The following is a 140,093-nucleotide window of genomic DNA, read 5'->3' as shown; positions in this document are numbered from 1 at the left end:
ACCACTCAGTGAAGATAAGTATCAATCTCTAGTACAGATGCTTAACGTGCGTGATATAAATGACTCTGTAAAACTTGTATGAATAAAGAAACAAAAACTGAAATGGAAATGTAAATAGATACTGTAATGAAACAAAAACATGTACTGATGTGTATTGAAATGAAAAGTTAATATTGTATAAATGTAACAATGAACATGTAGTTTTGTAATCTGTGAGTCTCAGGTGGGGGCTGTTGTTCAGTAAAGCAAGTTATGAGACTCACAGACAGGGTTTTCAGTGAGAGAAGGAAACCTGAAGCAAAAGAGTTAAGCAGAGCAGAGGGGTTGCCAGGTTCCTCAAGGCCAGCAGGTGGTTGACAAGGGCAACCGGGTAGATAAGAAGCTGCTCTCGCAGAAGCTCTGGTGTGGGGGAAAGTCGTTTGGAGTGAGAGAACTGTGTTTTGTATTTTGTCAGTAAAGACTCTTACAAGAAACTTGCCTGGCCTGGCTTATTCACTGGATCTATTTGACACCAGAATTTCTTACTTGTATGATATCTATACGCACGCACCGACATGCGTACCATCAACCAAGATGGTGGCCGGACTTCAGCCCCTTAGAGAAGCCTCTGTCGCCATCTTGGTTGACGGTAACCCTGCCCGTCCAGCGCACGCAGCAGCAGAACACAGGAGGGAGGTTGGTGGAACAGGCAGGAGCTGTGCGCCCGGAGCACGCTGGTGCCCAAGGGCCCAGTCATGCCTGGTGCTGGCCCTGGTCCCACATAGATTGTACTGCAGTGATCCAGCCTTGAGGTTACCAATGCATGGGCTACAGTGGTCAGGGTGTCCCTATCCAGGAACGACTGTAGCTGTCTTACCAGGTGAAGCTGAGAAAAGACACTCCTAACCACAGAGGCTGATACACCAAAAGGTATCAACATGTGGTTCAATATTAATCTCTTCAGCAGCTCCGAACATTTTGCAGTGTGTTTCCCTTTGGATTTTGGCTTATAGAACTGTGCAAGACTAAGAGGGCAACCCTACCCCCAGGTACGTGTGTATATACACACTTTCTTGGGAGTAAGCTCCATTGAACACAGTGGGGCTTACTTCCAAGTACTAGGATTGTACTGCATATGAACACAGACATGGAATTCATCAACAGAGCTTAGTCTAGTGAATTTTTAAAACCTATTTTGTGCTTTTCTCCATTCCCAAGGCTTGATTCACATACACGAGCTGTCAAGAGCTGTTAGGACTTGAACTGGGAACCTTCAGATCTGGGTGCAGATGTTCTGTGTAGTGAGCTAGTGAACTGCAAGCTGCAGCATCTGCCTAGTATCCTCCAACCCTGGGCTGACCCTGCCCACACAATCTTGTTACTGGATCCTCTTGGCCAGAAAGGACTATAAGGAGGCTTCCTGTTCTGTTTAAGCCTTGCTTGAGCAACAAGGTCTTCCTGAGCTCTGGTGCATTCCCATGTCCTTTGATTGTCCTCCAGTCCTGACTTCTGACTTGCTCCTCTTTGGTCCTGATTACTGGCTTTGTCCCATGGCTCCTGGTGGCTGGCTCATCTCACACTGCTTCTCATGGCCCAGCCCTAACTGCCTTACCTTTTAGTGAAAGGCTGGATGCAGTTCCTACTGAGATAAAGCTTACCCACCACTGAAAGAATTGCACTGGTTGCCCATTAACTACCAGGCCAAGTTCAAGGTTCTGCTTTTGGTATATAAAGCCTTCTATAACTTGGGACCAGATACCTGAAAGATCGTCTCACCCCTTATATACCCAGTCGATCATTGTGCTCTGCAGGTGAGGGCCTCCTGCAGATACCATCTTATCAGCAGATCCGTTCCGCACAACACAGGATGCAAACCTTTCGTGTAGTGGCACCTACCCTTTGGAATTCCCTCCCCTTAAATATTAGACAGGCACCAACGTTGTTATCTTTTCGGCTCCTACTGAAGACCTTTCTCTTTCAACAAGCCTTTTAAGTAGAGACCTTACCCCAGTCTTCATCTGTGTTGGAAATGCTTTTTAAGATGTTTTTTATTTTATATGTGTGTGTGCATGTGTGTGTTTTTAAAGATGTTTAGTTTTTAAGACGTTTAATATATGTTTTCAGTGTTTTGTCATTTGCTTGCCACCCTGGGGTCCTTCTGGGAGGAGGGGCAGGATATAAATTTAATGAAAACAACAGCAACAACTTATGGTTCTGGGCTTACTGATCTGCCTATGGGGGTAGCAGTAGCCTCTGATGCTTCATTACCAGCTGGGCTCTGGCAGAATGAATCATAATAAACCATTTTATTTTATTTTGCTTTGTTCAGTTGCCAGTTCTTATGACACCCCCAAATAATGTCTGCCCTCAATTCATACAATTTTCTTAACATGGCACATTTAAAAAATAAATTTATTTTCTTAAAAAGGCTGTATCCCTCTGGAAAACTCTATGCTTGACAGCTCAGCATGGATTGGTTATTTGTAAAATAGCGAGATGACAGCATGCATGGTTAGGGTTTGTTTTTTTTAAAAAGGCCTACTAAAAAGGCAATTAGCTATTTCTGGAATTGATGGCAGTTTCCGCCAAACAAAAACATCCTGGGTTCTTGGATAGTTTATTCTGCTCTGTGAACCTATTAAACACACTTTTCATTAATGTAACCAGAGGTATAAATTGAGAGGATGCTATGAAAATATGAAGTCGCCTTACGAATCATGCCATTGGTCCATCAAGCTGAGTTTTGTCTGCTCGGACTGGCAGCTATTCTTCAAGACCTCTGTCTGGGATCTTCTCTGGCCCTGCTACCTGAGAAGCTTCTAAAGTGGAGGTACCAGGATCCTACTACCTGTAAAATAATGGGCTCTACTGCCACTGAGCTGTGGCCTGTGCTCTCCTCTCACCCCACTCCCCAGGCCTAGCCCTTCATTAGAAGGTGAGCATAAACAGAAATAAGTGGTTGCTTTTGTGATGTTCCTATATATTAGTGTATATATGGTAAGTGCTGGTTGGTTAGAGTATACATGGTAAGTAGTGAAAGAGGAGGGGGAGTGAATGGGCAGTAGAATGCTTGATGATTGGCTGAATGTTTAAAATGGCTGACAGTATAAATGAAAGGATGACAGGTAAATCTGGGTGAATGTAAGGTGGTGAATTGTGGAATCGGGGGGGAGAAGAGAAAGAGTGGATTGCTTGGTGGGGTTTGAGAGAGTTGTTTGCCAGGAGAGAGTGGAGAAGGAGGGAGGTGGAGTTCGGATTAGTATTGAGTAAAACCATATGCTTATGTGCCTTAAGAAGAAATCTTGTTAATCTTGTTAGCTTTGTTATCTGTAATAAATACTTAATTTGGTTTACCAAAGGCCTGATCCTTGGCTGGGGTTTCACAGACCAGAAGGGAGGGTAAGGTAATGACCAAGGCTGAAGGGGAACTGTAACAAATGGTGGCAGCGGTGAAGAGAATAACAATACCAGTATTCAGAGTCTCTGGGAATACTAGTATTGGGACGTTACTGGTGGTTGCCTAGCAGGGGGATCTGTTGAGATCTGTGCTAGAGCGGATAGGTAAACCATAAGAGAGTGCGGTCCGGACTGGTGGAGTCCCTGGTGGTGCCTAGAGACAGGCAGTAACCACGAGCAGGTAGGAACCTGACAGGGAGAGCCAGGGAAGGACGCATCACAGCTTTCCTTTTAACATTACAGCATACATGGATGAGGAGGTGGGGGAGAAGCTGCATCTCCCTAGAATGAGTCTTGGTCAATTGGCAAATAGATGACTGGCTGTTATCACGGGTACGACTGTAGCCTGGCACACACATGCATGTTCACCCCGATGAATGCAAGTGATGTTTTGCATTCATGAAGTCTATCATAGATCTAACCACCACAGATATGTCATTTTATATTGAGGATCAAAACACAGTGTTTTCCCCGTGGATCCAGTTCCGCTGCAAGTCATTGAGTGTATTGCAATCAAGTGTAGAGAAATGAAGCGATGTACACATGTGGGTGAACTAGTTTCAAGTGTGGGCACACTAATGCACATGCATGCATGTGAGGCAGGACCAAAGGTAATGAACTGTGGGGAAATCCAGTAAGACTGCATGCCTGTGTGAGCCCGTTCTCAGATGCAGATGGTATGGAAATGACCAGAAGACCATAGTAATGGAGGGGAGGTACTGGAGAAGGCTCCCTACTTATTTGGGAACAGAGTGCTTTGATTAAGCTGTATTTTGAGAGGTATACACTCAGGAAAGGTTTTGGGGGGTTGGTTCTTCAGCCTGACTCCATGGTTACACCTTTGGTCAGCCCCAGCTTCAGTGGAGATTTGTGGAGGTCCTAGCCATTTTAAAAACTGAGGCCCTCACTGACATGCTGGGGACCAAAAATGTGCATAAATGCAAATCTTGAATATTTACAACAGGGATGGGGAACCTGTGACCCTCCAAAATGTTGCTGGAGTACAGCTCTCATCATCCCTGACCATCGGCCACATGTTTCACATCCCTGATTACACTTTGGTGCTTAGCAGGACAGGCATGTATGGATCTTTCTTTTTTTTAAATAAAAAGCCATACTATATTGTTATTATTATAATTTATTAACTGCAGATCAATTTTTCTTGAGTGCTTTGTATTACACCTGAGTTAGTGCACAGGAGCTACATTTTCTTCCTTCAGGAGTCTTGAGATCCCTGCAAATTTGGGACCTGATCAATCTGGCCCTGCCTCTGGCTGCTGCTGCACTCAAAAGGCAGCAACAGTGCCCAGCGTGTTAGATACTACAAAACCTGCAATTATTCTCAGTGTTAATTTCCAGAAAATAACATTGGAAATGGGCTATATGGCTCAGGATGGGAGTAGCGAGATTCTTCTGCTGAAGAGGAGCGACTTGGGTACTTTGAAAAGAAGCAGCAAAGCTAAAGCCGAGTATTAGTGGACTGCTGCCAAAGGAGTTGGGAAGAATGTTAAGTCATTAGCCGTAGGTCACTTCAGGCAGGGTGCCGGGAGAATAAACAGGAGTCACGTTGTGCAACTGGAAGAGGTGCATGTTTGCTGGTATTCTAGAACATTACTAGCTAGATTAACCTAACTGAATTGTGAGAGACTGCTAATCCTCCTCTACAGACAACACTTGTTTACCTCAGTAACCTTACAGTAGCGAGGTGAAAAAGAGGACAGAGCTCCTGCATTTTTAATAGTTGTGGAGAAGAAGGGATTTCAGTAGATGATCAGCTTTCAGCTATACCTACTGAAATCCCCTCTGCCCTACTGTTAAAAGATGTAAGGGCATGGGTGTCCACAATTGCTTCTCCTCCCCTTCCCCAGATGAATCATAATCTCCAAATTCCCAGTTTTCATATTTTTAAAAAGAGTAAGTTTTTAGCATATGTAAAACCTGAGGTATGAGCCAAATGTACACACATTATTCCTCTCAATTTTTGTGAGAAATTAGCAGGCTCTACCCTTTCAGTGTTTTACTTTACCCATCCCAGAAAAATTCCTCCCTTGCAAACATTCCTGTGGGCACCCATGTGCAGAGGTCCTGTCCTCTTTTGAATCTGGCTACTGGCCCTGTTAAGGTCAGTGGAAGTCCCCTCTTACAAGGAGAGTGAATCAGAGCCAATGTATATATTATATGCACAAGGAAATGGTAGAATTCAGGGTTGTTTCACTTCAGATTGCAAACTGGGCTTCGGGGATGGGAGCGAAGAAATAATATATTTGAATGTCACTCTGTTGTTGCCATTAATTTTTTTTTAACAGGATCTCCATGACTGTTGTAAACTAGAATACCAGGGAGATCACTATGCTTAATGCCACCCTCCAGTGTCTGGTGTTGGGTTTTTTTTTCTTCAGAGGTCTTATGGGGGGAGGTCTTAGACCCCTTAGCAGGGTCCCTATGTTTCCAGCATCCTACAAGCCAATCAGTATGAAAGGGAAGTATGTTAGACACTAAGAAGAGTCTTCTAATGTGCTTCCTTGTTCTTGCCTACTGAAGCCAATCAAAGTGAAAGGAGGTGAGTAAGCCACTGAGAAGACTGTTTTCAGTAGCTAACACTCCCCCCTTTATGCTTATTGGCTCCTAGGGATGTCTGTTGCTGTGGGAGAAAGCATTTACAAGGATCTCATTCTCAACCCAGAAGCAAAAAGGGGTGGTGGCGGCTCTGACTATCATGAAGTGACCCTGGACTTCTGAATTTGCAAGTACACTACTGCTTTCTTTATAAGCATAGGGTACTTTCTTTCACTAGGGGGGCTAGCCATGGTTTTCATGTATGTTATGGAATCAATCTGATGAACATCAGTGGTTGCCTTTAATACAGTGCCCCAAACACCAGTGGTCGCTAATGCTCCAAAAATGCCACCCTGGGCTCCTACTGCGAGGTAGAGTGGGATACTGTATAAATGAAATAAAATAAATAAATAAATATCAAGTGGCATCATTCCTTTTGTAGTCTGTTAACCTCAGTGATACTGGGTAATAGTACAGCTGAAGAAAAGTAGCAGACTGCAAATCTTGGACATTTGAAGCATTCCATAGGTCATATTTTAAATCATTAAAACATCTTTGATTCGTTTTTCTACTTCAGTATTGTTGTATTTAATCTGAATTTTATCCTTTGATGTTAAGTTTGTCAGTTCTTCTCCAAAAAAGATTAATCTTTTTTTCAATGATAGTTACTCCCAATTATTCTCAGCCATTCCACACCAAACATAGAAAGCTGACCAACACTAAGTCACCCTAGTGTGCTTAGCATCCAACTTAGTATAGTAGGGCCCATTCATACGGTGGGTTACGTTCCAGACCCCCACCGAAAAGCGAATCCATCTGAAAAGCGGAACTCCGTCAATAAAATGGCGCCCGACACCCCAAAAATGCTGTAAGAGTGGAACAAGCGCCATACGAGTGGGGCCTTACTCTAATTGAAAACCGCCGTATTAGTGGAACACCGAAAAGCGGGCTGCCGAAAAGTGGGGGCCTACTGTATTGTCTAATACTAATACTGACTGGCAGCTTCTTCTCCAGGATTTCAGGTGGGGAACATGCTGGGGATTGAACCTGGGACCTTCTGCATGCAAAGCAGATGCTCCAACACTGAACTGAGGCCCTGCTCTAATATACTCTTTCACTTTTATGTAAACCCCTCAGATTTTATGTGAAAGTAGTTAGAGGTTTTGATGATAAAGCAATTATATACATCTTGTTACATAAAATCCTCTGTACTAAAATCTACTCTGCAATAAGGAAGGCGAGAGCCAGTGTGGTGTAGTGATTAGAGTATTGGACTACGACCTGGGAGACCAGGGTTCGAATCCCCACACAGCCATGGAGCTCACTGGGTGACCTTGGGCCAGTCACTGCCTCTCAGCCTCAGAGGAAGGCAATGGTAAACCCCCTCTGAATACCACTTACCATGAAAACCTTACTCGTAGGGTCACCATAAGTCAGCATCGACTTGAAGGTAGTCCATTTCATTTTTTTCAATAAGGAAGGCAAAACAGCGTACCTGTAACCTTTCACCAGGGAGGCCAACTTCAAAATTCCTAATCCCCCAGGGAAGAGCAGTAAGGAAGGCCCCCACAGTACAGACCTAAAGACTGTTGCGACATCAGCAACATGTATACCAATGATCTCCCCTCTCAGCTATTCTTTGCTTATTGGAAAAACTGAAAGACATCTGAGTACGAAGTGGGCAGAAAGAACAGAGGAAGCGGCCTTATACCCAGTCAGACCATTGATCCGTCTAGCTCAGTACTGCCAACACTGACTGGCGCAGCTGTCCAGGGTTTCAGAGAGGAGTCTCTCCTAGTCCTACCTGGAGATGCCAGGGATCAAACTTAGGCCCTTCTGCATGCAAAGCAGCTGCTCAGCCGCCCACCTACAGCCCTTCTATTTGGTGAATTTAATTAGAACAGAGAAACAGCTGAAACAGACACAGAAATAGCACCAGCGGCAGACGGAGGTTGTGGAAGCAACGTAGGGGAATGAGGTAGCCAGCTTTGCAAGGCCCCTGTGCCTGAGGAAGCTGCAGAGGAAACAGAGGAACGAGAAGTGCGGCCGCTCCTGTCCCCACACAGGGTAGTGCTGCTCATGTCAATTATACACATCAACAGGAGCATTGCGGGACAAAAAGAGGAAACTCCACAGAGCGGCCTTCACTAGCCAGATGCCCTTCTGATGTTCTGGACTCCAACACCCATCAGCCCCAGCCAGCACAACATAGGATGGGAGAGGGCGCCAAGCTGGTGAAGGCTGCCATAGAGGGACTGGCGAGAAAACAGAGAAATGGTCTGATTGTACAGCATCACCGGTGGAGCAACTTCCAAAGGCAGTGCAGACGGCTGAGGTAGCCAGCCTTTTTGTTCCCACAGGAGCCTTGTGCCCCGCATAAGCCGTGGGAGTGACAGGAATGGGGTGCCCCATTGTTGCATCTCCCCAATTTTACTGCTTGGGTTGGGAACCCAGCATTGTGGCTGCAAAGAAGTAGAAAGGAAAGAATGTCTGCTAACAAGGGTGTGCACTGACCCAATGAAAAGAAGGGAGGGCTGGATTGGACAGAAGAGACAAGCCAAAATGCATGGCAACCATGGAATTTACCAGAAAAAAACCCCGGTTGGCCTGTGCCCTGTGATTGACTATTACACTGTTTTGTATAAGGTACTGGGAGCAGGTTTTCTTGGCTCATTTATGTCAGGGACCTAGACTGACCCTTATTTCTTATATTGTAGTTTACTGCATTACAATTTGAATTTGATGGAATGCAAATTGTAATTACAGTAATACAGTAAAATACATCAGAAATAAAAAGAAGCAATGAAAACACCATTAAAAATCACACAGCATCTAGCACAGCACAATCACTACAACCGGCAGAAAAAACCATTAAGTGGTCCACCAAGACCCTCAGCAATTTTCAAGCGGTCCGTGAGGAAATAAATTTGGGAACCTGTAGGCTATGCCATTCACTTTGCTAGAGGAGCGACTGTGGGATCTTTTTGTAGGAGCAGCCTTTGTATTGTATTGCCAGTATAGCACTCCTGCCATCCAGTGCATGCTGCGGGTGCCTTCCATGAATGGGTAAATACAAGGGTGTTGTCAGTGAATGACATTAGGGTTGGTGGGCGATGATGGAATTGCTAGGAATCGCGGGAGTGGCTGTTGTCGCTATGCTTCCTCTTTTTTCCTCTGCAACTAGATCCTGCTTTAGACACTGCTGAAAGGGGAGCACAGAATCTAAAACCACTTATTAAACCAGTATAAGCTTCCTGTGCAGCTGAAGTGGCTGCTTCTGCACAAAGCTTTCCGCTCAACTTCTAAATTCTATGCTCACACTTTTTTCCGTGGAATTACTGAGGTCCTATAGTGATGTGTTTCCTTACAAAAGATCTCTCCCTGCATTTCAGAGACTCCCGACAGATTACAGAGCTTGGAAAAGTTACTTTTTTGAACTACAGCTCCCATCAGCCTCAGCCAGCATGGCCACTAGATTGGGCTGATGGGAGGTGTAGTTCAAAAATGTAACTTTTCCAAGCTCTGCACAGAAGCAGTAGACAGCAACAATATTCAAACACTGAATCAGTGCAGGGGGATCTAAATCTAGAAACACACTGACCCCACAATCCCTCATGGGGCCAGAGAGTGCAAACATGCTAATAATATTATATTATTTTAGATCACGAACGGTTGGTTTATTTTTAGCCGTGTCACCTGCCAGAGCTAAGCTCTGGATAAGCTGGAGTTTTGTTCTTGCTTTTGCACGAACCAAAACAGTTCCTGTAAGTGTCCCATGACAGGGCCACACATTAGTGCATGTTAAGACAGGAGTGTAACTCTAGAAGCTACTGCATTGTTTAGAAACACCAACCCCTAATGCTATTTTTGTGGAATCTTTTCCTGCTGCAGATACTGTTACATACCACGTGCATGTTTAATTGAGGCAGCTGTTCCTGTAGCTCACTGAAGGATTTATGCCTTTAAATCCAGAGGTTTCTGGTTCAGTCTGCATAGTCTGAAGACTTCACCATTATAGAAACACCCTGGCATTAAAATTAAGAAGAACCATACTATGAATCTGAGATTAACAGATTCATATACCCCAGTGACACCGCTAAGGTTTTACTCCAGTGCACAAAACAGATCACATTAATCAAAAGGGCCAATTTGACCTAGAGGTGAAAAGTCCTTTAAAGTTATAAGTTATTCAGCTGCTTCTGCGGATAAATGGAAAATTCAACGTACCATGAGGTTCTAGAGAGCAGATACCCACAGTCAAAGGCATGGTCAGCAAACCTGATCCTTCTAAGGAGGAAGCCCTCCCAGAACCAGGAAGAAAAAACTACAACAGCAGAAAAGACAAAACAACATTATATAAGTGCCCTAGAAGGGCTTAGCATATGCCAGAAAACATATTTAAAAAAACAGACCATAGAGGTTTCCTAAGGAGTCCCCCTTACCAGAGAAACCATACAAATGCAATATGACTTCCCACCTAGACATCTCTTCCAATAAATGAAAAGAACAAATAGGTCTTACTGCCTGTGGCCAGAATGGAACATCACAATAAGTTCCAAATTTCCATTCTTGATCACAAGAACAGGCAGCAAAGAGATGTCTAAAAGTAGGATTCACATCTTGGGGTGGTGATGGTTGTTGTGTTGAGGAGAGCGTGGAAGAGAATTGTACTATATGAAATGACCTGCTGGATGGTCCTTCTGCTGAAACACGGAAACAAAGGTATAAATGCCAGAATACCTAATGAAGGTAGAGGGCATGGGCCAGATAGCTGCCCTGCATATGTCTTTCAGGAAAGCACTAAAGCTCTGGGAGGTCAACGTGGCCACCCCTTGAACTGAGAGGACAGTAATTTCCAGAGGGTTGGAGTGGACTCTTGTCCAGGAAGTAGCATCTAAGGACGATATATTCACCAACAGACAAAACCCCTTGTGGTTTAAAAATGTACCTGTAGCCGACAGATATTTCTATCAAACTTTAAAAAGAAGGGAATTTGGGCAGCTATAGTGAACGCACCAGGGGAGCAGGAGACCTGACCTCCTCTCTGAGATTATTGTACTGCCCTATAAATGTGTCAAAATGCAAACACAATTTGGGTTGGTCTTTCACAGTCCAACCCACTTCCTGTGTAGCTTGGAAGAATTTGGTAACATGTGCCTCTGAGCATATGGTGAGTGATGGCAACACTTGCAATTAGCCCCAATAACAGAAACAAGACATGTGCTGTGCTGATCTTGTTTTGGAAGGGAGGAAGCAACAATATTAAGATGATATAGTAAAGATACTCATTTTAAAAATGTTTGATTTACTTTGCAATTTTAGTGGTTTCCTATGGTAAATTATTTTCTTTTGCTTCTGTTTCTGTGGATATGTGAAGATATGTGAAGATATGTGGTGACAAGATCTAGGGCCTTCTCAGTGGTGGCCCCCGAACTATGGAATGGTCTTCCTAAGGAGGTGCGCCTGGCGCCGACACTATCATCTTTTCGGCGCCAGGTTAAAACCTTTCTCTTCTCTGAGACATTTTAATTCCTGTTAATTGTAAATTATTATATTTTGATTTTAGACTGTACAGTTTTGTGTACAGTTTTGTGTTATTTTTATCGTATTTTTAATGTTCACCGCCCAGAGAGCTGTTGCTAGTCGGGCGGTATATAAGCTTAATTAAATAAATAAATAAATAATACAGCAACACTTTGCATAATTTGCAGTAAAAAAACCCTCCAAAAACAATTGTAGAATAATGGCATTGACTATTCTGCAGAATAGCCTCCAGTAGACATGAGGAGTGTCTCAGTTTGCACAAGATAAATGCCAGAATACCTAACGAAGGTAGAGGGCATGGGCCAGATAGCTCCCCTATCTGATAGGCTCCTGCCAGAAGGGCGGGATATAAACCAGATAAGTAAGTAAGTAAGTAAGATAAAACAGTGAGCGGTGAAATATATTCTAGAAAATTTCTAGGTATGCTCTATGTATTTAATTGACCATGCCTACCCTTCCTTGTGGAGTGTTTTAAGCATAGCAGGTTGAAAACATGCATCTCAGGCAGGCCAAGTTTGTTTTTTCCAACAGCTAGAGTCATTGCTTAAGCAGCAACATAGCATAATCGGTCTGATTTTACATCAAACTGCAGTTTCAGATTCAACTGTTTATGCGCCCAAGATAGAAATAGAGCATATTGGGCTTAGGGCGGTATATAAATTAAATAAAATAAATAAATAAATAAAAATAACCTCCAGTTTGAAACACAAAAGGCTATCTTCACCATCATATGACATAGACCAATAAAAAGGCTTTGAAATTAATAAAAATAAATTTGACACAGATTTCTAGGATGAGTAACAAGTAAAATATAATTTTCTAGGTTAGATTCTCTGTAGAAACAGGAGTAACACAGGAAAGAAGCAAAGGAAAAAGAACACCAACAAACATACAAAAATGTAATTCTCCATCTTTGGAGATGTAGTCCTGACTGCAGGTGTTGCCACCATATGCTCAGCTGCACATTACCAAATTCTTCCAAGCTACACAGGAAGTGGATTGGATTGTGAAAGACCAACCCAAGTTGTGTTTTCATTTTGACAAAGTTGTAGGGCAGTACAATATATCAGAGAGGTCAGGTCTCCTGCTCTCTTGATGCATTCCCTATAGCTGCCCAGTTTAGATACTTTTTAAAGTTTGAAAGAAATATGTATTGACTATAGGTATGTTGTTAAATTGCAAGGATTTTTGCCTATTAGTGAATTTCTCTGCTTTTTAATCTGGGAGGTAACAAATGGGATCCTGTGCATGTTTGCTGAGAATGGACTGATCATTTGCATGCTTACTGAATTCAATGGGACTTACTCCCATGTAATCATTTAGGATAGGTGAAACTGACTATGGGGTGAAGAGAGTTGCTTTATGCAGCAGAGTTCTTGGAGATATAAAATAATATGAAAGAAAGTGGTGTTTATCTTAAAACAAAATAAATTCATTTTATTAAGAAAGTACATGTGATAGGCAAGCTTAATCATCTACACCAGCTGAATTCAAAAGTTAGGGAGAGACAGAATTGTGGGAAGGAGGAGGAGGAACTGGAAGTTATGACGATAGCCCTGAGAATATCAGTCTAACCAATCAGAGGCATGCTTAAACTTGAGAAAAGTAACAAGAGGAGAATTCAGCAGGGGCCTTTTCAACTGACTAACTATATCTATTGTCCCTAATGGTCAATAGATTCAGAGCACACAGCAAGCCAATGCATTGATTGAAGTGAAACTTCAAACACTGGGAGGGGGAGGAATGGAGGATGAGAGGAAACAAGAGGGGGAGGGGAAAGGCAAGTTTGATCATTTGCATGCTTATTGAGTTCAATGAGATTTACTCCTGTGCAATCATGCTAAGATAGATAAAACTGACCTGGGAAAGGGGCAGGGAAGGGGAAGCAAGGGAAGGGGAAGCAAGGGGAGGGGGAGGGAGGAGATGAGATTGGGTGGGTGGGCACTGGGCAGAGGGAAAGCCCCTTTCCAAAAGGAAAACATTGTTAACGGTATCATTATTTTGGGGTTCCCCCCCACCTTTTTACTCCACAACAGATCCATGTAGTCTCTCACCCAATTTAAACCAAAGCTGTCTCCGACTACATCCACACCAGACATTTATTCCATTTTAAACAGTCATGGCTTCCCCCAAAGAATCCTGGGAAGTGCAGTTTGTGAAGGGTGTTGAGAGTTGCTAGGAGACACCCTATTCCCCTCACAGAGCTACAGTCAGCAGAATTCTCTGGGAAGAGGGGCTGACTGTTAAACCAGTCTGGCCACTGGAGGTTTGTCAGGGGAATAGGAGTCTTCTAAAACTCTCAACACCCTTCACAAACTACACTTCTCAGGATTCTTTGGGGGAAGCCATGAGTGTTAAAAGTAGAATAAATGCCTGGCAACGGTGTGGCCCCCTGATTAGCCAAGCCAAGCAGCTGTTAGTCTGGCTTTTAGAACACTGACGGTTATTAGTGAGCATGTCTGCTCTGTCATAGAGTCCAATGTTAATTTTCTTAAATTAATTAAAAATCAACCACACATTTTTTAACTTTTAAATTGCAGAAGATGAAGGTCAGAGTATGGGGCAAGATGAGTAATAAAATTGCAAGTACTCTGTGAACATAGCTGATTTTTAATTAATTTCAACAATTATGAGACTACTAACAAAAAGTCCAACAGGGGTCTGGATTTTTTCCCTCTTGTTTTAGACTTTGAACTCTGGATGCTCTCTGAGTGTTTTGTGTACCACCATGAGTTCAGGACTATAGGTTTTGTATGATTTTGCTTTGAAATGAGCTTATGGGAAGCAGCGGAATGGTATGGGGGTATTTTCAATTCAACATGGCAAAATGTGAAAAATCCATGCTGGCTATAGTATACTCTTGTGGCTATATAATCATTGTTCCCTGCAGGTAGGCCAAGTCCAAGAGAGTGGCTGAATCAAGCATCAGAAAAATGCTGATATCTGATAGAATCTGGTCTTTCACTTCTACAAGAGGAACCTCTGACTTGCTGTATTCAATGCAACGTCCAGATGTTGCAGTCTTTGTATGGCATGGAGGCAAATCTTCTCTCAATTCACCATTAAACTGTGACTTTTTAGACATGAAACCTTAAGATTCACCTACAGAAAGTTCTCCTGTTGCAAGTCCACAGAAAGAGGGGGAAATACCTGTATGGTTTGATAGCCACCTAGCCTTCTGCTGTTTTGGTGGTTGCCATAACTGGAATAAGCGAGCTCCCAGCTATTCTCCAAAACCTGGAGGCACTGCTCCAAGAATCCTCACCTTCAAGGATTAGATGGGTGGCAAGAGAGCAGAGGCCTTTTTCTATAGTGGTGCCTTGTCTTTAGAACACCCTCCCTGGAAAAGTCTTACACCTCTCTTTTAGGTGTCAGATGAAGGCCATCTTATACTCAAAGGCTTTTTTCATGACTGAAGTTTTACTGCTGTTGGTTTTAAACATTTGCAGTTGTCTTGTTTTGCACTTTGTTTTTATATTTTATGCTGTGAGCCACTTTGGGCATGTGTGTGGAAAGGAAGGTTTTAAATAAATAAAAATAAATCAAGAGTGTAACCTTTCAAAGTCACACTAGGCAAATGATACACTGCCATTTGAATATCCTGCATTACTGGAAAGAAGCCTGGAGCAGGATTTAAAGTGGGGTCAACTCAATAAACAGAACTGAAAGCCAAAGGTTTTTGTTTCCTTCAACCAAGCCCACCTTCAGCTGTTGAGACATCCCGTGCCTATTGATAAGTTGTTGGCAATCTATGTCCACTGACTATAATGAAGCAACAAAGCAAACTCATGTTGCCATGGCAGCTAAGGGAGGCAAGACTGCTAGGGTATAACTGGACAGCATGTTAATAGTATGCAGTTCACTGCCAGTGGCCAAGTTTGTCCTAAACATAGCAAAAAGAGGGAGCCCTTGAATGTTGTGCTTTGGCATTTTCGGGACATACGAATACAATGCTGCATCTTAATTGTATAGGCCTATACCAAGGCCTATTATAGGACTTTTCTACATTGCAATTCCATTAATTCCCCCCCTCACCATATATACAAGTATGACTATTTTTGTTTCGATTCCCAAGTACTTTTGATTCCCAGTGCCCTTCAGTTGGTTTAGACCAGCCTTTCCCAACCAGTGTGCCTCCAGATGTTGTTGGACCACAATTCCCATCTTTCCTGACCATTGGCAATGCTGGCTGAGGCTGATGGGAGTTGTGGTCCAACAACATCTGGAGGCACACTGGTTGGGAAAGGCTGGTTTAGACTGTAACTTCCATCAGCCCATTAGTCAATGGTCAGGAGTCCAGTTAGTCAATATGGGGGAGTCCAACAACATCTGAAGGGCCACAGCTCCTTCAACTTGACCCTAAGGGCTCAAGGGCCAAAGGCTTCTTATCAGGCCCCCAAAGCCACACAATTCAAGGCATTAGTCCACTATACAGTCACTTTCTTTGAAGCAGACTCTTTTGCGTGCTCTCATTTATAGTTAACCTTTTATTTTGCAGCAGAAACCACGAGAGAGGCTTTGCCAAAGCACCTTCCCTTATTATGCCTCTCAGCAACTAATTATCATGCAGGTGCCAAGAAATATTAAAGAAAGTAAATGGTCAGCATGTCTAATGGAGGAATTATTCTTTACTGTCCACCCCTGGAAGGAGTTCAGGATTCCTTTGCTTGTATGCCTCTCTCAACCAGTATGGCAGTAAGTCAATGGATAGAACCAATGTGTTTAGCCATTTAACTCTTGCTCAGCTGAAAATACAGCCCCTACAAAGAATTTGTTGCTCACCATGGTTACAGAACAACTCTCTACCATCCAGCAATTTAAGCTCAAAACCAGTAAAGCCTGCTACAGATTAACCTAATTAAAAATCAGTTGCAAGGTGACATAGGTTTTATGTTGGGAAATGTTTGTAAGAAACATTAAAAAATGAAACATGTTGCTTGCATAAGTATTCAACCCTTGTGCTGTGGAAGCTGCCAGTTTATACAGATGAAACTGCCCTATTGAGGACACAGTTACCTTACCATTGGCCTCCACCTGTGAACCATTCAAGTTCCTGTCACATTCTCACAATAAAAACCCCACTGGTGAAGGATCACTGGTCAGGCTGTGGATCTGAAGGAAAATGAAGACCAAAGAGCATTCTGCAGAAGTGAGAGATAATGTGATACAAATGCATAAATTAGGAAAAGGGTACAAAACAATATCCACGTGTTTGGATATCCCCTCTCTGCTGGAGAGGATGCAATGATGCACCTTTGCTGGGAGTGCCAGTTGGTCAACAATTTCTGGAGCACTGTCTTTAGCATAATTTCTGAGATTCTTCACTTTGAACTTGATTTAGATCCGGGATTGGTGTTACTCTTGATTTTTATGGGTCACAATAAGGGGATTCTCATTAAGACAATTCATCTTATAGTGGCAGCCTGTTTGGGAATTGCTTCATGTTGAAAGAGTATTGGCATGTTGAAGGCACATAACAACTGGCATGTAAGACAAACTGATGCAACAATGCAAACTAGTTAAGAGGGGAAATTAAGCAAGACCATTCTTTTGAGGACTGGTTGCCTTTCCTTTTTTTTAATCAATTATAACCCTAATGAACGTCAACCTCCTCAGGCTTTCTTTTTGACAAGGCAGTGTTGTGACACCTGATCTTTGCTGGAACATGTTTATTTTTGTAATTATTGTGAGCCTTTTTTCCAGTGAACCAAGCAAAGATGTAGGGCAGCCTTTCCCAACTAGTGGGCCACCAGCTGCTGTTGGACCACAATTCCCATCTTTCCTGACCATTGGCAATGCTGGCTGAGGCTGATGGGAGTTGTGGTCCAACAACATCTGGTGGCCCACTAGTTGGGAAAGGCTGATGTAGGGGGTTCTTCTTGTGTTTAAGACATCTTTGGCATATCGGGGGGGGCTTATAAGGGCCATGACATTCTGTGTTGCATGTAATATGGTGGGACAGGGTGGGTGACTGGAGGTTCTTTCTTGTTTGTTTCTTTGTGTGTTCTATTTCATCATAAAATCTTTTTTGAGGAAAGCAAAATGATCTGAACACAGTTATCAAGCATGTACTTACCTTTTATGTAGGAAATGCTTCAATACATACACAGAGAGGGGGGAGAGAAGAATCTATTTGAACATGGGGCATCAATCATTTGGTCTTACTCAGTGCACTTGGTATGCATGCAGCACTGACATTTTTTTAATTGAGTGTCCTCTCTCTTGAGAGTCACACAGGCCAGGAACTGTATTATTTTATTGTATCACAATTTGAATTCTATGGAATGCAAATTGTAATACAATAACAAAACACAACATAAGAAATAAAAGAAGCAACAAAAATACTATTAAAAATCTTAAGAGCATCTAGGGTGGTGCATTGTAATTGCAACGACAGGCAGAAAAACCACTAAGTGGTCCACCTAGACCACCAGCAATTTTCAAGTGGTCCTTGGAGGGAAAAAAAGTTGGGGAACCACTGGTCTAGGTCCAGGACATCAAAAAGGTATTTCTGTCTCCCACCCAGCCTTACGTTCTATGTTCCAGGCTGAAAAGAAACTGGTTGTGAGCATACCCTTTTTTAAGTGCAAGTACCAAAGCATTATTAAATTGTTGTATAAAGTTCACCAAGTGTTTAAATTAAAGCAGGTTGTCTTATTAGTGGGTTACATCACCCAGTCACAAGCATGAGTTCATGTTCAGATGCTTGTGATGTGAAAACCATGTGAAACTGAGTTTTGAAGCCAAGAACTACAGCAACACTCTGTCCTGAATAAAGAGATGAAAGATTTTCCTTGGGTTTCCTTTGCACAATATGCCTGTGACAGTAGCATACAGGCATCTTATTATCTAGTGTCATGGAAACACATTCATTTGCATCCTTATGTATGAGATGTTCATTACAGGATTACTACCAAAAGAGGGCTATCGTAATTCAGACACGGAACTGCATCCTGGGACAAACAGTCCCAAGTGAAATAAATGAAAGTTTTTGTTAGCTTTATACAGAGCTTGGCTTTATTTGGGCTTTGCCAGTGAGTGGGTGGGTGGGTCCACCCCATTGTTACAAAATTCTAAACAAAAGCTCACACAGAGAGAGAGAGAAAGTATTATAACAAATGCAAAGTAGCAAGGGGCGCTTTGTGTTAAGAAAGTGTCCACAACTGAGTAGGTTGTAAATAGTAAAAACACACAGACCAATAGCTTTTTAAAAAATACCCAACAAAAAAGCAGTTCTAGGGCAATTTATTATTTTATTATAAATTTAGAATGAATGACCAATGAAAAAGGATCACAATGATGTACCAAGAAAGCTCGTGTATCAAAGGTTTAGCAGCATTTCGACACTCCATTCTTCAGGTTTTACTTTCTCAAGCCCACTCCAGTAGATCCAACTTGAACTCTGTTACAGTAGCAGATCTTTAAATGCCAAGAAGCAAAATCCCCTGCAAAATGCTCATACACAAGTCCAACGGAAACAAATGGGTACTGTGCAAGAACACAGATTAATTTCAAGACGACTTGAGCAGGAGAACTTCCCAAAAGTCTACGCTTAAGGTTTCCATTGCAACAAAAGGAACTAGATTCCCTCCACTGACTGCCTTTTCCAGCCTTTCCTAATCTTTGGGAACTGTGGTCCACCAACATTTGGGGACCCAAAGGTTAGGAAAGGCTGCTTTACAGTAAAAAAAAAACCTCATCAGATATGTATCTACCAAATTATGGAAAATTGCAGTTCTAGGACAGGGATCCTTAGGTCTCTTCAGTAGTATCTTTATTGCATTAAATATGACTGGCAGACTAGGATGCCTCTTCAAAAGAGATAACTGGTTTTTTAGAGCTTCTTTCAGCATTGCTTCAGAAACTGCCACAGTGTGATTCTTTCCAGTCTCCCTTCGTAGTGTCACAAGTCCCAGGTGATACCAGAGAGGTCCAAACTGCAGTGCCTTCCCATCCCAGCACTAAACTGGAGCTATATTGGCATGAAGAGCTGTAGTTTAGATTCCTTCCACATGGTCTCGGACTTCTGATGCGACTGAAGCAGATCTCACACTTCATCAGAATGACTCTTATATTAACTTCTACTCCATTATAAGGATAACTGTAAGGTAACCATCTTAACCAGTTCAAACACAGTTCACTGACTGTTGGTTAATACCCCAAATTATCCTAGGTTGCTCCCTTTCAGACCCTGGGCATGTCACCGGCAATCTATGCTGACACTGCATAGTTGACATTACTGGATGCAAGAGAAGAAACAAAGCAAAAGCTCTCTCCATCCCTTGAACTTGCTAATAGATGGTTGTTCAGGAGCAGAATTAGACTCATATACAAGGGGTGGAAAATACTTGTTTGAAGAGAATTTGAGGTTCAAAACATAATGAAGCTGATCTAAAATCCCATGTGGGAATTATTTTTATGCAGATTGTAACAGTATAACACTTTACTAGTTACAGTAAAACATAAGCAAGATTATCCTGGCTTTGCTGGTGGCTGATTGGTAGAAAGTAACTTTAATTAGAAAGTTTTATGTGCTACAAGATGAGGAAGGAGGGAGAGTGAGAGAGAGAAACAGCACACAGAGACAAATATAATACTGACAAGCTATCCCTCTTCTTTGGTACTTTCTAAACTTTCTTATCCAAAATATATGAGGGAAATGCACCATTAAAAAGTTACATTTTGTAAGTATTTACAAATTCAATGTCCATACGGTATTATACATAACAATATGATATGAACCAAGTTTTTAACAATGCACTTCTGTACTTTTCTTCCAGTATCATTAAACAGCATTTTTTTAAAAAAGGAATCCTATCAATTTTGCACCTTGCTTCATCATTTATCAAATTGACAAATACATCCCAGGTTCTTTAAAAGATTAAAAAATGGCTACTAAATGATACATTATGTACAAGTTTTACTAGAGATTAAGTTTTAGGCAATTATTTTCACCTCACTTATAACTTAAGGTAGTGTTACCTACTATAAGCATATATATATATTTCTTTAATACATAAGAAAACGGCACCACATGTTATGTCACCAATGACACTGATGTTATGTACAGTAGATGTTAGATTTTGAGGAAAAATCCTTGTTGATGACTTCTTACTATATGGTTTAAATAGGGAGCTCTGCACTCTCAGGGAGAGACCTTGGTTTATTTTATTTCAGACACTCCCTTCTTTCCCAGAAGGAGCAATGGTGTCAGACATATGGCAAGATACCATACATGAAGAGCGCCATGATGCCAGCACTGAATAAGCCAGCTACAGGAACAGTCACAAACCAGGCTACAAAGATATTGCGGAAGAGATGCCAGTCAACAGCCTTCCTGGAACGTATCCAACCAACAGCCACCACTGAACCAACCTTGGAAGTTTGAGAAGAAAATTAGAATTAAATGCTTCTTAAAAATAGATAACAGATGCTTATGACCAGGGGCCCATAAATTTTGTTTGCTTTAAGTAACCAGCTGTGACCACAGTCGCCATCACCCTACAGGTCTCTGACATATATCATGATTCGGAGGAAGGGCTGAGTTTTGGAGGTTCTCAGAAGCAACAAGAGATATACCAAGTATCTTTAAAACCTGGCACAAAGCAAAATTAATTCCTGGTGTAGATGCCAGGTATGAGATTAAATGCCTCATCCCCTTCGTCTCCTGCATTGAACTGAGCATCTAGGGGCTTACAATTAACAGAAAGGTTTATGACTATTGCTGACCACCCTAGCAACCACATTTATGGACCCTTGTCTGTGCAAAACCAATGCCAGTCACCTGAAGCCCAGAATTACAAAGAATCTGAAATACCTCAATGCTGAAATCTGAATTCCTGCTGTATTTCCACACAGGAGAAGAGCACTGTACAAGTTTATCACACAGGCTGAAAACTATTTGGGATGGGATGGGGAACCAAACTTGGTATTTAGGACGTGACTTGCATAATTTGGGTTCTATGGCAATTATTATTTCTAGCTTTAAATTCTATTCTCTTTAGTACAGGGCCTGTGATACCAGTTGTCAAACCGTGTCTCTTTTGGTGACAGGGCTAAGAGCTACAAAAAAGGGAGTTAATTACTTATCTAAAGTACTTATATACTGCTGTTCAGGGTACAGCCTTGTCAAAGCAGCTTACAAAAAATAATTAAACCCAGTGCCTGCAGGAGGAAGGGGACCATTGCTGTCCAGGGAAGGAGAGCTGTTTGCTGCTGCTGTCTGCCAGCCTGCTTGCCTGCCTGCTGGCTTGCTGCTGCTGCTGCTGCTCAGCTACCACCACCACCACCACCACCCTCTTCCTGTTGGACTTCTGCTCGGCAGCTGTCACGCCTTGCAGGACCAGGCCCCAGGTACTAAGCCAGCTGTTGCCGATTTCTTCCACCTGTGCCTTCTCTGACGGAGATACATAAGCTGGCTGGCTGAGGCGGCTCCTGCTTTGCCTGCCTTTTTGTGGGTCTTGAATCATGTGCCTGGAGAGAGGACGCAGAGCCAAGTGGAGAGACCTGAGGGGCCCCCAATTAGTGTAGTGACGGGTCGAGAGAGATATGGTGTTGTGAGGAGGACTTGCCAGGTAAGGGGAACGCAGCCCAGGCACTTAATGACTATGCCTTGTTCCGGTCCTCTCCACACCCACAGGTTTGTTGGTTGCCCTATCAGCCAGCTCTCAGGCCTCCGGATGCTGCTCCTAAACGCCAGATCGGTGCATAATAAGATCTCCCTCATTCACGATTTAATAGTGGATGAGGCAGCCGATCTGGCATGTGTAACCGAGACCTGGGTGGGTGAGCAGGGGGAAGTCAGCCTCTCCCAGCTATGCCCGCCAGGGTACCTGATTCAGCATCAGGGTAGACCTGAGGGCCGGGGGGAGGGGGGTGCTGTGGTCTATAGGAGCTCCATCTCCCTCTACAAGCACCCTGTTCATGTGACTACTGGCCTGGAGTGTTTGCACCTTGTGTTGGGTCAGTGGGACAGACTGGGGATTCTGTTGGTGTACTGCCCACCCCGCTGCCCAACAGACTCCCTAGCTGAGCTGACAGAGGTGGTCTCGGGTGTACTGTTGAGATCCCCCATATTGTTGGTTCTGGGGGACGTCAACATCCATGCCAAGGCCACCTTATCCGGGACGGCTCAGGATTTCATGGTCTCCATGACAACCATGGGACTGTCCCAATATGCCATTGGCCCAACACATGTAGCAGGGCATACTCTAGATTTGGTTTTTGCAACTGGACATGGAGTTGGTGATCTGAACGTGGGGGGGCCTTGCATCAGTCCCTCTGTCATAGACAGATCACTGCTTGCTGAAGTTTAGACTTACAGTGGCTTTTCCCCTCTGCAAGGGTGGGGGACCTATTAAGTTGGTCCACCCCCAGAGACTAATGGAACCGGATGGTTTCCAAAGGGCTCTGGGGAGTTTTCCGGCTGATAGGGCTGGCGCTCCTGTCAAAACCCTGGTTGAACTGTGGAATACAGAAATGACCCGGGCGGTTGACATGATTGCTCCTGAGTGCCCTCTCCTGTGTAGAGCTCATATGGCTCCATGGTATACCTCAGTGCTAAGAGCGCTGAAACAATTTAGGAGATGGCTTGAGTGCAGATGGAAACAAACTCCTAGTGGAAACAATAATACACTGGTAAGTGCCTATGGTAAGCTGTATTTAGAGGCAGTGAGGGCAGCAAAAAAACAGTATTTCGCTGCCACTATCAAATCATCACTCTGCCGCCCAGCGGAGCTCTTCAGAATTGTCCGGAGGCTATTACACTCTGGCCCCAGGGACATGGTAGAACCATCTGAGGCCCGCTGTAATGAATTTGCTAGGCACTTCCAGGAGGGACAGACTAGGAATCCTTTTGGTGTACCGCCCACCTTGCTGCCCAGTGGCTTCCTTAACTGAGTTGACGGAAGTGGTCTCGGAGGTATTGTTGAGATCCCCTAGACTATTAGTACTGGGAGATGTCAACATTCATGCCGAGGCTACTTTGTCTGGGGCGGCTCAGGACTTCATGGACTCCATGACAACCATGGGGCTGTCCCAATATGTTAGTGGCCCAACACATATATCGGGGCATACACTCGACCTTATTTTTGTTACTGGACATGGGGATAGTGATCTGGATGTGGGGAGTTTTACATCTCTCCCTTTGTCATGGACAGATCACTGCTTGCTGAAGTTTAGACTTTCAGCGACCTTTTCCCTCCGCAAGGGTGGGGGACCTATTAAATTGGTCCGCCCACGGAGACTAATGAATCCTGAAGGTTTTCAAAGGGCTCTGGGGGATTTTCCGGCTGATAGGACCGGCGCTCCTGTTGAAGCCCTGGTTAATCTGTGGAATGCAGAGATGGCCCGGGCTGTCGACACGATCGCTCCTGCACGCCCTCTCCTTTGCAGAGCTCATTCAGCTCCTTGGTATACTCCAGAGTTGAGGGCGATGAAGCAAGATAGGAGGCGGCTTGAGCGGAGATGGAGACGAACTCCTGATGAATGCAACTATACGCTGGTTTGTGCTTTCACCAAGAGGTATATAGGAGCGGTGAGGGCGGCGAAAAAACAATATTTCGCCGCCACTATTAAGGCATCTCTCTCCCGCCCAGCGGAGCTTTTTAGAGTTGTCCGAAGGCTACTCCATCTCAGCCTTCAGGACACTGTAGATACTTCGGTGGCCCGCTGCAATGAGTTTGCTGAGCACTTCCAGCATAAGATCTTACGCATTCGTCGGGACCTAGACTCTCATTTTATAGCAGTTAACCCTAGTGAGGTGTCTGGTGCACAGTCTTATCATGTTTTGTTGGATGAGTTTCAGTCGGTTCAGTTCGAGGACGTGGACAAGGTGCTTGGACAGGTACGTGCAACCACTTCGGTACTAGATCCTTGCCCCTCTTGGCTAATAAAAACTGGCAAGGAGGGAACAGTTGGCTGGGCCAGGGAAGTGATAAATGCCTCCTTGCGAGAGGGAGTGGTCCCTGGCTGTCTGAAGGAGGCAGCAGTGAGACCACTCCTGAAAAAGACTTCCCTGGACCCAGAGGATTTCAGCAGCTACAGACCAGTGGCAAACGTTCCATATCTGGGCAAGATCTTGGAACGAGTGGTTGCTAACCAGCTCCAGGCGCTATTGGATGAAACCGATTATCTAGATCCATTTCAATCGGGTTTCAGGCCCGGTTTCAGCACTGAGACGGCCTTGGTCGCCCTGTTTGATGATCTATGTCGGGAGAGACACAGAGGGAGTGTAACTCTGTTGATTCTCCTTGATCTCTCAGCGGCTTTTGATACCATCGACCATGGTATCCTTCTGGAGAGGCTTGTGGAGTTGGGAGTTGGAGGCACTGCGTGGCAGTGGTTCCGCTCCTACTTGGCAGGCCGTCTCCAGAAGATAGTACTTGGGGAACATTGCTCGACACCGTGGGTACTCCAATGTGGGGTCCCGCAGGGTTCGGTTTTGTCTCCCATGCTTTTTAACATCTATATGAAGCCGTTGGGTGCGGTCATCAGGAGTTTTGGAGTGCGTTGTCACCAGTACGCTGATGACACGCAGCTCTACTTCTCCTTTTCATCTTCCTCAGGTGAGGCGGTCAATGTGCTGAACCGTTGCCTGGACGCGACAATGGACTGGATGAGAACTAACAAACTGAGACTCAATCCTGATAAGACTGAGATGCTGTTGGTGGATGGTTTTTCCAATCAGATGGTGGATACATATCCTGTCCTGGATGGGGTTACACTCCCCCTAAAGGAACAGGTTCGTAGTCTGGGAGTCGTTCTAGACTCTTCCCTGTCACTTGAGGCTCATGTAGCCTCGGTGGCACGGAATGCGTTCTACCAACTTCGATTGGTAGCCCAGCTACGTCCCTACCTGAGTAAGGAGGATCTTACATCAGTAGTACATGTTCTGGTAACCTCACGTTTGGATTACTGTAATGCGCTCTACGTAGGGCTACCTCTGAAGACGGTTCGGAAGCTACAGCTGGTGCAAAATGCGGCGGCCAGACTGCTAACAAGAACGAAGCGGTCTGACCATATAACACCTGTTTTGGCCCGCTTGCACTGGCTTCCAATACGCTTCCGGGCCAAATTCAAAGTGTTGGTATTAACCTATAAAGCCTTATACGGCGCGGGACCTCAATATCTGTCGGAACGCCTCTCCCGCTATGAACCGGCTCGTACACTACGGTCTGCTACGAAGGCCCTCCTCCGGGTCCCCACTCATAGGGAGGCCTGGAGGGCAGTGACAAGATCAAGGGCCTTCTCAGTGGTGGCCCCCGAACTATGGAATAGTCTCCCTGAGGAGGTTCGCCTGGCGCCGACACTATCATCCTTTCGGCGCCAGGTTAAAACCTTTCTCTACTCTGAGGCATTTTAATTTTTTGTTAATGATTGTAATGTTTGTAATTTGATTTTAGCCTTTGCTGTTTTTAGATTGTGAAATTTGATTTTAGACTGATGTTTTTGTATTATATTGTATTTTATTGTATCTATGTTCACCGCCCAGAGAGCTATTGCTAGTTGGGCGGTATGTAAGTTTTAAAAAATAAATAAATAAATAAATAAATAAATAAATAAATAAAATCTTTAGCATCCGCCAGGACTTAGACTCCAGTGTTATAGCAGGTGAATCAAGCGAGGTATCCAGAGCACAGCCTTGTCCTGACTTCTTGGATGAGTTTCAGTTGGTGCAGCTTGAGGACATTGACAAGGTGCTTGGACAGGTTCGTGCAACCACTTCTGTGCTGGATCCTTGCCCTTCTTGGCTAATAAAAGCTAGCAGGGATGGAACAGCTGGCTGGGCCAGGGAAGTGATTAATGCTTCTCTGGGAGAGGGGGTGGTCCCTGGCTGCCTGAAAGAGGCAGTAGTGAGACCACTCCTGAAGAGACCCTCCTTGGACCCAGAAAATCTTAATAACTATAGGCCGGTAGCAAATGTTCCATTCCTGGGCAAAGTCCTTGAACGAGTGGTTGCAGGCCAGATCCAGAGACTCTTGGATGAGACCGATTATCTGGATCCATTTCAGTCGGGTTTCAGGTCTGGTTTTGGCACGGAAACAGCCTTGGTCGCCCTGTATTTGTCGGGAGAGAGAGGGGGAGTGTGACTCTTGATTCTTCTTGATCTCTCAGCGGCTTTTGATACCATCGACCATGGTATGCTTCTGGGAAGACTGGCTGAGTTGGGAGTGGGAGGGACTGCATGGCGGTGGTTCTGCTCCTACTTGGCAGGTCGCCTCCAGAAGGTGGTGCTTGGGGAGCATTGCTCGGCACCCAGGACTCTCCAGTATGGGGTTCCGCAGGGGTCAGTTCTGTCCCCCATGCTGTTCAACATCTACGTGAAACCATTGGGTGAGGTCATCCGGAGCTTTGGAGTGTGTTGCCATCAGGATGCTGATGACACGCAGCTCTATTTCTCCTTTTCATCTTCTTCAGGTGAGGCTGTCAATGTGCTGAACCAGTGCCTGGCAGCGACAATGGACTGGATGAGGGCTAATAAACTGAGGCTCAATCCAGACAAGACTGAGATGCTGCTATTGGGTGGTTCTTCTGACCAGATGCTGGATGTCCAACCTGTCCTGGATGGGGTCACACAACACCTGAAAGAGCAGGTTCATAGCTTGGGGGTTCTCCTAGAACCATCTCTGTCACTTGAGGCTCAGGTAGCCTCGGTGGCATGGAGTGCCTTCTACCAACTTCGGTTGGTGGCCCAGCTGCACCCCTATCTGGACAGGGATAACCTGGCATCAGTTGTCCATGCTCTGGTTACCTCCAAGTTAGATTACTGCAATGCGCTCTACGTAGGGCTACCTTTGAAGACGGTTTGGAAATTGCAGCTTGTGCAAAATGCAGCGGCCAAATTGGTAACAGGGACCAGACGGTCCGAACATATAAAACCAATTCTGGCCCACTTGCATTGGCTGCCTGTATGTTTCCGAGCTCGATTCAAGGTGCTGGTTGTAACCTATAAAGCCTTATACGCCTTGGGTCCACAATACCTGATGGAACGCCTCTCCCGATACGAACCCACCCGAACACTATGCTCAATATCTAAGGCCCTCCTCCGGGTGCCTACTCCGAGGGAAGCTGGGAGGCTGGCAACAAGGGAGAGGGCCTTCTCAGTGGTGGCCCCCAAATTATGGAATGATCTCCCTGACGAGGTGCACCTGGCACCAACACTGTTATATTTTCGGCACCAGGTCAAGACTTTCCTCTTCTCCCAGGCATTTCAGCATGTGTTTTTTAAATTGTTTTAAATTTTTTAAATTGTGTTTTGTTTTTAAAATATGTGTGTTAAATTTGTATATTTGTTTTTAATGTTTTTAGTTACTGTAAACCACCCAGAGAGCTTCGGCTATTGGGTGGTATACAAATACAATAAATAAATAAAAGCATGGAGCAATTTTAAATGCAAAAATTTATTATTTATTTTTATTTATTTATTTAATTTGTATCCCACCCTTCCTCTCAGCAGGAGCCCAGGGCAGCAAACAAAGCACTAAAACACTTTAAAACATCATAAAAACAATCGTAAAATACATTAAAACAAAACAGCATTAAAAACATTTTAAAAAACAACCTTAAAAAGGGTTAAAAACATTATTAAAAACATATTAAACAATTCTAACACAGATGCAGACTGGGATAGGTCTCAACTGAAAAGGCTTGTTGAAAGAGGAATGTCTTCAAAAGGTGCTGAAAAGATAGCAGAGATGGAGCCTGCCTAATATCAAAGGGAGGGAATTCCACAGGGTAGGTGCCGCCACACTAAAGGTCCGTTTCCTATATTGTGCAGAACGAACCTCCTGATAAGATGGTATCTGCAGGAGGCCCTCACCTGCAGAGCACAGTGACCGACTGGGAATAAAAGGGGTAAGATGGTCTTTCAGGTATCCTGGTCCTGAGCTGTATAGGGCTTTGTACACCAAAACTAGAACCCTGAACTTGGCCCAGTAGCAAATGGGCAGCCAGTGCAGTTCTTTCAGCAGCGGGGTGACATGTTGGCGATACCCTGCTCCAGTGAGCAGTCTCACGGCTGCATTTTGCACCAGCTGCAGCTTCCGGACCAACCTTAAGGGCAGCCCCACATAGAGCGCATTACAGCAATCCAGCCTAGAGGTTACCAGTGCGTGGACAACAGTGCTCAGGCTATCCCAGTCCAGAAACAGTGGCAGCTGTCTTATTTGCTGAAGCTGGTAAAAGGCACTCCTAGCCACTGAGGTCACTTGGGTCTCTAGTGACAAAGATGGATCCAGGAGCACCCCCAGACTACGAACCTGCTCTTTCAGAGGGAGTACGACCCCATCCAAAGCAAGCAACTGACCAATTATCCGAACTCGGGAACCACCAACCCACAGCGGTTCCGTCTTGCTAGGATTCAGTCTCAGTTTATTGGCCCTCATCCAGCACACCACCCAGTCCAGGCACTGGTCCAGAGCTTGCACAGCCTCTCCCAATTCAGATGTTACAGAGAAATAGAGCTGGGTATCATCAGTATACTGCTGACACCTCGCCCCAAATCTCCTGATGATCACTCTCAAGGGCTTCATATAGATATTAAACAGCATGGGGGACAAGATGGTACCCTGCGGCACCCCACAGCACAGCTGCCAGGGGGCCGTAAAACAGTCCCCCAATACTATTCTCTGAGAGCGACCCTGGAGATAGGATCGGAACCACTGTAAAACAGTGCCTCCGATACTCATCTCACCAAGATGGCCCAGAAGGATACCATGGTTAATGGTATCAAAAGCAGCTGAGAGATCAAGTAAGAACAACAGGGTCGCACTCCCCCTGTCCTTCTCCCGATAAAGGTCATCCATCAGGGCGAACAAGGCCAATTCAGTCCCATAACCAGGCCTGAACCCAGACTGGGATGGATCAAGATAATTTGTTTCATCCAAGAGTACTTGCAGTTGCTGTGCCACAACCCTCTCAATCACCTTCCCTAAAAAGGGGGTATTTGCAACCAGTCGGTAGTTGTCACAAACCACTGGGTCCAGGGTGGGCTTTTTCAGGAGTGGTCAGATCACTGCCTCAAGGTGGCTGGAACCACTCCCTCCCGCAATGATGCGTTAACCACACCCTGGATCCACTCAGTCAAACCCCCTCAGCAAGCTTTAATAAGCCAAGAAGGGCAAGGGTCGAGAGGACACGTTGCTAGCCGCATCATCGCAAGCACCTTGTCCACATCATCAGGCCACATCAACTGAAACCGTTCCCAAGAAGTTGCAGCAGACGTGGCACTGGACACCTCAGTGGGGACTACAGTAGATGTGGATGGGGCATCAAGACTGCTATGGAGGCAAGCAACTTTACCCTCAAAGTGCCTTGCAAACAATTCACAGTGGGCCTCCAAAGGGTCTAAGACTCCATTTCCTGGAGTTGATGTCAACAGACCCCTGACAATACGGAAAAGCTCCACTGGACGACTACTTGAGGATGCGACAGAGGCAGCGAAGTGGGCCTTCTTCGCCGCTCTCACCGCCACACAGTAGGCACGGTTATGATGTTTTACTCATGCCCGATCAGCCTCACAGCACGTCTTTCGCCACTTGCGCTCTAGCCGTTTTTCAGCCTGTTTCATTGCCCTTAGCTCACTGGTGTACCAAGGTGCAAGCCGGGCTCCACAGTGCCGGAGAGGGCGCTTGGGGGCAACCGTTTCGAGAGCCCGACGCGCCTCACTGTTCCACAGCATGACAAGGGCTTCAACAGGGTCACCTGCTCTATCTACTGGGAACTCCACCAGGGCATTCAGGAACCCAGTGGATTCCACTAGGCTCCGGGGGCAGACCATCTTAATCTGTCCACCACCTCTGCAGGGAAGGATCGGAGCCATAAGTTTAAACTTCACCAGGAAGTGATCTGACCATGACAATGGGGTGACATCCACCCCCACTATCTCCAGACCACCCCCTCCTCCATCTGGAGCAAAAAACAAGTTGAGGGTGTGCCCTGCCCTATGTGTTGGGCCAGTAACAAGTTGAGACAGCCCCATGGTCGTCATGGAGTCCATGAAGTCCCGAGCCAGAACACTAGAGGCAACCTCAGCATGGACATTGAAATCACCCAGCACTATCGTTCTGGGCTCCTCCAACGCCACAGCCGAGATGACCTCCACCAGCTCGGTCAGAGAAGCTGCTGGGCAGCAGGGTGGATGGTACACCAGCAGCAACCCTAGTTTACTGTCTCCTCGGCCCAACACCAGGTGCAGGCCCTCACAGCCAGCTCCAAGATAGAGTGGTTTCCTGGTGACAGAGATGGAAGTTTGGTAGACCACAGCAACTCCTCCCCCTCGTCCCTGCAGCCTGTGCTGGTGCTGCAGCGAGTATCCAGGTGGGCAAAGCTGGGTCAGATCAACCCCTCCAAGCTCACCCACCCAGGTCTCGGTAATACACACCAAATCGGCACATTCATCCACAATCAAGTCATGGATGAGAGTGGTCTTATTATGTACCGATCTGGCGTTAAACAACAACACACAGAGGCCAGTGGGCACAGCAGATGAGCAACGAGGAACCAAACCATGAGTGGCAGCAAGTAACAAGGCGCAGATAGCCTTGCCTTCACCTTCTCGGGTAATTCACCACCTCCCCATGGCTATATTTCCCTCTGCCCGTAATCACTGAAATTGGAGTGGCATCACCCATGTTCCGCCATACTAAGACTCCTCCTAAACACCTGATATGGGCCCAACGCGAGCCCACCAACAAAGCCTGCCGGAGTGAATTATCCCAGTAGGCGTCTGCGAGGATTGGGAATAGTCACACCCATTCAAACTTTTTCACACAGGGCCCATCTACTCCCCCTCCTGTCTCTCACCCAGGGAGGGCCAGCCTTCTGCCAGTTACAGACTCTCACTCTGAAGGCATCTGGTGACTTTCTCCTCTCATTCAGTTCACTGCACAGGCTCCCACCCTGTGCAGGAACTATACATCCACCACACACCCTCCCTACCACCAATCTCCTCTAGACTGGTTTAACAGAAAAAATAAATTAAAAAAAAAAACAAGAAAAGGTAATAGAAGGGGGGTAAAACAATTCAATTACAAAACTAAAACTAGCAAGTTATAACAAATAAATTCTGTGCGTAGAAGGATGCTGTATATACCGTGTCTTGTAAAAGTAATCAGATCCCTGATCAATGCTCTCATATTATTGAATTACAAATGGTACATTGTAATTTCGTTCTGTATGTATTTTATTTTGAAACAGTGAAACTCAAAATCATTCATTCTAAGGTGAGATTGGTTTTATGTTGGGAAATATTTGTAAGAAACATAAAAAAATGAAACATGTTGCTTGCATAAGTATTCAACCCCTGTGATGTGGAAGCTTCCAGCTTACACAGATGAAAGAAATTGCCCTGTTGGGGACACAATTACCTTATCATTGGCCTCCACCTGTGAACCATTCAAGTTCCTGTCACATTCTCACAATAAAAACCCCACTGGTGAAGGATCACTGGTCAGGCTGTGGATCTGAAGGAAAATGAAGACCAAAGAGCATTCTACAGAAGTGAGAGATAATGCGATACAAATGCATAAATTAGGAAAAGGGTACAAAATAATAACCAAGTGTTTGGATATCCCAGTGAGCACAGTTGGATCAATAATCTGGAATGGAAGCTGCATCACACCACCCAGGCACTGCTAAGAAAAGGCCGTCTCTCAAAACTCAGTACTAGGACAAGAAGGAAACTTGTGAGAGAAGCCACAGAGGCCAACAATCACTTTGAAGGACCTACAGAGTTCAGTGGCTGGGAGTGGAGTAATGGTGCACCAGTCAACCATATCTAGAGCTCTGCATAACACTGGCCTGTATGGGAGGGTGGCAAGAAAGAAGCCATTACTCAAAAAGGACAATCTGAAAGCACGTCTGGAGTTTGCCAGAAAGAGTAAGAGTGCCCCAGCTGCAATGTAGGAAAAGGTTTTGTAGTCAGATGAGACCAAGATAGAGCTTTCTGGCCAAAACTCAAAGCGCTATGTGTGGTGCAAACCTAACACTGCCCGTGCCTCATGACACACCATCCCTACAGTGAAGTATGGTGCTGGCAGCATCATGCTGTGCGGATGCTTCTCGTCAGCAAGGACTGGGCATCTTGGTAAAATCGAAGGAAGAATGGATGGAGCAAATTACAGGGAAATACTGCAAGAGAACCTGCTTCAATCCACTAAAAAACTGAGGCTTCGGAAGAAATTCATTTTTCAGCAGGACAATGATCCCAAGCACAAGGCCAAAGCAACACTGGAGTGGCTCAAGAACAAAAATGTGAATGTCCTACAGTGGTCCAGTCAAAGTCCTGATCTCACTCTCACTGAGAATCTGTGGCGCTCTTTGAAAATTGCGGTCCATAAGCATCCAACCAACCTGAAGAACCTGGAGCGAATCTGCCAAGAAGAATGGGGCGAAATCCCTCTGACACTGTGTAAAGCTGGTACATGGAAATGATACAGACCGCCTTCAGGTTGATCCCAATTTACGGCTACCCTATGAATAGGGATTTCATCCCTCTGAGGCTAGTCCTCTTCAGCTGGCTAGGGCCTGCTCAGCTTGCCACAGATGCACAAGCCAGCCCCTTCCTTGTCTGCAACTGCCAGCTGGGGAGCAACTGGGATCCTTGGGACTATGCAGCTTGCCCATGGCTGCACAGGTGGCAAGGCACGTAACCCCTGAGCCACTCACTGTGGGGGTGATCTTTAGCTGGCCCTTTACACCCAGGAGACACGAGTGGGGATTTGAACTCACAGACTCTGGACTCCCAGCCAGGCTCTCCTCCCCACTGTGCTATACCAGCACAGGTGGCTCTGCCAAATATTAATGTGTGGGGGTTGAATACTTATGTAAGCAACATGTTTCAGTTTTTGTATGTTGCTTACAAACATTTCCCAACGTAAAACCAGTGTCACCTTACAATAATTTTTGAGTTTCAGTGATTCAAAATGAAATAACATACAGAATGAAATTACAATGTACCATTTGTAATTCAGTAATATGAGAGCACTGCTCAGGGATCTGGTTACTTTTGCAAGGCACTGTATAAAGGGAAGTGTCAATTAATTCTGTGGCAGAACATAGTAAAGCTAGATTCCATAAGTGAACAGCAGATGGTTAGAGGCTGGAGTTTTGAGTGAACATTCACTAACTGACAAACCAACAAAGCACTGAGATTCAACTCTTTTCCTGGTAAGAGGCTGGAAAACTAGTGTTCTTCATCATTGATATTGCTGTATTATATCAGATACACTAGAAAAACTAACAGCAGTACTTTGAAAAAGAAAAAATGTAATTATGTTTTTCCTGTTCCCATCACTGTTGCTTTAGGGCTTGCCTGAAGATGATCTCTGGAAGAAGGAAGATAAAACCTCCAATACCATATATTTGCTTTTTAAAAAATACAAACTACATTTCCCAGTCCTAAATAATGGATTATAATTTGTCTTACATGAGTAACTGCTATTTCTTTTAACTGCTTAACCCAATTTCCCTTCTGAGTGCCATTAAGTCTGCAGTTTGTTTTCTTGTATCACCAATATTTTCCTCTTATGACCCCACATTCCTCCCTGAGGGCTGAACACGACCGAGACATCATTACATTCTGCTTTTCTCTTGTAGAACAGCTGGGGCAGAGACTCCACAAGCACAAGAGGAAGCCATTTGTGAAACAAAGGACGCTATAAGTAAGAATAGGTCCTATTCCCATCATAGCAAGTTTGGAGCTGGCTGGAATTCACTGATAAGGTACACTGACTTAAATGGTAATGTAAATTCTTAACTGCAGAATTATCTGAAATGGCATATTTGGTTGCTTTCTCTTCAGCTTCTCCCTCCACCCCACCCCAAATCAATGGAACATCATAACACTCACATATGAAACTGCCATATAAAGAGTCGGATAGCAGTCCATCTGGCCTTTGTTAACTCCAATTGGCAGTGTTCTCGGTGCCTTAGACAGAAGGGATCTTTTCCAACTCCGCTACCCAAGATCTTAGGGCCTTCTGGATGCAAAGCATGTGCTTACTACAAAGCTATGGCTCTCCTCAAAAGGGATGTGAAAAATTCACATCTCCGTGCAATAATAAATGTCAAGTACAAATTTGAATGCTACTCTAGAAGTGCCTATATATGCTATGGTGGTGATGGCATCTATATAAAAACTCCAAGAACAAAAACTATATTAAGGTAAGTATTATTTCACTTGTACCCTCTCTCTTCTGAAGAGTTGAGGCAAATGTAGAATCGTATATTCACCTCTGTTTAGATTTTCTAGAGACTTAACAGACCATCAGATAGATTACTCGGATGCAATGTTCCAAAGGATTAATTCACTCCAATCAGTGTTGATGGCATAGCTCATCTAATAAGTCTTAAGAAACAAGAGCAGTCGTAAGACCATCTCTGATCAAATTAGTTCTGAAAACCCATTAATTTGGCCAGTTATAGTAGAAGACTACTATAAATTGCCCCTAGAAATAACATAAAAATTGATAGTTATGAACCTGCTTTGTTCTTCATTTTCCTGGTAGTGGGGGTTCACCTGCTTCCTTCGAGAACTAATTTTAGGATCTGTGGCTGTGTACACATAGCACATCTAAAGCACGTCCTCCAAAGAATCCTTGGAACTGTAGCTGTGTGAGGGGTAAACTACAGTTCACAGGATTGTTTGGGGGAAGCAAAGTGTTTAAATATGCTTCAAATATATGGTGCATACACAGCCTAAGTCAAGTAATACTGTTTAATTTTAAATTTTAATACAAGCTCTTAGTTCTCTCACTCACTTTACCATGAACTATTTAATAAAGTATCTTGAACTTAGAAGCCTGTGGCTGACTTCCTGCTAGCTCAGGATCTGTTTCACTCAAGTGTCGAACTGGCTTGGGTTCATGTTACAGATTGGTAAGAAGTAGCTAATAGCAATACTGAGTCTGGTTGGCAGTGACTAGCAGGCTTGAGGAGGTTTTCTTCAGTACCCTCAAGAAAACCCTTAGCTCTGAAGTGCCTTTGGCTTCAAAGCTAGGGAGGTCACCACATAGGTGGTGGTGATTAAAGAGGTGCATCTCCCCGGAAACACCTCGTTGATTGTAACAGCTCCTGAATGAACAAACAAGCAAGCAGATATAGCCAGCAGAGGCCATGCACTCAAACCCGGAGTGTTGTGACTAGAACTAGGACCTTTTCGGTAGTGGCCCCCGAACTGTGGAATAGTCTCCCCGATGAGGTACGCCTGGCGCCGACGCTGCTATCCTTTCGGCACCAGGTGAAAACCGTTTTATACTCCCAGGCATTTTAAAGTGTATTTTAAATTGTATTTTATAGTGTATTTTATCAGTATTTTCATTATTGTTGTATTTTGACGTTGTTGGTTCTTTGTTATTGTTTGTTTTGATCTCTGATTTTGTTATACTTATTGTATTTATATATTGTGCTTGTTTTATCTCTTATGTACACCGCCCAGAGAGCCTTTTTGGCTTAGGGCGGTATATAAATAAAATAAAATAAATAAATAAATAAATATTGTCTGTGCACATGTGGGGCTCTGCTCACATGTAGCACTACAGTATTTATTCACTAATAGGCAAAAAACCTTGCGGTTTAAGAATGTACCTCTAGCCCACAGATATTTCTATCAAACTTTAAAAAGAAGGGAAATTGGGCAGCTATAGTGAATGCACCAGGGGAGTAGGAGACCTGACCTCCTCTCTGAGATATTGGACTGCCCTACAAAGTTGTCAAACTGTAAACACAATTTGGGTTGGTCTTTCACAGTCCAATCTGCTTGCTGTGTAGCTTGGAAGAATTTGGGTGGGTGGGCACTGGGCAGAGGGGAAGCCCCTTTCCATTCCAAAAGGAAAACATTGTGAACAGTATCATTGCTTTTCAGCGTTTCCCCCACCTTTTTATTCTATAGCAGGCACATGTAGCCTGCCACCCAAATTTAAACTAAAGCGGTCCCTGGCCACATCCACACCAGGCCTTTATTTCACTTTGGACAGTCATGGCTTCTCTCAAAGAATCCTGGGAAATGCAGTTAGTGAAGGGTGCTGAGAGCTGCTAGGAGATGCCCTGTTCCTCTCACAGACCTTCAATCAGAGTGGCTCACTGTTAAGCCAGTCTGGCCACTGGAGCTCTTGTCAGGGGAATAGGAGTCTCCTTTTAGTACCCTTCACAAACTACACTTCCCAGGATTCTTTGGGGGAAGCCATGACTGTCTCAAGTGAAATAACGGTCAGGTGTGGGTGTGGCCCCCTGATTAGGCAAGCCCAGCAGCTGTGAGTCTGGCTTTTAGAACACTGACAGTTGGTTCTTACTGAGCATGCCTGACACTATCATAGGGTTCCAGCCAAAATTTCCTAAATTAATTAAAAATCGGCCAGGCATTTTTTAAACTTTTAAACTGCAGAAGATGAAGGTCAGAGTATGGGGCAACGTCAGTAATAGGATTACAGGTACTCTGTGAGCATGGCTGATTTTTAATGAATTTCAATAGATTATGAGAACTCTGACAGAAAAAGGTCCAAAAGGGCTCTGGGTTTTTTTTCTCTCTCTCTTTAGACTTTGAACTCTCAATTCTTTCTGACTGTTTTGTGTGTCGCCATGAAAATTAAGAGGGTTGTTTAGCAAGCGTTTCTGAGTTCAGGACTGTAAGTTTTGTAAGGCTTTGTTTTGAAATGAGCTTATGGGAAGGATCAGAATGGCATGGGGGTATTTTCAATTTAACATTACGGAATGTGAAAAATCCACGCTGGCTATAGTATACAGCCACTCTTGTGGCTGTATAATCTAAGCAGGTACCAGGCAGAGTGGTGAGCAAGCAGCAATGATATTTGGGAAGACAAAGCTTTGTGTGCCACGTGGCCTGCTGCTTTTCGACACAGTAGAAAATGCTGTCTGGTCACCAGTGCTGAAGTAAAATTCAACTGCCAGTCCAGCTGACTTCTGTACATGGACCCTTTGGGTGTGGTGAGAATGTAACTCTCTCTTCTAGACCTGAAAGTGATGAGTATATGACTGGTCATCTTGGAATCTAAAAACACTATTTAACTCCACATTACAGTATTTTGCAATCTTCTTTAAAGAACATAGTGATATGTTCATGCATGAACATTTATTAGCACCTAGACATTTCTTCCAGCTTTTAGTCATTCTTCTGCCTCATTACTTGCTAAGGATTTTTAATCCATTTTCCGGCTGCTGGGTCACGTCACTTGCACCAGTGCCGCTCTCTTTTTATGCTTTTAAAGAGAAGGGGAAAAGACCAAGAAAGGGAAAGGAGGGGAGTGAGAGAGAAAGAAAGAAAAGGACAAAGATGGAGATGTGGTGTGTATATATATATATATATATACACACACACAGAGAGAGAGAGAGATATAAATATATATACTGAAAAGGGACCCATACTAATGTATATCAAAAGTATCACCATTTTATTTAACCACCAATTTTTAAAAGATTCAGCTTATACAGCATTTTGTTTCACGATTCCCCCTCCCCCCAATTTTAAAAGGGTATCAGTGACATTGGCATTAGTTCACCCATTTCTAAACATCATCTAAGTTTAGCTTACTAGGTTTAGATGAAAATACAGGTTAGAAAAGCAGATTAGCCATTGAAAAGCTAAAATAATTTGTAGAGCTTTCAAGTTCCAATTGGCTTGAAACCAAATGCCACGTGCCTTCAGATAATGAAATACAGAACCAAGCATTTTTGTGACTTGTGTACATGTGGTGCTCCCTAAAATTATGCATACCACAATCCACTAATATTCCATATGAGAAACTGCAAATTTGGGGGGCCAAAATAAAATATATAAAACTGTTAATGCAAAGCTAATACTAAGAAGTTTAATACGTAGAAGCAAGAATATGAAAAGTTACGATGATGACTGTTGCTGGTTAATAGACTACCAAATGAATACTACAATGTGTCTTATAAGTAGCAGTATGATTAAGCTACCTATATTTTGCCCACACTAATAATGAAATATATATATATATATTTCTATTCTTTTTTTAAAAAAAGCAAAACAAATCATCAGTATCTTGACATCTGGGAAAAATTCACAACTCCAATCTTTCAATATAATTTTGAAAGTAATTCATACTTCCATATTTTGAGTCTTATTTTTTTTTTAAAAAACCTGCTTGATGCATTATATAATGAAGGCAAAACAGGGAAAATCAGTGCTATTTTCTTTTTGCTGTTCTTAAAAGATTGGGCTTGTGTTTAATTGGTGTGACTGCTGCAAACTCCAATACCTTGCAATGAGTGGAGCTTATTGGAATACCCACATTTGAGGCTACAAGTACGGTTAGCGCACACATTACTTCAACGCAAAATCCACTGTGAAGAAATAAAAAAAGACAGATGGAGATTCTGTAGTGTAAAAGTGTCATACAGGAAATCCCATGCCATGCACTCATCAGGAAAGTAGAAGGATGAAGGATGAACAGTGTCAGGACCTCTGGACAAAAAGGGGTGCAGCAGATCAACATTCACGTGGCATGACCCGATGAAAATGTTTCTGTGATTCAGGGCCAATGCTACCCTCACGGACGGTATAGCAGCAGATGTTGGTGTACTATTCAAGGGCAGCACAATATAGATTATTTTAGTTTGTCATTTAATTCCATAGGCAAGTGCCATGTGGATTTCCTGCCTCAGGTATCAAAATGCCTCAAGCCATCTGTCCCTACTATACTATAAAAAAGGGGGGGCTTGAGTCATTCTTGTTGCATGCGCTCATGCGCAACTGCACAACCATGGGAAAATGTTGAGGGAATGGCTGATGCATAGTGCACCGAGCTTTGCTTCTGCACAAGGACAAATGAAATTAATGAGGCCTGCAGAAGACCGCTAATTGATTGCTTTTTTCAGAAAATGTAACATTATGCCAAATTTAATGCAGATATGTGGGGAATGATCTCATAACAAAAAGGGGGGACTTTAGTTCCACAATGTGTGGAAAAAGATGACATGTCTGAGAAGGGAACCTGAGAACTGTCCATTAACCATTTTACACACAAAAAAATTTTTTTTTGGGGGGGGGGTTGTTCTTGAATGTAAAATGGATGTGTATATTTCCCCATCGTGGTATCATGCCACTAGAAATTGATCTGGGTAGCAAAGTTAAAACACGAACAGTCCAGACCGGCCTGGCTACAGTCACATGGCAAAGGCATACCTTGCAGTGTGTAGTACTGACTGGAAGTCCAACATTGGAAGCTATCACAACTGTGAACGCCGAAGCCAACTCAATAGTGAATCCACTGCAGGAAGCATAAAAAAACACTTCACAGTCACTCTTTTTTTAAAGAAATTCAATCAATCAGTCTGGGCTGACACCATGCAACATGCCAAAGTCTTACCAGCATCTTCTCCAACTGGCTCTCTCCAACTGATCTTTGGCCATTGAGTTATATTAAGCAAGCGAATACGTTGCTGCTGAATAATAGAAACTGTACGCACACATTTACATTAAATTAGCTGAGCAGCTCACTACTACTGGCAATCTATCCTACATTCCAAGAAATCATGCTTAATTAGTAATTAGGTTAGCAGCAGAGGTCTAGTATGCATTAAAGGCAAATAAAAACTATAGGTTCATTTTTTTAGTTATTCAGAAGCTCATGGAAAACTACTTTGATTTTTGCCATTTCCTAATTTATGCCTCTCTATGCTATTCAGACATTGGCAGACTATTCTGCTCAACTAGACCTCACCAGTTCAATCACATTACCATTAGTTTAAAGGGGGGTAACTAGTCAAATCAAAAGCAGAAATTATTAGGCACACATATGCTATGGCAAAATTTCTCCAAACAGACAGCATTAGATTCCAGGCAACCAAATCCAGGAGATAGGCACATACCTTGATGGTGTGATTGGTGTGAGGTCCTTTCCCATTGTTTGGATCACTCTTCGCCCCCAGACCCAGAGGCCAACACAGATTCCAACGCCCCCATACAGTAGCAGCCAAACAGGAGTAGTAGCTTCTTGCAGTACAGTACCCTGGTCATATATAAGCCAGAGGGCAACCAAGGGGCCAATAGCATTGCTGAAAAACATAACAGTAGAACTATGTTATCAAATTCTAAATCCTTCACTCAATACCCTACCAATCACATTGACCAGTCAGAGGAATCATACAGAAACAGCCATTTATTTATCTCGGTTTACATCTTTCCTTGCTGTATACAGCACCCATGCTGTTTGGACACACCATTTCACTCTACAAAAGAATACCAGAGTGGCATTTTCATATAACTGAAGCTACTATGCAACAGAAAACAGAAGCTTATCATTTAACTGCCCTAGGAGATTTGGTTTATCTTAGTTTTAACAGTTACTTATGTCAGGATGGCAGGTAAATATGGGGACTATTGAGCTAATCTGTTGTTAACACAGCTATATAGGTTCCCAACTGGTTTCTGAATGCAATTCAAAGTGCTGGTTTTACAGCACTGAAAGGCCTTGGCCCTGGTTACTTTAAAGAATGTCTTCTCTCTTACGAGGCTCCCCATACACCAAGATCCTCAGAGGAGATCTTTATCCCAAGTCAGATTGGTGAGGACAACAAGGAACAGGACCATTTTCCACAGATGCTGATACCTGGTGAGCTCAAAGGTTTTTACCTACAATTTGATGTTTCATTGGTTTTTGAAGTTATTTTAAAAGGTACTGTTCTGTTCTTTGTTAGCCACTTTGAAAAATCATGGAACTGAAAAGTAGGCTGGATATGTAGTTTGTAAAATATAGGATCTAGAAGATACCAATCTGACTTGTCAATGTTTTGGGGCTTGGAACCCAAGAAAGGACATTTCAAAGGCACGTTGCTTTGATCTAATTTCCTTTCCTTTAGGCAGAGCTGAGCACACTGTAATTGTTTAGCATACTTTAAACTCTGGTACAGAGGTCCTAAGATACACTGACTTCTAATGCTCAGGCTCACATAAAGAATAAGCCAAATATAGAAAGAATGGGATAATAGTGCATGGCCATCATACAGTATTCTGTGGCACTGATTTTCCTATCTGCAGCCTAAGCTAGGAAAGCAACAGTTAAATTGACTACCAGAAGAAAAGCCTAAAATACCAAACATAATACTCCATGTTTAATGAGTTGACAAGCTAAAGTTTTCTCAGGACGTTGGCAATGGAGAATGGAATGCATAGAATGCACAGCCCAGGAATTGACAGCTAGATCCAAAGACTAGCATTGGCTATATTTAGTCCAAGTGCCTTGCCAAAACACACAGCTGGAACAAGGGCACTGGTACTGTCTGACATTGTGCAACACAAGCAGGCAATGTCTAGAAGTTAATATTTTCTAAAAACTAGAGCCCCAGCTTTCAAATTATAGGCAGTCAGCAACTTCCAAAAACACTTAACTGCCGACCAAAATGAAGTCCTTAATCTCTAGTGGCTCTTTCAGCTCAGGAGGAATAAAGTTTAGAATGATTCAAAAAAGGCTGTCAAAGCGCTTTGTATGCAGAGTAACAGAAATACTTCAAGAACAACTAGACACCAATTGCATATTAGGGCCAAGAGGTTTAATTTAAAATCCAGTATTGCACTACTGCTGGGAGGAAGGGCGGGATATAAATAAGATAATAAATATAAATAAATAAAATACTGTCATATGGACGCCTATAAATAAATAAATAAAATTAATTTTATTACAATGGAAATTGATTTTTTTGTGCCTGGTTCACGGATCTCTTGGGGTCCATGGACCACAGCTGAAGAACCTGTGACAAACTTTTTCCAATGGTGCCCAACAAGTAAAAAAATCTTACCTACTACATCCAATGCTTCCCTCTTTGCACTAAAAAATATCCCAGATTTTGAATTGCCCATATGTTTGGCACCAATCATTTGGCCAAAGGTAAAGAAATTACTTTTCTTCCAGTAATCACAGTCTGTCCCAAAGTAATGCCTGTTTTAAATTTAAATGCCTGTGCTGTTGTTGTTTTTAATGATTTCTTTATTCTAGCTTTCTTGAGTGCTTCTCCTCTCTTCCTCTTCCCTTGCATATCTATCCCTTGAAAATCTAATCTCTTAGTCTATAAACTTGTGGGTGAGCTAGCATTTATTTTGCAGTGTTTTGTTACTGGAAAGACTCTTACAAAAAGTAATACATTCTAGGGAACTGGTCAATTGACTACCTATTTGACAATGTTCTATGAAGCCAAGAATGCCCTTGAGTAGATTTCATCAGGGTGACACCCGATAATAAAAAAAAGTCAGGACTCTCAACTTCCTGAGCCCTAAGCATTATATGCCCTCTCCTGCACTATAACCAAAGCTCCATTTAAAAAATGGCTTTTGTCATTTAAGAAGGATATTGATAAAGCAAACTGATTGTTGAGGTGGTAAGAAAGATGATGACCAAGTCCTAGGAGGAAAGGTTAGAGGAGCTGTTTAGGCTGGAGTAAAGATAATTAAAGAGCTATATGATAGAGCCAACTCGTGATGTACCAAGTTTGTCTTCTGTTGCTTCCAAGCCAGAAGGTGAGAGGAGTACTAGATGGACTTGGGGGTGGCTTATGCCAGTTCACAATAGCAGCCCTTCCCTTGGGCTACCTCTTGGGTGCCATGATACAAGTCAAGAAAAACGGTTAATTCTCTAAAATATGGGTCCCATAGATTTATATTTTCATGTACATTGTTTGGAAATTAAATAGAACACTTAATTTCATTCCTTTCCAACCATCAACTGACTTGAAGTTTGATACTACCATCTTTCTGCTAAATTAAACCTGTAAATACTGAATAGTATAGTGCAAGAACCTGACAAAATTCAGTGCATCTCTATATGCTTTTATGCAGACACACACTGCACACCTCTGGAGGATTTTCTCTTAGTGAAGGTCTAGCCATGCAGTGCAAGAGGTAGAGAACAGATTCTGTCCACACATTGCAACACTGCATTTTTTGATTAGGAGCCAATGGCAACCTTTCAACCGCATGGAAGAAAGTAAAAGTTACTTGAGGACAGGGCTTTAGCTCCACCAAGATGAACATTTTTTGAATGATCCTCGCTGTGCCATAGCTATATAGGATAAACAAGGGAAAGAACCTCAAGAATATTTTTAAAAGATGGCTAAATGCTCCCAAATCAGATAAAACTAAGCAGAACACCACACAAGCAACTTTTCTTTCTAGCAAGGAGACATTCAGAAAGCTAGAGTTCATCTGCAACTGCACAGAGGCCACAAAGAATGACTTTAGGACGCATTACTTAAAAGTATATTATACAGCCACAAGAGTGGCTGTATACTATAGTCAGCATGGATTTTTCACATTCCGCAATGTTAAACTGAAAACACCTCCCATGCCATTCTGATGCTTCCCATAAGCTCATTTCAAAACAAAACTTTACAAACTTACAATCCTGAACTCAGAAACACTTGCTTAACAACCCTCTCAATTTTCATGGAGATACACAAAACAGTCAGACAGAATTGAGAGTTCAAACTGTAAAAAGAGAAAAAACCAGCCCCCTTTTGGACTTTTTTCTGACAGAGTTCTCAATCTGTTGAAATTCATTAAACATCAGCCATGTTCACAGAGTACCTGTAATCCTATTACTGACCTTGCCCCATACTCTGACCTTCATCTTCTGCAGTTTAAAAGTTAAAAAAATGCCTGGCTGGTTTTTAATTAATTTAAGAAATTTAGCATTGAACTCAATGATAAGGCCGGGCATGTTCAGTAAGAATCAACTGTCAGTGTTCTAAAGCCAGACTCACAGCTGCTGGGCTTGCCTAATCAGGGGGCCACACCCACACCTGACCGTTATTTCACTTGAGACAGTCATGGCTTCCCCCAAAAAATCCTGGGAAGTGTAGTTTGTGAAGGGTACTAAAAGGAGACTCCTATTCCCCTGACAAGAGCTCCAGTGGCCAGACTGGTTTAACAGTCATTGCTCTGATTGAAGGTCTGTGAGAGGAACAGGGCATCTCCTAGCAGCTCTCAGCACCCTTCACTAACTACATTAAACTCAAAAAGCATGCAAATGACCAAACCAGCCCTCTCCTCTTCCTCCCTCCCGCCCCTTCCCTCCCCCTTCCTTCACCCCTCCCTTCCCCTCCCCCATCCCCTTCTTCCCCTCCCCTCCAGTCAATTTTACCTATCCTATGAATGACTGCATGGGATGCACCAAAGAAACTACTACTTCATACATTAGAAATATATGGTAATATAACTTGGGGGGGTAAAACATATTACTGGATGGATTCCAAGTTAGTTTTATTTAATGTTTATGTGTTTTATTAGAAATTAAATAAATTAAAACATGAGAGTGGGTTTAATTTTTAAAAAATGTTTGGTTTTTTTATAAGAAAAAAGCAGAGAAGAGTAGGGGGGAAAAGATATCACAAGTGCAATCTTTTAATGGAAGAAATAGACTGAGCTATAGCCACCTGGAGGAAGAAACCCTATAATGCATGCAAATCCAGCCTCAAGAGGGCTCTATTTGCAATAAAAACTAAACTACAATCCATCAGTTCAGGACCATAAAACCACATAGAGGGCTATAAATAGCAAAAAAGAGGAAGCCAACAACCAGCCCACATCAAGGAGTATGCTGCAGGAATACTCTGCACTCCCCATCCCCACAGATTGCTGCCATTCCAATTGCATCCTCAACCAAACTACACAGCCATGGACACACTTGGAATGAGAATTGTAACACTGAAGGTGGAACAATAAAAAATAATTTCAAGCGTTCAAAGGAGGTCAGTACTATCAATCTCTCATTAAAGAGGTTGGGCTGCAGCTGAGAAAGTGTGGCGTACTCAGTGAGTATGCCTCAGCTCACATTCATAGCCACAATGCTACACCAGATATTGCTCCTATCTGCGAGCCCTTCAAGGCAGCCTTTATTTGCCTAAATCAACTCAAGCACTGACTGATATCTCTAGGTGATTACAAAATCAAATCTCCACTCAGCCAAAAAGCTTACTGGGTGACCTTGGGCCAGTCCCTATTTCTCAGTGTAACTTACCTCATAGGGTTGTGAGGATAAAATATGGGGGAAAGGGGGGAGAACCACATATGCCACCTTGAGCTCTTTGGAGGCGAGGTGATATATCAATGTAATAAAGAAAAAGAAAGAAAGAAAATGAAGCAAACTCTGTATGTTCTGTGCTTAGGCAGCACGACTTAGAAAGCAGCCATAAGATAAGCCTAATCAAATATATTCACCGGAGGCAGCCTCACTGTATATGAATCGGTTCGTTTGCATGAACTGGCCAGCAGGATTGGGCCTTATGATCTTTGCAAGAACAATGCACACTTCAGAATCAATTCTATTTTCAAGTTAATACATAATTAAATGCTCTCAGGCATACAGCTGTTGCGTAAGTAAATACAAACACAAAAATGTACATAAATACTCCTCTGTAGCAGTAGATACAAGCAGAGCCCCTGCTTCTGCTTCTTCACATCTTTTAGGATTATATTGTGTTGGCAATAATTGGACAAATTTGACAATTTTGTACACTGTTACAGTTATTAATGTGATTCTCTTTGGTCATGGCAATTTGCAGTCAATGCCTTTGAGCACTGTATTACGTGTTGTATTATATTTATATTAAATGTTGCATTATATAAAACAGTGCATTTGAATTTATACAAAAGTTATAGTAACAACAGACAATGAAATGCTCTTTGAATACAGCTGTGGCCCTCGTTTCTATTGCTATTTTCAAGTTAAATCATTAACATGGCACCTGACCATAACGCAAGTAATAAACTTTATTACCATGTCAAATATCTTGAGAGTATGCATTCTTTTAAGAAGAGAAAAATAAACACTGTATAATTAACCTACGAAGTGCCTACCCTCTTGTTAAATACCTGATTACATTTTATGCTCACAGGGATTGAAACATGCCACAGCCAATTTCCCATTTGTGGCCCCATTGTTTTTCAGGACTGACTCAATGTTAGTGCCATAATACAACCAGCTTCTCTGCTCCTATCGGCTTCTGACATGGATTAAGGAAGGAGTGACACACTCTGTGATGGCCCCAACTTGCACACCGGGACTTCAGACATCCTATTCTCAGCTTAATATGCTAAGATATGAACAAGTCTCTTGGCTGTGCACACTCATGCCCCATGAGTGAGCAAATAAACCACAAACTCTTAAATGAACTACAGCATTGCTGGGAACCTTTTGCAGCTCAAGGGCCACACTCCCCTCAGGGGAAAATGTGGGGGGCACATGCCAGTGGTGGGCAGGGCCAAAAGCAAAGCAGTCAGAGCAACACATGTATATTTTAACTCTGAACAGTAGACTAGTTTCTGCACACACCCACGCATCCCTCTCCATCCAAACATTGTTAGAGTTCAAGGACACATTCTAACCTGGCAAAAACGCTAAGCAGGGTTGGTAAGGGGTGTGGCTTGGGGGGAATCTTCAGTGCCAGACAGAGAGGCTTGGAGAGCTAAATTCAGCCCCTGGGCCTAAGGTTTCCTACGGCAGAGCGATCGTTTGCCATTTCATCCAAACCAGGAAACTATGGGTAACAGCTTCAGTACAAGTCAGGACGTTAAACCAACTTCAAACCTTGCTTTAATGTCTTGGCTTGTTCTGAAGCTGTAACCCACTTTGGACAAAATGGGAAACAATACTTAACTGAAGATTTCCTGGTTTATTTGTTGGTTGAAAGGAGGAACAAAGTCGTTGTGCGCGCAGACAGAAGGCTTGTTCTTATCTTAGCTTATTAAGCCAATATGTGATCAAACAGTAAATTCTAAAAGATGTGAAAATTTGTGGCAAGCCAGAGGTAGCAAATTTATCAAATGGATGCATATTAAAATCTCCTGGGCTCCTTTGGAGGAAGGGCAAGATAGAAATGAAATAAATAAATAAATAGGATATGATTAAGATCCATCCGGCCCAATAAAAGCAAGTCCAAGCCTCTGCTTTCTGCTCTGCTCTACAACCTCTGCTTTATTAAAAATGGAACAGAACAGTGGAGAGCACAAGTAGTAAGTTCTTAGATTACAGTAACTATTTATTTACAGTAACTCTTTTGCTGTTTTTACACAATATACAACTAAGCCTGCCTAGGAAGTCATAGTCAAAGTTAGTTATCCAACTCCCACTGAAAGTCACTGAGAATTAAATGAAGCCGCGTGTGCCTTCCCCTGTTCTCCTAATCTATGAACAAAAAACTGGCCAGCAAATTGGTAAGCTTGCTGGAAACATCTGCTCAGTAAAAAGAACTGAGAACATCTAGCCAGACTTGTACACAAGCAGCACGGCACCAAGAGGGAAGATGAAATTCAGCTTAAAGGCACTGACAAGAACATTCAGAAATCTGGTTTCTGGTAAAAACAGACTTGGAAACTTCAGTCCTGGAGACTTGATCTCATTTGTGTATTTTTTCTTCACACAAATGAAATAGCAAGAAATAGCAGTTTTGTGCGCAGGATGGAGATATGGTCCTATGTAAAGGAATTTTTTCAGCTGCATAGGTTTTTAAAATAGATCAGCATTAGTGAGATTCTGCAGTAGATTGTACCTTGTTTGACCACTCAACAACAATTGGCACAAGTTGCAGAATCAGTATATATTATGAATAGCTCGCCTTACTTACCTAACATCGTTGCCTCCATGAGCAAAAGATCCAAAGCAAGCTGTAAGGATCTGGAGAAAATGAAAAAGGAGGTGCACCTGTGAGGTGTCTCTCTCATCTCCATCTTCTGCAGGATCCTCAGGGGGATGGTTAGGATCCACTAGCTCAGACGCTAACTTCATCTCCACACCACCTTCCTCTGCTTCAATTTCTGCTTCTGCCACAGCATTGCAATAGCTGGAGTAGCTGTCATAGCGAACCCTCTTTTTGGAATAAGACACTGTGTCTGCAACTAGCTTTTCGCTATCTTCTGGGGTTGACGTGTCAGCAGCTCTGAAGGACGAATGCACTGGCATCCCACATATGGCAGCTGTGTAGCAAGTGTAACTGTTGTTGCGCCGCAGCAGTCTGTAGTTGTTTTCTTGCGTAGGCCTGTCATCACTGCCTCTGTCTAGGTGGATTTTGTGCAGTAAGTCCTTGTACAATCCTGAGTCTTTGTGCACAGTGTGATACACATGAATATCACTCTTCATGTGGCCGTCAAAATTAAATGTGCCATTCGAAACAGGAGATTTCACCATAGTGTGCGTCATTGAAAACGCCCTTCCTGAAACAGCAGAGAAAAGTCTTATGTTTAAAGGAAATCCAAGATCTGTAAGGTAGCAAAATATTGAAGCTCCAGGGAAATAGCACTCTTCTACTTTCTATTATTCGTACAAGCATTTATGCCTCATCAATAATCAGCTACTTTGCAGCTTGGGAGAGAGACCTGAGGCTCTTTCCTGGCCAGCTGCCAACCCCTTCTCCTCTTGGACTCCAGCATCAGCCAGCTGCTCTGGTTGGGATGTCAGAAGATAGACCCCCTGTTCTATTGGCCTCTTTGGTGGCTAGTCACCCAGTTTTCCCAAACTGACTAATTCCTCCTTTCCTTCCTAATGTGTCATCTTTATTTTAGATTGCAAAGTTTGAGGGCAGGGCCTCTGTTATTCCAAGTTATCAATTTAGGTGTAATAACCCTGAACAAACCCGATCTCATCTGATCTCGGAAGCTAAGCAGGGTCAGGCCTGGTTAGTACTTGGATGGGAGACCACCTGGGAATAGCAGGTGCCATAGGCTTGGAGGAAGGGAATGGTAAACCACCTCTGAATACCTCTTACCATGAAAACCCTATGAATACATCCAAAAAGATATATAGGGTCACCATAAGTCGTAATCGACATCAAGGCATATAACAACAACAACTGTATATTCTTCTTCATAAAATTAGTTTAGCTTCTGACGTAAAAAGCTTTGGATCTCTGAAAACAAAGAGCTGTCTTGTTGAGGGAAAATGAAGCACCAATAGACACAGGTTTGCTGTACTTATTAGAAGTAGAACATTCACCTCCATCATGCCCTTCCTGGGTCTTATACAGATAGCTTTCAAACGCCAGTGCCTAAAGGCACCAGCACGTTGGTCTAGTTATTTTTGTAGTTTGCAAGTCCTTTTTTCAGTTGGGTTAGAAAAGGTAATTTTAAAGTGATGGGATAGCTGAATACACAAACCAAATCAAGGAACTGGGGAGGATGGAGAAACAGGAGAGAAATGCTCTAAGGGAGGTAGGGGGGCATTGCTTATTTGTGTAATGGTGGGAGAAGTCTGCAACAGACAGTTGCAGGAATGGATAGTTTTGATGGCAGGAGAAACCTACAGCTGAACAGGATAGAAGCTAAGCGTTCACTCCCATATTATTTAAAAGAGAGAAAAAACCCAAGTTTTCAGATGGCTCTAAGGGCTATCAATGAAACATAGTTCAGTATCTCAAAGATTAAAATGCTATTAGACCCTTTTTTACACTAAGGGTGAGAAATTGGTGGTTCCAGCCCTAAATATTTTATTGGCTAAGGTTGTCCCCTCTAAGTTATATGGTGCAGAGCTTTGGGATCTTAGCCATTCATTAGTTGGAGAAGGTTCAAAGCTCTTTTTTAAAGAAAGGTTTGGGCCTACCTGTTGGCACTCCTGCTGTGCACATTTGTGCAGAAGTGGGTTGGCCTTCTGTTCAGGCCAGAATACAGGTTTCACTCATAAATTTTCATAACAGAATATTAGCTTTGCCACCCTCTCACCTGGTCCCCATAGCTTATGGCTCACCCTTAAATGCTCAAAAGCGAGTTGCTGGTTTAAATACACGTCAGAGAATTTGACTGTGAGCTAACTGAGATTCAGCTATTGTCTAAATTACAGTTAAAGCTGTTTGTGTATAGGAACCTTCTTTAACTGATATGCTAACTATCCATTATTTGAGATTTTCTAGGTTATATCCATGCTTTAAAACAGATCACCAGAAAGCTAACTATCTGGAGGTAATTAGCTCCAAGTAGAATTGCCCTTACTGAGTAAAGGTTTAATGTCAGGCCTTCCACTTTTCTCGATGGTCGCTATAAGAAACTTCTGTGTGTTTTGTAAAACACCTATAGAGGATGTTGTTCATTATATTACCAGTGTCCTTTATACAAAGATCCTCATGAGAAATATCTGTCTGAGTTTGGTTGAGGGAAAAAGTTTGTTACACCAAGTGAGTTTGTGTGCTTTTTGCTATCAGACAAAGAAAATTGTATCTCAATGCGTGATTCCTTATTTGTGCTGGCTGCCAGGACATTAAGAGCTAAATTTGTCTCTCAACTTATCTATATTTGTAATGGCATACTGCTAAACAAATAAAACGATTGCATACTTACATTAAAGGTTCAACCAAAATAATATACCATTCCTGTTTTTTCATTACCAGCATATTAGCATATTGCTAGCATATTGCCTTAATTGCATCATTCATTAACAGAAACCCTAGTGAACTCATAGATAGCTGTGTGAGAACACAATAACCCTGCACAGCATACATGTGTATGATGATCTTTAAAAAAACTGGTATGTGCAAGCAATCTCTGAGGATCCAGGAAAAGAGCATGAGAAATTATGCAAAAAGCAAAACAAAGCTATATACCCTATCTTTTAATTTATCCTGTATGCCAGAAAGGTTGGGGCAGCAGAGGGTTTAGTGTAGATGTCCTGGAGAGCAATTTTACATCCCAGGGAATTGCCAAAAGGACATCAGCAGGCAACCACATGAAAACAAAGGAAATAATTTATGTGTTCTTCGTTTTCTCACCATATGGCACACGTGGATGGCTGCCATTTGCTATATTATCTGATGCACCAGCCTCTTCTGTTCCAGAGCTAGTAAGAGGAATAGTACTTTCATCATTTGCTTTGGCACCAGGAAGTTCTTTAAAGACATGTGGATCCTTATCCTGAATTTTGTCAAGGCTTTCATCAGATATCTTTGATAATGCACCTTCTTTCTTTAACCGACCTAAGGAAAACAAAGAGCTTTTGTAAGAATAGCTTCATTATCTATGCCACAGCCATTCTGTATCAGAAATTTCTAGTGTCACTTAAACAAATAAATTGACTGAGGTTGCATTCCAATAAACGTCTACTCAGAAGTAAGCTCCATTGGGTTCAATAAGACTTACTCCCAGGTAAGTACTGGATTGCAACTTGAGTCATAGGGCTTTGCTCTTTAGTTAAGTAAACCAGACACAAATAAGTTGCTTATATCTATAAAACTAAGCCACCTCTAACAACCAAGGAAACAGACCACTTGCTTCCGTCTACACATCCATCTAATTTAGATCATTAAATCTTATTTTTTTCTTCTCTTCTTCCTCAGGTTCAAAGCAACTTAGATGTTCCAGATAAATAAAATACCTTGGCTAGCACCCAAACTGCTACACAGCTAGTTCAAAGCAGTCATTGGTTGAATGGGACTTCTATTTCTCAAGCATCAATTTTGTGACTTGTCACACAGGAAACAATTTTTGAAACTAAACCAAGCTTCAGTGTCATTTAAGATACAGAATAGGAATCTCCTAGGTTTTGTGTGTGTGTGTGCGTGCGTGTGTGTGTGTTTTAATGTTGGAAGTCACAGTGAACTCCCCAAAAGCAGTACTTTGGATCATGGCCAGTTTTTTAAAAAAAACAACAAAAACTAAAACCCAAAATATTAAACTGAACAAGGCAAAAAAAAGCCATTTGCAACAGTATATTTAAAATATTACTGCACTGTTCTGGAAAACAACAGTTAAAAGCATTTCCTAAAATGTATTTTATCCATCCGCCCAAAGACATACTTGCTATTTTTCTTTTCATCCATGGACACACAAATATCCAGACTAAGAGAGCGAATACTAACGATACACCAATTGATATTAGTGCTATTGCCCAAATAGGAAGAACGATTCCTAGGACTGAAAAAGGAGAATCAAATTACATCTTTATACATTGGTTTTCAACCATTTACCACAGTATCTATTTGCCCAGTGCTGCAGGGGGAATTGGAAGTAGTGGTTCTAGAACAGGGATAGAGAACTTCCAGTCTGTGACTCAGATGCTGCCCTTAGAAGTTTCCCATCAGCCCCTGGGGCCTCTTCTCCTTGGCCCTGCCCCTTCTCAGTTTCCATGCTTGCTGCTGAGGGCGGAGGAAAACAGCAAATTATAGTTGCTGGTGGCCTGATCCATGATGTGGGGCATGGGGGGTAATCATTTACCGCTGCTCTGGTCCTGATCCATATGGAGGCCCCCACACTTGCAATTTGCAAAAAAAGGGATCTATTGAAGTGAATGAATCCTTCATTGCTAAGGCAAATTACGGGTGCTTGGAGCCCAATCCAAATTGGAATGGGGGGGGGGTTGTTAGAGAGGCTTTAACCCTTTGGCTCCCACTGTCATCTCAATCCTGATCAGGCCCCTGCGTGCAATTATCATTGCTGAACGATCCATTCATTTCAATGGAATGAAGTACCATTTTAACTATCCCACACAGCTGTTTCAAGTCTAATACATATATGTCAGCCAACTAATTTCCTGTAATCTGATGCATGGAATGTTCAAAGTGAATTGATGTTCACAAAGTTATGACTGTCGTCATAGTTATGACGGCCAGTCTCTTTAAAGTACGTACAAGATGATAATCACTTGCGTTAAATATCATGTAATGAAAATGGAGAAACAGAAATATTGGTTGTGTATAAGCAGCCATGTGCAATAATATAAAGGTACAACATCTGGTTTTCGCTTGCATAGAGCTTATAAGGAAATTACTGGTATGCTAAAGGCATCACAACTACAAGCAGCAGCACATTTCAAATAATGAAAGAGGTGCACCTTGCGGTATTTTGTTTTGCATCCACATTTCACTCCAGACAAGCAGTGGACACAAGAGGTAATCTTATCTAGGCCACAGATAGGAGATCAGACCCCTCCTAGGAAGAAGCATTTGATCTACTTGCCATCAGATCTTTGCCTGGTGATTAGCACATGCGATATTTATGTTTTTATTTTATAAACTTGTATACTGCTTTTCATTTATAGCTTTATAAATTTCAAAGCAGTTCACAATATACAGAAAGCCATTAAAATTAAAAAGCCATTAAAATATTTGAATAGTTACTGCATGGTTAACACATAATTTCCGCAACTACAGCAACAACAAAAAATTACCCCCTCCCCCCAATATCAACATTCAGGAGATGCCAGGGTAAACAAAAATGCCTTTTAACTGTTTGTGAAAGCACCCCATCATGGGTGCTCACCTGACTGTCGTAAGTAGCTTATTCCAAAAAATGGGCACCACAACAGAAAAGACCCTCCTCTGAACTCTGACCAACCAAACCTCAGTAGGCTGTGGTACAGTCTGCAAGACCCCACCCATAGATCTTAACGACCTGGGTAGATTATATAGGAAAAGGCAGTCTCAAGAATAATGTGGTCCAAATCTGTTTGGGGCTCTATAGGCCAAAGCCAACACCTTGTTAGCTAACCAAAAGCTAAAGCAGATTCCTCAGTACTGGTCTTATAATGTGTATGGCAGGCGGCCCCACTGAGCAGCCAAGCAGCAGTATCCCACTATAGCTGCAGCTTCTGAACCAGTCTCAAGGGAAGCCTCACATTGGGCATGTTACAGAAATGCAATTGTGAGGTTGCCAACACATGGATCACAGTTGCTAGTCTATCCCTAGCTAGTCTAGGAATTGTAATGGCACACAAACCAAAGTTGGCAGTAGGTGTTCCTTGCTACTTAAATCACTTGGGCCTCCAATGACAGAATTAGATCCAATAGCATATACAATACTTACCTGTCCTTTCAGATGGAGTGCAACACCATTTAAAACAGACAGATTTCCCAATTCCTGGACCCTAGAACCTCCCAGCCACAGGGCCTCAAACTTTTCACGATTCAGCTTTAATGTACTGGCCTACATTCAGCCCACCACTGTATCCAGGCACCAGCTCAAGTCATGCAAGGCCACTCTTGATTCAGAGGTAACTAAGAAAGAGATGAGTGACATCGGCACACTGATCATCTCTCACCTCAAAACGCCTTACAACAGCTCACAGCAGCTTCATATTAATGTTAAACAGTGTAGACAAAATAATGCCCTGCAACACCCCACAGGATAACTGCCTGGGGAGGGGAGGCACAATCACCCAATGCTACACAGGAAGCAGCTCTTAGATAGGATTAGAACCACTGTAATATAATGCCTTTGACTTCCATCTTATGGAGCTGATCCAGGAGAATACCATGGTCAATGGTGTCAACAGCCACTGAAAGATCAACCAAGAGTAACAGGGTATGCTTCTCCTGATAAAGTAACCAACACACATTCCATCCCAAAACCAGAGCATTCAAGAATCCATCAGATTCTATAAGACTATGGGGAGTTTAAGAGCACCTTTGTTTGTTTGTGTGTAGTAGTAGTAGTTCTTTGTCACCTAACACAAAACATCTCTAGGCAACTTACATACACAATTAAAAAACAACCATGAAGTTTAACAATAAAGAGTATTCAAATTTTACACAGAAACAGCAACAAACATGGTAATCATATTTCTTCAAAGAGGAAGATTAGTGTCAGCCCTAGGTTGGCCTCCCTAAAAGAGTATTAAATAGGTGGGGCTGTCACAACCAAAAACAGCCCTCTCCCTTCTTACCACTCTCTGAACCTCTCTCAGAGGGAGCACTTGGAAAAAGCCCTCAGATGACACAGGATCCGGGTACGTTATTGGAGGTATGCAGATTCTTCTTGTCATTGGTAATTGGTAGCAACGGTTCTGGCATCTGGAAGTACCATATATGTAACACCAAAATCTCTTCTCCGATACCACTGACAAAGCGGTGGTGTTAAAAACAAAACAACTCCAGAAGAATGTCTATTGCTACTGAAGGATGATACCATGGCACTGCTTGCTATTGCATGGAAATTCTGCTTTATGGTTTTAAAAGACTTGTGTCAGTGGGAGACAATGAGTAGTATATTCATTTTCTATCTGTTACAAAGGCCAACTAAGTTTCAGTTGTGTTTGTGGACAGGAAGAGCAGCAGCAGAAGTGTGGCATCTGCAGAGATGACTAGTTGTCTTTCAACTGCCTCAGAAGCACGAAGGATCAATCTTGTGTCAGCCTCTGGTTCCCTAAAGACTGGGGCAGTTTCTCCTAGATACCCATCTTTCACTGGGTTTGGTGAAGCCAAGAGAAGTAAAAAAAAACCCTCATATTAGTCTTGCAAGCTACTCCTCATGTCATGAGGACAGAGAGAAAGTGAGGTACAGCAGCTTTATTTTCACCTGTAGCAATGAACTGACTCCACATCTGCAGCAGCTGCACATCACTGTATCAATCAAAAATGTCATCCACTCCAGTTGTATTGTCACCAAAAAATGTCAGAGCACAGAGCAGAATTCATAAGTATACTCACCAAATGTCCAGCATTCCTGAGACTTCCCTATGGCCTGAATTAGTGGATTGCCATCAATACACAAGTTTTCAGATCTGAATAAAGAACCTCATGTAGAGTATCTACACAAGTAGTAAGAATGTAAGTAAGATCTGCCTTTGGTACGCTGCTCATCTGTCCTCCAACTTTCACAAGCAACAGTGGCAGAGAGAATCTCTCTTCTATTAAGATGTCAGAACATCTGGATCATTTGACCAGCGCCATTAAACAAGTCTCTGCATGTTTGCAATCTTTGAAAATGACAGCCTTGATCATTTTCTGTATGTTCTGCTGTATAGGAACATTTGGTTTGTACAGTGAAGCAAATGTTTTAAAGTTATTTTATCAATGAATCATGACATAGGAGTTGCACCGATGAATCGTGTCTTCATATTCATCTCTGATATTTTATATACTGAGTGGCATAGACATTCCTACAGATAAATAAAATTATGTGCTGCAATTTCTATCCCTAAGTCATTAGCTATCAGCAAAATTATTGTTAACATCTGTTGTCATCACTGTTGTCAGAGAAAGCAGATGCATGCTGCTATCATCAGGTTCTGTGATTTCTGTAGGTACTGTTCTGAATACATTGGATCTATTCAGTGATTTTTAAAAACATCATCTGACTCGTGTTAGCTATAAAGAAAAACTGAGTGTAAGAATGCAACTTTGTTGCTGTCATCTTCTAGGTTGAATAGATGCTTCTCATCCTGTGATTTGCATGATCAATGAGACCATGTCATATGGAGCTTATTCCTTGCTTATTCGTTCTGTGTGATAACAATGATTCTGTTGCAGATATTGTTTATCCATTCTGTTACGTATTCTGCATAAATCTGTTTTTTTTAATAAAAAAAAAACTTTGTTCCACCACAAAATTTCAAATAGTGATCTCCTGGCTGTATGCACTCAAGGCCTTTCATATCACCTAGGTAAACAAGGCCCTACCTAGCATTTTGCATGACTATGGATTGTCAGCCATGGCAGCAAGGTAGCAAATACATTCAGCAAGGTAGCAAGCCAGCATTTTTAGTTGACAGGAGGTGTAAGGTGGTTTTAATTGGTTAAAACAGTATGGCAGCCAAAAGCCATGTTTTGGGCATAATCTCTGGTGCTTTTGTCACTTGAGCCTTTACAGCACTTCACCCATCAAAGATAAACTTCCACTGTTGGTATATGTTTGTCAGCACAGCTTTTTTCCTTCAGTTTGGTTTATAATATGTCCAAACTGATACAATACTTTCATTTTTTTAAGAGTGGGAGCTGCTCCCATCTTTTATCATGCTACATACAATAGATCTGGTACAGCTGCCTACTTCTAACACCCCAATACAAGTAAAAAATGATATTCCACTTTCAAAGGCTTCAAATCCTGAAGCCATTTTCTCTGTAGCTCAGGGCATACACATCAATTTGCTCAAAAGATTGGGGCTATTATAAGCACATGGGCAAAGCACTGTCTCCCCCTCTTTGTGGACCACATAGGACAATTTGCTGATGCTACTGAACTGTATCTGATGTTAAGCGTACAACTAAAACAATAGCAGCTTGTGCCAGTGTGGTGTTGCCTTGCCTTATTGATCACAAAAAATAAAAACGAAAAAGTTAGCACCTCAAGGGCCATAAATATATGTTTAGAAAAATGCACATCATAAAAGCACACTTGTCAAGGAGCTGTGACTGGCTGCAGTTCCATGTGGGGTGTACTGTACACGATGTTAAGCGGCCTTCACAGATCTATGATAGCTTGGATGAAAACACTGTAGCTTATCTTGCTTTTCCAGGAAACATTGGCTGCAGGCGTTCCCTCTTTTGTAGAAAGGAAAAGCAGTCTTAATTAAGGTACCTATTGTAGCATTTATTATCTCTTTTTGTCCTTTTAACAATTATCAAACATCCGGAATGATATTCAGAATGTATAATAGGATAACAGTACTTTGTGGGGTGTGTGTGTGAAAAGCATAATGAAATAAAGAAAACATACAGAAATCAGCTTATACACATTACAAACAAACAGGATTGAAAATATTTATTGAGTATACTAAAATGTGTCAAAACCACCTACTGACTGAGGAAACAATGGATTTAGTCTACAGTAAACCAATAAAAGTTTTCCAATTCAATATGGAATTATTTTGCCATTGTCTTTTTCCCCTCTGTTCCTGCAAACAATATGCCACAGCCACTACGGCCAAATCCCACATTTTCCCTAGCCATCCTTTTATTGTTGGTACTTTCTGTAGCCTCTGTTCCTTTTCCTAAAGTGTTTGCCACAGCTAGGCATGTAACACAGTGATTTCACAGTGGACATCATATGTCAGATAATACTCACCTGAGGCACCTGCATACATTATGGAGAATACATTAATCGTTATTGTAGCAGCGTAGAACACTGGAAGGGCACGAAGACCATTGGGTACAGGGTCTTCCTGTATAAAGAAAGATTGATTGATTGATTGTCAAAAAATTCAACACACTCCTGTGAGGAATCTATGAATATTTCCTAGTACGTTATTTCAGCCTGGTTACTCAAACACGGCACTGAGCAAAGGTGAAAACATGGCTTTTGAATGCTGACATTAGCCCCTGCAGCCACAGATTCAAAAATGAGAACATACAACAGCGAACAACTAGATGAGTTAATTTTAGAACTGTAAGAGGCAGCTTCAGCTGGTTCTGTTGTCTCCACTGTAAGAGGTAAAGTAACAATGCCCAAACTATTTGATAACAAATGTCATCACAAACATACAGCACAAAAGTATCTCCCTGTTCTTAGGAAGAGGCCCTATTTCCATGCGTAAGAAACAATTTTGAGGATGGTCCCACTAGCCCATGGGAATGGAATATGTGGATTTATTTTACAGACTGATTTGGAGGCAGGCAGGATCTGACTGTCTGAGATAAATCCCCTGATGGATGTGTTCTGTTCCCTAGCCTGTCGGTCTCTCTCATTTGTTTGCCAGTTCAGGGACCCACACAGGTTTAGGAATATAGAAATGTATCTTGTTAGGAGACACAAATCATTCAAACAGTTCTCAAAATGTGGAATTCACATCCCTAGGGAGATTGGGCAGGGAGAAGGGTATTATCAGGTCTATAAGCTTTACTCTTTCCTCCCTCATAACCAAGTGAGTGTTTTGATCCTGCCAGGAACCGACTGCCAAACTACATATCAGTATCACTTCAAAACCAAAATCCATGTTTACTATTCCCTATGCAGTAATTGCTGAGAGGAGTGGAACCTCAAAGAAGAAATGCTTCTCCAGGGTTGGTCTCCAGGAAACTGCCAGTATCCTCAACATGCACCACCCTATCCCTTATTTTGCTTTTCCCTTGATTTCCTCCAGGCTAAGAATAAGACCATGGCCTGCTCTCTTTGAAATGTCTTTGTTTAACTGGCAATTCAAACAAACAAAAGAGCTGCAAGTAGTGATAGAAAATCTCCTTTGCCTGCAGAAGGTCCCAGGTTCAATCCTCAGCATCACCAGGTAAGGCTGGGAGAGAAACCTGTCTGAAAACGTGAAGAACTGCTGCGAGTCAGTATAGACAATACTGACTTAGATGGACACAATGGCCTGACTCAGTATGGCAAGCTTCCTATGTTCCTAAAAGAGACTTTTTTTATTCTACAGTTTGAAGTTAGCTTTTTTCAAACCAGCTATAATTAAGATTGACTACAGGTTCAGACAAAACCACATGCTGCAGTTAATAAACCACAGAAATGAACATTTTTGAGCTCCTCATGGATGCTCCAGAGCGGAGAGGAGTGGGAGATGCAGCTGATTTCCATCATGATAACCCATGTTCTAAACACACCTACTGAATGCTGGATCTGCCCACTATAGTAAGCCTTTATTTAAAAATTAATAGCATAGAAACTTTAAACCTTGTGGAGTTTTGAAATAAACTGTTAACAATATTATGGACTAAGATTTTCAGCAGGAGTTTTAGAAGCTGGAAGCTCCTTTTTGAACTGAAAAGCAATGTCTGTGATATCCACAACTTTGATGTCCCCTAACATTTATTGACAACAGATACTTATGCCAACACAAACAATCAGATCAGGGTTACAGAAACAGATCTGAATCCTGACTTCGTTTACTTTGTGAGTAACTTCTGTCTACAGTTTTAAAACTATGCCACTGTTTCTTATTTTAAAGCCGTGGCAAACCGAAATATATTTCAAGGAATATTTTACAGGGATTTCTCATAAGTGGTGTAGCAATGTTCCAAAAAAAAAAAAAGATTGTATTTTGGTGTTGAAAGCACACCTCTCTGGATGTTTCAGCACTGCTAGGCAGCTAAACCAACCCAACAGAACTCAGCTTTAGACTGACTTGTAGGAACAGCTGTTCACTTTTTCTTTATTTAGCCAACAGAGAGAACCAACACACACAATGTGACATAAACAGCTACAAACTGTAGAATAATTAATGTATTATGTTTCAGTCTGAGAGTTATTCTAGAGTCCTTGTTACTTTTTTCTTATTTTAATCTCATGGGGAGGTAACAGGGAGAGTGAGAGATGGCAGCTCACAATCAGTGGGGGCAAGAACCAAACTGATTATTTTTCTGTCAAGCTCTCTCCCACATATTTGCTTTAGGGAACAGTTCTAATCCAAAAGAGGGACAGACATGCACCCTACTGTCAGTTCTACTTATGCATATTTACCTTCAATTTCAAAATGCCATTGGCTTTCAGGCAAATTCAAACTCCATAATTATAACCCTTGAATTTATCACTTGAATGCTGCTGTCCTTAACAAAGGCTACAGAAACTTCATGACTGATTTGTGTCTCTTTAAGGCTTTATAAAATGTGTTGATCTTTCTTGAGAATCTGATGTTGTTTAGGTTGTTTTAACTGCTTTTAATTATGTGTTTTAAAATTGTAACCTGCCCTAGGACCTTTGGGTGAAGAGCAGGAAATTAATATTAATATTAACAACAACAAATGGTAGCTGATCAATATTTTTATCCATTCATTGAACACATGGCAAAAATAATTTCATTATTTGAACACTTTAAATTTGACCCCTAATTCAAGACATGTCATGGATGTCCTGACTGCTACTGAGCAATAAACTTCAAAAGGTAATAAGACAACCATCCCCAAACTCCTTTTATATATAAATTTAGAAAATGCTGGTCACCATGGCAGGTGATGTACGGAGAGTGGGCCTCTACAATGCGGGGACACATGTTTTTGTGTATATTTGCATCTCTGCACACAGTGGCACATTAAGTACACACACACACAATCCCACTCAGTGAAGACTGAGCCAGCCACTGTTGGGGTGATGCATGGCTAGTGCCTCCACTACAGTGATGATCCAACAAGTAGCCCTTTAGTGAATAGAATAATTTGGTTATATGGGAGTAAATAAGAATGGGAACAAAATAAAATGGGGCTAAATCTGCTTAGTGACTTCAGTGTCTGGGGCAAGTTTTGCCTCTTTTTCACTCGTTTGCTTTGTTCCAAGTAATTCAATTAGAGCCCTTAGTAACCCAGCCTCATCTACACACTAGCACCTTGGATTCCATTTCTTGGTACAACACCAGAACCCAAGGAACTGTTGATAATTTACATGAATATCATGCCATTTCAATATGAAACAATTTAGCATTCTTGACCTACATTTTCAAACCTGATTAAGCACATGTAACTTCTGCACACTTTAAAGAGAAGCTCAATGCTCAACACTATATGAGCAGACATTAAATGCCAAGGGAATATGGCAGTCGTTGGAGTGCCTTATGACTATGTGGGTGATAGCTGGTGGTGAAGAACAATAAAGTCTATTTGTCACTTATGTTGCAATCTCAGCAGCAACAAGAACAGGAAGCACCAATTTAGCCACTAACCTTGTTTAAGATGAAGAATCTAATCAGCAGAAACAGCACACCAGACATCATACCAGATAACAAGGGGGAGATAAACCAAGAAGCAACTGAATAAAAACAAGACATAAATTTTAAAAGATACCATATCCCAAAAGTGGCAAAAGTCCATCCAAGAAAAATATTATATTTTTTAAAAACAAAGAGCAATATTTGCAAAAAGTTGGCTCACAGGCTGAAAAAATTGGGTTCAATCCGCATTTAAGTCTTGTGATTTAAATGGGACTGTTAAGTGCATATTTGCATCTCTTATGACAAGTACTTAATTTTAGCTAGATTATAACAGGTAAATTTTTCTTGCTGAAAGCTTTACAAACACTGCCTTAACAGCTCTCAATGAAAGTTAGTAATAGCACCTGCTTATCCTGCCCCAAGTCAATTTTGAAAAAATATATAGAAGCTAAACAGCGATGATGGCAAAAATAATTCAACCCAGTATTGGGATCATCGATAGAGAATACTGCCAAGAAAGAAAGAATTGATATTCATATTAAGAATGTAGGTTTTATATCTCCGCAGAGCACTTTTGCAAGTCCCAAACTACACCAGGGAGTTAGCAAAGTTTGATTTGTAATGAAAATGAAAGTGTTTAAAGATTATTGCTATCAAGCATGCTCTGTATGGTTTTTAAAATATAAAGAAGATTATGTTGAACACAGCAGGAAAACCTATGCTTATGCCCCTAATGGTGGTCTAATGCCAACCAATTCCACCAGCTTCATTGATTGCCAAGTTAAAGCCACACAGAGTACTTTGGAACCCCTAAGTTACCTACTTATTAGAGGCTCATCAAGGAACATTACTGTAGCCTCAAATGTCATTTTAAATCTGCTTTATAGTTCAGCACAAATACATTGTTTTTAAAATAAAAAATGGTACTTCAGGCCAGACTGCTTGCAGCTCCAGAGGGATTAAGACATTTGTATGACCCCAATCATCATGCACAGCACATTATGCATTAAAGTATTGCATGTGATCACTTCATTCAGAAATGTAAAGCTTTCAATTCTCATATAATTTTGCGTTTTTAGTTCAGTTTTTAAAGTCACCACAGTCTTGAAACCAGAACTTGACTACCAGTGGTCCAAACTGGAATGTCTACAGCCTTACTGTTACCTAGGTAGGGCAATCATAACAAGTCTGAATGGTACCTCCAAGTCAATATTTACAAGTATACTTTGGCTCAATTTCAGACATCACGTAACCTGATTTCCATGCTTCCTCCTCTCTTCTGTGCCTTGCTATAATAATTGTTTAACCATCATCAACCTCAATTCCAATGTTGTGGAAGATCTAATCAGGATTACCTGGAGCTATGATTTAAAACCATGACTTGAAGTGCGGGTTGTACTTCATGCAATCCTCACCTGAATGAGGGATAACTATGGTTACAGGAATGGGAAGTGGGGAGATTTCCAAAACTGGTTAAGAAATCAGGTTCCAGGATATCTGAGCTAATGTTTGCCATTTCTAGTTGTAATATGTTTTTGCCACACCCCAATCCTTTGTTCTGAAGGTATGCCATGATAACACAGAGACAGAGACTGCCATGGGTTCTACCACTCCCTCCCATCCCTTTCCCTCGTTTAAAACTTCATACTTTACTTCTGGGTTTAATCAAACCATAATTTGCCATTATGTCTGAACTGGTAAACTATGGGTTGAGGGAGGCACCCAAACCAGGATTTCAAACAATGGTTTATAAGATCATCTAAATGCAGTTACTGAATAAAATATTTAGACTTAGAATAAAAGCATAGTAAAATGTAAGATCATGTATAATGCTGTCTTAAGTCAATGTATGCTTGTGCACAAATCTTCACAAATGAAATGAAATGTCAATTACCTATCTTGACAAGCTCCATCCACTGAACTCCTTTTGTGCCAATTGCTACTAATGAGAATCCAATGGTGGCACCCACAATGCAATGAGTCCCAGATATTGGGAGTTTCAAGAAAGAAGCTATCAGCTGCCAAACAGCAGAGCCTAAAAGTTAAAGAAGGTACAAAAGACATAGTATGAATAATAATGGTCACACTTTTTATAAAACGTCAGCATTCTTGTTTGAGAGCACACCATTTCACAACCCAGCCCTTCATCATGTTCATGGACAGTCACAGGGCATTTCTGAAAGGAATTAGAGAGCTAAAGCGCCAGCTTTGTCCAACAGTGCTGCTTATTTTGCACTACAAATTATACAGTCTAGATCTACTGAGAGTACCAACTTCACAATGTTTTTGACTTAATACACCTCTGCCCTAATTAATGAATAGTAATGTAATATGCTACACTGTCACTGTAGCATGTTCAATCACTTTCCCTTCACTACATCCCAAGCGTTAAATCTCAAAAACAAGACAAGGAACAGGAACTTTGCAATCTGTACTAGCAGAATTCTAAGGCGTCTGCGTAGCCTTGCAAGTGCAGGAATACCCAAACATGCCTTTTAGAGAAAGAACAAACTAGCAACACTGACACAGTTGCCAAATACCACCAATGATCTTAACAAATCTTAATTTGTTATTTTTTAAACAATATCTACCGAGAAAGTTTAGAAAATGATTTCATATAATTTTGTATTTTCACTTGATTTTTTTTTTTTTTTTTTTTTTTTTTTTAAAAAGCTCATAAGATTACTATTTCCCTATTAGATTCAATTCAAAGATGACTTCCGGGAAGGGTGACTTAGCCTGTGCCTGCTTTTGAGACGGGCTCCTGCCTCAAAAGAAGCTTATTCAGATATATCAGTCAGTTTTTTCTTTTTTTTTTGACTGATTAAACTTCTCCCGGGTAGGGAGAAACGAAGAGATTAACCTCAAAGCCTATTTTTGTTGGGACGACCAGATCTCATTAATTTATGGGACGAGGTCCAGCCGACGAAGGTGGGACGGATTTTTAACAGCAAGCTCTATCTGATAAAGCGAACGTTCACCTTATCTTCTAAGAGAGAACGCACTAACAGGCAAGCACCCTTCTTTCTATATTTTTCTTTTACTTGACTTAAATTGTTGCTGTTTAAAAGAGATTTGCCAGATTGATCAGTTTTTGACATCTCACTGGGGAGCCATAACTTCTCTCTGCTACGCACTAATTAATAGCTTATCTCTGTTTTTGTTGCAAAAAGCTGTCCTGGATTTGCATTCTAAAGATATACACAGAAGAGGGATTTCTATTCCAGATTTTTATTTTGAAAAATATTATACTGTTTTGAGACTACTCTCTTTTTGGTCTATTTTATTTTGACGAATCTGTTTCTTGACGATTGCCATTAATTGTTTCGATCCTGGGAACTGCATTTTGTTTACTTAACTATTGGAGAGATAAGGCTGTCTGCTCTGTTTATACTGTGATGTCACCAAGTTTGGAGTATTAACCCAATTGTTGCTGAAATAAGAAGTGGTTTTCCTATATTTTTCTTTTAAAATGGCAATTAAGAAAGTGGCTGAAAATCTGGAAATAACTATGTTTCAGAAAATAATGGATGAGATTGAGATAATGAAAATTGAATTGAGTAAAATGAAGCAGGAGATTAAAGATATAAGGGTCCCTGTGAGAGAGGTGACCCTGGAAGGGGTCCCTGTGAGAGAGGAGACCCCGGAGATTGGAACAGGGGTCCCTGTGAGAGAGGTGACCCTGGAGACTGGAATAGGGGTCCCTGTGAGAGAGGAGATCCCGGAGATTGGAACCAACGTGGAACAGGAACAAGATTTGGAGTCTATGGACTTTAGAAATAAAATCTATTGTTTGGAACTCAATGTTATCTCTGAAGAAATGAATGAAGATTCTAGAGATAAAGTTATCAATGGCATGGATAATCTTCTGGACTGGAATGATGTGATGGAGCCCAATATAGAGAAAATCTATGGAATTAACTGCAGCCATGTGACAATGGAAAAACTTTTAAGAGATGACCCAGTGTATTTTGAAAAAAAGAACAGAGATATGATTTTACAGCAGTATTTCAGCAACCTATTCAGAATGGATGGCAAGAAAATATTTGGGATAGAGGTAATCCCCATCAGACTCTTACTATATGACTATGGCTTTGACAGCAAGATTATTATGGAATACTGATAATGGAAGATTGGATATTGAAATTACTGGACTTAACAAGACTACTGAAGATGGAAGATGGAAAATGGAACTAATAGAGATAATAGAACAATGGCTACTGAAATTATTGAACCTAACAGATTCTGATGTGATGGATTAATTGAAATGTTTATTTTGACTATGGTTATGACAATAAGATTATCATAATTAGTAATGAGATGGATTAATCGATATGCTTATCTGGAAAAAAAAATTGATAGATATATTTCTTAAAGAATTGAAACCTCTCTTTGACTTTTTGTGGAAAGAATAAAGTAATGTTTATGAGATTTGATGATTAAGTAAGATAACTACTGGAGGAAAGTGATTTTATAATATGACTTAAGAGACAGGATTGTTATATATTATAGACTTATAACTGATTTGATCTTTGACAAATGGGAAGTCAATATTTTACTCTTTATTTTTTATTTTTTATTTTTGTTTTTTTTTTTTTTTCTTTTTGTTTAACTATTTTTGATTTTGTTTTTTGTCTTTGAATGTTTTATGATTTTGTCTTGTATGTTTTATGAAAATCTGAATAAAAATTATTGAAAAAAAAAAAAAAAGATTCAATTCAAAGATATCTTTTTTACCAAAATGTCAGTTTCCATTTAGCATCAAAGTATATTTTGCTGGGGTTTGATGAACCTCTTGTGTTACTGCATGCATAGGACTGTAAGAACAAGAGGGATGTCAAGCACTAGGCAAGCTAAAATTTATGTATGTAAAGTTGTACTTTAATAGATTAGGCAGAATGTCAGTGTCTGCACATATAGGGTGCCAACATCAAAGTGCCAGGCCCTCAATATCCTTATGGAGTTCCTACTGAGGTTTGCCAAATTAATTCTCCACAAAATGGCCCAGTGCAAGCTGCAGTTATCAAGGCATTTATACATATCAAGCTGAGCAGAGCAAGATTTATTACTTTAAAAAGCAGTAAAGCTCTTATCAAATTTTCCTTCCAGAAGAGCCAGCCTATTCTGCCTTAAGAGTGAGCCATTAGCACCACATAAAACTCCTTTAGGAAGCCAATAAATAAATCTAATCTTTCCTGGCACTCTATTCCTAAACAATTGGCTTTTTAGTAACTGGCTGAAGCCCTAAGTCTCAAACTGCCCACCTGCTATGTAATTTATAGCCTTTGATTGACTATTTTAGGCTAAGAATAGACTAACTTAGCAACTTTGGGGCCTACAAGAGGAATGCGTTCTGGAAGCGAAGACACGTGGATGAACTGATTTAAAAGTTCACTTTGGGAAACACAGGTATTAGAATCTGAAATGAAATAATTAGCACAAAGGTATAGATTTCTCCACCCAAGGGCGTTGCTAGGTGCTTAAAAGGCTCAGGACAGAGGCCCATGACACTAATGTGCATATGCTAATCAATATGTATAAATGCAAATTCATGACACTGAGCAAATTATGATAGTGGGTGGCAGGGACCTGACTAGCACAGTGCTTTGCAGCATGCCCAGCAGCCCTGTAAGGAAATAGGGGGATAGAGGTGAATGGGCAAGAGATCCAGCAAAACAGACCCAGCAAAACAGACTCAGGGCTTGAGTCACTCACCTAGCAGTGCCCTTGTCTCCACAGCAAATCTGAAATAAATGTGGTGAGGTTCAAACTAGGCAGAAAATGTGGAAATAAAAATTTAGTACTCTGTTATGAGCGCATGATTTGTCCCCAGCTAAAAAGGAGGCTAAGGGTCAAGACACAGAAATCTTTAACTGTTAAGAGCACATTTCCAACTGCAACCTACTCCTACATAGTACTGTCCAACCTCAAGCAGTATATGTTAAATAAAAGCACAGAAAAAAAGAGCTTTCTAACACTAGCTCAGCCATGCCTTTCTTTCACATAGTGCACATACTGCTTGCACTGGACTCCTTAATGGAGATGGGCAGTCACCTTCATGAGCCCCTGCCAATGTCGTATTGCTATACAAGTGTACCTTAAATTTTCACTAACAGAGCAGGGGGCAGTTCCCCATTTAAACAGAATTTTTGGATTTGTCTGCATAAGAGATGGAAAATCACCTTGCTGTTTTCCACATGCCAAAAGATAGGTACCAACAGATGCTGGCTAATAAACCAAGCCATTATTCGTGAAACCCTGCTTGGGGACCTCGCAAAAGACAGTTACAAGAATTTTTTTTTAAAAAAATGAAAATAATGGGAATTGCAACCTCCTCTGCTAGCCTGTCACCCTCCAGATGTTGTTGGACTTTATCTCCCATCAACCCCAGGCAGCATGACCAATGGTAAGAGATGATGAGAGTTGTACTCCAGTAACATCTGGGGGGTCCCAGGTTAGCCACCCTTATAGAGACTCAAATCAGAGAGGAGGGGAGAACAGTTGGGAAAAAGAACAAAGACAACATTCAGCTTCCCTGTTGGGAGAGCTGGAGTGATCTATTTGGCAAAAAAGACTGAATCTGATGCGGGAGGTTTAAGAGCTTCCTCATTTAAAATTAAAATTTTAATTTTTAATATTATTGCTGCATAATTCTTTGGATACACACCTAGAAAAGCAAATAGACTTGTTCAAATAAAATAAAATAAAATAAAGAGAAGGAACTGTGGAACACACAATTATACAGGATGAATGCAATGCTCCCTGGTTCTAGTGATTTAGTAAAGATACTGGGATGATGGGCAAACATTTGGCATTTAAAATAAAAAAATAAAAAACCTCACAAGTGCTTGTCAATTAGCTCTGTGTCACTCCTTGACCAGACCACTGGGATCAAGTTTACCTCTTACTGAGTAATTGGATATAATCTTGCCTCCACGTTTTTTTCCTTGTTTCCATATGCAAGAAAGCTAGAGACTTAGTTGAAAAAAACCCCGAAAACTGAGGAGACATCTAATGGAAGGCACAGGGACAGCCTTGAGACAGACAGGCCCACAAGGCTCTCCAGTGGCTATTGCCCTGAGTATATAAAGAATCAATAGTGAAAACAATTGGTTCTGCACCATTTCAGTCACCAGGTTTATTTATAACCCTTATGGAAATAGTAGAGAAACAATACATATCTGTTGGCAATCGCCTCTTCTAGTTCCTCTGTGCCACATGTGCTCTGTATCACCAGAATTGCAAAATATGTATTCCTATGCAACTAGCTATATACGATCTCATATGCCAGCAGCTTAACTTGAACATTACAGGGTCAGAAAGTAGGAAAGAGTGCAAGTGGTTCTCTCCCAAAACCCAAGCATGGGGCGGGGGTGAAGGGAGAAGAGGAGAGGAGACACTTTACCTGGCTCTGGACTGAGCTGCAAGCCTATTACCATGAGGAAAACTGAGGCTAACTTAAGGGTGCTTAGGCAATCATCTTTCCCTGGATCTATGTGGAGCTTCCATAATCTTGTGAGATTTAATGGAGCCAATCAGAAGCAGTGTTAGAACAAAGCAAGCAACATTAATGGTTATGTGTCAGTACAAGCTCTCCTCTATAAACAGGAAGAGAGAATGCACTTGTGCAGAAAAATCTAGGATTTACTGACAAGTTGAGACACAGAAAGAAGAGTTTCATCCTGTGTGACAGCAACTCTCAAGAACTACATCCCAGAGTTTATTTTGGCATTTTCTATGCACAGCAAGAAGGAGCCAACAGAATGTGGCATCCAAATGGCAGGAGAAGAAAAGGACAAAACATCCCAATAACTGCTGGCACGGAGATCCCACGGATAGCGGAAGCCAATCCTGCTGATAGGATTTACAAACCTCAGAACATTTGCGAATCAATGAGCTAGTTCAGATTATCATTACCTCAGCTTATGAAGTTGAAATATGCACTAGCCTTTTGTATTCACACACAGCCCTTTCACTAGAGCTGCAAATAAATCAGGAAGCTTTTATTCAAAATAGTTCCTCATTTCATGGCTCCCAGCCTTGGAACAATATAGGATATTAAACCAGCTTCAAACACTGGTTTAGTATCTTGGCTTGTTCCAAAACTGGTACTCAAAGTTTTTCATTTCAGACAAAACAGGAAACTTTGGATAATAAAGGGTTCCTGGTTTAATTACATTTTAGGTAAAGGGGCTGTGTATGCTGGCAAAAGGCTCGTGCACATGTCAGCTTAATAAGCCGACATATGATCGACCAAAGTTAAGTCTCTGGAGTGTATAAAAGAACTGATACTAGCTCCCAGGGACAGAGAGCACGATCTTAAGGACATTTTATCAAGTGTGTACAATTAAAATACGCCATACTGTCATGTCCAGCTATAAATGCAAATCAGACAGCTAGAAGCTTAAAGAAGAGGAAAGGAAGCTGCAGGACACCAATCAATCTTCCAATTTTTTCAGAGCACGCAAGATTTTTTGTGGAAGTGGGGCTGTTACCATTTTTTTGCTGAGCTCAGAGAAGTGAAGGTTGGACACTCCAACTCCTTCTATTCTTCACACCCTCTGTAGATTTTGTTGGAATATCAGACATCTCCAACCTCTCAAGGCTCTAGTACAGTGAGACCACAAGCTATGGAGATTTATTTGCTCCTGATACAAAGTGTAAGTTACCAATGCATTTCAATGATGGTACGGGTCAGGAAGGAAGGAAGGAAGGAAAAGGAAGGAAGGAAGGAAAAGGAAGGAAGGAAGGAAAAGGAAGGAAGGAAGGAAGGAGAAGGAAGGAAGGAAGGAAGGAAGGAAAAGGAAGGAAGGAAGGAAGGAAAAGGAAGGAAGGAAGGAAGGAAAAGGAAGGAAGGAAGGAAGGAAGGAAAAGGAAGGAAGGAAGGAAGGAAAAGGAAGGAAGGAAGGAAGGAAGGAAAAGGAAGGAAGGAAGGAAAAGGAAGGAAGGAAGGAAGGAAGGAAAAGGAAGGAAGGAAGGAAAAGGAAGGAAGGAAGGAAGGAAGGAAGGAAGGAAGGAAAAGGAAGGAAGGAAGGAAAAGGAAGGAAGGAAGGAAAAGGAAGGAAGGAAGGAAGGAAGGAAGGAAGGAAGGAAGGAAGGAAGGAAGGAAGGAAGGAAGGAAGGAAGGAAGGAAGGAAGGAAGGAAGCCAGGTCACACAAATTAAGATCCTCCTTTAAAAAAAAACTGCAGTCATGTAGTTTTCTCTATTCTTGTACACTATCTTAAAATTCTTGGCAACACAACCATTTATTTTAATAGGGATTTTAGGGGGATATGCAGTACACTGCATATAGTGCATTTTTACTCAAGTAATAAAATAACCAGATGCTAAGAACAGAAGCAGATATTAGGATCCCTAAACCTTTAACCCTGGCTGATCAGGAAGAGGCAAAGAGACTGAGAGATCCCTCTCACCATGGTTAAGTGTTATGACTGCACTAATTTTAACTATACCTAATATTAAGCAGGTTCTGTTAATTAGCTTCAACCCGATTTCAAATTCTGTTTCAGGAGAACCTGATTAGAAGAATCTTCAGCCAATGGTACACAAAAAGGGGGGGGAAGCAGAAGGAATCTGCACGGGGGAGAGGGGGAGCACCTGATCCCAGGGCCTGATCCCAGCTTCTTAACCATGGTTGAGAGTTCAGCAGTGTTAACCTCTACAGGGTAGATTCTACACAAACCATGACAGCCAGTAACAATTATAAAACAAACGCAAATTTGAGCACACAGAAATATTAATGTCTGAACCTCAAGCTGCTGTGTCACTCCTTTGACAGAAGGCATTGGTCACATTTAAAAGGATTGGAAAGTCATACAAGTGTCTGAAGAAAAAGACAGCCAAATAACAACAAAGTTACTTACCAACCATTGCACTGACTTCTCCTGCCATCAGTAGATCCACAGTACTGTTGTATAGGTTCACATCAATGATACCTTTCCGAATAGTTTCACCTACTTTTGCTCCTAGTAACACCGATCCAGTGGTTTCAAAAATTGAAGCAAGAATGCAGGCCTGGCGCAAAGTAACTACACCAGAGCCCACAGCAGTACCAAAAGAATTGGCAACATCATTTGCTCCAACTGAGAATGCCAAGATAAAAGCAATGATAAAACCAACAATGACCATCCACAGGTATTCCGCCATTTTCCCCCGAGTGCTCTTGTAGACAGGTTTCGCCTTTGCAAGTATTTAATCAGACAAAAGCTGTAGAGTGCCGAGACAGATTTGTAAAGCGGATTTCTTGCACACAATGTTCTCTCTGGAAAGTGCTGTGTAGTGTTGGAGCGTGAAGAAACTGCTAACTGGTGACTTTCAGGCTACTGTCAATACTGTTTGTTTGGCTGGATTCAGTCACCAGTGAAACCCATTCCATATTTTGCTTCAGTAGTGCTAAAGCTGTGATGACCTCCCCTGCAATAGAGAGGGTTTTTTTTAAGATAAACACAACAAAATCACAAGTGGTTTAAATTATAAGACATATAAGAATGACATGCCACACTCACAACAATTAATACAGACAAGATTATCAAAGCCAATTTAAAAGCAACAGGCTGTTTTACACGGTCCTCAAAATACTTTTTTTTAAAAAAGATAAGATTTTTTTTAAAAAATCCTAAAACTGCTGGGTTTGCCAGAAATCCTCCTGCCTGTTGGTTACTGGGATGTTTTCAAGAAATGCTGCAAGAACATTTAAAAAGCAATCCTTGCACTGATCCACTAAGGAACTCATTGTTTTTTGTTGTTGTAGTTAGTAAGGATGTCTGCTCACAATCAATTAAATCACAACTGAACATGTTGTTTAAATGATATTGGGCTGGATCTAGAGAAAAGCCCACAGAAGGGCTGGCGGAAGCTGACTTTCCCACCCCCTCCCAGCAGTCCCTGAAAAGCCTCTCTTGAGAGTCACAGGACTACTGAATGGGATAGGTTATGCCGTGGGAGGTTTGGGGGGGATTCACCAAATTGTACAGAGGTACTTTCCATAGTACTAAAGGCTACACTGAGAACAAGTTGCCCGCATTTGATTTTGACGACAAGGACCTAAAGAGCAGCAACTTGCATAACACATTAGAATGAACCCAGGAACAGAAACAATGGAGGATAAAAGTAAGTTGCATACTGATCCCACCAACCATCATAAAGAAAATGACACAGGGCAGCATGAAGTCTACAAATGAATCATCTTTAGAGCTTTACTATATCCTCGCAGCACAAAGGAACTTAAAAAAAAGTTTTTAGAAGCTTCTGTTATCCGTTAATCATTCTGTGAGGTAATGCATTAATAATCCCATTTTACAGATGGGGAATTGAAGGATGTGCATTGGGGAAAAATAATGTCCTCATTCAGGAAGGAAAAAAAAAACAAAGCTAAGGAACACTTTGAAAAGTATGCCAATTTTAATAGAGGTGTAACCAGTGGTTTATTCCATAAATGTGTACTTAACTCTGTTTAACTTGTTATATTGTTGGTTCCCGTTTGTATAGTGCAAAGAAAAACATTATATAAATTACAAAAAAACCCACAATCATTTAAAAAACCCTCTGTATAAAGCAAAGTATATGGTGCTTTCAAGGCAGATCCCAATTGCAAGGAAAAGAATGTACCTACCGAAGTGGAGGAAAAGAATAAACAGGCACAGTGGGTTGATTTTAATTCACCAAGCAAAAATACAAATGTAAACAAGTGATTTAAATTTTAATTTCCCTTTTTGTAATATGTGTATTTCCTGAGCAAAAGTGCATACTAACCGATTACTATGTGACTATGTAGCCTTTACATAGGACCATAATCTAAAAACTCACACCATGCAGCCTAATTATGCACCACACTATTATGTCTGCTTATAATCATATGAAATTAATGCAGTTCTGCTTGGCTCTATGATCACCTAGAAGACAACCATAATCCTATATAGTGTTAAGTGAGGACTGTGGACCAAGTGCTTGGATGTTTCAGACATAAGGAAGGTTTTTATTGGCCAAAATTGTATTTCTCCTTGAGATGGAAAATAGATGTCCGCTGTTTGGATGACAGTTTCAAATATGCATAATTTGCTATAGTAAAATACTCTGTAGGTAAAATTGAGACTTTGTGGGTGAGTGGTTCCCAGGTCCGGAAGTTACATAGTTTACCAGCTCTGGGCAGGATTGCACTCCCTCTGAAGGAACAGGTATGTAGTTTAGGAGTGCTCCTAAATCCAACTTTGCCACTAGTGGCCCAGGTGACCTCCATGGCAAGAAGTACCTATTATCAACTTAGGTTGGTCTGTCAACTATATCTATTCCTGGACAAAAATAACTTGGATCACTGTGATTCATGCGTTGATAACGTCACAATTGGATTACTGAAATGTGCTCTATTTGAGGCTTCCCTTCAGATTGGTCCAGAAGCTGCAGCTAATGCAGAAGGCTGTGGCCAGGTTACTGAGTTGAGTACCTGGACACACACATATTACACCTGTACTAAGGGAATGACACTGGCTGCTGATTAGCTTCCAGGCCATGTTCAAGGTCTTGTTACTAACATATAAAACCCTGAACAACTCAGGACCATGTTACCTGAAGGGCCCCTATATCAACCTATAATTTCTTAAACTTAAATCATCTGGGGAAATCTTACTCATGGCACCACACCTTACAGAACATCATGGGGCGGTGACCGGAAAACAGGCATTTTCTACTATTGCTTCTGCCCTCTGGAATGACCTTCCCTCTGCTCTGAAACATCATCTATCAGATACTTCAGATATCTTGTAAAGATTTGTCTTTTTACTCAGGCTTCCCCTAACTCATAAGATTGAACCCTGTTATTACAAGGTTTCTGTTTTATCATCGATATTTTTGTACACTGCTTAGTAATTTTAAATATTAAGCAGTTTAGAAATGTTTTCAAATAAAATAAATATATGGTTCTCTCACTCACACAGTGAATGACAGAGGCATGTTTGACAGAGACATAAATGAAGAATTAAGTATAGAAACAAAACATATTTTTCTACTATGTTGAGATTTCAAGTTACTTTTAAAAACTGACACTTGATATCATTAAAAATAAAAAAAATGTATTAAAATTATCCACCCTGGTAATAAGAATAAAGCTTCCATCTAGGTTCTGTCCTTGTTCGGTAGAAATGGTGCCGACTTGTCCAGTGACAAAGGAGGACTGAAACAGAATTCCAGCAGCGAGTCATGGAAAAGCAAAAAAAGCTGATGACAGATGCTTCTGTCCTGAAAGGGCCTGGCAAACTGACCCTGCAGTACAGTGTACAAGAGGAAGGACAGGATGTTGCTCTGCCACAGAAGCAGCCAACTGAATCCACTGGCAAAGATTAGTCAAGAACAAAATTAACTACAGTACAGTAATATCTTAATCAGGGTACTTGTTGGTGAAGAAATATACACCTGCTTCAGCGATATAATGCCACTACAATCTATCACAATCCACTGCTGGCCATTGTGGTTAATAATAATGCCAGTGTACACAAGAGGCTACAGAAGGAGCTGGTGTGCCTTCAATGCTACAAGGCTAGCATGAGCTACTGTCCTGGGAAAGTTGGCTGACACGCCAAGCCTGCCACGTGCCAGACACTTTCTTTTGCATCCTTCTCTCCCAAGAATCAAAACATTGTCTAAAACAGCATACAAAATTTACCACTTAAGAGAAGCTGCCAATCAATGTACACAACTGAAGATAAGCTGTCTGTCCAATCTGATCTGAGCTGCCAAAAGGCACAAATGTATCAGTAGCCAAAATATACTTCCAAATATAGGAGAACCAATTGTTCTGGATGAGGTGGACTCAGCAAGCTGATGTTTATAACCAGCTCATGATTACACATCATCGTGGCAAAGAGTGGGAAAAAGTGGTATAATCCACACACCACTTCTGTACTTCTTGGTGGTTAGATGCTTCACATGGAACGCAATGCCTTAGAGAAGAGGTACTAAAATTCTCGGCAGGTTTTGCTTTTTTTGGCGAATGTTTGCCCTTTAAGTCTGCCATTTTCCCTGTGCTGCTCCTCAGTTTTCAGTATCTTTTTCTGAGCTGATTTTGCCAAACTGTATATTAACACCTAAGTACCTTGGCAGAGGGGCCCCTCTTGGTAGCTCCTCCACCCTCAGAAGTATGGGGAATGGCAACCCAGGAGAGGTGTCTCTGTGGCAACCCCTAAACTGTGGAACCCCATAGTGGAGTGTCTGGCTTCTCTGTTGTACAGCTTCCCCCACATGCAGGAAACACATCTCTTTATCCTGGTCTTTGACAGTTCAAGTATTATTGTGGGACCAGCCTGTTTTAATCTATACTGTGCCACTTTTGTTTGGAATTGTTCTACTTGTTTTAGTTGTATGATTATATTGTTGCAACACACCCTAGGACCTTATGGTGAAGGGTGGGAAAGAAATCTTGTAAATAGATGAGTAAAATATTCAACGCAGAAACCTTGCCAAATCTTTGTGTCCATTTAATTTCAGAGAAAAGGCTTCCCTGCCTTAATCTCTCACAGTCCCAGTTAGCCCCCTTTTTTTGCCAACGGCAAAGTAGGAGTGTATTTAGGGCTTCAGCTGTAATTGCAGTAATTTGGTGTTCTTATAAAGAAAAAATGAAACACAAGTCTGCAATCCCAGAGGGAAGAAACATAAATATATTGAAAACAAAGATTAGTACTACAGGGTAAACAAATGAAAAAACAATAAATACTGATGCTGACATATCCTTCTTCAATTCAGTCCAGAAAGTCACAGAGGTTCATATATATTTCATGTCAGTGTACCTTACCATACTTCTTTTTTTTGGCTATCTGGCTGCCACAACAGCTGGTATAGCACAGTGGGGAGGAGAGCCTGGGTGGGAGTCCAGAGTCTGTGAGTTCAAATCCCCATTTGTGTCTCCTGGATGCCAAGGGCCAACTAAAGATTACCCCCCCCCAGTGAGTGGCTCAGGGGTGACGTGCCCTGCCACCTGTGCAGCCGTGGGCAAGCTGCATAGTCCCAAGGAGCCCAGTTGCTCCCCAGCTGGCAGTTGTGGAGAAGGAAAGGGCTGGCTTGTGCAGCTGTGGCAAGCTGAGCAGGCCGTAGCCAGCTGTGGAGGACTAGTCTCAGAGAGAGGCAATGGGAAACCCCCTCTGAATACCCCTTACCATGAAAACCCTATTCATAGGGTAGCCATAAGTCGGGATCGACTTGAAGGCAGTCTATTTCATTTTCATCTGTCTGCCATACATGGCATTTGGAGCAGCTCACAAAATTTAAAATAAAAGCTTAAACAGCAGTTAAATCAATACTAAATACCTATGATAGTAGTCAGAAGACAGCATACAGCTCAAGCTGTAAAACCAATCAAGCAATAGTAAAAGCAGCAATAAAAGCCATTCAACAATGTAGACAAATACTAGCCATGATAAACTTGGACAAACATGAAGGGCTTTGCCTGGCACCACAAGATAGATGTTCAATCTGTCGGGTATGCTTTAACTTGAATTCCTGCATTGAGCAAGGGGTTGGACTTGATGGCCATATAGGCCCCTTCCAACTCTACTATTCTGTTTCTATTTTCCACATTCAGGTTGAAAGAACATAAAGGGCCTTTTTTTTGGTAGCTACCTGCCTAACTTGCAATGCATAGGGTACTAAGAATGCCTCCAATTAATATTTCACCAAACAGGAAGCTTCTTATGAGAAAAAGCGATTCTAAAGATAAACGGGTTGCGATCAGGGTATAGGTCAAACATTGAACTGTGCCTGAAAACAAGCTAAAACATCAGTAGAATTATTTAAACACAAGGGAAATATACTCACTACAATAGGTAGAGGTTAACAACCTGGCCACCATATTCTGGAGCACTTCAATTTCTCAGAGGCCTACATATGATGCCCTGCAGTAATCAAACAGATATTACATTACTAAGTCATAAAAACTATGACAAGATTACTGCTTTCCAGTTGTCCACACTCTTTTCTGAGCCCAGTGATCTCAAAAATTTTTTTAGCATGCTTCAACACCTGATGATTTCCTAAAAGCAACCAACCTGAAGAAAGACTGAGATGTGGGCAGAGGAAGCAACAAGTTCCAGGCACCCTCTGTGCCCACCCTTTCCTCCTTACCTGGCTTGGAGGGACTCTTTCCTTCCCTCCTCCCTGCATTCTTCTGAGGAGTTACTCCTGTTTCTTGGAGTTTCAACAAAGCTCCAGCATTTGCAAGCTATGTATGGTTTTAATGTGGGTTAGGATTTGAGTGATTGAGGTGAGCAAATAGTATTTATTCTAGCATATTTGTTTTTCTACACATTGCATCCAAGCTTCTAGCAAAAAAAGAGAGAAATACAAATAACAAAGGATGCAAAAATTATGTCCAAAGTTTAAGATACCTCTAACCAACAAGACAGTGGGACAGAGCTTTGCAGAAATATGCAAAGAAGTTTATACAATACCTTTTCAGATAGCAGGGAATAGGATTATGTCGGCAATATGGCACGTGAACAAGCTAGGATTACATGTACACCTCCTTTTGCTCATGCAATATGGATAGTTGCTGTGCTACCTTACATCAGCAATGCTGAAGCACCTCTACAAGGCAGTTACGTCATGTTTAGGCAGGAAGCTCCAACAACGCAGATGCATGGTACAGCAAATGTGGGCAAATAAGAGAACATTATGTGGGGAGGGCAAAGTAGCTGTGAACTTGCCCACAATTCCAGGAAATGAACCACCATTGCCCAAGTACAGTGCTGCATACTGAACAATAGATGACCAAGACACACCACTATACCCATCGCATATCCCTTGGACCAACACTATTATCCCATACCAGGCTGATTGGACAATACAACCATGACTAGCCCGGAAATCAGTCATGAACCAACAACAATAATGTTTTTGCATTTATACCCTGTGAAAGTGAACTAAGAGAGTTCCAGAGCAGATTATAAAAATAAACCATACAGTTACCATACCCCACCCCTAATTTGAGAAAACAAAATAAAAGCAGCAAATATAAAATATCTCCTATTTCTATTCAAACAGAATTCTACCTCAATGCTCCAAAACCCTTAATGCAGCCTTTCCCAACCGGTGTGCCTCCAGATGTTGTTGGACCACAACTCCCATCAGCCTCAGCCATTGGCAATGCTGGCTGAGGCTGATGGGAGTCATGGTCCAACAACATCTGGAGGCACACTGGTTGGGAAAGGCTGCCTTAATGGAATAAGAACTTTTGATTCATTTTTATTCATTTATTTATTTTATTTTATTCATACCCTGCCCTTTCTTCCAGCAGGAGCCCAGATTCATTTCTGGAGAGAGGGAAAAGATGACCTTGTAAGCCTCCTTGATGAGGTAGTTCTAAAGAAATGACACCCTCAGTGGAAATGCCCTTTCTCTATGCCCCTGTCAGTCTAGCCTCCAACAAAGAAGGGGAGGGGCCACTGGAGCACATGATTTGCAAGCAGAATTTCTAGTTCCATTTCCATGGGCATTCACGCCCAGTTACAGCACCTTAGTCACCCTCCATGACCACTTTTGGTGGGAGAGAGACAGGGGAGCATGACCCTGTTGATTTTCTTTGATTTTTCAGCAGCTTTCAATACCATCGACCATGGTACCCTTCTGGAGCAACTGTCTGACTTAGGAGCAGATGGCAATGCTTGACAGTAGTTCTGTTCCTACTTGGGAGGCCAGGACGAGAAAGCGATACGGAGGTGTTTTTGCTTGGTCTTGTGGAGCCTCCACTATGAGGGTCCACCAGATTCAGTCTTATCCCCCATGCTATTTCAGTTACGTGAAACTGCTGAGTGAGATGCATTGCACTTTGCTTTTGCTTTTGCGGTGTTGCATTGTGTATTTTATTATATTTGTATATCGCTCTGAGATGCCCACATACAGCAGCAAATAAACTTAATAACATTGATTATGATGAAATTTCCTTGTGAAAATTCTTGGTATCTTAGGTAGCAGGGTTGAAACAGACCTCTACCTTTTATTCTGGAGAGCCACTGTCACATCATTTGACAGTACTGAGCTTGCTGGACCAAGAACCTGACAATGCAAGACAACTTCATATGTTCACAAGGAATTCTAAGCAGGTGCTGGTCTGTAAACAACAGTGTATGGGACATTGTTATATAAGCTGCAACAGAGGAACAAAGTTTATACACAACATTTCTGGTGTTTTTAAGTGCACAAGATGGCAAGAGTAGCAATTTAAACTCATGTCTCCTTGTTCTGAATACAGCACTCAACTACCAGGCTACCACATAAGTTCAGAAGTGTCCTGCTTTACCTTCACATGTATACTCTCCACAAACACTGCCTCTTTGCTCTCTTTCCCTCCTTTGTGCACATGTGCTAGGCATTGTGCATGGGTGACATGCCCAGTAGTGAAGGTACACAGTTTGTGATAGAAGCTATATGGACAGTCATAGTTGATGCATTTTTTTTTTGAACACTGATGTGGTGATGTATGCCTGCTGAGTAGGGACAGGATAGATTGGTGTGAGTAGCAACAGTCATAGGACTCAGACGCTGCAGTCTTTTTCATGTTTTTCACATGTGATACAACTGCTCTAGCTGAATGGGGACATAGTTATCCAGGATGGTAGAATATTTGCTAAACAGCTGATCTTTACTTACTAAAATATGTTTGGGAGGCAACACTTCATTCCAGTGGAATGTTGGGACAGAAACAAGCAGTTAGTATGCATAATGTATGCTTGGGTATGAATGATGTATTTATAATTGTGTTATTTATTTCATTTATATCCCTCCTTCCTCCAACAACTCTGTGAGGTAAGGATGGATGGATAGATAGCTTTATTGCTGAGTGTGGATTTGAATTCTGGTCTCCTAGGTCCTAATCCTAACATTCTTTAACCACTTCATGGTAGCTCTATAAATAAAAAACTACATAGAAAGTGATGTAATCTAGAGTTCTTAGCATGTCTGCAGAACATAGGTAGGAGTCAACTCAAACGACAGTGTTTAGGCAAGAACCTTTGTTAAGAAGGGTTATGTGACTTGATAAATTGCAACACTGCTGTGTACCCAAGGTCTGACTGAGACTAAAGATATGAGTAATACTAAGTAACAGTAAAAGGTAGCTCCAATTAATACAAAAAGTAAACATACTTGAGAGCATCTCAATAAAATTTGTATCAAAAATCAGTTTTTACTCAGGTGTCAAAAAAGTCATAGTAAAAACATCCATTTACCTTGCATAGCTTACATTCTATGAGATCTGCGTTTAATAATCCTAAAGATGATATATTTACAGTTTAGAGAATTCCTGCTAAGACATAGAATTGCTTATAACAAATTGTAGATAACCAATCAATTAAGAACTTCCCAGACTGTGGTTATACCATTTTGCTTGCATAATTTTAGAATATGTGTGGGTCAAATTAGAAGTATCATAGGGCCAAGTTCAAGGTTCTGGTTTTGGTGTGCAAAGCCCTAAGCAGTTTGGGACCAAGATACATGAAAGATCATCTTACCCCTTATATATCCTGTCGCTGCGCTCTGCAGGTGAGGGCCTCCTGCAGATACCATCTTATCAGGAGGTCCGTTCTGCACAACACAGGAAGCGGACCTTTGTGGCATCTTCCCTTTGGAATTCCCTCCACTAAGACAGGCAACACTTCTGTTATCTTTTCAAGCCTACTGAAGACCTTCCTCTTTCAACAAGCCTTTTAAGCAAGGACCTTATCCCAGGCTGCATCTGTGCTGTAATTTCTTTTTAAGATGGCAGTTAATGACTGCCAGAGCTTCACATACAAAACTTCAGGAAAGATCTCCAGGAATCAAAACAAAGGAAAATCAGGACAGAGGAAATTATTCCACACTGAATAATATAATGAAACAAGGGTAGGCTTTGCAGCTTATTTGCATGCATTTGGCCAAGTTTAAGTAGTGTTTGCATTACCATGATAGATACCAGCACTCAGGTAAGTACACATATTTTTCAGTTCTAAGAAGGTTTCCAAAGTTTGAGTTTATGGTCAGCCACTCAAGTCATGACACTTTGAGATCAAAGCATTGTAAATTCTACTTAAAAGCCTCTGGATCTTTTTAACATAAAAACACTACCTTGTAAAGAACTGTTCCGTGTCTATTTCTCAGCTGTGGAATTCTCTGTCTGACCATCACCAGGCTTCCTTCAACACTCCACAGTCTATCCCCTGCCCCACACTTCTGCCTCTTACTCCTTCATCAACCTTCAGCCCATTTATTCAGCAGCTCTCTCAGATGCAGTCCTGTGTCTCTTATACCTGCTCCTCATAATCTGCAATTTTCAGTCATCCCAATTTATCCCTGTCCACCCCCTCCCTTGGTTCATTTGTGCTTTTCCACCAACAAAGTATCCACACCTCTAAGCTCCAGTCCTGGTTCTTGCCTCTGTTACACGTTTGTGTTCATGGTCTCATGCAGCTAAATTCCCGTGAGGAAGAATCAATCAGTTGACCAGTTTTGTCCATTACAAAATTCATCCTCTCCTCCTAGCTGCTTGTCATCTGTTCTCATCTATGCCTCCTACGTGTTCCCTTGATTCTATCTCTTCCCAACTTCTCGTCCTATGCCCATTATTCCTCCCCAACCAGAAATGCCACGTTTCTCTCCACACAGACACATTCCTTCCATACTACATTCAAACACACTAGCATTTCCCACACTCTCCAGACACCCCTTGACCCATCCTGTCTTTATAGCTACTGCCCAATTTCTCACCTTCTCTTTATCTTCAGACTTCTGGACTGTGTCACTTACACCTACTGTCAACTCTCTCTGCCACAGCTTCTCTTGACCCCATACAATCTGGCTCCTGCCCTCAGTATTTTAGTGCAACTCTCTCCCCAATGATATCACTGGTACTGCCTATACTCACTGTCAGACTCCTTGAGCTCTCTGCAACCTATGGAACAATTTACGATTCTTCCCACATGACTCCCTTCACGCCCTACGTTTCCAAGACTGTCCCCTGTATCATGATTAATTGAACAGTTGGAGCTGGTTCGTCTCCTGAACGGTTTCATAATTTCATTCTGCTTTAGTACTAAAATGCAGGGCTGTGGAGTCGGAGTCGTGGAGTCGGAAGCAATTTTGGGTGGAGTCGGAGTCAGTAGAACTGTACTGACTCCGACTTCAAAATAAAATTAATATTTAATATTAATATTAATTTATTAATATTAACACATTAATATACATTTGCCATTTATGAAGGAGTCAGAATCGGAGTCGGACAGTAGAAAAACAGAGGAGTCGGAGTCGAAGGTTTGACATACCGACTCCACAGCCCTGCTAAAATGACCAAATTATCATCCCATTTTTGATTAAAATTAATCTGAAAACAATTTAGAATAATTGCTTAGTGTGTACCTACCTTCTAATGAAACCTACATTTCTGGATATGTATTAAGGTTAAATTAAACTACAATGTGCTTCTACTAGAAAATGATGATTAAATAGAATCTTCCTCACTAGTGATTAAAACTGTGATTTAAATCATTAAAATTGAGTCCTTCATGGAAGTGATTTAAATCAAATCAGCCCTGATTATGACAACTAAATATCATTTTTCCAGTCCAAAATGATTTTCTTTACTTATCCAGCTCTACCACCCTCAGCCATGAGAAAGTCTCCAAGCTCCCTTAGATGACTCTAGTTTCTCCTTTGTTGCCCCTTTTGACTGGCACTGCCTTCTTGAACTTCTAAATGATGTTTTCTGTCTTCTTTCAAATCCCTTCTACGTGCCCACCCATCAAGTCTTCAGCACAACCCTAGTAGTCCTCAACACTTACTGAAACTAAGCCTAGTTATGTGCAGCTGAACTGAGCATGTTTGCTTGCCATTTACCCTCCCCTTCCATCTTCATCCCTCCCAATATTGCCTATCACTTCAAATTTTTGGCTGAAAGTTTTTCAGAAAAGGGATCTGTCTTGTTACCTGGAAATGCACCCAGATGATAATAATGTAGCATTTATTACTTTTGTTATTATTCCAGGTGAATCTTCATAAAAGATGGATGTGACAATACAGTACAATAAATGACCCAAATGTGTTGACCCTAAATACCAATTTCACGTTACGGACATCTCATTATGCACTGCACAAAAATCAATTTAAAGACAGTGTGAATTCAAAATGGTTTCCAGAAGGATTATTGTACACACACTCATGCAAAGGCACAAGTAGTATTATCTATGGAATGGAAATGGACTGCCTTCAAGTCGATCCCAACTTATGGCAACCCTATGAATATTGTTTTCATGGTAAGCAGTATTCAGAGGGGGGTTACCATTGCCCTCCTCTGAGGCTGAGAGGCAATGACTGGCCCAAGGTCACCCAATGAGCTTCATGGCTGTGTGGGGATTTGAACCCTAGTCTCCCAGGTCATAGTCCAACCCTCTAACCACAACACCACACTGGCTCTCATAGTATTATCTATAGGACTCCAAATATTCTTGTCCACTCAGTAACAGGGATCTGCAATAGTATATGCAGCATAAAACTTAGTTTGGTTTTATGGAAATCCTTTACAAATGTTTCAACCAAAGAGCTAGGCAGGTCAATGGAAAGAGTACTCCTGTGCAAGTGTATTTATTAACAGGCAGTCTCCCTCACCCAACACCCCAGCAAACAATATCAAAAGGGGAGGTGGGTTTCCATCAATTTGCAATGACTTGCCCTGTTTTTAGTAGTTTTATATTACACCACAAATTCATATTTATGTCTGCTTGCTGTTTGTGTTATTTAAATGAGAAGACGTAACTATTTAATATTTTGTAAGGTGCTCTGTTCTAAGCTCTACTCAAATAAGTAATAATCTCCAAAATCAGAAAATGTTAAGCAGGTGCCAAGCCTGAATGGTTTTACAAACAGAAGCCAAGTAGAGTAGTCCTTTTATTATGCAGTGAAAAGCAATGGAAGGATATCCAGAAACCCAGGAAAGGTAAAGCTGTTATCCAACCAAAAAGCAGACTTGTAGTAGATGCTTGTAAAACACTTACCCTTCTGACCACCCAAATAGTATATCCAAGGAAAAGACTATCTCAGAAAAAATAAAGGCGAGGGGTCAAGCAGGACAGAGCCAAGTTCAAAGTCCAAAGGAACTACAATTTATTGTCAGCCAACAGCTGAATACTGTACTCAAAAGGAAATAAGCAACTATGAAGGGAACTTTTAATGAGTTATCCTTAAATTTCTTCTGTGACAGAATCCAGAGTAAACCCTGCTGAGTTATGGAGCTTGTTCACATGCAGCAGATTAATTACTGCCAGTATTTTGCCAGCATTCAAAAAGGATTCAGCTGGTTCTCAATCTCTGCAATGTAGGTCAGAGGGCACTTGCCCTGAAAGAACTCTAAACTTTACCCTGAGGAAAACTAAGTAGTATCAGACCACCTGGGTATTTATTATGGACAAATTATATAAAGACATGCAGAGGCAACCCACTGTATAATTAATATGTAGAAACTCACAGAAAAACATTTTTGTTGCTTAGCAGCAAAGAGGAAAATATTACCCAAGATTTGCACATATCCCCCCTCCAACCCAAAGGATCGGATTACTCACCTCAAACACAGTGCTTCCTTTCAAATCAAACTCAGCCACAAAGACAAACCTTGCTTCTAACTGACTAACAGCTCCAAGAGTACTTAGGTTTGGTTTAGAACAGCAACAGCTTGTATGCAACCCTTCTTTGTTTTAATGTTTGTATACATATATTACTTACATAATTTTTTAAGTAAGTATTCTAAAATTATCTCACCATCAAATCTGGCTTGTAATGTCAGGCACAAACCAGTTACTTAAAATGTTTTTTTTCTCCTCCCAGAGGTCAAAGTCACAAAAGTATTTAAAATTTAACAGACCCTGTCATGACAGGCAGGATAATTAAAATAGTTCCAGGCAAATTACATCCCTACATGGTTTGAAAATTACATGCACAAACCTTGTAATAAGACCACGAATGATGAAAGATTTACACTCCAGGCAGGAAATAATGCCTAATAAATATCAGTTATCTAAAAGGGTTACTTCACCTATCAGTTCCTACTTTGCCTACACATCCTTATATAGCTTGTTTAATTTCAAGCCATCTTGCTGGACAAACACTGGTATTTCAGACACTCATACTGGTGTCTATTACTTTCAGCTACAAAATCACCCAGAAGAATGTTTTCATTTATTAGTTTCTACCGCCCAGGTTTTTCCCATCTTCCCTTGAATAGACCCCATTTCATTTACTATACATACTCCTACCTATTGCTTCAGTTTGGCATACATAAGATTACACACGTTTGTATCCTGCTAGAGTAAACTTTACTCTGTACTAAGAAGCCAGTGATGCTTGAGTTTAAAGTAGTTTGCAACAGAGGATCACATTTGCTTCCTTGCAGCCACATTTTCTTTCTTGCGAATAGAGGATTTAAAATACTTTTGCTGGAGAGAGATTCTACCCCATCATGTAATAAAAAAACTGCCAGAGCCAAGCCTGTCATTCTTTTCTACTTCCACAAGAGAGGTACATATTTTACAATGCCAGAAAAGTTTATCAAGAGAGAAAAACAGTTTAAACTCACTCAATGCTTTCAAGCTGTTTCAAAAAGAAGCCAAGCTAATTCTTCAAGCAACTCTGCCTTGCTAGTCACAAATACATTCCTTATGTCTAAAATAGATAGCCTATCATATTCAGCAGTCACATCTCAGTAGCAGAGATCTTAAGCAAAGTGAACTGTTCTACAACTTACAGAACCACCTCCAGATAAAACTCCCGACAGAACTGCAAAACAAGACAACACTCATAAGCATCAAACATCTTTTTATACTCAAGGTGAAAACATGCCTCCTCTTAACAAGACACTCTGCTGAGGGTGGCTACTAACGTACTGCACAGCGTCATGATTACAGGAGTTAAAACCAATCCAAATGAAGCTAATTTAAAAAGAGTTCCTGTTTCCTTCCCCACCCCACCCCACCCACACAAAGGATAGAAAAGGGAAATCCTTCTCATACAGGCTACCAATCTTTAGCAAGTCATACACCAGAACTACAATATGCAGAAAAATAAGCTGAGTAGTGCTTGAACTGGAAAAGGCTAAGAATATGTACATTTCTTCATTATGTCCAGACATGCATGTTACAAACATTTACATTATTATTTTACAATCAGAATTCTTCTAATATAAGGAGAAAGTTTACATGTCCATTCTAAACACAGATGATAAAAATCATGCCTTTGTCTCTAAAATTCTTCCTATGCCACACCGGTGGCATACACTGGTATGATGCAGTGGTCAGATGGTTGGACTTAGGACATGGCTTCAAATGCCCACTCAGCCGTGAAGCTTACTGGGTGACTGTGGGCCAGTCACTGTCTCTCAGACTAACCAAGCTCACAGTGTTGTGATGAGGATAAAAGAACCATGCAATGCACTTGATCTCGTTAGAGGAAAGGTGGGGTATAACTGTAATAATTAAATAAAAATTTACATGAGCTTAAAAGCTGTCTCAGTTGTTTCAAACACAAAGTGAAATTCTATTACGCAAACAGTTTACCCATTTTTTAATTTTCAAGTAAGTTATTTTTCAAATCTGGGTATTTTAGCCAATATGCTATTAAAATGAATATAACAGCTAACAACAAAATTTTCAAACTCTATGTCACAGAGGAATACTTTCTTATAGGCCTAACGCACATTATCCCATTTTACATTCTGGTTAATCATTTGACTCATGTACTTTCATAAGCAGCACCCAGCAATTTCAAGACAGAGTGGCTGTTAGGTGAATTTGGTATCATAATCAGGCACATATTTACAGAGAGGTAGACATGTTAGTCTCTTGCAGGAAAAAAAAGGTTGTGGCACCTTAAATACTAAGGCTGCAATCCAATACATGCTTACCTGGGAATAAGTCCCATTGAACTCAAAGAAGCTTACTTCTGAGTACACATGTACTGGATTGCAGCTAACAAATTAACATGGCGTTAAACTTTCATAGACTACAATCTATTTGATATATTTAGCGTATTACAAATGAACGGCATATTTTAACAAAAAATATATATCCATGCCTCAACATGTCTTTACCAGTACTACTTTCTATGTACAAAATTAGGGTAACAAATCCAAAATACACACACTGCAGCAAGTCGGAGCACATTTGCGGCAGGAAGGGAAGCAACAAAGAGATCAAAGAGGAAAGATACCTTTCTGTATGTGAAAAGTGTTATTCTCTCTTAAATGAATGTAATGGCCACGCTATGAATAGGGTTTTCATGAGGCTGAGAGGTAGTGATTGGCCCAAGGTCACCCAGTGAGCTTCATGGTTAAGTGGGGATTCGAACCCTGGTCTCCCAGGTCATAGTCCAACATCTTAACCACTACACCACACTGGCTCTTCTCTCTTAGGATGTTTGATATCTCTCACTAGAATATTGCTTGTGAAAACAAACTAAAATTTGAGTTTTAGATGATGTGTAAGCATGAGAACTTCTACAGAATTACTGCTCATTTCTACACCCAATATGCAGTTTTCAGGGAGGGATCTTCAGTCTTTGCAGACCTGGGACCCACCACCTACAACATAGGCTCTATATCTGAATTATCATGCATGTGGCTCTCTGTCAACATTTTTTTCCCCGTGCCCCAGTGCTGTCTGTAATCATCGTATCTTCTGCAGATTCTCTATCAAACAGAGAATCAGGATGCAAACTGCATAGTATTTGCGGTGCCTCAGCAACTTCTGCACCACCACATGGAAATTCTGGAACATATAACTGGAGTGGCCCACCATTGCATTCCATGCTGGAAGCAACATGCATTTTAAGCTACGGTATGTGCCCCAGTATCATCTGTTGATGCTGCCGGGGGATATTGAAGCACACCTTTATGATTGAACTCTAAGATAAACACTCTCTTTAAAAAGAAAGGAAGCAAGCAGCAGAGCTGCTGGCAAACCATACTGTACCTCAGCTGGTATTATAACCCTAGCACTTGAAGGCCAAGGCTTGCATGATATTTTTGATGCTGGTGTAGTTTAATATAGAGATTCTTCTACAGATCTTGGGCTCGAGCCCGCCAAAGGTCAAAAAGAATTGTTCAGCCTTCCACTATGGACATTAAATCCCCAATGAAGTCATCCCCCCACATTTAAGGAGTGAGAAAGCTCTATCCAGACTCTAAATTCCCACAAGCTTCAACTCGTTCATCTGATCATTAAATCCAGTGAGTGAACCAACAATCACAAGAGACTCTATTACTAGAAAAGAACATTTGTTTGATTTAAAACAATGTATTTAATTCTAACCAATCAAGACAAACTCCAGCCACATGAATCCACTTAGTCCTTTAATAGCAGTATTGTGGAAAGACTGTACAAAAGTTCCCACAGACAACAGATATCAAGGGTTAGTTTTATCCCTAAAATTACTATGTGTACAACAAAATAAAAACATTTATATCAAAGAGCAAGCAGAGAATGAAAGTATTTCAGAAGTTTATAATTATCACAGGCCCCAAGACATGGGAAAGTATATATAGTCACAGGAACGCACATTCTGGTAATACAGCATAAAACAGGTTTGTCACTGCAGGCAATGCCAAAAAAGTAGAAATCAAAACCCGATACCAACTTCCACCAGATACATCAACCAAAGTTTACTAAAAAAGATATACTGATCTCAAAACATTCCTAAAATCAGCTTCTGTTACACAATACACTTTCACATTAGATATAATCTATTATTGTTGTGGCAGGGTGCTGAACGTATCCTTTTCTAGAAAAGATAAACAGGCTAGTGTAATGAGGATTAACTTCACAGAAAGTCTATAAATATAGTAAATCCATTTAAGAATATTGGGGGGGGGGAGGAGAGAAGAAATAAACCTAATGGGATTTTGTGGTGATTTAAAATGTGGCCCCAGCACCCTTCAACAGAAATTTTACGCTCTGTTTGAAGTCATGCTCCTGTCCCCTACTAATTTACGGGGCTGCATCTTCACCCTTCACCTCCCCCCATCCCAGTAGTGGAGTGTTGATTGAGAGTCAGCATTCCCTCCATGCACATCTCTTGCCTCTGAACTGGCAATTAGGGAGTTAGGTACCAGCACTCCCTAGCTACTACTCCTATGGTTGACCAATCTATTCTGGGATCCTACTTCTATAACAGGCACAGCTGCTTTTTCAAGATTCATTACAACAAACTACATTGAAAGCAAGCATATTCAGCAGAAGCAGAGACCAAGACAGTCAGTGATCAGATAACAATATACAACTTCAGTACAGTAGGGCCCCACTCATATGGCAGGTTAGGTTCCAGACCCATGCCGGAAAGCGAAAACCACCAAAAAGTGGCTGTAGCATGGGGGTCTGGAACCTAACCCGCTGATCGCACCAGAGGAGGAGAAGATCAGATCTTCCCCTCCTCGGGCATGATCAGTTCAAGCAGGAGTCTGATTGCGCCAGAAGAGGAGAAGGTCAGCTGTAGCTCGCTACAGCTGATCTTACCCTCCTCCGGCACGATCAGCTGGAGTGCAGGGAGCTCCACCAGCCCCTCCAGCTGATCACCCCACTAGCACTGTATTAACAGAACACCAAAAAGCAGGGTGCCAAAAAGCAGGGCCCTACTATACTAGAGAATTCACTAAAGTGGATTGCCCTACCATATTCCTCAAACTAAACCAAGGGATCCAATTCAGTCTAGGACTGTTGACCAGCAAAGTCTCCTGCTCTTCTACACAAGAAAAGGGAGTGGAGTATAAGCTCAGACCATTGCTGAACTGTTGCCTGACCGCGATAATGGACTGGATGAGAGCTAATAAACTGAGACTCAATCCAGACAAGACTGAGACACTGTTGGTGAACGCCTTCCCCGCTCAGATGGTGGATGTGCATCCTGTTCTGGATGGGGTTACACTCCCCCTGAAAGAACAGGTCCGTAGTTTGGGGGTCCTTTTTGACCCTTCCTTGTCTCTTGAGGCTCAAGTGGCCTCGGTGGCACAGAACGCGTTTTACCATCTCCGTTTGGTAGCCCAGCTACGCCCCTATCTGGACAGGGATGACCTCGCCTCAGTTGTTCATGCTCTGGTAACTTCGAGATTGGATTACTGTAATGCGCTCTACATAGGGCTGCCCTTGAAGACAGTTCGGAAGCTTCAGCTAGTGCAGAATGCGGCAGCTAGACTATTGACGAGGACCAGTCGGTCTTCGCACATAACTCCTGTTCTGGCTCGCCTGCACTGGCTACCTATTTGCTTCCGGGCGAGATTCAAGGTGCTGGTTATGACCTATAAAGCCTTACATGGCGTGGGACCGCAATACCTGGTGGAACGCCTCTCCCGCTATGAACCTACCTGCTCACTTCGTTCAGCATCTAAGGCCCTCCTCCGGGTACCAACCCATTGTGAAGCCCGGAGGGTGGTTACTAGATCTAGGGCCTTTTCTGTGGTGGCCCCCGAGTTGTGGAATAGCCTCCCCGAAGAGGTACGCCTGGCGCCTACATTATTATCTTTCCGGCGCCAGGTAAAGACCTTCTTATGCTCCCAGGCATTTTAATCTTTTTATCTTTTTAATCTTGTAATACTAATCCTTTTATCATCTTATATTTTGTTTAATTGTATTTTGTTTTCATTGTGTCTTATATGTTTTGTGATTTTATTATTATGATGTATTTTATCCTATTCTGTTTACCGCCCTGAGAGCTACTTGCTATGGGTGGTATATAAATGCAACAAAATAAATAAAATAAAATAAATTGCACGTCTCCTTAAATACAGCAAAACAAATGGCCAAGTCACCTACCATCATGCCTATTTTAGCATCAATTCCTATAGATGGTAAGTGGGGTTTAACAGTTATAGAGTTAGAGAAGGGCTGCAGAGATCCATGTTCACATTCCCAATTCAGCTATGGAGCTTACTAGGTGACCTTGGTCCAGTAGCGCACACTTTCTTTTTCTCTCTGCCTAAGCAACCTCATAGAGTTTGCTGTAGAGATAAAATTGGGAGAGGGGGAATCATGTATACCATGATGAGCTCCTTGGAGGAAACATGAAATATAAATGTAACACATAAATAAGTAGATAGGTTTATGGCACAGCAACAGCTATGCTGCAGTATGCTAGACAGATGTTTTAAGCAGGTTGTCTAATTTTCAAGGCAGGAGAAGCCTGCAGAATATCTTCCTTCTATGAAACTGTTGAAAGCAGCAGCAGCAGCTCTTTAGTCCTGGGCGTGGCAACCTTACATTTTTAACATTATTATAACAGTTGCAGGTACATCAACCTCACCACTACATATTCTATTTATTTTGAGTTTAGTTAGTAACCATTTACCTATCACTGCATTACTGTATTCACTTAGAGTGGGTGGCAAAGTAGGTGCCAAGCACGCAATATATGCAACTTATCTATCCCTTTCATAATTGGTGGCTTTACACTATGGTATAAATTCACGTTACCTCAACAAGCACACCTTCAGGCTCACAATTATACCCTCTATAACAATCCTCTAATGTTAGAATGGCACAACAGTACAGTCAAAATACATGGCAGCTCAAAAGTCACACACAGGGTACATTTATAGTACATATCTACATTGCATTTTACGAGTCAGAGCCCCACAGTCTACAACACTGCAAATATCCTGTAAAATATGCTACCTTATTTTCTTCAGATAGTGTCTCTGTTAATGCTAAAAAGCTTTAACCACACTGTATATTAGATAATATTAGATAATTTATTTTTGTTGAATAAATCTTGAGAATGATTTATTCTTGTTGAGTATTTGAACATGTTCTTGAATAAAAAATCTGAAACCCCCAGTAAACAAAAGAGGAAATAAAAGAACAATTTCAAAGACCAAAATCTGTTCAACTCATATGCTTTTGAGCTTTATAAAAGACTTCAATTTGGTCACTAAAATACTTGGCACAATTTAAAAGCATCTACATACTCGGCAACACAAATTGGTCCAGAAAATTGTACTATACTCTGGAGACCAACATGACAGCCCTTCAGTATTTCCCTTACAAGCTGGGTAACAAATCTGGCCTTTGTCCTGCCAAGCAGATGTATTTATCTGTTCTGCCTGCCTCCTTTGTTTTTTTGCTTGAGTCTGTGATTTTAATTGTTGGAAGCTGCCCTTAGTGATGCATACACATTAGAAGGGTAGGGTAGAAGTTTACATATAATAAATAGAGAAATTACAAAGCAAGAGTTACCTGCTCCTTACTTAGCTCACACAAAAAGTCTGATAAGATTTATTGTGGCATAAGGTTGTGTAGACTCAAATGCATGAAAAGACAGATCTGCCACTGATCACAATACTTTAAGCATTGGCTCCAGTGTACAAAAGCCTATGCTACAATAAAAGTATAAATATTTAAGATAAAACAAAAGCAGTATATTGTGCTAACTACCCCTCTAGGCTTCAACTTGCACAATTATCATAAACACATCACTTGAAAGTTCCAAAGAAATCAACAGAACTTTCTTTTATAAAAATGTGGTTGAGATCAAGGCATTAGTGATCAAACCACAGAGTTGCATGTGTGAAAAACTTTTCAGGACTCTCAGCTTCCAACAGAATCTTAATTTTTCCTATACATTACTAAGTTGTTATAGTTCCGATATCCAATGGAGAGCACTGAACAATCACACCTTCAAATTTTTAAAAAACAACAGAAGGAAAGAATAATTCATTAAAGGATTTCTGGGCAATTTATGAATCCTATTTTTCTAGTGTTTTTAAATGCACCCTAGAGGTCTGAATGAAAACCATTTCTGACAACATGCATTACATTTGTGAAATATTGTCAATTGGCTGTTCTGTAAATTCTTTATATGGATTTAATAATTGGGATCATAACTTGTTTTATTTGTGCAGAAGTCCATGTTTCATCTGTACTTAGGATACATTAAGTTCTCTGGATTTTGCATATTCCTAAAAATGAGATTTGCCTTGGCTAAGATGTCCCAGATACAAGAAGAAAAGCTGACATTTTTTCCTGAAGCAACAGCAGACAATGGTGCTGAAGGCATAGATGGAATAAGAACTGTTAAATCTTCCAGAGTGCATTGGAAAATGCTGCCATTCATAGGAGATGGAGATTCAACTTAAATAAGTGCAATGTGTTTCCAATTCTGAAGTCCCTGCTCAATAACTGGAGTTACACATCTCCACTTTGCCGATTTCCTCTCAGAGTGATTCCCAAAAACATCCAGTGCGTTTAATGACAGCTTGAATCACCTTCTTGATTTTGTGCTTCTTCATTCCAAGTTCTCTCAGAGGTGCTCCCCATCATGGTACCTGTATCTCAAGAAGCAAAACAGGAAACATCACCAGAGTGAAGAATGATTAACAGTTTGCCTCTGAGTCTTGCATAAATCTCAATTTTCTTTTGACATTTTTAGGGGGAAATATAGTGAACCCCACATAACTGTGCACATATTGATCTTCCTAGCCTGAATATTTTGTTCTCAGAGTTTCTATGCACAGAATTTTCAAGTTCAAGGTTCTAGTTTTGGTGTACAAAGCCCTATACAGCTTGGGACCACGATACCTGAAAGACCATCTTATCCCTTGTATACCCAGTCGATCACTGCATTCTACAGGTGAGGGCCTCCTGCAGATACCATCATATCAGAAGGTCCGTTCTGCACAACACAGGAAACGGACCTGTAGTGTGGCAGCACCTACCCTGTGGAATTCCCTACCCTTAAATATTAGACAGGTGTCATCTCTGTTATCTTTTTCACACCTATTGAAGACCTTCCTCTTTCAACAAGCCTTTTAAGTTGAGACCTTATCCCAGTCTGCATCTGTGTTGGAATTGCTTTTTAATATGTTTTTAAACCTTTTTTTTAAGATGTTTTGAAAGGTTTTTTAAAAAATGTTTTTAACGATGTTTTGTTTTAATGTATTTTAAAGTCTGTTTTTATGATGTTTTAAAGAGTTTTTAGTGCTTTTGTTTGCCACCCTCGGCTCCTGCTGGGAGGAAGGGTGGGATATAAATCAAATAATAAATAAATAAATTTTACCCCTGCTCTCTGGTGCTTCAGCAGGAGTCACCTGTATGCTAATAAAACAAACAAATCAAGGTTTATGACAACTACTGGATGTAGATTAAGGTTATTTTAGGAGGCATCTTTAAGAGCATAATACAATATGGGAACCACTTATTATATGGCTAGCACTTAGAATATTTCATGGAGAGGATAGGGTAACATTTGAATCTCTTGTAGTGCAGCATTATGAGCACTATGAACTATTTCTTGTAGTGCAGCACTATGGCTCTCCACATGGTTAGAGTTGCTGCCCTACAGTGAAATTAAGTGACTATGTCACAGCACAAACTGCAATTTGGTTAAGAAACTTCAACATAAAATCACCCCATTTTGGTCCACTATAAGGTTGTCTCTTTGGACATGCAGAACGCAATGTAGTGGCAAAATATAAGAGCTCTCTGACTTCTCTCCCCCTCCTCCCAATTCACAAAGTATCTCACTATATCACTTTTCTATAGCTATTATCATAACCACTATGACAATTCTGTAACTAAGAACTAGTTTCTGAATGTGCTTTTTTCCTCCTCCCTCCCAATCTCTTTTTCTTTTCTGTTACGCCTTTCAAATGATAAGCTTGAGGGCATGGACCATCTTATTTGTAATCCACTCTGGGAAATTTTTGTTTTGCTGAAGGAGGACTCTTATTTTATTTAAATGCTTTAAATAAAAAAGGTTTCTTATAGAGAAAGTAAGACTATTAAGAAACAGACATTTGTCTGATTCAAAACTGGGTGTTCTGAACTCAGGATGGCTTTTGCATATACCCTTTTGTTGGTTTTGTCTTTGATGATAGTGAAAGTGCAACCAAGAGTCAAATATCAATTCCTTATTCTTCACCATTATGGTTTCTTTTGCAGTATAACTATTAAGACAGTATTTTGACTTTTTCATGCTACTATAAAGACAGAAACATAATAGGGAAGACAGGCATATTACCATGCTTTATACATTTTCTACTGTGATGGGGGAAGAAAGAGATAACAGTTTAGCCTGGAAGCCTCGCCTAAGATAGTATTACACCAACACATTGTATTAGCAAAATCCCTTTTATTTAGAATACAATTATCAGCTAAGGCAATAACTAGATGCAGATCTGAATCAGTCCCATAGATCATTAGCTCAAATAGTAGTATTAAGTGGATGTGACACCTAAGAAAGCATTGACTGTTTTCAGATGAGACACTAAAAGGAATTTTTGAATTTCTCCTGATATTTGTACATGTGTAAAATTTACATAATTTATATCCCTCACTTGCAACATGCATTTTTTTTCTTTCCAGATTGGCCACCAAAGAAACTCAAACTACTCCAATTTAAAAAGGTTTATTTTAACAGTTCTTAAAATCCTGAGAAAACAGAAATGCTTTCTTGGGGTGGCTAAATGATGGTAACTGATCTCTAGGCAGGCCTCCTTAGGAAAGACATTCTAAAGGTGAGGTCATCATTACATTTCAGGTAATAAGGGCACCCCAAAAAAGGCCTCAGATGACGATTTCAATGGATGGGCAGATTAATGCAAGAAAAGGTGGCCCTAATATCTGGGTCCTAACCCGTGCAGGCTTTGTCTCATCCCAATAGCAAACTAGCCAGGCTTTGTCTGATCCCAATAGCAACCTAACCATGTGTTCTGGACTAGCTGCAGTTTTCAAATGGTCTTCAAAGGCAGGTCCATATAAAGTGTACTGCAGTAATCCAATCTGCAAGTTACCATGGCATGGATAACCTTGGCTAGGCTATCTCTATCCAGGAAGGCTTAAAGGTGGTACATAAGCTTCAACTGATACCAAGCTTAAGGGGTAATCTAACAGCACTGTCACACTGTGCATTTTATTCTCAAAGGAGTGTGGAATCCCTAACACCACTTTGCTGTGCAAACAAACCACCACAATAGCACTTCAATTTAGTCTGGATTGAGTTCAATTTATTGACCCCCACTCAGTCCACTATAGTTCCCAAAAACTAGATCTGCATTTCTTCTCTATCTGAAGAAGACAGAGCCAGGTGCCATCACTATATAGCTGATAACCAGTATTATGTCTTCTGATGACCTCAACTCAGCTGCTTCATAAATGTTGAACATGGGGGACAGAATGAATCCCTGAGGAATCCCATAACATAAATGCCATGGCACACAGGTAAAGTTCCCTAATATCATCCCCAACCCAGCAAGCCTATCCAGAAAGATACTATGGTCAAATGCTATGGTCTAACTGAATCAACAAAAGTTGCATTTCCCTGTCTCTCTCCTGTAACACGTCATCCACCAGTAAAACCAAGGCAGTATCAATTCCAAATCTGGGCCAGAATCCAGAATGAAATGGATCCAGATGATCAGTTTCATCCAATCCTTAAATTTGGCCAGAAACCACTTACTCCAACACCTTGCCCAAGGAAGAGATATTTGTGGCTAGCTGGTAGCTGTTACAATCTTCTTGGTCCAAGGATGCTTTCTTCAGTAGTTTTCTTACAACTGCTTCTTTCTGAATGGCTGGGACTACCCCTCTGCCATAGATATAACAAAGATTTATAACTTTCTGAACCCAGCTACTCAGTCCTAATCCTCTGCTAGATTCAATAAGCCATGAAAGGCAAGGATTAAGCTCAGAGGTTGTAGGCTGGACCCCCACCAAACACCTTGTCCACATCCTCAGATCATAACTGAAGCAGCCCATCAAACCAGACTAGATGGTACAATGGGCACTTTTTTGATTACTGATTTATAACGTAGCATTTAGCCAGAGACAAAATGCAAGCAACTTTGTTCTGAAAGCACTTAGCATACATGTGACAATAGATATCTGATGATTCCTTTGTATCTCCACATGCGTCAAGCTGGAGAAGGCCCTGAAAAAACCCAGAAAAGCTCTTACAAGATGCAATTGCTATGGAAAAGTACTGCTGAGAGTGGAGCCACAGAATTTTCACCTTTATCTAATCCAATCTAATCTAATTTGGATCCAGTCTTTTGCTGCTTGCACTCTAGTCTTCCTGCTAGCTCTTTAGAAATCCTTGTTGTAAAACAGCTAGTTTTAAGCCTGTGAACGACCAATGTCTACAACTTTATCTGCTTAATTTAAGTTTATTCTCAGTGACAATGTTGCAGTAGTACATCAACTTCCAAAATGCACAGTTAGCTACATAAAAATTAAATCCCCCAAGGCCACATGCTAGATTCAATAAGATGGTGGGTATGAAATTTTTATATGATGTCACTGCACATATTGAAGGCTCAATGACCTCCAAGTCTTTTCCTCTCCAGTTTTAAAATTTATAAGAGCCACCAGTAGTAACTGACTTAGAATAAGCTATGTATAGACTTAAAACATAATAGAAAAGTTTGGCTGGAGGTACAAAAATATTTGTTTTATAATTTCATATTGCTAAAGAGACCACGTAAGATTCTTATACTACTATAAGCAATTTGTTGCTATATGCTGGCTAAAGTTCTTGACAGCTGTTTCATCCATAGAAAGACATCTGAGACAAAGTTCTATAAATAACATCACATGGAACCCTTACACAACAACATGCATCCTTCTTACACAGGAACTCAGAACTGACACCCTACACTCTCTGTCAAAAGCCCACTGCAGTCTCTATTTTGGGGATGACATTGGTGACATTTCAATCAGCACTATGACCCCGTAGCATTTTATTCTCTCTGAATATATAGCATTCTTCCCATCATTATGTTACAAATTTAGTCTACAGAAACTGTAACCAGCAGCACTAAGTAACAATTGAGGAACAGTGGCATAACTTCAGTGGATGGTGAGATCCGAGATTCAAGGATAAAACCATGGGTAAACGCTCGCTCTCAATACGCTTGCCCACCTTACAACAAGCCACTAGATTTCATAGATCATATGAAATAATGACATAATCAATGGTGGAGGCTCCCAGCCCTGAAAGAAATGTGAATTCACCATTAATATCACCTTCTACGCTCCTATTTAGTATTACTAGGTCCAGTCTGTTAACCATTTGCATTAGACAAAGGCCAGCATAATTACAGTCCTTGTCCTTGGACTGTCTAGTGGGAACCATATGGGTCTCCTCGTGATTGCGTGGGCATTCATGGAAGTGGGAATACAACTTTTTTTTATCATTAATTTTTATTCAAATTTTCAAAAACAACAAAACAAAACAAAAATAATTAAACAATAAAATAAAATGTTGACTTCCAATTTGTCGCAGATCAGTTATAGGTCTACAATATATAACAAACCTCTCTCTTAAATTATATTACAAAATCACTTTCCTCCAGTAGTTATCTTAATTAATCATCAAATCTCATAAACATTACTTTATTCTTTCCACAAAAAGTCAAAGAGAGGTTTCAATTCCTTGAGAAATATATCTATCAATTTTTCTCCAAATAAACATGTCGATTAATCCATCTCATCAAATCTGTTAGGTCCAATAATTTCAATAGCCATTCTTCCATTATCAATGTTAATTCCATCTTCCATCTTCAATAATCCTGTTAAGTCCAGTAATTTCAGTAGCTATTCTTCCATTATCAATATCCCATAATAATCTTGCTGTCATAGCCATAGTCATATAATAAGAGTCTGATGGGAATTTACTTTATCACAAATATTTCCTTGCCATCAATTCTGAATGTGTTGCTGAAATATTGTAGTAAAGTCATATCTCTGTTCTTCTTTTTTACGAAATGCACTGGCACATCTCTTGAGAGTTTTTCCATTGTCACATATCTGTAATTAATTCCATAGATTTTTTCTATGTCAAGCTCCATCACATCATTCCAGTCCAGAAATTTATCCAAGACATTGATAGCTTTATCTCTAATATCTTCATTAATTTCTTCAGAGACAACGTTGAATTCAAAACAGTAAATTTTATCTCTAATATCCATAAACTCCAAGTCTTTTTCCAGTTCCACATTTATTCCAATCTCCAGGGCTTGCATCTTCCCTTTAATTTTTCTTTTTTCATCTTCTAATGCTTGTCCAGTTGTATCTCTGAACTCATCAACCTCCTCTCTCACAAGATCCCCTATTTCTTTAAGCTCCTGCTTCATTTTGCCAAATTCAATTTTCATCTCCTGTCTACCCTGTCTCAGGGTTTGTTTCGTTATCTCAATCTCATCCATTATTTTCTGAAGCATAGTTACTTCCAGGATCTCAGCCACTTTCTTGATTGCCATTCTTAAAACCACGAAGAAAAAAAAACCACTTCTTATTCCAGCAACAATTGGGTTAATATTCCAAGCCTGATGACATCACAGTGTAGACAGCACAGCCTGCCTTATCTCTTATATGTTCAGGAATGCAAAACAAATTTAGCTCACAGCATCGAAACAGTTAGTGGCATCATGAACAAGCAGATTCGTCAAAATGAAATAGACCAAAAAAAATAGTCCCAGACATATAATACTCCAAAAGTTCATAAATCAGATTTATTTATTTTTTTCTCCTCGGAATAGAAATCCCTCATCCGTTGGTATCTTTAAAATGCACAAATTCCAGGCCAGCTTTTTGCAATAATAACAAAGATAAGCTTTTTCAATTTCTTTCCTCCTTAATTTCGTGAATGAAAGAGAAGAGTTACAACTCACCCAAGGATTCTTTATAGCTGATTCATTGACAAATCTCTTTTTGCTGCAACAATTTAAACCAGATGATAAAAATAGAAAGAAGGATGCTTGCCTGTTAAAATCCGTTTTCCTTTGAAGAAAAGATAAACGTGTCGCTTAATCAGTTAGAGCTTGTTTGGAAGTCCGTCCGGCACTGCTGGCTGAACCTTCTCTCATAAACTAATGAAATCCAGTCCTCCCAACAAACACAGGCTTTTGTGGTTAATCTCTACGTTTCTCCCTGCCCGGGAGAAAGTCTTTACCAGTCAAAAAAAAAAACGTTCTGACTGATTTTAAAACTGAAAAAGCTTCCTCTGAGACGAGAGCTCGTCTCAAAGGCAGGCACAGGCGAAGTCACCCTTCCCGGAAGTCGGAATACAACTTTTTGAAGTGAGAAAAGAGTATAGGACCCAAGGACAAATTTGATCTTTAAAGGCAGAGGGGCAGACGACACTCTTTTGAACAGGCACATGTATAAAATAATTTTATTTAAAAAAAAAATTTTTTTTTTTTAAAGGTAGTAGAAATAAAGCAGCAATTCACCATAGGTCAATCGCAATTTCGCCACATGTGCTGGACACCAAGGCTTTAAAGTGTTCAAACGTCTTGACATACACTGGCCCAAATTGCACATCATGCTAAAATTTGGTTGAGTGCATTGTGCATGAGTTGGAATGAATGCAAACGAATTTGGGATTGCATGATTCCTTCCACACAGCTGGAAGGGCAACTTTGTCAATGCTTACTCCGTTTCCCCTAACTTCTGCTTGTCATTGTGTGGAAACCCAAGATTAAACTTCCTTGGAAGGGCCTTATGCTCTGAATGGTGGTATAAAAAAGCACTGTTTTGAAGAAACTAAAGTTTCAAAACAAGCCAAACTCAAATCTCAATTTCTGAAGCAGGCTTGTAAGAACTTGATATAAACCAGAATTCCTGGTTCAAATACAATTAATAAGCCAAGGTGAAAATGGAAGGAAGTACTGCCAAAGTCCTCCTCCCGGCTATGCAGGAGGAAAGGGGAAAGGAAGCATACAAGCTCAAGGCTTACTTCAACTCATTCCAATTCATACCTATCACAGTAAGCCATCGTTTAATGTTGTCTGTGAATGTGGCCAATCTCTCAGTAATACTAAGAAGGATTCAAGGCTAGGTCCTGATATTGCAGATTTTTTTTTAAAATAAACTTTCATTACTCCTAGAACAGAATGATTGTGTTAGAACACATCCACAATGGTTTTCAGAAAAGGGCACATACAACTGCCCACCCAAATCCCACAATAAGAACTTATTTCCCTGTTCCTGCCACAGATTCCCACCTCACCTTCCTAACACAGCTGCATCATACCATTTTTAGTACTATTTCTTTAAAGGAAGCAATTCTTATTTAACTCCTTCAATAAGAGTTAGGGTGGCTTACAATCAAAAGCAAACAAGCATAAACCCAGAGTAACACATTAATCACTTAGATTTGTGCTCAGTAAATTGACTGAAAATCAGGGTGGTTCTTTAAACAAGAGCTTCATTTAGCACAGGCATGCTCAGTAAGAACCAACTGTCACATGTTCTAAAAGCCAGACTAACAGCTGTTTGGCCTGGCTAATCAGAGGGCCACACCCATGCCATTCACCTGACAGAGCTCCAGTGGCCAGAGTGGTTTAACAGTCAGCCCCTCTTCTGATGATTATAACTCTGTGGGGGGAACAGGACATCTCCTAACAACTCTCAGCACCCTTCACAAACTGCACTTTCCACGATACTTTGGGGAAAGCCATGACTATTTAAAGTGGAATAAATGTCTGGTGTGGATATGGCCAGGGACAATTTTGTTTTAAATTTGGGTGAGAGATTACATGTGTCTGCTGTAGAAAAAGAAGGTGGGGAAACACAAAAAATAATGATACTGTTAAGAATGTTTTCCTTTTGGAAAGGAAAGGGTGCCCGCCTACCAAATCTCCCCCCTCCTCCCCCTTTACCCTCTACCTTCCTCTCTACCCACCCCTACCCTTCCTCCTCCTCCCCCCTCTCTGCCCCTCCCCCCTCTCTGCCCTTCTCCCAGGTCAGTTTCACCTATCCTAAGCATGATTGCATGGGAGTAAATCCCACTGAACTCAATAAGCATGCAAATGATCAGACCTGCCTTTCCTCTCCTCTTCCCTCCTCCCACTCTTCCTTCTTCCTCCTCCCCTGCCCACTCCAGCCCTTCCTCTCCCTTCTACTTCTCCCCCACCCCCCATGGTCAGTTTCATCTATCCTAAGCATGATTGTTGTTGTTGTTATGTGCCTTCAAGTCAATTACAACTTATGGCGACCCTATGAATCAGTGACCTCCAAGAGCATCTGTCATGATTGCATGGGACTAATTCTCCCTCAACTCAATAAGCATAGAAATAATCAAACCTACCCTCCTCCTACCCTACCCTCTGCCCTTCCCCCTCTTCCCCATGGTCAGTTTCACCTATCCTAAGCATGATTGCAGGGGGGTAAATCCCACTGAACTCAATAAGCATGCAAATAATCAATCCATTTTCACGAAACTTGCACGAAATCCCATTTCTTACCTCCCAGATTAAAAAGCAGAGAAATTTACTAATAGGAAAAAAAACCTTCGTGGTTGAGGATCATATCTATAGCCAACAGATATTTCTATCAAACTTTAAAAAACTAATCCAACCTAGAAAATTTTAGTTCCCTCATTATTCATCCTAGAAACCTGTGTCAATTTATTATTAATTTCAAAGCCTTTTTACTGGTCAATGTCATATGATAGTGAAGGCAGCCTATTTGTCAAATTTGTTAAAATACAAACACAATTTGGGTTGATCTTTCACAGTCCAATCCACTTCCTGTGTAGCTTCAAAAAAATTGGTAGAGTGTGCTTCTGAGCATATGGTGAGTGGTGGCACCACCTGCAATCAGGACTGCATCTCCAAAGATGGAGAATTACATTTTTGTATGTTTGTTGGTGTTCTTACTTTGCTTCTTTCCTGTGTTACTACTGTATCTACAGAGAATCTAACCGAGAAAATTATATTTCTCTCATTATTCATCCTAGAAACCTGTGTCAAATTTATTTTTATTAATTTCAAAGCCTTTTTACTGGTCAATGTCACATGATAGTGAAGGCACATGTTACCAAATTATTCCAAGCTACACAGGAAGTGGATTGGACTGTGAAAGACCAACCCAAATTGTGTTTACATTTTGACAAATTTGTAGGGCAGTACAATATCTCAGAGAGGAGGTCAGGTCTCCTGCTCCCCTGGTGCATTCACTATAGCTGCCCAATTTCCCTACTTTTTAAAGTTTGATAGAAATATCTGTGGGCTATAGGTATGTCCTTAAACCTCAAGGTTTTTTGCCTATTAGTGAATTTCATAAGAAGTCAATTTCACATTATAGGTTTTGAAGCTCACTCATTATACAAGCTTGTTTTGAACAACAATCCCTGAGTTAAATCTGACACTAATCTGAGATTCTGTAAAATTTGGCAGAAGTCCTCCTGCTAGATGTGCAGCAGCAGGAGAAATGAGTGCGCAAACCTAACTCTTCACTTGGGCTTGTTGAGGCTCATCCACACATAGCACTAAACCATTGTTTTAGCATTACATTTATATAATATAACATTGTTAGGTCCAAACCCAACACGCAAGTCGTCCTGCCAACCCCAACTCGCTTATTACACCCGGGAAGAGTGCGGAGTTGAGTGCGAATGAACCCACTATCAGAGATCAAGTAACATGAGACAAGGAACCTTTGCAAAGGGGACCCAATACTTACAAACCGAAGTCGGCCAGCATGGGAACCTCGTTTATTGGTGTCATAGGGTTTATATAGGCTCACCCCGAAGTTTACAGTATCGGGCATACGTCACAAAATACAAAAGAAGCAGTTGCTAGACACTATAGCTTTGGGGCAGACAAAAGGAGGTAAAGGGGTGTAGGGGGAAGGACGAAAGTGGAAACACTAAGATTATCTCTTAGATTCCATGTCTGCATACTTCGCATGTCCTTGAGATAAGCACTATGCAACTACAGAAAAAGGGAAGACTAAAGGGGTGGCCGGCTGCAACCGGGCGCCCCATGGGTAGGAGACAGACATGAAAATTACTACGCTTGCATATCAAAGGGTTTCACAAGTCAAGATCTGTGGGGCGGTGGAACAGCTTATAACATTTCTATGCAAGGCACCTTTATAGCAATAAACAAGGTCATAGGCATGGATGTGATACAAGAGATATATAGTAGGGAAGTTTCCAGCTTAAACCGGCTTTTATTATGCGAGCCACTGGAATGTAGGTAAGGGCCAGGTCGCCAGGGAATAAACTGACATTTTATATCAAAAGTCAACTAAAGGCCATTTTGGTTCTATTTCCCATAATGCCTGACTTTGTTTGGGTAAGGCAAGTGAACTATAGTATTGCAGACGACTGAGGTTCAATTTTGATCCTAACAACATGCATGGATTCTTTAAATCTGTGCGACAATATCAGTGCATTTTACTTTATCTTATTCAGAAAGTTTATGTGGGTTTGTCTTGACTTATTGTGCACTGAACTGTTAATATTTAGCTGACTTGTTTTTCAATTTTAAGAATATTTTGTTGAGTTACTTCAGTGCTAAGTTTAAACTTCAGTGGGAAGTTTAAACAAACCTGGCAAAACAAACATAACAGAAAAGAGACAACCCGTCCCCCCAATGCAGCTTTGAACATTTTTATTTTTGAAAATGGTTTGCTCATGTAGCTATAAAAAAGTGTAAAACTACCCTGCATTCATTTAAGCTTTGAAAATGAGATTCCCGTAACTGATAACACTTTCCTGTGGAGTCTGGTCTATCAGGGCAAATGGGGCATTACCCTCAACCAGTCCCTACATGCCTGCCATCTTATTTACAATCAGTCCAGGGAGCCGTCCTGGTTGTTCCCTTCCTCTTCCTCAGTCTCAGTGTTGCCCTTATACAGCTCAGCAGGGAGGAAGATGGAGGCAAATTTAGAATTAGTTGATTCCACGTGTCATTGGCTCTGGCTCCACCTACTGTTTGTCTCCCTGCCTTCCGCCCTACCAGTCCCAATGGGTACCAGCTGCCACTGACCTCCTCTGGTCATTTAAGCTAATAGCCTTATGCTACTGGATACATTACTGAGACTAGATACCCAGTCTGAAGCAATGGCAAGTACTTTCAGTCAGCTCCACTTAGTGACAAGACTTCAACCTTTTCTCCCAAAATAAGTTCTAGCAGCAATCTTTTTATAAATATAAGACTATTCTTATGGTTTTATATGCAGTTGTCCTTGATGACCATTAGGAAGCTTCAGCTAATATAAATCATTGTGTTCAGCTTTAATGGGGATGGGTCACTGGGACTACATTACATCATTGCTGTAGGGTCTGCACTGACTTCCCATGTCCTTCCAACCTAAATTCAAGGTACTGGTGAATGGAAATGGACTGTCTTCAAGTTGATCCAAACTTATGGATACCCTATGAATAGGGTTTTCATGGTAAGCAGTATTCAGACGGGGTTTCCATTGCCTCCCTCTGAGGCTAGTCCTCCACAGCTGGCTAGGGCCTGCTCAGCTTGCCACAAATGCACAAGTCAGCCCCTTTCTTGTCTGCAACTGCCAGCTGGGGGGCAACTGGGATCCTTGGGACTATGCAGCTTGCCCATGGCTGCACAGGTGGCAAGGCACGTGACCCCCGAGCCACTCATTGTGGGAGTGATCTTTAGCTGGCCCTTTACACCCAGGAGACACAAGTGGGGATTTGAACTCACAGACTCTGGACTCCCACCCAGACTCTCCTCCCCACTGTGCTATACCAGCTGTAAGTTATTGGTAAATACCTAAATGGTCTGGGCCCAGAATCTGCAATGGACTGTCTCTACCCCAATGCTACAACATGACCTTCAGAATCAACCAGAAATATTCTGTCAAGGACATTCAATATAAATATAAGTGGAAAAGTTGCTAAGTGTTGCCAGAGAGTACCAAATTGCCTCCATTTCAACCCCATACTGTCAGCTTGACTCAATCTCTATAAAATGTGGGGAACCTTTGCCCCTCCAGATGATATTGGACTACAACTCCCATCAGCCCCAGGAAGCCAATAGACAGAGATCATGGGAATTGTAGTTCAGCAACATCTGGAGAGCCAAATGTTCCCCACACTTGACCTGCATCTTGTCTGAAACCTCAGCTAGGAGGATCACAATCCAGCACAGGATACATTTGCACAACCAGTCAATGCCCTTTACTGAAATGGATATGAGAACATTCTCTCTTTGCCTCTGACTAAGGAGCTTTCAGATTCACAAAACAATCAAGACACATAATCACTCCCGAGAACCCACAGCTTTTGTGATCTACCAATTAGTACCAAAACACACCTAGAGTCAAGCCACCATCTGTTCAGAAAAGTACAATCACCCAGCCCTTTAGTTCACTTGGAAATAGAGATGAGAAGCCCTCCCTGCCAAAAAATGGGAAAATGGGGGGATGGGTTTTTTCCAGGATTTGGGGGAAATTGGGGGAGGACCACTGGGTTTTCTTCCTGGGCCTTCACTTCTCTAGGATTCCTCCTTTCAAATGCCACTCTGGTTTTTGTTTTTCCAAAGCTGGAACTTATCTTGGGGCCCTGAGTTCTTTGGTCATTTCAGTGTACTGAGGATCCCAGCCAAGGTACCCACTGTGCCTGCTTTTTCTGGATTTTTGTCTGTTCCTTGAGAACAGTCTGTCAGCTAGGTACTCTGCCCAACCCACATTTTAAAGCCCTGGCTGTGTGCCCAACTCTGCACCCTCTCATCTTATCTTCTGGCCTAGTGAAACCTTGCAATTGGTGCAGAATGCTTCTGCTCCCTTTGGATTTACCCTGATGATGAGATCCATGCCCTCCCCCCATCAGATTTGTTTTAGACCAGCCTTTCCCAACTAGTGGGCCACCAGATGTTGTTGGACCACAACTCCCATCAGCCTCAGCCAGCATTGCCAATGGTCAGGAAAGATGGGAATTGTGGTCCAACAACATCTGGTGGCCCACTAGTTGGGAAAGGCTGTTTTAGACAGATCATACTGGAAGGATAGCTATAAAACTGCAAAAACCTTTTGTTTACCCAGGCATCTGGAATATAATCGACCTTCTTGCTGAAATTGCTCCTTTTATTATGTCATGATGTTGTTAATATTTTTTTTTATTGTTGAGCTATATTGTTGCTTAGGACATCCTGATACATGTCCAGAGCAAGTAATAAGGCAGACCAACTGTCACTTTTGCTTTCAAAAGGATAAAACTTGACGATTGGATTACTTAAAAAGGAAGTTGAAAGGGAGGGTCAGGAGAGTCAACTCTCTCCAAGATGCTTGGAGACCATTTAAAACCACAATAATAGAAGCCTGGCTGCAGCGTATACCACAGATTAGGAAAAGTACCAACAAACCAAGAAGAAGCCAGTGTGGATAACAAGCAGAATAAAAGAAGCCATAAAAGGCAAGAAGCTTTCCTTCAAAAAAGGGTTTTGCCCAAAAGAGGAGAACAAAGAACACAAAAAGGGCAAAACCAGTGCAAGTTGATAAGGCAAGCAAAGACACACCAAAGGGAGCTAGAAACCAGTGATGGAAGTTTAATTAAATAACAAAGAAACAGGAATATAGTCATGGAGATGGGCAACTGGATGCCCAAGAGGAAAAAGCTATAGGACATATAGCAAGGGGCATGGCTAAGCCCCTGTTGCATCTGTGTCTCCCCCTGAGGCACCTCCTGCATGGTAGCCTGAACCCACACGAAGGAAGTCCTGACCCTGACTGAAGGAGGCTGCTGCGGCAGCCTTGCTTTCTTGTGTTCCAGGTTCTTAGGGAAGTCCTTCCCATCCTGAGCTACCAAAACTCCATGGGCCTGAGAAGCCCCCCTCCCCAAATTCTATGTCATCTTTCTCAAATGGGTATAACTTCTGAATGAGAGCAGGAAGTTCTAGCAGCCTTGGTTTCTTCCACTCGGATATGATGGTCTCTTTAAATTCAGGTAGAAACTGGAAACTTTTCTTGCACTACTTATGTCTGCAAAAGGCTATGGAAGTGCCCTTGGCAGCCTAGGCCTATTCCTCCTCACTGGGGTTGTAGCTGAAGAAGCCACCTTTTTTATTTTTTACTTTTTGCAGGCCTGTCAAACCAATGGCCTGAGGTCCTGGGGTGAAAACAGCCTAAGGGACCCTGAATCCTTGCCTCTTCCTCCCCTTCTTCCTTACTGAACAGAAGGAGAGGGCAACTGAGCTCTGTGCTGGGGCATCTGAACAGCCAGTTGGCCTCACTCCACCCACAAGCACCTGCCCTACTGAGGATTTGGAAGAAATGGCAGCAGTTTGGGGCAGTGCATCACCTGCAATGGCAGCCTCTGCGGTTGTGCCGTTGTTCAAAGGAGGTTGGAGATGAGGACGGGAATCTTTCTCACCTTGACCACCAGCCAAAATGGCAGCCCAATACCTGCAGTCAGCATACAGAGGAGGCTGCAGACATGGCAGCTCCAGCCAACATTGGCTGCAGCTGGGCAATGACAAAGGTTGCAATCGCCGTAACTCCCACCACCACTACTCCCAGCTGTTGCAATGGGGGTATCTGGCTGGTGCTTGGGGTTGCCTGACTGAAGGCCAGTTATTTATTTATTTATTTTATTTAATTTAATTTATATACCGCCCTAAGCCAAAAAGGCTCTCTGGGCGGTGTACATAAAAGATAAAACAAGCAAGATATATAGATACAGTAAATATAACAGAATTACAATTAGCAGAAGACCTACAGAGTCATAAGAAGCCCCTTGGCTGCCATCGGGGGAAGGAAAGCCACCTCCCTTCACCTCCCTGTTTCCCAGCTTACCGCTGCTCCCTGTGCTGCTAGGTTCCCTGCTTCAGTGCAGGATCTCCCTGCCCCCTATCTCCGCAGCACCGGTAGGGGCAGAAAAGGCAGCCTGTGTGGAGGAGCCGGATCTCCCCCCCTTCATTCTCATCTAATGAGTCAGATAAAAGAGCCAAAGATCTCACCCTGCTGGTTTTTATTTTTCCTCCTCCACTGCAGGAAACGGGGGTCAGGCCTACAAACAACCTGATCTGGGTGGACAACACAGAGTTCCTTCTTAACAGACAGCACCCTAGTTCCCCACTCACTTAGCAGAGGTGACCTCCCACGTGAGCCACCTGAGCAGCAAGGTTCACAAGAGCTCAAGGGGGAGGGGCATGAGGGTTCTTAGGACTAGTGATTGATCCCAGCTAGAGATTCTGTGGACACAGAAGGAGGGCACCACGGAGAAAACATCTGACCCGTGAGCGACTGGCTACCAAATAACCTCCTGGAGTTGGCAACATACTTTTCAGGGCCATTCCCTGCCTCTTCGGAGAGTTAGGAGCCAACCCTTTTTCAAAATTGGTGCCATGGCCCCTTCGGAGGACTCCCCAGAGGAGGACGACGACAACTCGGGGGCAGCAGCAGCAGCAGACCCAAGAGAAGAAAGAAGCAGAATCCCCCAGGACGCAGCTCCAGCTCTCCCTCAGCTGGAGGTCAGATTCAGGGATGAGCAGGAGGCTCCCCTTCCCCCTGCAGAGCGAAGACGCCATCGAGTATTGCAACAACGCCGTCGGTCTGGCCATTTAAGACAAGCAAGCTCTTAGAAGCCGGGAGGCTGATTACCTGCGCCTGTCTTAGGGAGTGGGATTTAAAAGGCAGTTCGTGACGGCAGCAGGCTGCTGACTACAACGTTGGTTGTGACCTTCGTGTGAGACACACCTTCCAGACCCTTGGACTGAACTCTTGCCTCACTAGACCCAGATTTCCCTGACTGCTCTTTTTGGACACTGTCTTGATGTGTTGCTCAGAAACTCTCCTCTGACCTTCCCTCGTCCTGTTCCTGTTATCTGCCTAGCCTTGACAGATTTACGACCCAGCTAACTGTTGGCTAATTAGTTTATGGCCCAGCTATCAGGGTATGAATGATAGTGAACAGGTCAGTTCAAGGTTTGCCCCACCTCTCCATGATGGAGTGGAATACAGTTGGATGTAAGGCTCAGCCAGTCCACCTGGATATTATGGACCCACCCCACTCCCTAGTGATGGGAAAAAGATACAGTAGGGCCCCGCTTACCACCGCTTCGTTTTCCGGCGTTCCGCTAATGCAGCGGCAGGAAATTCCTCTTTTTAAAGCCAGTTTTGCGCTTTTGTGGCATTTTCACAACATTTTCGCGCAATGTGCCCCATTATAACTCAATGGGTTCCGCTTTACAGTGATTCCCACATTACGGCGGCAGTCCAAAACGGAACCTGCCGTATAAGCGGGGCCCGCCTGTACTCTGCCCATGAGGTGAGACACATTTCTTTCTGGATTATTCCCAAGTGCATTGTGAACTTAAGTATGATTCCATCCTCTTCCCATGGGCTACTAACAAAAGGGGTTTTTCATCGTTTTGACCCTACCTTCCAGAAGAGTTAACCCTTTGCCATATGCTCTACTTCCTCACAGACCACAAACAAAGCAGCTTTAGCATCCACAGCGGGCTGCATGGAAGGCATGAGAGGGCCACATGCAGCCCCACAGGTGTCCACACATCCAGTAGACATAATATATTTCAGTTTTCCAAAGGTTACCAAGAAAAATTAACAGTCATGGAATATAGGGATAGGTTGTCTTATGGATTAGCAACACATTCAGTAATGGGAATCAGAGGACATGAATAAATTCTCACAATGGTAGGAACCAAACAAGAATCTTTATTGATACAGGTGCTATTTAACATTTGTAACTGATCTAGAGTTAGGAACAAGCAGTGGTGAGTTTGTGGATGACATCAAATATTTCAGCATCCTACCTAGCAACCTAAATTTTGCTTCCAGGACCTCACAGCTGCATTTCCTAAAGATAATCCTGAGATAATCCTAAAGAGTTAAGCCCCAGCTGATAGTTGAGCCATCAGCCTCAAGTAACACATCATTGGCTAGCAGCAGTAGCTGGGAGGAACCAGCCACACATAAAAAGTCAGAGCACCCTAGCAAGGGAGCCCCAGCTGACGAAGCGTCAAGGCCCCAGCTGACAAAGCGTCAAGGCGAGTTAAGCAGCAGAGCGAGTTCAGCAGCAGGGTAAGGAGGCCAGGGCCCCCCACTCTGCCTGTCTGTTCCCTAACCTCAACTAAACCACAGTCTCCAACCCATTGACGTAATAACTCTAATTTAACTCTAAGATGGCGACTGAGTCGGATGTTCGTTTCAGAGCTCCGCATTTAGTTTTTAATTTAGTCTTTTAATAACCTTTAACATCTTAATATTACCAACTTATCCGCTACCCCAGGACACAGGATAGACTTGACACGTCCGGATAACCACTGTTACTCTTTGTTTTGACGGAGGGTCACGGGCGGGCTGAGTAAGCGCTGAGTAAGCGCGGCTCGGCTTACCATCTTTGCGGCCTTCACCTCTGGGACGCCGAGGCCTCGAGTTGCCTTGGCCTTGCTGCCGTTGTTGTGGCCCGGGCTGTTGTGCTGCGCTCGGGCGGTTGTGTGCTGCTGTTGTCGCCGCTGGCTGCTTGTTGCCGCTTGCTGCCGCTGCGGGAGTGCCTCCGCCGTTGTTGTCGCTGCTCCTTCGGGCCTTTGACTTTCGGTCGCGGTGGCGCTGCTGCTCTTGGGCCGCTGTCGTCGCGGGTGTCGTCATTGCCGCTTGCGGTTTGCCCTGCCGCTGTTTGTTCGGCTTTTTGCCGTGCTGTGCTGTGCTATCGATCGTGCTGCTGTTCGTTGGTTGCTTGGACGCTGTTTTTGCCATCGCTATCTCTGCCACTCTGTTCGTCACCGTCATCAGAGGCCGCCTGTCCTGGGGGCGTGAACGCCGCATTTGCTGCTCTGGGATGCTGTCACGGCTTTTGTTTCTTTTTGTCTCAATCGTCGTCTTGCCATCATTTTGTTGCTGCTGCCTCTTTAAGTGCGGCTACTGTTGCCAACTTAGCTGCGGCCTTTGAGAGCGCAACATTTTAACTCACTGTTGCCACCTGGATGTAATTAATTTGGTTGAATGTGTATGGAGTCTGTATGAATGATTGAGTGACTGGTATATGTGATTTTCATTTGGAAGTTTTATAGTTATTTTAATTATTGATTGGTTGTATTGTGTGAATTTTTATTGTATATTTGATTAAAGTAGTGTGTGTATGTGTGTGTGTGTGAATTTTTGTGTATTCTAGTGTTAATGTGTATTGTCTGGTGTGAATGTAATCCGGTGTGTGTATATATGTGAGTTTTTAGTTATTTAATATGTGCCTGGGAGAGAGCATTATACATCGACCGGGGAGACTTTCGGGGGGCCCAATTAGCGTAGTGACGGGTAATGGGAGGTATGGTGTTGTGAGGAGAACGTGCCAGGTAAGGGGAACTCGTCCCAGACAAATAGTGGCTGCGACTTGTTCCGGTTCTCCTCACATCCCCAGGACTGCTGGTTGTTTTGTCAGTCAGCCTTCGGATCTCCATATGCTGCTATTAAACGCCAGGTCGGTACATCATAAGATCTCCCTTGTTCATGATTTAATTGTGGAGGAGGCTGCCAACCTGGCGTGTATAACCGAGACCTGGGTGGGTGATCAGGGAGGAGTTGCTCTTTCCCAGATTTGCCCACCCGGGTATTCGGTTCAGCATTATGGTAGAACCGAAGGACGGGGAGGTGAGGTTGCTGTGGTCTATAGGAGTTCTTTCTCACTCACCAAGCACCCTGTCCAAGTGACGACTGGGTTGGAGTGTCTCCACCTTGTGTTGGGCCAGAGAGACAGACTGGGAATTTTGTTGGTGTACCGCCCCGCCCTGCTGCTCAACAAATTCCCTAACTGAGCTGACAGAGGTAGTCTCGGAGGTATTGTTGCGGTCCCCTAGACTATTGGTACTGGGGGACTTCAACGTCCATGCCGAGACTGCTTTATCTGGGGCAGCTCAGGACTTCATGGTTTCCATGACAACCATGGGGCTGTCTCAATTTGTTACTGGCCCAACACATGTGTCGGGACACACCCTTGATTTGATCTTCGTCACTGGACATCGAGATGGTGATCTGGAGGTTGGAGATTTTTCATCTACACCCTTGTCATGGACAGATCACCGCTTGCTGAGGTTTAGGCTCACAGCGACCCTTTCCCTCTGCAAGGGCGGGGGACCTATTAAATGGGTCCGCCCCCGGAGACTAATGGATCCTGAAGGTTTCCAAAGGGCTCTGGGGGTTTTTCCGACTGAGAAGACTAGCGCTCCTGTCGAAGCCCTGGTTGAATTGTGGAATATGGAGATGACCCGGGCGGTTGACATGATCGCTCCCATGCACCCCCTCCTATGTAGAGCTCATACAGCTCCATGGTATACCTCGGAGCCGAGAGCGATGAAGCAAGAGAGGAGGAGGCTTGAGTGCAGATGGAGGCGAACTCCCGATGAATGCAATTATGCCTTGGTGAGTGCCTGTTCTAAGCAGTATATAGTGGCGGTGAGGGCAGCAAAAAAGAGATATTTTGCTGATATTATTAAGTCATCACTCTCCCGCCCAGTGGAGCTCTTTAAAATTGTACGAGGGCTTTTACATTCTGGCCCTCGAGATAGTATAGATTCATCTGTAGCCCGCTGTGATGAGTTTGCTGGGCACTTCCAAGATAAGATCGCATGCATTCGCCGGGACTTAGACTCCAATATTATAGCAGTTGGACCTAATGAAGCATCCAGATCACGGTCTTGTCCTTACTTATTGGATGAGTTTCAGTTTGTGCAGCTCGAGGATGTTGACAAGATCCTTGGACTGGTGCGGGCGACCACGTCAGTACTGGATCCTTGCCCCTCTTGGCTGGTGAAAGCTAGCAGGATCGGAACCGCCGGCTGGGCCAAGGAGGTAATAAATGCCTCTCTAAGAGAGGGAGTGGTTCCTGACTGACTAAAAGAGGCGGTGGTGAGACCACTCCTGAAGAAACCCTCCTTGGACCCAGATAATTTGAACAACTATAGACCTGTGGCGAATGTTCCGTTCCTGGGCAAGGTCCTGGAACGGGTGGTTCCTGGCCAGCTCCAGAGGCTCTTGGATGACACTGATTATCTTGATCCATTTCAATCCGGTTTTAGGCCCGGTTTTGGCACTGAAACAGCCTTGGTCGCCCTGTATGATGACCTTTGTCGGGAGAGGGACAGGGGGAGTGTGACTCTGTTGATTCTCCTTGATCTCTCAGCGGCTTTTGATACCATCGACCATGATATCCTTCTGGGAAGACTCACGGAGTTGGGAGTTGGGGGTACTGCTTGGCAGTGGCTCCGCTCCTACTTGGTGGGTCGTCGCCAGAAGGTAGTGCTTGGGGAACATTGCTCAACACCCTGGACTCTCCATTGTGGAGTCCCGCAGGGATCGGTACTGTCCCCCATGCTTTTTAACATCTACATGAAGCCGCTGGGTGCGGTCATCAGGAGTTTTGGGGTGCGTTGTCATCAGTACGCTGATGACACGCAACTCTGCTTCTCCTTTTCATCCTCTTCAGGTGAGGCTGTTAATGTGCTAAACCGTTGCCTGGCCGCGATAATGGACTGGATGGGAGCGAACAAACTGAAGCTCAATCCAGACAAGACCGAGACGCTGTTGGTGAGTGCCTTCACTGCCCAGATGGTGGATGTTCATCCTGTTCTTGATGGGGTTACACTCCCCTTGAAGGAACAGGTTCGTAGCTTGGGAGTTCTTTTCGATCCTTCCTTGTCTCTTGAGGCCCAGGTGGCCTCAGTGGCACGGAATGCTTTTTACCATCTTCGATTGGTAGCCCAGCTACGTCCCTATCTGGACAGTGACGACCTCACCTCAGTTGTTCATGCTCTGGTAACTTCTAGATTGGACTACTGCAATGCATCTATGTTGGGCTGCCCTTGAAGACAGTTCGGAAACTTCAGTTAGTCCAGAATGCAGCGGCCAGATTATTGACGCGGACCAAAAGGTCCGCCCATATAACACCTGTTCCAGCCCGTCTGCACTGGCTTCCTATTTGTTTCCGGGCTAAATTCAAAGTGCTGGTTTTGACCTATAAAGCCCTACACGGCATGGGACCGCAATATCTGGTGGAACGCCTCTCCCAATACGAACCTACCCGTACACTGCCCTCAACATCTAAGGCCCTCCTCCGAGTACCATCCCATCGAGAAGCTCGGAGGGTAATGACTAGAACTAGGGCCTTTTCAGTGGTGGCCCCCGAACTGTGGAATAGCCTCTCTGATGAGGTGCGCCTGGCGCCGACGCTGCTATCTTTTCGGCGCCAGGTGAAAACTTTTTTATACTCCCAGGCATTTTAAACTGTATCTTATGTGTATTTTATAGTGTATTTTAATAGTATTGCATTATTGTTGTATTTTGGTTCCTTGCTTGTTTGTTTGTTTGTTTTTATTCTGTTATATCTATTGTATTTATATATTGTGCTTGTTTTATTTCTGATGTACACCGCCCAGAGAGCCTTTTTGGCTTAGGGCGGTATATAAATTAAATTAAATAAATAAATAATAAATAAATAAACCTTAAACAAAACTATGCAGGTAAGAAGCCAGCAGGCGTGTGGGGGTTTTCCAGTGTTTTGCACCGCCTGCAGCATGTACAACTATCTGCCTGTTGGACAGAAGTCGTGGGTGTGCTCTCGGTGCAATGAGCTCCTGGCTCTCCGGGAACGACTTCATTTCCTTGAGGCCAAGGTGGCGGACCTGGAAAAGCTGAGAGAGACAGAGAGGTGTGTGGAGGAGGCCTTCAGGGACGTTATAGCTGTGTCCCACTACAGCGATGATAGCTCTCCTGCTATCATGGAGAACGATGGTCTCGGGGAAAGAGAGAATACAGCTGAGGAAGAGGGAAACGATCTCTTAGAAGGGACCCATTCCTTGGGGGATGAGCAGCTATCCTCTCGTGCCGAGGATATCTCTCCAGGGGGTGGAGGGATCCTTGTAGTGGGTGATTCGATCATTAGGAACATAGACAGTGGGGTGTGTGATGGGCGTGTAGACCGCAAGATGTTTTGCCTGCCTGGTGCGAAGGTTGCGGATATCGCCTGTCGTTTAGATAGTTTGGTAGACAGTGCTGGGGAGGAGTCAGTGGTCGTGGTGCACATTGGCACCAACGACATGGGGAAATGCAGCCGTGAGGTCCTGGAAGCAAAATTTAGGTTGCTAGGTAGGATGCTGAAAGCCAGGACCTCGAAGGTGGCTTTCTCTGAAATGCTACCGGTTCCACACGCAGGACCAGCCAGACAGGCACAGCTTTGCAGTCTCAATGCGTGGATGAGACGATGGTGTCGGGTGGAAGGGTTCGGATTTGTTAGGCACTGGGGAACATTTTGGGACAAGCCGGGCCTGTACAAAAGGGATGGGCTCCACTTGAACCAGAATGGAACCAGACTGCTGGCACTTAAAATTAAAAAGGTAGCAGAGCAGCTTTTAAACTGACTGAGGGGGGAAAGCCGACAGGAGCTGAGGAAGGTCTGGTTCGGAATAAACCTCCCCCCTGGGATAAAAACCAAAGAAATGATGAAATTTTAAAAAGGGTAGGCCTAGAAGTAGGCATTGTGAGAGCAGGGGCACAGGATATAAATTCAGAAGAGCAAAATTACCACAGGCCAAACCACAAGTGCCAAAGACACTTGAAGAGAGACACTGCTTACAAGCGCCTGTACGCTAATGCTAGGAGCCTCCGAACCAAGATGGGAGAACTGGAGTGCTTGGTCTTAGAGGAGAGCATTGATATAGTGAGCATAACGGAGACCTGGTGGAATGGAGAAAACCAGTGGGATACGGTTATCCCTGGATATAAACTATATCAGAAGGACAGGGCAGGATGTATTGGTGGCAGAGTCGCTCTATACGTGAAAGAAGGCACTGAATCCAGCAAGCTCGAAACCCCAAAAGAGGCAGACTCCTCCACAGAATCGTTGTGGGTGGTAATACCATGCCCCAGGAGGGACTTAATACTGGGAACGATCTATCATCCCCCTGATCAAAATGCTCAGGGAGACCTGGAGATGAGATATGAAATTGAGGAAGCATCCAAACTAGGAAATGTGGTAGTAATGGGTGACTTCAACTACCCGGACATAGACTGGCCGTATATGTGTTCCAGTCATGACAAAGAAGCAAAGTTTCTAGATATTCTAAATGACTATTCCCTAGACCAGTTGGTCATGGAACCGACCAGAGGGACGGCAACCCTGGACTTAATCCTCAGTGGGGATCAGGACCTGGTGCCAGATGTAAGTGTTGTTGAACCGATTGGGAGCAGTGACCACAGTGCTATTAAATTAAACATACATGTAAATGGCCAATTGCCAAGAAAATCCAACACGGTCACATTTGACTTCAAAAGAGGAAACTTCACAAAAATGAGGGGATTGGTAAAAAGAAAGCTGAAAAACAAAGTCCAGAGGGTCACATCACTCGAAAATGCTTGGAAGTTGTTTAAAAACACTATATTAGAAGCTCTACTGGAGTGCATACCGCAGATCAGAAAAGGTACCACCAGGGCCAAGAAGATGCCAGCATGGTTAACGAGCAAAGTCAAGGAAGCTCTTAGAGGCAAAAAGTCTTCCTTCAGAAACTGGAAGTCTTGTCCAAATGAAGAAAATAAAAAGGAACACAAACTCTGGCAAAAGAAATGCAAGAAGACAATAAGGGATGCTAAAAAAGAATTTGAGGAGCACATTGCTAAGAACATAAAAACCAACAACAAAAAATTCTATAAATACATTCAAAGCAGGAGACCATCTAGGGAGACAATTGGACCCTTGGATGATAAGGGAGTCAAAGGTGTACTAAAGAACGATAAGGAGATTGCAGAGAAGCTAAATGAATTCTTTGCATCTGTCTTCACAGTGGAAGATATAGGGCAGATCCCTGAACCTGAACTAACATTTGCAGGAAGGCATTCTGAGGAACTGAGACAAATAGTGGTAACGAGAGAGGAAGTTCTAGGCTTAATGGACAATATAAAAACTGACAAATCACCGGGCCCGGATGGCATCCACCCGAGAGTTCTCAAAGAACTCAAAGGTGAAATTGCTGATCTGCTAACTAAAATATGTAACTTGTCCCTTGGGTCCTCCTCCGTGCCTGATTACTGGAAAGTGGCAAATGTAACGCCAATCTTCAAAAAGGGATCCAGAGGGGATCCTGGAAATCACAGGCCAGTTAGCTTAACTTCTGTCCCTGGAAAACTGGTAGAAAGTATTATTAAAGCTAGATTAACTAAGCACATAGAAGAACAAGCCTTGCTGAAGCAGAGCCAGCATGGCTTCTGCAAGGGAAAGTCCTGTCTCAGTAACCTATTAGAATTCTTTGAGAGTGTCAACAAGCATATAGATAGAGGTGATCCAGTGGACATAGTGTACTTAGACTTTCAAAAAGCGTTTGACAAGGTACCTCACCAAAGACTTCTGAGGAAGCTTAGCAGTCATGGAATAAGAGGAGAGGTCCTCTTGTGGATAAGGAATTGGTTAAGAAGCAGAAAGCAGAGAGTAGGAATAAACGGACAGTTCTCCCAATGGAGGGCTGTAGAAAGTGGAGTCCCTCAAGGATCGGTATTGGGACCTGTACTTTTCAACTTGTTCATTAATGACCTAGAATTAGGAGTGAGCAGTGAAGTGGCCAAGTTTGCTGACGACACTAAATTGTTCAGGGTTGTTAAAACAAAAAGGGATTGCGAAGAACTCCAAAAAGACCTCTCCAAACTGTGTGAATGGGCGGAAAAATGGCAAATGCAATTCAATATAAACAAGTGTAAAATTATGCATATTGGAGCAAAAAATCTTAATTTCATATATACACTCATGGGGTCTGAACCGGCGGTGACTGACCAGGAGAGAGACTTTGGGGTTGTAGTGGACAGCACGATGAAAATGTCGACCCAGTGTGCGGCACTTGTGAAAAAGGCAAATTCCATGCTAGCGATAATTAGGAAAGGTATTGAAAATAAAACAGCCGATATCATAATGCCGTTGTATAAATCTATGGTGCGGCCGCATTTGGAATACTGTGTACAGTTCTGGTCGTCTCATCTCAAAAAGGATATTACAGAGTTGGAAAAGGTTCAGAAGAGGGCAACCAGAATGATCAAGGGGATGGAGCGACTCCCTTACGAGGAAAGGTTGCAGCATTTGGGGCTTTTTAGTTTAGAGAAAAGGCGGGTCAGAGGAGACATGATAGAAGTGTATAAAATTATGCATGGCATTGAGAAAGTGGATAGAGAAAAGTTCTTCTCCCTCTCTCATAATACTAGAACTCGTGGACATTCAAAGAAGCTGAATGTGGGAAGATTCAGGACAGACAAAAGGAAGTACTTCTTTACTCAGCGCATAGTTAAACTATGGAATTTGCTCCCACAAGATGCAGTAATGGCCACCAGCTTGGATGGCTTTAAAAGAAGATTAGACAAATTCATGGAGGACAGGGCTATCAATGGCTACTAGCCGTGATGGCTGTGCTCTGCCACACTAGTCAGAGGCAGCATGATTCTGAAAACCAGTTGCCGGAAGCCTCAGGAGGGGAGAGTGTTCTTGCACTCGGGTCCTGCTTGCGGGCTTCCCCAAGGCACCTGGTTGGCCACTGTGAGAACAGGATGCTGGACTAGATGGGCCACTGGCCTGATCCAGCAGGCTCTTCTTATGTTCTTATGTTCTTATTTCATGGTGGTGAAAACCTAAGCAAACTGTTCTAAAAACATATCTCTAAACTGGGTGAATGAGTAACAAAATGGCAAAGAAGGTTCAATGATGAGTGTAAAGTGATAAACCTTGATACAAAAAAAATAAATCCTAACTTCATACATTCATTAACAGGAACTGAACTGGCAGTGATTGACCAGGAAAAAGATCTTGGAGTCATGGTGGATAACTCAACAAAACATCCACTCAGTGGGTGGCAGTGATGAAAAAGCCAAATTCCATGTTATGAATCATTAAGGAAAACGACAGTATTATTGTAATTTTGTTGTTATGTGCCTTCAAGTTGATTACGACTTATGGCGACCCTATGAATCAGCGACCTCCAAGAGCATCTGTCGTGAACCGCCCTGTTCAGATCTTGTAAGTTCAGATCTGTGGCTTCCTTGATGGAATCAATCCATCTCTTGTTTGGCCTTCCTCTTTTTCTACTCCCTTCTGTTTTTCCCAGCATTATTATCTTTTCTAATGAAACATGTCTTCTCATGGTGTGTCCAAAGTATGATATATCTTCATACAATTCTATGTTGCTGCCCCTTTGGAATACTGTGTAGAGTTCTGCTTGTCCTAATTTGAAAAAGGATACTGCAGAGCTGGATACAGAAAAGGATAACCAAAATGTTTAGCAGACCAGAACACATTCTCTATGAGGAAGGGTAAAGTATCTAAGGCTTTTTAGTTTATCTTTTTTCAAAGGGGGTCATAACAGAAGCTTGTAGAGTGATACATGGTGAGGAGAAAGTACAGGTTTTCCTGCCTCTCTCATAACCTAAAAACTCAGGGTCATTCAATGAAAATTACTGCCTAGAATGTGCTGGACAAAGACATAGGGATGTATCCAATGCTAGTCGTATTCAGAATAGATCCACTGAAGTTAATGGACCTGATCAATTTAGATTCATTAATTTCAACAGGTCTACCATAAGTAGGAGTAGCACTTGATACAACCCATAATTTATAAGATTCACTGTCACACAATGTGTGGCAATGGCCAACAGCTTGTTGGCTTTAAAGGAGAAATGCATGGAAGATGGGTGTATCAGTGGGTATTAGTTATGTCAACTGTATGGAACACCCATTTTCTAATTCACTATATGCCACTAAATGCCAGGTGCTGGTGACCAATGACAAGATGTTTCCATAGCCTGACTGTGAGCTTCCTACAGAATACTAAAATTAAAAGGGACTTTTGGTCTGATCCAGCAGGGCTCTTCTGTTCCTAAACATTTATATGCCTTTCCAGATCGGTTTCGGTTAAGCAATCTCAGTAGCAGCCGCACAATTTTAGAATTTGCTTTTCCTGAAGACTCTGCCATATCTTCCAGAAGTGGTACGTGACATTTTTTATTCAAGGCAGCTTCTGATTAGATTAATTAAACATACTGTTACCCAACCTTTCCTTAGTATGAAGTAGGCTATAACTCTAATTAATTAATAAATGCATAATCCCTTCTTAAGCTTCTCCCCATAAAGGAGTGATTACTTGCCCCTCCTGCAAGACTACCTTTATTGTAACAAGGCTCTTCCTCCACTCTCTGCCTTTAAAGTGAATGTGCGACTGTTGCAGGTTCAGGGCTCCTAGCTCCTCTGCTAAAGGGTAAGTTCCTCCAGTATCCTACCAAACACAAGACCTGTGTCATATAAATAGTGATGACCATTCAAAATAAATGGACCACTTTGGAGCAATTGGGTCTGACTGACAAGAGTCCAGTGTGTTTTATGGAGACATTAATGTAGAATCACAGAGACATACAAAGGATCTAGGACGGTGTTACACAATGAGGAAAATGCCTTTAAGGTAAGGGGTGCTAGGTACTCACAAAACTTACAGCAACTCCATAGTTCAGGTGGTAGAATCAAGAGTTCAGGACACATTCATTTACTGTGTCACCTAATATCCAATATATCAATGTCCCCACCCCAGCACCTTTCAGTTGTTCAGTAGCCAATGGTGGAAACTACATCATTTTAATTATCTGGCCTGCAAAGCATAGTAGTTGAAAGGTACTGAGTGTTGAGAATAATATTTTTAGTTTTAAGCTTCTGTCTCCATAGTCAGATATATGTTTTGCTTTTCATCACCTAATTATTAAACAGGGCAAATTTTTATCTTATGAAATCAAAACCCAGAAACATCCATTTGTTATAGATGACAAAATCTTGACTAGAAAAGCTGTTGTTTATAGATTTTAGGCAACTATAGCTAACTTAATTACATTGAGATTTCATACTATTCTGACAACAGGATGAGCCAGATGTCCAGAAAAGTAATTATTAGAGCCCCTGCTTCAACAAATTCAGCTTATGAGAGAAACTGGTATTGTTTGTCTTCTTAAAAAATATAACCTTACTTTGCCTAATGAGAATCCTTTATCCAATAAAAATAAAGTGACATGAAGACTAGAAAGAAGACTTCTTATACATTCATGTTAAATTAGAAAAAAAATTACCCCACTGTTTAGCTGAAAAAGCTCCCAGCGGAGCTTACAAGCATGAGCACTTAACGACAGTCCTGCTCAGGCTTACAATTTAAAAGACATAATACACATGGAAAAAAAGATGAGGAGGGAGGTCCTGCTTATTCAAGTCCTCTTTATTAGCTTTAATTCAATTGTGCCCTTCCATTTGTAGAGACTTTGATCCAGCAGACACCTCCACTAACAGAAAACGAGGAGAGGAGATTGTCATTTCACCTTTCTTTCTGCAGACCCTTTCATCCCCTGGAAATCTGCTCCAGAGGGTACAGGGACCTCCAGAATTGTGCAGAAGGTGGTGTTAGGTGGACACTGGCAAAAATCAGCATTTTTCTCTTCCAAACACCAAATGAAAACTTAGGATCCAAGTCACTGTGTTTATATTCAAAAATTCAGACGTTTGCTTGGAAATTTATTACTGTATTCGTGGGCAACTTCTCAAGGCTAAAAGTGTTTACAAAGTAGCTTACAATATAGCCAAAATGGTAGAGTTAAAAATAGTTGAAATTCCTTTAAATATTTTAAGCTATGACAACTTAAAAGCATATACTTCCTTTATATTACTTACAGCACAATTGTACACAGGTCTACTCACAAGGAGTCAAATAGGGCTTGCTCCCAGTTAACTGAATACAGGATTGCAGCCTTATGTTTTAAGGGGCAAGGCACTGTTACCATACTAATTTTAGCACGCTAAAAGAACTGTGTACATAAATATGTGCCTCCTAGGGATAGTAATCAGAAAAAAACTATGATTTTACATTGGCAAGTAGTGTATCCACTCTGTCCAAGTTGATCGTCTGTTCATTCATTATGTTACTAATTATCATACTAATATGATGCCGGCCCAGTCTACCTAAAGGGATGCCTTCATTATCACCAGGGGTGCCGTTTAACAAGATCGACCATGAAAGGCCTACTCCATATCCCTCCAGTTAAAGCAGCTAGACTGGTGAGGACTAGGGCGAGAGCCTTCTCAGTTGCGGCCCCCACTTTATGGAATTTTTTACCAACTGACGTTCGCCAGGCCCCCTCCTTGATGTGTTTTCGCCAGGCCTTGAAGACCTGGCTCTTCAATCAGGCTGTTGAGGTGGGTTAGGTTCCACAGGTTTTGCAGTTATTAGTTGTGGTTTTAATTTCTGTGTATATGTTTTTATATTGAGTGTATCATATATTTTACTGTACGTCGCCCAGAGCGGCAGGACAACCTGCCAGATGGGCGTCTAATAAATCCAATAAATAAATCAATAAGCAAATTTTATAAAACTACATTTCTAAAAATGGAAAATTTTCCACAGAAAAATAAAGTAGTATAAGATTTTCCATCCCACATCACTACTGGAGAGTCAGACAAGCTTCAGAAATTGTTAACCCCTCATCTCATTTGTTCCTTTGAATGCTTAGTAAAATATATCGCATCTTGCCCCACCATCTTCTATAATTATTTGTATAAACTTCACATCACATGGAAACAGCAGCTGAAAGAGGGGTTAGTTTTCAGGGGTGTTTATTGGATGTATGACTGTCAGTTTGAGAGCTTGTACTATTTTTCTGCAAATCTTTCAAACAATACAGAAATCAAATATGCCAGAGCTTAATGACTACTTCATAATGGCATGCAAGAGATGAAAGGCTGTCATTATACTGACCCCAGAATATAGCTTTATTGAAGTAAACTCTTTCAAATGAAAAATACAAGGATCTAATTAAAGCTTCAGAGCTTTTCTGATACAATAAATGGAAAAATGTTTTTTTAGCCTGCATAGAAAGCATAGTTAGATCACCCAAAATAACATTGGTAAACAAGATGCAAACAGAAAGGTAGATGCAGAACCTGCTGGTAAATCTACTACAGATCAACATCTTCACTCAAAGCTTGGCTAGTTAATTCAGTAATCCACACATGCATACAGTAACTGGAGAAACTGAACAACCATGAACGGTCAGATTTGCTAAATTAGTAACTCATTTGTATCTGAACATTTCCTTCTACCACTACAGCTATATCATCTCAAGGCTTTCAATATTTGTCTTTAAAAGGAAGTTCTGTACAGTCCGGCCCTGCTTTACAGCACTTCGCTAATACAGCGGTCTCAATTAGACACAATTAGACTAAAGCCCCACTCATACGGCGCTTGTTTCGCTTTTACGGCGGTTTTGGGGCATCACGCGCCATTCTATTCAATGGGTTCTGCTTTACAGCAGGGGTCCGGAACGTAACCCGCCGTATGAGTGGGGCCCTACTGTACAGGAGATATTGAAGCATATATAGAAACAATAGGCTATTGCTAGAATCCCAACAACATGGCCTGAACAATGAGTTTGGTTTCTTATGATATGATTGCCAATAACACTGTTTCTGAATTTAGTGTTTGCGTTATCCAGCCCTTTCTGTGTACACAACTAAGAAGTAAACCACACTTTTGCCTTCTGTCATACCTGTTCATTACAACACAACAACATTCTCTTTTGGAAGTAATAACAAACAACATAATTGTAACATCATGCATCTCACCTGAAAATTAAGTCCTGAGATGAGATACTCAGTGTCAAAACAAACTATTCACTATACTACTCTGGCTCCAGGATCATCTATAGATAAGGGCAAAGAACACCATTCATTTTTCCTCACCTCCTCACAGATGGGAGTCTCAGCCGTGTGTAGTTACAGCCAAACAAGTTTAATAAAGGAAGATAATGCTTAAAATGTTCTTATACCACCCTTCATTAAAAATGTCAGAACAATTTACAATGCACAATAAAAACAGTCTATTAAAATCCAATAAATACAGTGAAACCAGTAACAATCACTGCAGCTGGACAATTCTTAATGGAATGATCAGCAAAATTCTGGGTGAACAAATACTTTTTCAGGAGGAACAGAAAACCCAGCAGATTTGGCACCTGCCTTATCTCAGAGGGGATATTATTTCACAAGCTAGGTGTCACAACAGAAAGGCCTTTTCACAGTTGCCACCAGATGGATCTCCACAGACTGCAGCACAACCAGATGGGCCTCATCCTGACATCTCAACAACCAGACAGGTCTATTGGGCAAAGGAATTCTTTCAGATAACCAAGTCAATTAGAGCTTTGTAAGTCAGCAACAAAACTTTAAACCTAGCCCAATACCTAACTGAGAGCCAGGACTGCTCTGAGGTAATAGGCAACTTTATCGATCTGATCCAAAAGACAGATTAATATCTGTCAATGTTAACTCCAACTGGAGAGATCCAAATCACTCAGGGAGAAAGAGAGCCAGATCTTAGCAAGTCGATGGCAGGATGCTGGAAATTAACCTGTGTAAAAGACACACTTTTTTAAAGTGTTCTCTCCCGAGAATTATGAGGCTATTACCATTCCAAGGCTAACAATTATGAAGATTTATAGGGATAACATACATTTTCGTCCTCTTCTGGGAACAATGTTTGAGTATCCATGCCAGTGGCTCCTCATTGAGGTTCTTCATGTTCCCTCCCTTTTGGATAACATAACAGCAAGTGCCTGGCAGAGGTGCAGGCCTGTGGCACAAGCCGCAGGGCTATAGAACTCAGGGGCTCTTGCCTGTGGCTCTTAGCCTATGAAACCAAGTTTATGCCAGCTGTCTGAGACTTGGGAATACGTTGCCTGCTGGAGATTGACTGCTGCTGCCCTACTTCCCCCACCCCTATGGAAAACTGAAGGCTTACACTAATGAGAAGTTTACTCCTCCTGGAGCTACACTGGAATTGTACCAAGACTGGTATTCATTGTGGGTGCTGATGAAAATTTAATGATCAAGAACAGTTACTTCTGAACTGGTTTGGAAAATCAAACACACTCATTCCCACTCCCATGTTTGTTTAACACTGGATTCTGAAGCCTGAAAAGGACTTAACCTTTGTAATTTAGATATGCTTAATTCTCCTTACGTTTATGCATGTAAAAAAGCATTGAGCTTTAAAATGTCCATGTGCCAACATGCGTCTAATGTCTACTTTCAAGACCCACCCACAAAAAATTAGATGAAATTTATTTATGCTATAAAGGATTTGACCATAACTATGTGAAGTGGATTTTCAGACACAGAGAAAGAACTGCCTACAAACTTTCCTTACTAGCCTTACAGTGCAACCTTAACAATGTCTACTCAGAAATCCTACTGAATTCAATGGGGCTTACTGCCAGGCAAGTAAGGTTAGGATTGCAGCCTTATTTTATGTACCCTTTAAAGTGACGAGGCAAGAACCTTAATGGGGAACACAAAGAACAGCAGCACTTCTGAACCTCTTTGCAAACTACTTAGGGCCAAACTAGATACAGTATTAGTAATTAGTCCAGCCAGATTGGAACTCTTTGCCCCCCACCGCAATCCCAAGCAGAATTCCCCTCCACAACTGATACACAGTAAGAGAAAAGCTCCCATGTTTTAAAAAGCATGCATGCCAGTGCTAGCCACATAACTAGCATCAAGTCTAGTCTGGCCTGTCCAGTCACGTAGCAAGGCAACAATGTTTACAATACAAACACTGAAGTCTTTGTTTAATGGAGCAGTCAAGTAATAGTTCAGGCATGCCCACTTTCTGCTTTATGTGTAACACCTCCCACTTCCCCAACAGTTAGGTAACCTTTTACATCAAATGCCAGGCGCTCTGTCTTAAAGAGAAGGATACAAGAGACAGGCTGTAATTCTGATAATAGGTAAGTCATTTAAATCTTGATGCAGTCAGATAGACTTCTTTTTTTAACAACCATTCTTAAGATCATGTGGTAAGATTAATAGAAAATGAGCCACCTAGTGCAGGGATACTGAAACCAATAGTCTTCAAGGATTTCAGACCAGATTTTAACTCCAACTCTTTCTGCTCCTGCTCTCTTCTTACAGGAAAAGAGAGGGAGGGAACAATACAGTAACAGTATGATGATCTCCACGACGCTCTGCTTAGGTCCTAAAAAGCTGAAGATTCAAACCACGCTGTACCAGACTCAAAACCAGAAGATAGTCTAGCAAAATCAAAGTAAAACCAAGAGGTGAACTTTGGAGAGAGGAAGGAGAGAAAGAACTGCACGAACATAATTACCAGCAAGGAAAAAACAACAGTGAAGCGATTCTCAGTTCTCTTTTGACCTCTGAAGCAAATTATTGCCACGTACCTGAGTGGAAGGAATTAAGAGGATTGGGAAATGCGCTTGCTTTAAGTAACAGATAAGCAACGCGCGGAGCGTTATTCTCTCCGCCACACGCGCGCACACACACACTTCTAATATCTGTTGGCGTCCCCGCCCAATAAAGTCCAATTCAACGGTGCTTTTCCACAGCACTTCCCCACCTCATCATTACCCTCAATAACTCTGCTGTCCCTTCCCAACATGATGAATATAGAGCCCGTTTCCACGCTCTAAAGCGCTGTCCTCACATTTTCTCCCCCGACCGCCGGGAATTTGGGGTCCGTTTCCTCCCTCCTCCCCCCCCCCGACTGAATCACTGACCGAGAAGCCGAAATCATTACCAGGGGCTGCCCGCCGCATGAGGGTAAAAGGAACCGGTGGCCCTTTTGAAGGCGGGATGTTGGCTATGACGGCGACGGACGAGGAGAAGGCGAAAGAGACCGGTCGCTGCCCGCGTGACTTTGGGTCACCGTGACCGGGACAACGAGGAGAGGCTCCGAGCTGCCAAAAGAAAAGCACGCCCGCCGGCCTGCGTCGAGAAGGAAGAAGCGCGAGAAGCCAGCCGTCCACACACCCACCCCGCCGGCTCTATTTACTCACCGTCCTCCAGCCACGCGCTCTACCCGGCGCCTTGCCTAGCTACACACGCACTCTCTACAACAGCCGCCAACCACGCCGGCGAGACCCGGATGCATATCAAAATAAATCAGAATAAAACCGCCGCCGGAAGTGAAACGAGATGGGAGGGAGAACAAGGGCATTCACTGTAACGCGCCGCCTCAACTTCCGGTTTTGAGACCCCTGCGTTCATATCCGAACGTGGACGTCGCTTCACGTGGAAGAGCGTGTGTTTTTAAAATGTTTTTAACCATTTAAAAGCTCAAGCGTGTCTGTGTTCAGGTCAGCGAACCAAAAGACTTCTCCAAACGACTGACTGATTTGGGCTAGGAGAAGATGGAACGAGGCAATTTGCTGTAACATTGATTGATTGATTGATTGCACTTGTATACCGCCCCATAGCCGAAGCTCTCTGGGCGGTTTACAGCAATTAAAACATTAAAACAAATACACAATTTAAAAACATATTTTAAAAACAATTTAAAACACAAGTTTAAAATTCAAAACAATATAAAAACAATTTTAAAACACATGCTAAAATGCCTGGGAGAAGAGGAAAGTCTTGACCTGGCGCCGAAAAGGTAAGTGTTGGCGCCAGGCACACCTCATCAGGCAGATCATTCCATAATTTGGGGGCCACCACTGAGAAGGCCCTCTCCCTTGTTGCCACACTCCAAGCTTCCCTTGGAATAGGCACCCGGAGGAGAGCCTTTCATCTTGAACATAGTGTACGGGTGGGTTTGTGTTGGGAGAGGCGTTCCATCAGGTATTGTGGTCCCAAGCTGTATAAGGCTTTATAGGTCAAAACCAGCACCTTGAATCGAGCTCAGAAACATACAGGCAGCCAATGCAAGCGGGCCAGAATCGGTTTTATATGTTTGGACAGTCTGGTACCTGTTACCAATCTGGCTGCTGCATTTTGCACAAGCTGCACTTTCCGAACCATCTTCAAAGGCAGCCCCACGTAGAATGCATTGCAGTAATCTAATTTAGAGGTTACGAGAGCATGGACAACTGAATCCAGGTTATCCCTGTCCAGATAGGGACGTAGTTGGGCCACCAACCGAAGTTGGTAGAAGGCACTCCGTGCCACCGAGGCTACCTGAGCCTCAAGTGACAGAGATGGTTCTAGGAGAACCCCCAAGCTACGAACCTGCTCCGTCAGGGGGAGTGCAACCCCATCCAGAACAGGTTGGACATCCACCATCTGGTCAGAAGAACTACCCATTAACAGCATCTCAGTCTTGTCTGGATTGAGCCTCAGTTTATTAGCCCTCATCCAGTCCATTGTCGCAGCCAGGCACCAGTTCAGCACATTGACAGCCTCACCTGAAGAAGATGAAAGGAGAAATAGAGCTGCGTGTCATCAGCATACTGGTGGCAACGCACTCCAAAGCTCCAGATGACCGCACCCAACAGTTTCATGTAGATGTTGAACAGCATGGGGGACAGAACTGACCCCTGCAGAACCCCATACTGGAGAGTCCAGGGTGTCAAGCAATGTTCCCCAAGCTCCACCTTCTGGAGGCGACCTGCCAAGTAGGAGTGGAACCACCGCAGTGCAGTACCTCCCACTCCCAACTCAGCTAGTCTCCCCAGAAGGATACCATGGTCGATGGTATCGAAAGCCACTGAGAGATCAAGGAGAATCAACAGAGTCACACTCCCCCTGTCTCTCTCCTGACAAAGGTCATCATACAGGGCAACCAAGGCTGTTTCCGTGCCAAAACCAGACCTGAAACCCGACTGAAATGGATCCAGATAATCGGTCTCATCCAAGAGTGTCTGGAGGTGGCCTGCAACCACTCGTTCCAGGACCTTGCCCAGGAATGGAACATTTGCTACCGGCCTATAGTTATTAAGATTTTCTGGGTCCAGGGAGGGCCTCTTCAGGAGTGGTCTCACTACCGCCTCTTTCAGGCAGCCAGGGACCACCCCCTCTATGAGGGAGGCATTAATCACTTCCCTGGCCCAGCTGGCTGTTCCATCCCTGCTAGCTTTTATTAGCCAAGAAGGGCAAGGATCCAGCACAGAAGTGGTTGCATGAATCTGTCCAAGCACCTTGTCAACGTCCTCAAGCTGCACCAACTGAAACTCATCCAAGAAATCGGGACAAGGCTGTGGTCTGGATACCTCACTTGATTCACCTGCTATAACACTGGAGTCTAAGTCCTGGCGGATGTTTAGACATTTGTTTAGATAATTTATATAGCGCTCTTTGCAACAGGGAAATAGATGAAAAAATACATAAAACACCACAGTCCTTAAAAACATACTGTAGCGAATCACTAAAGATTTAGATAATCTAGATAACTGTAGAAGTAGGGTTGATTCAAAACATTCCCACTCTTCAATATAGTGGAATTCAATGCTCAGCTGCCATAAGCCTGTCTCACTTCAGATACCACTACTTCCTCTGAAATATATTGATAAGAAAAAGAACCTGCAACAAGCATAGGATCCCAAGCGTGGGTGCCAATGGGGGGCATTTCTCTACCCATTTGCAAAGCCAGGAGAATACTGGAAACTCCCTCATTGAAGGCTAGTCTCAAACCATCAAGGAGATTCTCCCTCATAGTTTCATAAAACTCACTATGGCTGTTGAGGCTTCCACTTCCAAAAGCCAGAGCCTGTAGGAATAGCACCTAGTGTCCCATGGTGGGGATATAACAACCTACCCCACATTGTGAGGGTGCACCAGGCAATGAATTCATCCAGAGCAGAGAATAGATTCTGTCACATATAAGAATAAGGCCAAGTTATGCATGCACAGTTGTCATTTACTCTCACCCGCTCCAGCTTTGAGGGGAACTTAATTTAGGAAGAGATACACACCTGCATATCTCAGTGAACCCCCACATATGGTAAAGCCTCCATTTTGTTGGTGTGCAGCCCCATTCTGCTTCCAAAGTAATCAGCACAAGACCACCTGCATTTCCTAAATGGAACAAGTGGGGCCAGCAACAAAATCTTGCTGCTGATTCCCAGGTGAGGTGTGCCCACTCTATTTTGCCTGAGCATAATTTCAACACACACTTCAAATCAAGGATGGAGAACCTTTTTCACCCTCAAGGACCATATTCCTATCTGTGCACTTTACCAGGGCCTCATGCCAGTGGTGGACAAGGCCCTATGGAAAAACAGTCATGATAAGAGGCAAAAGTGGGCAAAGCAATGAATATGAATTTTACCTTGGCATAATAGGCTAGTTTCTATGCACACTCACATACCTCTTGTCTTCCATCCAGGCAACCAAGAGGAATCATCAGAGTTCAAGGACATATTTCAACCAGGCAAAAACTCAAAAGAGGGAGTGAAACCATGCCAGTGAGAGACCTGGGAAAAGAAAAAAGTCCTGAGGGCCATATGGAGAGGCCTGAAGGGCTGCATTCAGCCCCTGGAGCTGAGCTTTTCCACCCGTGCTTTAAACCCATCTCCTACTGAGCTCCTTCAGAGTTTTCTCCCTGCATGTACATTGTTCTCTAGGCTCAAGAGTGCCTTCTCAGTTTCAGCACAAACACTCATTTAAACCCTCTTCATATATTTTTCATCAGATTTCTGGCTCCAAGCTTCCATCTTACCCCTTCATTTTGATCTAATCCTGTTTTCCCACTTGCTCCCTGAACCTCATCTCCAAACTTCCCCCTCTGTGTGTGCACAGTGTATATACACCTCCACAAGAGGACTGTTGTGCTCTTCCTTTCCAAATCCCTAAAGCCTGGAGAGGACGGATGTATCCACACCAGGGAAATCGGCATTGGGAGAACAACAACATCCCTCACTGTGAGAACATGCTGTACTGGCATGGATAGTTTTAGGGAAGGGAAAATTATCCTTCTGTGCCCTCCAAAGCACAATGAATAGATACTGGTTACAAATACAATATTAGGAAAGCTTGGCAAAAAAACCCACATACACAGGGAAACCAAAGGGCAGGAAGCCACCGTTTCAAAGATTTTAGCTTTGTATACTGAAAGGAAAATACATTTGCTAAAATAATCACTCAGCAACAGAAAAAATTATGATACAAATTATCCTAATTTACATAGGAAAATGGTACCATTCAAATTTTTCAAGAAAACCCACTGCAAAAAAGTTGATAAACTGTTTATAAATTACAGAAATTCACTCGAGATTATGTCTAGTCAACAGTTTTTAATGTGCCAGCTATTACAATTAAAAATGAACACCCTTTAAGAAAAGAATTAAAAAGTTATATGCACAAGGTATTAGCTCAGAAACAAGTTTTACACTGACCCAACTTTAAATGTATTTTTATTGTTAAAAGTAAAATACAAAAACATTTTATACAAAGAGACATAGGGACACTTTACAAGGAAACCATTTATAGCTAAGTTACCCAGATCATAATAGTACTGGACAGTCCAATGGAAGTGATGAGACATTCTTTTAAGAGAAAAGTATACAATCCTAAATTCACAAGTGAAAAGTTAAATGTACTTGTGATCTTCATACATATATAGCACAAGAAATTCACTTGCATCACTCGTCTTCCTTCTGTTACTATATGATCACAGAAGTCACTGCAGCCAAGATATGCAAATTAAAAGTTCCCCTAATATTGCACCAAAAATGCAGATACAGGGACAACTCTTGCATTTACAAAAAGCTGTCCCAACTTGATGTGAGCATCTGGCCTTAAACTGCTGTAGTCTCACTGGCTTCCTTTGAGACTACAACTGCCCAAGCAGCAAGCTCATCCTCACTGGCCTGTGCTACAAATGTGGGATATGAGCAAAGAATCCTGAAGAGTCATGACATAGTAGAAAACAAATCCCAAGTTTGGATGGTTGGGCTACTGCACTCCATTTGCAGTCCAACTGGCAGAGAACTCTTTGAACAGTTGCCTCAAGCCAACACCAAAAATCACACCAGAAATGCCAGGAGGGTGGGGAGATAAGGAAATTTTGCTGTGATCAGGTACCTGAATATATATCGTCCCTACAAGTTTTTATGCACAGTTCAGGAAACATGGGGCATAAATGGAAAAATTACAGTGTCAGAACTGACTTATTTACCTCTAGGCAGAAGCTTATTAATTTGCCCTTTTTATTTTGAACTACAATTGGAAAACCATGACCTACGTAAGAGTGCAATTTATAATTTAATTCATCAAGTTTTTAGGTTTGCAAGCATGCCTAGTACAAATTCTTCACATTTCTTCAAATATTTATGAGCCCCTACACATATAAAATTTTGTGTCACCTACTTATTTTATAATTCCATCACAATCAGTTCTGTTAGATGTATTTGCAGATAAACGTATAACCGATCATTACAGGTGGATCTGTTTTCTTAGCAGTTCTACCTGTAAACACTAAATACAGGGCTATTACCTTGTACTCTGGGTATATAACTCCTTTGTAATAGTGCCTCACTAAAGTGCCATTTAACACAGGAGGAAAAGCCGCTCCCCCATACAGTTGCAGCTGTGCTATAGACTTAGTCAAATAGGCATTTCTCAAGACATTTTACTTTTTTTTAGTAATCATTAGAACCACAAACTACTTAGGCACAAGTACCTAGACTTAAAATAGCTTAGTCCCATTGAGTTCAATGGTCCTAAGTAATCTTAACCGTAAGTATCCTGGCTTTAAAAAAATAGGAATAAAATTAACAAGATGAACTAAAACACAAGGAGAACAATTAAAACAGGTAAATACAAAATATTCATGGCCTGTGGAGTCTCCACCTATAAATACTCTGGCTTGCTTAACTGGTGGAATGGGCTGTAAAACCAGCAAGTGAGGTTCAACACTGATTTTTGTTTTATCCACTAATGTTTATCAGGTGAAATAGGAAAAACTGCATACCCCAAGATTTTCATCTCTTCATTTATATTCTATAACTTAGACAGGACATTTGGTATTTACTGTGAGCCTCTCAATATAATATATTCAGTTCACCGCCACCACCAACCAATTTATTGAGAGCATTGAAGCACATCACATACCATGTGCCTTTTTAATCTCTTTTGAAACCAGCAATGGAAACAGCTGCAATATCCACACTGGACATCTCACTGCTCCTGCGTTTACTTGATCAGCTCCTGCTTTTTGCTTTTACTGGAAATCATTTGTAATTCAAACTGGAAAACAGAACCAGTACGTATCAGCCACATTCAATTTTCATGTTTCAAAGAATGCTCTTTGTACATTTATACAGGACCGATCAAGACATACTGTATGCTATAACTATGGATAAAAATCAATATACTATTCAAGTTGCATTGAAAATGACTGCATCCCAAATGTTCTGTCATCCTCAGCACTGTTTCTTGGTTCCAGGGACTGAAGACTTCATTCCACCAAAAGCTGTACACTATCAGTCTGTTTCTGCGGCTGCTGCTGGTGGTCATATTTCCTTGCTAGAAAAATAAATACATTTAAACATATTAGGCTGCAATCCTAAACATATTACTAGAAAGCAAGCCACATTGAACACAATGGAGTTTACTTCCAAGTAAAGATACAGAGGATTGTTAAATTCCTGCTGTCTACTCTAAGAGTCCACATGCATGCACGCAAAAACAACATGTAATTACTTCAAGCCCATTTTTTATCTGTTAGTTAACAAACTGAAATACACATTTAGCAATATCCAGTACACGCATTTTAGGATCACAATTTGCCTTGTGCCACAAGTGCTAAATGCCCACATTTAAGAATGATAAAAGTTATTAATTCATCATTTAATGATTTAAAGTAATAGAAGCAAATAGATATAAATACACCTTGAACAATGACAGGGGAGTTAGAAGTTGCAAAGTCACGCCCACAGGCTGCTATCCAAGCTTGAAACTAGTGCTATACATTGGATACATGCATTATTTTTAGTGTATTTGCTTGAAGGGAGACGTGAGAAATGTAATGGAAACTGCTAGTAAGAAAAAAACCACTTACATAAAGAGAAGCCCATCACAATCCTGCAACCTAGATTCTGTAAACTGTCTTTGCATGCCTAGAGTAAAAATGGGCAATTTGACCAAAAGGCCAAAAGTACCTCTCACAGCTCTCTATCACAGGGAAACTTAGGCACTGGCAACTTCCCATTTCGTTTTTTTGACCTAGAACAAACCCTCTTGCACTTCAGTCTGGCAGATGTTCCTTTTATTTTCATCATACTGAATGGAGAACCTCCTCTGGAGAGCACCCAGCTCACTCTTTCAAGGGATGCATGCTGTAATCCTATACCAACAGCAAACTAATTATCCAAGTGCCAATATTTATGTAACCAAAATGGCACCATCCACACATAACTGAAAGGTATCAGCAGGCTTAGAGTTTGCAGAAGTACAAAAAAACTTTTTAAAATTAGGGGACAAAACAATCACCCCCTCCCCCCAAAAAAGCCCAAAGAAGCTACTACAGAACACTGAGCATCTGTTGGAAGGAAACCAATGGAAAACATGAAGGTGGGGGAAGTATCCTGGAAGACAGCATGGCCAGCTGGAACTCTGAACAGCAGACTGCAACACTTAGTTGCAGGTCCCACTTGTGCATCCCATCTGTTCCTGATCTAACATCCAGCGGATGTTGGCTGAACATTCATTTCCCAGGACATCAGGATCAAAAGAACACTACTCCATTCTCATGAATAGTAGAGTAGGAACAGAAACAATATGTGAAAGATAAGCTGTGAGCACTATTAGAGCAGTTTTCCTGATGGGTATGAGATGTAGGAACAAACTCAGAGCCTAGTGCTAATCCAAGCAAAGTTAGGTGTCAAGATTCACCAGCTCAGTTAACCAACAGCAAACTCTGGAACATCTAATGGGATCTGTCACATAACTGACGCATTGTGCTGTCTTCCGTATATTGACATTCCTCCTGCATCGCTGTATAAATGCAGGAAGACAGCTATACTCTCTTAAGCTTAAAAACATTTGGAATATACCAAACATGATAATTTTATGGGCAAACCAAGTTATACATGCATTAATACACCTTATGTGCCTAAAGTGACTTTTGATCTATGGAAATGTAAATGTACTGCCTTCAAGTAGATCCCGACTTATGGCAACCCTATGAATAGAGTTTTCATGGTAAGCGGTATGCAGAGGGAGTTTACCATTGCCTTCTTCTGAGGCTGAGAGGCAGTGACTGGCCAAGGGTCACCCAGTGAGCTTCATGGCTGTGTGGGGATTTGAACCCTGGCCTCCCAGGTCGTACTCCAACACCTTAACTTTAGACACTGCCATTATCAAGATTCTAATTTGAATCTCCTTTTGACATACAGTAGGGCCCCGCTTATACGGCGGGTTCCGTTCTGGACCCCCGCCGTAAAGCGGAAAACGCCATAAAGCGGAATCCCATTGACTTTAATGGGCCACGTCGCACGAAAATTATGCGAAAACGGCTCAAAACAGAGGGGAAAACCTTAAAATTTGAAAATGAAAGGCACCGCATCAGCAGAACGCCTTAAAGCGGAACGCCATAAAGCGGGGCCCTACTGTACATTCAGTAATAACTGCAATAAAAAAACTGAATATGTATCTTGCCCAGACTTTTAAGATAACCAAGAGAACAAACATATACCTACCAATAGAGTACATCTCCAACTGCTGTCGTAGACGAATTTTTTTCACACTATCATAAAAGTTTGGCTCAGATGGTACTTCTACATTTGGAGGTAGTGTAAAAATCCTCATGATCTTTCTTTTATTTCTGAAATCCGAAAGGACAAGTAACATGTAAATAATAAAGTGACATATAACAAATGTCTCCTCTAAGTGGAAAATTTAGCCACCAATGAATGGGGGCCCACTGTGCAGAACAATGGAATTTGGACTTGATACCGATTTTTGTTAGAAGCAGCCAGGGAAAGGTTAAGCTCGATTGTTTAGGCAACATGTCTTATCACTACTGTAAGGTACAACTATAATCCCCTTCAGAAATTTGGTTCCATATGTTCACACTTGTTCTACCCACAGATCTTCATGCATTGAGTGCAAGGTCTAAAGTGAGATGCTACACACCTCCAGCTGAATTCATGTAAGTTTCTCCGTGTAGTTGGGAGCCCTACATGATCAAAACTTTCAACTGCATGCAGAAGCAGGGAGACCAGTGTCTGGAGGGATCTTGTAGTAAGCAATATAGGTGCAACTATAGCCAAGCCATGAATGTGAAGGCTCTCCTTCCTTGACTGGCACTACAAATACCGATTACTACTTCTCAAAAAAAAATCCTGCGTCTGTTTTCTGATGCTTTCATCACCAAGAACTAATGTCCCATAGTAGATAAGAAATTGAGCTTGTAAGCCAGGAGGTCCTCAATTCAAATTTCACCTCTGCAGTGAACTCATTAAATGGCCTTAGGTAAGGTACTCTCTGCCTCAGTTCCACCTCTCTCTCCCTCTCCCTCCTGATAAGCAAATAATAATTTCACCTACCTTATAGGGCTGTAAAAGGACTATAGCAAAATAATGTATGTGAAGCATTTGCTCTAAAAGCATTATATAAATGCTGTGGGACAACATAAAGTCCTGCGAAGCATCAGCATTCAGGCATGGTAATGCAAACCTTATAATAAGCTTGGATAATAAACTCCACAGAGCAGTGACTTTCCTTTTTTGCTTACACTCCTCTGCACAACACTGTTACTGTATACAGTGACGATGCAGTAACAACCACCATGTCAAGTCTTGCCATACAAACAGGAACTTTCTTAACAAGGGTGGATGCTCCTGAGAAGTAGAAGGTTGGTGTATCAGATGCTGACTCCACACGTGGAAAAAACTGCAACTACGAATAAGAAAACGGATGATGCTGATAATAGTCCAGGTGGAGACCACTGAATCCCTAGTCTAAATCTCACTTCAGCCATAAATCCAGCCAGTGGGCCTTAGGCAAACTATTCTCTCAGCCTCCAAACCTGCAACATGGGGATAACAATACTATCTACCTCACAGGAGTGTTGTAATTATTATGTGCGCCGTAATGCACATGAAGCACTCTGAACAGTCTATATTAGTACACAGATGCAAAACATTGCTATTGGGGTGCCCACCTGCGCGCGTACACCAAGAGGGCCAGGCTAGCCAGCACCGCCAGCAGGTAAACATTAGTGGCTTCATTCCAAGCCTCGTGCACCGAGTAATCCATTGGAGCTACACCGCCCCCGCCACTTTCCCCCAGCACACCGGCACCAGCCATGGTTAACCACTGACAGATGCACGCAGACCAGGAAGGGAAAAAGAGAAGCTTTCGATGGGCAGATATCACATCCGGGGGAAAGGTCTAACAACAAAATGTAAGCAACCGTTGAATCTTAATGTATAGACTCACACACTGTTCTTAGCTTCCGAGTTGACTTTGGATCGGGGGAAGGGGAGAAGGAAAAAAAAGGAAAGGAAAGCCTCCGCTCGTCTGCAATCTACAGCCCCCGGTTCACGTTGGGCAGTCAACGTCCCAGGAGGCTCCGAAAGGGCAGAAGAAGTAGCCAATTTGGCGCTGTCAATCTCCGCTTCTTCCAATCTCCAGGCACTGGGGAGGGGCCACAGAATTACTCGGGAGGACTCCTCTGCAAATGGAAGTCTGCGCTGTGAGGGAGAGGGGGCAGGATCGGGTCTTGCAGGCTCCCTTTCCAGTCCTCCCCACACCAAGAAACAGCCTTGAGACACCCCCGCCCTTTGGTGGAGGTTAGGGTACTATGCAGCCCTAATGGGCTGGCTTCAAGCCACCATTGACCGTAGGTTCAGTCCAAAGGAGCAGAGCAGGAGACGACCCTACTGTGGCAGCAACATCATTCCTAGACACCCGACAACACACATATAGAGCTGTTCGCTCTCTTTCTATTCCAAGATGTGAGTTTTTAAATCTTTACAAGTACCATATGTCTGCAGGCAAATCAAAGGACCGCAAGGCTTCTGCATACAATTGAAAGTACGCAGGATCTGATAGAATAGACGTGGCAGTTAACTAGATTTATTCTTGTCGCAACCTGATGTAATTTGGTAAGGAAGGCATTTTGCTGGCAAGCCAAAACTGTCATCAACAAAAATGACTAAAGGTATGAGTTCACTGCCACAGTTTTCAATATTTTCAATATATATAACAAGTGTGAGCGTTGTAAAAAATAAAAAAGATTGCCTTATTAACATAATAAACAAAGCTTTTTCAGAGCCATGCTTATATTAATTGAGTCACAATAACAAATATATCCAACTTTCATGCCATGATATTGCCCTGAAGAATATTGCTACTTCTGAGACAATGGAGGGGGGGGGAGCTGTATATTAAAGAGTTTCAAACATTTGTTGTTGATTCATTGATTTGTATTAAAACTGAAAGGAGGCAGATAGATTGATGGTAGATTAGTGGTATGAAATTTTTTTTGAACATTACTTTTCTACAGAAGCTAACCAACAATGTCCAGACCATAAGGGGTGAATCAACAACTTTTAAGTGCTATGCAGTTTGGCAACCATTGTTTTATATGTTACAAGTAAATTTATGTTTTTATTTCTTTTTTCCTATTTTTGCATTTTATTGTAACAATGACAAATAAAATTTTCAAACATTTTTAAAACAATTTTTAAAGCACTATAACTGTCACATTTCTCATACATTGAACCTGAAACAATATTACCAAGCAAAATTTATCATTTTCCTAACTCAACAGTGCTTATAGGTTTCTTTTTTTTTATAGGGGCTATATGGCAGACACATTTTCAAGCTCTTTACCAACACAAGTGTTGGT

At 42.0% G+C, this 140,093-nt stretch overlaps 2 protein-coding genes and 1 pseudogene across 13 annotated transcripts; 1 reads left to right on the top strand and 2 right to left on the bottom strand.

Annotated features, from left to right (window-relative positions):
• Positions 1 to 18,768: 18,768 nt before the first annotated feature.
• SLC20A2 (solute carrier family 20 member 2) lies at positions 18,769 to 128,563 on the bottom strand. Of its 12 annotated transcripts, XM_061590994.1 has the most exons (13): positions 128,356 to 128,563; positions 94,020 to 94,079; positions 77,579 to 77,655; positions 71,644 to 72,193; positions 63,673 to 63,813; positions 61,791 to 61,876; positions 58,259 to 58,355; positions 52,277 to 52,393; positions 51,253 to 51,456; positions 48,127 to 48,712; positions 40,384 to 40,569; positions 39,698 to 39,782; positions 18,769 to 20,910 (listed from the first exon to the last, which is right to left on the bottom strand). In XM_061590994.1, exons 4-13 carry the CDS (start codon positions 71,924 to 71,926, stop codon positions 20,746 to 20,748), a joined length of 1,950 nt encoding a protein of 649 aa, XP_061446978.1. In that variant the 5' UTR covers positions 71,927 to 72,193; positions 77,579 to 77,655; positions 94,020 to 94,079; positions 128,356 to 128,563; the 3' UTR covers positions 18,769 to 20,745. The 12 variants fall into 12 exon arrangements, with proteins under 12 accessions (XP_061446978.1, XP_061446984.1, XP_061446980.1 ...); XM_061591000.1 differs by lacking the exon at positions 77,579 to 77,655; XM_061590996.1 differs by lacking the exon at positions 94,020 to 94,079.
• LOC133368092 (5S ribosomal RNA) lies at positions 49,104 to 49,222 on the top strand (annotated as a pseudogene).
• Positions 128,564 to 132,631: 4,068 nt separating the features above from the next.
• Positions 132,632 to 138,652, bottom strand: SMIM19 (small integral membrane protein 19). The gene is made up of 3 exons (XM_061590223.1): positions 138,402 to 138,652; positions 136,936 to 137,060; positions 132,632 to 134,761 (listed from the first exon to the last, which is right to left on the bottom strand). Exons 1-3 carry the CDS (start codon positions 138,545 to 138,547, stop codon positions 134,694 to 134,696), a joined length of 339 nt encoding a protein of 112 aa, XP_061446207.1. The 5' UTR covers positions 138,548 to 138,652; the 3' UTR covers positions 132,632 to 134,693.
• Positions 138,653 to 140,093: the final 1,441 nt, after the last annotated feature.

This window comes from Rhineura floridana, chromosome 11 (genome assembly GCF_030035675.1).
Source record: "Rhineura floridana isolate rRhiFlo1 chromosome 11, rRhiFlo1.hap2, whole genome shotgun sequence".
Lineage (NCBI taxonomy): Eukaryota > Metazoa > Chordata > Lepidosauria > Squamata > Rhineuridae > Rhineura > Rhineura floridana.
Note: the sequence above shows the minus strand (reverse complement) of the source record. Positions and strands in the feature narration are given on the sequence as shown.

Bases quoted from the DNA above. Each gene is read 5' to 3' on its own strand.
- SLC20A2 (XM_061590994.1), bottom strand. From the start codon at position 71,926: ATGGCGGAATACCTGTGGATGGTCATTGTTGGTTTTATCATTGCTTTT. The intron at 51,457-52,276 runs GTATGTCTTTGG...TGTTTTCCTTAG, and splicing joins GATGAAAAGAAAAATAGCAA to GTCGGTTAAAGAAAGAAGGT. The intron at 39,783-40,383 runs GTATGTGCCTAT...TGCTTCCTGCAG, and splicing joins ACACCAATCACACCATCAAG to TGGATTCACTATTGAGTTGG.
- SMIM19 (XM_061590223.1), bottom strand. From the start codon at position 138,547: ATGGCTGGTGCCGGTGTGCTGGGGGAAAGTGGCGGGGGCGGTGTAGCT. The intron at 137,061-138,401 runs GTGGGCACCCCA...TTCGGATTTCAG, and splicing joins CTCTTGGTGTACGCGCGCAG to AAATAAAAGAAAGATCATGA. The intron at 134,762-136,935 runs GTAGGTATATGT...TTATTTTTCTAG, and splicing joins GTTGGAGATGTACTCTATTG to CAAGGAAATATGACCACCAG.